Below are 117,561 nucleotides of genomic sequence, written 5' to 3' on the forward strand. Positions count from 1 at the left end.
GTTAACTCACTCCGAAAGGCTTATTTTCTTGGCCTTAAGTCCTAATGACTCAGTCCAAGAGGCCTTCTCTGATCACTATCGCCTAACTGCTGCCGCAATCTGACAATCATCTCCCCTTGGGTGCCCCGACCACGCCTATTACCCGGACCACGCCCACTAAATCGCCCTCCCGCCCACCTAATGGCTCCGCCCCAGGCCTAGGAGAAGCGGATTCTCATTGGTGAAGAAGTTGTTCTGGTCCCGCCCCAGGGAACGGCGATAGGCCGAGCTGGTGTGGGGCGGTGGTGGTTGGCTGCCTGGGGACAGGTCCCTCGTGGTGCCTGTCAGAGTAGCTGGCGGCAGTGGCGGCGCTCGGGGCTGGGTTGTCAGTCAGTGAGCGGAGGGGGAAGATGGCTCGCCGGGACCCGTTCTGCTAGGAAGAAGGGGGGCAGGTGGTGCTGCTGACTCGGGAGAAAGCAGAGCAGCTGCTGTCGCTGTCTCTGCGAGCCAGACAAGTCGAGGTTCTGGAGGTGGACCTTGGGGAGCCGCTCTGGTGAGTCCGGCCGAACGAACCACGCCGGGCCCCCAGGGCGGCCGGCGACCGATAACTTTTTTGTCAGGGAGGAGTCGGGCTGAGGCGGCGGCGGGGCGGGGACCGGGACTTTGTCCACGGGACGGCGGCTTCGTTGAGGGTAACCGCTCCCGCGCGAGGCGCTGCGGGTGGGCGAGAGACAGTGCTTGGCGCCGGGGGCGTCCGGAGGTCTGTGAGGCGGGACCTGGCGGTGGGCTGCGGCCGCCGGCTGCTCGCCCCGAAGTTGGGCGCAGCTCGCCTGCTGCCTGGGCGGCGGCAGCTTTGTGAGCGCGGACTCGCGTTTTTTCTTTCCCTGGCGAGGAGCCGTCCAACCTCCGGGCTTGACCCGGGTGCAGCCGCCTCGGCCAGGCCGGCGGCCCCTCGGTGGGGTCGGCATGGGTGGGACCTGCAGCCCCCGCCCTGCTGCGGCTGATGCTCCGGCCAGACCTCTTCCACCCCTCCCACCCCTCTTACCCCTCCTGCCCCTCCTACCCCTCCTTCCCTTTCCAGCGAGGCTACCGCTGTCTGTCCAGTCTAATGGCCAAAATGGTCACTGTCGCCCCCCTCGTCTTTGAAAACAGGGTTCGCCTCGGTCTTTGGTCCCCCTCAGGACGGAAAGCTTCAGAAAGCAGCCACGATTCCTTCCTTGGCTATTTACACTGTAATCTCCGCAGCCCTTGCCCTCTTCTTATTATGAGTTATTCTTCTCCTGAGGCTGACTCTAACACAGTCGAGAATCGTGGGGGCTTTGTCTGAAAATTGTTGCGTTGAAAGACCCGAAGTTTCCAGGCTTTGGCAAAACTGGGTATCCGCCCTTCGATGTGCACATGTGTGAGTTGTACCCTCAGAGTTTAGACATTCCTGAAAAATTTTAATTTGCCCTAAGTGGTTTGGAACTGCACAGAATCGGTTCTCTGTTAAATACGCTATCACACGCCCGGCAGCCGCTCCGCTCTTCAGGTAGGGGGAGTTTGCTCCGCCGGCCGTTACTCCTCGTCTCAGATCCCGAACTACCAGCAGTAGGGCCAGGCTGTCCTTTGCAAATTATTTGTCCTTTGGGTCACACAGCAGTTTTTGGAGCAGGTATGCCACCTCTTTGGTTCGTGTAACACTTTAGAGTGAAATTTTCAGCTTTTAAAATCTTATCTGCGTGGAGACACAGATATTGGTGTAACCTTGAGCCAATGTGGTAGTCCTGGGAGGCTTGTTTTCTATAAGAACATTCTCCTAACCTCCATAAATCACCAGTCCCACTTCCCCACCCCCTCCCCCCCCAATTTCTAAGCATGTTTCCCTCAGGTTAAAACACTTTAAGGTTTACAAAATTAATACTAGTCCAAAGCACCATATTTTTGAAGTGCAGGTAAAGGCAAGAAAGAAAAAAATTCTTTAGGATCTGCCTGGCCAATAATAGCTTCAAAGTCTAGTTCCAATAATCCATTTCAACAAAGTGACCAGGAAGAAAACCATCGCCTATTTTAAAAAATAAATACGGGATTTGGTGTATTTTATCCTTTTATGATTTACTATAGTTATTACCATAGGGGGATTATAATCTCTCTAATGCTGTTATCAGCATTAACAGTATCTGTATACGGACATTCAGATGAAGCATTGGCTAGGTCAATGTGTTATCCCTGCTTGCTTCCTTTGTTGTATTCCTATTTTATGAAATCTGCTCTTGGTTGCATTTTTAGAGTGGTGGTGTTTTGACAGAGTTTAAATATATCTTGTAGTCAACTGTTTTACTCAGGATCCTGTTGCCTGATATTTATTTTATAAAGAATATTAAGAAATCTTTTAAAAATGTTAATATCAAGACCATTTTGGGGATATCAAATTTACATGTTGTAAATAATTGATATTATGTCAAACATTAATTTGCACTTCCCCAGGCTAAGTAGGTATTAGGGATACAAAAATGAATGTTTTAGCTCTTGTCATCAAGGAATTTACTGTGTAATGTACAAGACAGTTCAACAGAGTAGCAATTATAATACCCTGTGATAAGTGTGAATAGAGGTTTGCCTCGTGTAGTGAGGGAGCAGAGTAGGAGATGGCTAGCTTGGATATATGTAGAGTCAGGAGCATTCGGTAGAGTTTTGAAGTATGATGTAATTTTGCTAAGTATAGGAGGTAAGTGAATAACTTTCCAAGAGGAGAATGTAATAAGTGAGAAAGCAAGGAGATAAGAGAAACCCTGGCAGTTTAGACAAGTCATTGTCAGTGACAAGTCCAAAGTCAGTAACACTGACAGGACTTGAATGCAGGGTTTAAATAGGAAAATGGTGGAAGATGAGAACTGTGAGGGTGGTAGAGGGCCAGACCAGGCCACTGTACCCTTAGCTAAGGGGATTGTATTGAAAATGTTGAGTTAGAAACCATCCAGTGAATTTGTGTTTTAGACCCTCTGTCAGGGTGAGGTAGAATCTGATAGATCCTGTCACCTCTGGAAAGAAAGGAGGAGGAGTCAAGACTCGTAGGATTTGACTTGGTTCCATTGATTGGCAGTGAGGAACACATAGATAGAAGGAAAATGATAAATTCTATTTTGGATTTTTTGAATTTGAGGAAGCTGTGGAGCATTCAGGTGAAGATTTAGGTAGATGTTTGGATCTAGGATGTGGAGCTTGTAAGTGAAATCTGGAATAGAGGGAAGATGGGGGTTGAATTGAAGATGCTGTATTGACTTGGGTATGTTGAAATGACTCAAACTGGGAAAGCCTTTAGCATAATAAAAGCAGCAGTCAGAAAATAGACAGCTAAAAAAGCAGATAGGTAGAATAGTGTGAAGGAGAAAAAAAGAGTAGGAGATGGAAAGGTAGGAAGAACTTCAAGAGGGATGCCAAGGGTAAAGAAATTTTCAAATAGAGGGGGAATGGGTCAACAATTTTGAATGCATTAAAGAGATGTCAAGTAAGGAGAGGACTTTAGGGATTAGTGAATTTGTCAGGAGTCCATAAGTGACTTTAACAAGTAGAGTGTTAGCTGAGTGATGGTTCAAAACTAGTCTTCAGAAGATTGAGAAAGAATGGATGTTGATAAAGTAGACATGCTTGAGTGAGGCATTTAAAAAAAACTGAGGAAAGTAGAGAATGACAGCTATAGAGCAGTGGTTCTCAATCTTACCAACATATTTACAGTCATCTGGGGGAGCTTTTATGAATCCTGATTTCAAGGGGGAACCCCTATACCAATTTGAGGTATGGAGTGGGACCCAAGCATCTGTATTTACTTCAAAAGCTGTACTGAAGTATAATTGGCATATAATAAACTATGCATATTTAAAATGTGCAGGTTAATGTTTGACATATGTTTATACTCATTAAACCATCACCACAATCAAAGTAATGAACATATCCATCTCCTCCAAAAGTTTCCTAGTGCCCCTTTCATCTCCCTCTCATCCTCAGAAACAGCTGATCTTTTGTTACTAAAGATTGGTTGCTTCGGTATTTTTAATTTCCCTGGGTAATTCCAGTGTGCAGGCACAGTTGAAAACAGCTGCAGAGGGATATGAGTTGAAGGAATATTATGCTTGGTTTTTTACATGCATAAGGAAAGTGAGAAGTAACAGATCAGGAAAGATGAGATATCTATTGAAACTAAGTCCCTGAAGAGAGAGAGAAATAGAAGTAGATGGAATTCAGAACTTTGACCTGTAAGGAAAGAAGACAATTCTGGAAGCAGCATGTCTAACAAAGAATATGATATTAAAGATAGTATCTGTTTGTTAACAGCATCAAGGTTCTCAGAAATGTTAATAAAATTAGCATCTTAATTATTATGAAAGTGGATGCCCCTCAGAAAAACCCCTTAAATGGAGCCTGAGACCCCTGGCACCACCATGTAATTTTGTCATTTTTTGGAGGGGAGCAGATGGAATTAACAGTTTGACTATTGCTTATTGCTGAGAGCCAAGTACTGCCAGAATCTTTTTGGCCCTCTTGGAGTTAGGCTGCCTGAGTATCTACACTGTGGAAAGAGAACATTTAACATTTAAAAATCTCCTGTATAAAGTATATTTGTTCGGAAGAAATCCTGCTTACTTGCCCTTTAGATATATGCCTTTAAATGCATTGGAGGAGAAAATCATTCTTCTGTCTCCCAAGTGAAACAGAGAAGAGTTGTGATTAGAAGTTGTCAAAGGCCCATACTTTCTATCTTGAGAAACTAATACCTATTCCTGTACACTTTTTTTTTTTTTTTTTAATTTCTGGCTCAAATTTTGGATGGAGGTAAAAGCCAAGCCCTGCTGGTTCTGAAGTCCAGGGATCTTCACTCATGATTCTTACCTTTGGCTATATTGAAATATTATTTGACATTGTACTTGATCATAAATAAAAGTGAAGTGAAAACTTATGCCTGATTGTTTACTAGAGTCCTGAAAATCTTTCATTGTGATTGAAGTATAAAAGTATGACCAGATCTAGAGAGGGTAGACATCCCTAGTTTTGGTGCATCCTAAAAGAGTGGGAATATCAATGTTACCATGATTTTGGATACTGTTGTTACTATAGTCAAAGCAGTATTGTAAGCATTCTGTATTTTCTAATATAATACATAATAATTTTAGGAAATTTCAGGAATGCATAAATGATAAATAACATTTATAATGCCTCCACCCAGAGATAAACATTTTAACACTTTGGTGAATATTGTTATAGGTCCTTTTTAATAGGATTTACTCTTTTTTTTTTTTTAAAATGGTACATACTCTTTCTGTTGTTGTTTATGCTGTTTTGTTTCTAGTTTATTTTTACTTAATTGAATGAATGCTTGCCTGAGTCAATAAAATATTTATTCTTTTACAACATAACAACATTTTATTTATTTATTTTTAATTATTTTTTTCATAACATCATTTTAAATATGTGGCTAATATTCCAGCATATGGATTTACCGTTGTTTATTTAACCAGCATTTCAATTCTTGAAAATTTAAGCTCTTTCCAATAATTTTGGATGAATAGTGTAGTAGTTAGCTTCTTGATGGATTAATCATTGTCCGTATCTTTATTATCTTAAGATAAATTCTGAAGTCAAAAGGTATACATATTTTAATTACTTTTGATAGATATTAGTAGATTACCTTCCAGAAAGGTTTAATTTTCATTTTTATTAATTGTGCTTGAGAATGCCAGCAACCTCTCCGTATTAAAAACTGCCATTTTGATATGAAAAGTTCTATCTTCTATAAATGTTTTTATTTCGTTGACTATTAGTAACATTAAATGTTTTTTGTGTGAATTATCTATTAGTGTCCTTTGTTTATTATGATATTAGAGATTTTTAAAAACTGAGTTATAAGAGCTCTTTGTATATAAAACTATGAGACCTTAGTCAAATTATGTTGCAAATAATTTCTCCAGTTTGTCATTTGCATCCTGATTTTATTTTTGGTGTGAATTTTTTCTTTTTAAACAGATTTTTAACACCTAGTGTAGATAAATCTATCCAATTTTTCTTTTATGGTACCTGCCTGCTTAGAAAGGCCTTCTTGCATTCCCAAATTATATAAGTATTCAATTCTATTTTCTTAAATTACTTTCAGAGTTTAAAAAAATTTTTACATCTTTGATCTATTTGGAATGTATTTTAAGGCAGAGTGGCAAGTCCAATATTTTAATACTATTTATTGAAAAATTATCTTTCCCCAGAGGTTTTAAATACCTTCTTTATTATATGCCAATTCATGATTTTTTCCCTAGATTTTCTGTTCTTCATTGGGCTATATTTTTTGCTCCAGTAATTCCAAACAGTTCTAATTATTGTAACTTTTTAATGTAATTTACTGTATGTTTGTTTGAATTCCTATTATCTTTTTCAAAACATTTTCAGCATTTCTCATATGTTTTTTTTTTCAGATCACTCTTGATTCAATTATATAAGGTCCTAAAACACCCAATTGGAATCTCTAAATTAATTTTTTTAGAGATAGCTGTGGTATCTTTACAATATTTTCATCATTTCTCCAAGTCATCATTTATGACTCAGTGTTTTGTAGTTTTTTTTCATATGGTTCTGCCTATTTTTAAAGTTGACTTTTGGTATTTTAAAACTTGTTACTGTGAATGGAATATTTTTTTCATTGTATTTAGAAGAGGATTATATCCTCCTGGTTGAACATAGAAAAGTTGGTGATTTGTGTATACTGTTTTCTAACTGGTCATCTTATGAAATTTTTAATTCTAATAGTTTTTATTGGATTTTATAGTAAGGCAGTTACAACATTTGTAAATGACAATTTTGCTGTCTTGCCAATATTTAATCCTTATTTCTTTTTTAAAAATTACATTGATCAGAACATCTAGAATAATGTTAAATTACAGTAGTGAATAGTGAGCATCTTCAGCTCATTTGTCATTTGAATGAGAATACCTTTAGGGTTTCACAGTTGTGTATTCATTTTGAGATTTTTTTTTTTAAAGTATGTTAAGGAAATAGTCCTCTATCCCCTTTTTTGGAATTGAGATTAAATTGGAAAAAGATAATCAAATTTGACCATATACTCTCATAATGTATATTGAGATGATTATATGTTTTTTTTCTTTTCCCTGTTGGTTGATGAATTGTATTAGAAGATTACCTAGTAGATTTCACCAATTTTTCTCTCTTCGCGATAAAGGCAACAGGATAACAGCATACCTCTTTAAAGCTAGATTTGTTTGCTATGTAAGATCTCTAGTTTTCCTTTTGTATTACCTTTTTCAGATTTTGGTTTCTGAATATGCTAGCTTTGTAAAATTAGAGAGAGAGAGAGAGAGAAATAATGTTCCATCTTTTTATAAGCTCTGGCAATCTCTTCCTTGAAGGTCTGAAATAGTTTAGCTATAAAAATGTCTAGGTCTTTTTGGACTGAATACAATTTGTTGAGATTTTAATATGTGCTACTTTTGAAGTATTTTGCATAATTAAATTTCATTTATCTGTGCACAACTTTGCAAGATAAGTATTATTATCCTTATTCTACAGATAAAGAAATGGAAACTCAAAGAGATTAATATACTTACTCAAGGCAATGGCTAATTAGTGGTAGAGAGAGTTTAAATTCAATTCCTATATGATGCTGTAACTCATGTTTTTTAAGTACTCTACTTTTTTTCCTAATCAGAACTCTTCTCTTCTTCTCTATTATTGAAAAGTAAACTTAATTTTGAGTATCTTACTAAATGTTTTCCTCTTTGCCTAATTAGTTTCAGTTTTTGGTAACTCTATCATAATTGTTACTGGTTTGTTCTGTGTTGATATCATATCTTCTGCTGTTTTAACAAATAACAACTATAGTTCTGATAGTATGGTTATGATAGAAGATCCGGGAATGGGAATGGGATGATATTTGTTTAATGTGCTTTATATAATTCACATTTTAATTTATTGGGTATTCAAGATCAATTTACATTCCTGAATCCTGTTTGTACCTTGTAAAGAATGTTAAGTGCACGTATATAAGAGAACAGGAGCTTTGGAGACAGTACTTTTCTATTCTAGTTTAAATATTTGTCATTGTTGAAGCTTGCATCAGGCTACCCTTTTAGTAGTAAATGTTAAGTGATATTTGCTTGGTGTGTGCTTTCTTGAACAAAGAGCCTTTTGACTAGTGGATGAACATTAGTTGCTTTCTCATATAAATGCATACACATTCATTCAGTTATTTGCACTAGACCTAGTGAAAACATTATATATGAGTTCTTAAATTATACAATGAAAATTGTTTGAGGTTTCAGCTATTGGAAGATCTACATTTACTCTTTTATAGAGGGACTTATAGGCTTGGAAATTTAAGAGATTAAGCCTTAAAAATGCTTAAGTTGGACAAGCAATTATATTCTCTATTTCTTTTTGAGCTCCTCTGGGTTTTTTCCCCTTTAATATAAGTAACAATTCATTTAGGGTATTAATTCTAATCAACATACACAGACTTCTAGTGGGGGCCATAAAAAGCTGGCAGGCTGATCTGGCACATATATGCCCTTTTGATCTAAATGTCAAAGTTCCTGTTGATTTGTTAATCCATAGATATTATTATGGTAGATGGAGTGACAACACAGTCCCCAAAGCAGTGCACACCTTAGTAGTTTAGAAGAGGGAGAGACTATTTTGGGAAATTATGAAACTTCAAGTGACCCCAGAGAAAAGAATGGAGAGGAAGGTGGAAGTATTTTAGAGATGCATAAACTAAGCACAAAAGGTAGAAATGTGCAAGTCAAATAGACTATTAAAAAAGTACAGAAAATCAGAAAAATAGGTTACACAGGTGATGGAAGCAGAATATTGAAGTCAGTGAAATCTTCTTGGTAGAATCTCAGAAAGGAAGATGCTTGTGGCAAGGTTAAAGAGAAAGAATGAATATTGAGAGAGAACCAATAGAATTGTCATTTTAAGGTCATGGAGAATATATGTTGAGAACCAAATATGTATTGTAAAGTGAATTAAGGAATAAACTGGTAGTAAAATAATTGGAAACAGTGGCAATAGATTAGGCTACTAAATGAGATAGTGAAGAGTAAATAAGGATGAAAGTAACTGGAGGGCATTAAAATCTAATGAAGCTTCTCTCCCATTTCTCCCCCTTCCCCCCATCCTCCCACCCACACCCCCAGATCCTGAAATGCATTTTGTTCAATTGAATGAAATGCAAATTGTCCAATTGAAAATATTTTGTTAAAGATAACTAGATCTAACATTATTGAGCATCTGTGGTACACCAGTGCTTATTTGTATTATTCTTAATCACTAAAACATTCCTGTAATGTAGATATTATCACCTACTATTCACAGTGGAGGAAACTGAAAAGGTCTATGTAATTTGCTGGAAAGTGGGCATGAGTTTTTTGGACTCTTCATTATGCCATGTTGCTTCTTCTATTTATTGAGCTGTATTAAAACACTTGGGGAAACAGTGGTTGTAGAAGGAATATAATAAGGTATATCTCCCATTATAGAAAGGAGTGGAAGAGAAATTTTAGGTATATTTGCTGTAATTTGTGTTAATTGTATTTTCTATTTAAAATGTTTTATAAAAGGATCCCTTTCAATAAGCTCCTCTACCACATGTATAATATTTAATTTTTAACAATTTTGTTTAGAGATGAAATATTCTTTTTATCCGTGATAATGATAGGTTGAAGGGGAAGGAAGGACAGTTCAAAAAAGATGTCAAAAAAAGTAAGAGTAAAACTTGTTCTTTTCACCGTGAGAGCTACAAATATTGTTGCCAAAAAACGGGCCTCTGTACCCTGATAGCTGAATTGAGAGTCGGAGGCAGAGTTTTGGGACAGTAGAAAAGAACAGCTTTATTGCTTTGCCAGGCAAAGGGACTCACAGCAGACTAATGCCTTAAAGGCTGTGAGCCCATCTTGGGGTTGGGGTCTTGAGGTTTTATAGAAAAACTGGATGGAAGAGAAAAGGTAAGAACAATCGGCGTTTTACAGGGTGTTACATTCTCTTCATCTTGATAGGAATTTGCTGTTGTTATGGAGGAATTTAGGAGAGTATGCCCATTTTCTTGAGGTTCAGTCCATCACCTTCTTTCAAGACCTCTAGGGTAAAAGGATAAGTTATTTTAAGAAAAGAATGCGCAGGGAGGGGAGCGTGTTAGTCATAAGATCAGTTTAGCTAGAAGTACAGGCCTGAACAACTCAAGGGCCACCTTGTTAGTTTTCTACTCTCAGTATGTTATATAGTTTTAGGTAGCACCTCAGAAAGGCCAGCTTCTGCATGGAAATCATATTGAGGTGGCCACAAGATGGTAATCAGGGCAGATACTTTGCATGACACCAGATTATAAAGCTCCAGAGTTTATTGTACTATAATGTGATTTATTAAATTTGGATTCCATCTGTCAGGAATTGGTTAGTGGTGAAAGAGTCCAAACAGATGTTTAATTTTCTGTTATGAACACTTTCTTTAGGAACAATGCATAACTGAAAAATACTTAATCTACTTTAGGGATTAAACATTCTTACAGGACTTTCAAATACTTTGAGAGGAACTAAGATAGAAATTTTTGCTGTACTAATTTTAGTTTCAGCTGCAAAGCAACATCTAAGTTATATTTTGTTATACTAGTATAAGACTTAATATTATTAAAAACATTAAAAAAATTTTATAATTCAGCCTATGCTAAAACAAATTGGCTACCCCAGTTAATATGAATCAACATGATCATACTGAATTATTTATTTCTGCTTTGGTTACTATAATTTTTTAAACTAAGAAAAACAACTATTAATAAGATCCACTGAGTTTCTGATTGAGATGAATCAAATAGAATTTTGCAGTGTAGTCAAGAGCTGTTGCTTTTGTTATTTTGGCTCTATTTGTATATATTATTGCCATTAACTGTATTTATTTGAGTTTTCTCATTGTACCCTCCCTTTGTCCTCACCATTTTCTGATTGAACATCTGAACCTCTGTTGTCAGACTTCATTAATCACTGAGTGTCTCATTCCAATTTTCGAAAGGGCAGTGACTCACCCTAAGACATCAACCCAACCCATGAGTCAATTAGAATTTGGTTTTCTGAACATTTTTCTATTTTTTAGTCTCCAACATTAGAGAAGGGAAAACTGCCTCTTGATAAGGGAAAACTGCCTCTTAAGAATGCAAAAAACTTTAAAGGAATTAAAGTAGAACTATGCTTTGGAAGGAGTATTTCTGTATGCTATTATTTTAAGGAAAGAGAGAGGAAAGAGGGCAAATAATAATACTACATTGGGCTTTCTTTAACATTCCTCCTCATTTTCCTCATAACATTTGTTTTTATTTATTTTATTGGCTTATACTCTGATTTGCCTTGATTAGTTACAAAAGAGATTAAAGAACACTCACTTCTGCAGTGTTTCGGGTTGACTTGTTTCTCCTAGTAGACTGTGAATCCCTCAAGTTAGGGGCTGTGTCGTATTCATTTTTGTAAATCTAGCATCTAGGACATAGTAGACATTTAATAGTTCGTGAACGGATGATATTTAAGCACCTCTAGAACAAGAAAAGAGAAATTAATTGATGCAATCCTAGTTTATTGCATGCAGCTTTGATGGTGTTAATGGGCTGAATTGTATCTCCTCCCCTCTCACCCCCCGAATCATATATTGAAGTCCTAATCCCCAGCACCTCAGAATGGAACTGAATTTGGAGATAGGGTCTTGACAGAAGTAATTAAGCTAAAATGAGTAATTGGGGTGGGGGTGGGGGTGGGGGTGGGGTCCTAATCTAATGTGACTGGTGTTCTTATAAGAGGAGGAAATTTGGATACGATTTTACAGGTGGAAGATGATGTGAAGAGAGGGAGAAGATGGCTACAAACCTAGGAGAAAGGCCTGGAACAGATCCTTTCCTTAACAGCTCTCAGCAGAAATCAACCCTGCTGACACCTTGATAATTAAATTTCTAGCCTCCAGAACTGTGAGACAATAAATTTCTGTTGTTTAAGCCACCCAATCTGTGGTACTTTGTTACAGCAACCCCAGTGAATTAATACAGCTGGTTTGTATGCTTGGTTGTAGCAAAATTTCAAATACTCTTAATTTGCCTATCTCCAAGGAACAGTTTGCCAAATTCAATGCCAAAATCTTAAAACTTTTTACTCTTCACATAGGCAAGACATGGAGAGAGAAATTTGGATGGCTTAATGGGGAAAGAAATAACTGTCTCCTTCCAGCTCCCTACCAATACAGTCAACGGCAGGCAGTTCAATTGAATTTGGTTTGGCAAAGGGGAAGTGTTTATGAAGTATTTGTGTTTTTAAGTCTTCAATAACTTCTGCCAGTAAACCTGGTTGCTTTTTCAGAGTATACAATGGAAGGGGAATCTTTTTAATATGATGTTAATTTGAACTAATTGCTTGTGCATAATCTCAGCAACATTACTTTGTCTGTGTCATAATCAACAGAGCAGAGCAGTGTGTCTTTTGGCTCATGCCTATGCTTTGATAGTTGTCATACCCTTTCATCATCAACCAGTCATACTGAATTGCCATGGCCATTTTCAGCATTTTTTTCATGACATGCTTTAGCTATAGCTAAACGTATGTGCGATTCTTTCCATTTATTTCTTCTTGTCATTGTAAAACTGGGTAATTTAGCAAATAGTAGTGTCTAGTGAACTCTTTTACAGTGTTTTGAGATACTTAGTTGAAAGAGAAAATTTTGGGCATGTACAAAAGAAGAACATTTGCTCTTTCACCATTTGGAAGTAGTTTACCAGGGTTCTGAGAATAGGGTAAATTAAATTAACCAGCAACCGGAATAAAGGTCTCAGTCCTAGAGTTAAAAAAATTGTATTTTCCATAAAGCAAAACAAAACAAGTACCAAAAACCTCCAGCTTTTGGGCAAGTAAGAATTTTAACCTAATTTTATCATTTAAACTTCAATCACATCCACACAGTCTGAAACACCCTTGTTAACAGTCTGTAGTTACTGTGGTGGATTCCAAGCATATACTTTTTCATCCCCCCTTTTTTTAACCCCTTCCCAGTTGTTCAGAAAAATACTGAAACCAAGAATTTCCTTAGTCACCTGCTAACAAGTGACAGAGCTGGGTCTAATTGTAAATTGAAGACTTTTGCTCCATTATCCTACCATGTTCTTTTCTGACCCTATAGTTCTCAACTTGGCTGCCTAACAGAATCACCCATGTAATTTATTTTCCCCTACCGATTTATTTTGAAGTGAAAATATCCTAGTTTTCAGTTAAGCATGAAAATATTAAGAAGAAAAGAATAGACAAGCAAATTATTGATGAGACAGGGAATATAAACTTTGAAGTGTTGTGTGCTGAGGGTAGAGCTTGTTGATAGCATGAATAGTGATTGTGAATGGAGACTTTGGAGTTGGGCTGTGTGGGTTCTAATCCTAACTCAGCCACTTACTAGTATGTAACCTTGGACAAGTTATTTCTTTAAATTTCAGCTTCCTTTTTTCGGTGTGTGAAATGGAGATTATATTAATTCACCATTTAGGAAGATTGTGAGGATTAAATGAGAAATTCCATAAAGCACTTAGCAAAGTGCCAGACTTGTAAGTGCTTGAGGAATGTTAGTCCTTTTCCCAGTATTATCCATAGACATCTATCGTTGACACATTTGACTCATGCTGTTTTTCATACTATACCCAATGATGCCAGTTGTGTCTGGACCATAGAGAATCTCAAAGTCAAATACACTTGGGGAAATATTTCATTCTAAACACCCTTTTTGGAGATTCATAATACAGATTTAGCATGTTAAAAGGCTCTGAGAAGTTGTTTGGTTTAAAAAGAAAGAGAAAACTCTAATTTTCTTCAATAGTTAAATTTTCACAAGGAAAGCCTTTTCTTCTTCAATACAACTGTTAATATCTTTTGGAATAGTTTTAACAGCAGTTTAGGAAGCACTACCTAAACTATATATACTTGCATTTACCTAGCTTGATGAATTAGTAAGGACAGTGATCTTTTTATTTTCCTGATTGTACCCTATAGTGACAATATGATGTATAGTTGGAGGCAGCCAGGAATTTGGAATTCTAGCAGTATTTCTGTAACTAATTAGGAAAGTATATTGTATTTAACCTCTCTATGTACCTTAATTTCCTAGTAGGAGATGGGTATGTTACATCTCCAAAATTCTTTCTTTTACCTCTGAAATTTCTGAATTATTGGGCTTCACAGAGATTTCAAAGAATATATTTTCCTCTCTTTTTTAAAGTAACAAAATAAATGAGGGAAATGACGGTGAACAATTGATTACATTAAAGATTTACTATTGAAATAACTTGCCTATAAGATTTGACTTTTTTTCAGCCTTAGTACCAACTGTCATACAACTAGCCTTGCAAATATGTTCTAGGAATAGGAGTTATGTTCCTGATCAAGTCCCTGATATAAAATTCATTATGGAAATAGTCACTAAGAAAACTACAGAAGGCTTGAGAAATCTGGTTAAAAATAATTCCTTGACAAGTTCAAATTCTGTATATGGCTAAGAAGTTGAGGGTTTTTTTTTATTTAACAAGTTTAATTTAGATTACTTTCTCATATTCTGATAAGTTCGTAGCCTAACTTAAATGAAAAATAATAAAATCTATCCTTTAATAGAGATTACTTGTCAAATAGCATTCCCCCAAAGCAATACTAATAATGATACCTTACATTAATTTATCATTCTACAATTTAGAGTGTTTTCAAATGATACAGTAAAATGGGGTGGGAGAGGATAGCCATGTCGCACGTCTTGGTCAGGTCCCTGGGACTTGCCCTGTCAAATGAGGGTCCTTGACTTTGCACAGGAAAGAATTTGAGAGCGAGCCATAGTTGCGTAAAAGCAGATTTAGTCAGAGAGATACACACTCCATAGACAAAGTGCAGGCCATCTCAGAGGGCAAGAGAAAGGCCGCAAGGTGCGGGGTTGGGTGTTTAAAGTAAAAGTAGACACACACTCCATAGACAGAGTGAGGGCCATCTCCAAAGGTGAGAGTGAGAGGCCCCGTGGTGTGGGGTTGTTAGTTTTTATGTGCTAGGTAACTTCTCATGCTAACAGGTGGGAGGATTATTCCAACTACTTTGGGGAAGGGGCGGGGATTCCCCAGAATTGGGCCATCACCCAGTTTTTGACCTTTTATGGTTAGCCTCAGAACTTTCAAGGCACCTGTGGGAGTGCCATTTACTGTGCTAATATATTACAATGAGTGTATAATGAAGCTCAAGGTCTACTGGAAGTCGTATTTCCTGCCATCTTGGGCCTCAAGGCCTATCGGGAGTTGAATTTTCTGCCATCCTGGTGCTAATTGCTGTGTCATTCCTTTAGTGGCTGTGCTCTGCCCACTTCCTTCCTGTCTCACATATGCTTTATTTTCTTCTCCTAACTACTATGTGTGGTAGCTCAGCTATTATTTTTTGCACTCCAGTGTTATTTAACAGTCAATTCAGTTAGACTTTCTAAGCCTTAGTTTCCATATGTGCCTGGTTGCATTGGAATAATTGGTGGACATGGAACTCTGGCCCCAGCTGCTGTTCTAGCTTTTTCCTGTACTGTTCTATAGCATCTTTAGAATACTGTGTTCTGTTGTAGGTGTCAGACATTCAAATTCCTCATCCTAAATATTTCCTATTAATGCATCCCAATGTTTTAAAAATCCTCTTACTGTTTTTTTAAGCACCTAAATTTCTGTATATAGTCATGTTTCCCCCATCTTTGTTTTTCCAGTTTCACTTGTTAGGCTCAACTATATGGTCTTCATTTAATTTCTGTTCAGCTTTATCTTTTGAGATTAAATGTGTGGTACCAAGCTGTCACAAGGATGTCCTTTGTATAGGTATTAGCATGACTAAAATATTTGTGTCTATTGTGAGTGTGTGAGGGGTGAGGACGAATTGGCATAGGTTATTTGTGGTAGTGATAGCTCTCATTTAATTATGAACTAAACAAGCAAATAGTTTTATTCGGTATATATGTTAATATTTTTTCTACTTGGATTATTTATTTTTGAAAAATTTAGGAAACTTTTAATAAAGTAATATTTTGTGCAACTTTGGTGTTTTAATTATTTGTTACTATGGTGTTTTAGTTATCTGTTACTGTGTAACAAATTACCCCAAAACTAAGTGGCTTAAAAATAACAAAGATGTGTTTTTCTCAGGATTTTATGGGCTGACTGGGTTCAGCTGACAGTTTTGCTGTTGTATAGCTAAAAGCAGTCTAGCTCAAATCCCTTCTGCAGCTGCATTCATCAGGGAGCTTAGCTGAGGCTGAAATCCCCAAGATGGCCTCTCATCTTCCAAAGGTCTTTCTTCACATGGCTTCTCATTCAGATGTCTGTTCCTGAACTTTTATAGCATGGTGATTACCTTCTAAGAGGAAGTATTTTAAGAGGATATGTCCCAGGCGCAAACTTTTATTAAGCCTCTGTTGGCATCATGTTTGCTAAAGTCCATTGCCAAGCCCAGCATCAGTGTGTGAGAGGACTACATAAATATGTAAATGGTACGAAGGATTGTTTGTTGAAGGACATAAATATAACAGTAATAGTCTGCCTCAAAGGAATAAAAATGTCCAGCATATATTAGATGGAAAAAGATCAAATCTCTGTGGAAAGTGATTCCATTTTTTGAGGGGGAGGAGAATCGAACCACAAATTTACCATCATTATCGTATCAGTTTCACTGTAGAAGCATTTATGAGGATCCAACTATGTTGTATGAAGCTAAGATATTAAAGAAGTTTACAAAAAGTGAAACAAAACCACTCTTCTCAATAATTTTTTTGTTTAGAGATTTTTTAAAACTAAAAATACATTGATATATAATAAAGACTAAAAATAGAGTTACCATATGATCCAGCAATCCCACTCCTGGGCATCTATCTGGAGAAAACTCTAATTCAAAAAGATACATGCACTCCAATGTTCATAGCAGCACTATTTAAAATAGCTAAGACATGGAAACAACCTAAATGTCCATTGACAAATGACTGGATAAAGAAGTTGTGGTATATTTATACAATGGAACACTACTCAGCCCTAAAAAGAATAAAATATGCCATTTCCAGCAACATGGATGGACCTGGAGGTTGTCATTCTAAGTGAAGTAAGCCAGAAAGAGAAATACAAATACCATATGGTATCACTTATATGTGGAATCTAAAAAAAAGACAAATGAACTTATTTACAGAACAGACAGACTAACAGACATAGAAAACAAACTTATGGTTATGGGGGAGGGAGTGGGAAGGGATAAATTGGGAGTTAGAGATTTGCAAATACTAACTACTATATATAAAATAGATAAACAAGTTTCTACTGTATAGCACAGGGAACTATATTCAATATCTTATAGTAACCTATAATGAAAAAGAATATGAAAACAAATATATGCATGTATATGTATGACCAAACTATTATGCTGTACATATAGTACAGAAATTGACACAACATTGTAAACTGACTATACTTTAATAAAAATACATTGACAGATAATAGGTTTATTATTGTAATAAATACTTAAAATTTTATCACTGAAACTATAAAATATGATAAATGTCAGTAAATATATCTACCATAAGCAAAAGCTCTTTGGAGTTCTCAATAATTTTTAAGAGTAAAGAGTTTTGAGAACTGCTAATTATATAGTATATGTGTAGAAAAAAGTTTGGAGTAATACATAATAGTACACCAGTTCTTTCCTTTGAAGAGTGAGATAGCAGCAATGAGAAGGATGAACATCTCTTTTAATTATGTGGAAAAAATTTAAGTGTAGCAATTTAAAAAAACTCCAATAAAGAAAAATATTAGTGGAGATGAGAGATTGATGTTCTATGAAAGTATTTATAGTTTTTTGGTTTATTTGTTTTCTTTCCTAATGGAAATTTTGTAAATTTTTTACAGATTCATAACAAGCAGAGACCTTGTTTTACATTGCTCATTTTGCGTATTTTTCATAATGTTATCATAATTCTAGTACTTGTAATTATTCCTCTAGAAAATATAGGGTGCTATGTTGATTCCCTTTTTCCCTCATCTCTTCTCCCTTCCTTTGCCATCTGGATTATAGGCTCCTATGGACACAGATCATATTTTACAAAGTTCTTTTTTCTAATAGTACAAAGTAATAGAAACACTGTATTATACTCAGCAGGCACTCAAGGGCTTGTTGAATTATTAATGTTGCAATTTGAATATATAGTAATATTGACTTTTTGCACATATAAAAATATTGGGTGAGTTAGTCACATGACTGGTTCCCATCCTATGTCTGTTTTTGCCTAGTCTTACTCTCTTTTTTGTTTCAATGTTTAAAACAATCAATCAGATGATGCTGTTGTGGCTCATAGATGCAGTGCTGTAGTCTCTCCTGACAGTTTGCATTGCCAGTCCATATACTTCATCGACATGGGCCCTGAGTTTTTCCTGAGTAGGGTGTAAGAAACTGAGAAGTAAAAGGAAGGTATAGCAGAGTGGAAAAACATAGGTAAGGACATGGTGGTTGGAATGGCATGATGTATTTTGGAGAATAGCAGTAAATAAAATTTAGGTAGATAAATTATGGCTGTATTATAGGAAGAGCTTGAGGTAGAGAATATGATAGATATGATGTGGAAAAGTATCATAGTATGTTCCAGGAGAAAAGCAGTGTTTCAGGAAGGTTAGTCTAGCAGTAATGTGCAGGGTACCCTAGAGAAGAGACAGGAGCAGGAGCGCTGTGTGAACTGAGTGTGCAGAGGCAATAAAGGCCCAGTCTGAGGGTGTTGCTGTGGAGATGGAGAGCAGATGGCAAATTTGACAGGTGTTATGAAGAGTGAAATTTATTCCTTTATTCAACAAATATTTATTAAATACTTGACTTTTTATATTTATGCTTCTAATATCTGGACTGAACTTTGCCTATAATTATAATGCAATTTCAAACTTTAAAATTATGTACACTGGTGGTGAAGTTCTTAACATTCTCTTTTCTAGTGGTTTGTAATTTTAAAAATAATTAATTTTTTATCTTAAAAATAAAATAAATTTAAAAAATTAATCTTTATAAAAATGAAGAGCAAATATTTTTTTCTTAATCTTCCAAAACAATTTGTATTTTATTTCATCAAGAAATTGAAAGGCAGCTACTTAATTATACATATGAGAAATTCTCTGGCAAGCAAATGGAAGTTCTTAACCAGAGGGCTTTATTTTTTTGACAGCTTATATTTATATTTGTGAATGAGTGTTCTAGTGCCTTAAAAAGTCTTTTCTTTACAGTCTTGTAATGCCGACTGTCATTTTATGCCATACTTTCAGCATCTTGTGAGTATAATTTCTACATTAAGCAATGCTTTAAGTAGGTTGTTGGTTTAAAAGAAATTGAAAAGTACTTTAAGTTCAAGATCATTTTCTCTGGTGAAAACCAATGACACAAAGTATGTATGAATCCACTCAGAGACCCACATTAATCATTCTTAAAAGAAGACTTTCCTCAAGTAGTGTTAACACATAATAGTCTGCATGTTGGAATATAAGGGCAGAGTGAGGCAGTGGAAGTAAATCATCATGTTATAAATAATTCATACCTTAATTTGCTGATGGGAAAGTCAGAAATTGAAAATTGAAATTGAGAATTTCAGTTTTAATAGTATTGTCATCATTTACAACAAGCAAAAGTAATTTTTCTTCCTATATTCATAACTAAATATACTGCCTGTTTCATTGCTTTCATTTTTTTCTCTATTAGATCCCAGTGAAAGCCCTGGCTTTCAGTGCTTTCATTCCATTGGAACTATTTTGTTTTCTGTATTGTCTTCCGGGATAGTCTTCAGATTCATTGTTGTAATTCTTGTATATTTTATTACTTTTTCCTTGATATTTCTTCTGTTACCCATTTCAGAGATTTCTATTATTGGCCTATCTGGAACCTTCCTCAGCATAGGCCACTATTCCTTCTCCATTCTAAACATTGAAAACAGATTTTTACCATGGATATTAACTTAGTTTAAGGCCTTCTGTTCTTAGCCTGTGTCCAGTTTGGGAAACATTGCTTATTGTTACTGCACTAATAATTGCTTATACATGGATGGCTTTATAACATATCTCTAGCTCTGATTCCTTACTTTTTCTCTAGTATAAAATTCCTTACATTCAGGATCACTTTTATTGCATGGAGGGCTAATTAATAAGGTAAATGTTATGTTAAAAACTCAGACTGGAATTCAGGGCCCAAACTAGCGAAGATTCAAATTTTGACCACTTATTCATGCACTGAGCAAATGTTTGTGTATCTATTACGTGTACATCAACTTAAAAAGGCTGAATTGTAACTTAGATTTTCAAGAATTGAATAGGTAATAAGTATAAGATAGGAGTAACCTGGTTTGGAAGCAGTTTGTCTGAAAAAATGTCTTGGGATTTAGCTGTCTCCAAGCATAATATGAGCTCTTTCTGTGAGACTTGATTTACTGATACAAGAAATTCAGCTAACTCCAAGTGGGATACACTCAAAGAAAAACACACCGAGCTTTATCACAGTCAGACTGCTAAAAATCAGAAATAAAGAGAAATCTTGATATAAGCCTATTTCAGATGTCTCATGGCACCCTTACATTAGATGATATACTAGAAGAACTCATAGGAGTCAGAGGCAGTTATAGTCACAATGCTTTATTATAGTGAAAGTATATAAAGCTTAATTGGTAAAGGAAAAAGATGCATTAGGTAGAATCAGGAGGAAACTAGATGCAAACTTTCAAAGTCCTCCCTCATAGTGGTCACATGGGACACATTTTTTTCTCCTGCAGTGAACTGCAGCAACACATGTAGAGTGTTACTGCCCAACTCACTAAAGCTGAAATGAAAAGAAACAGAAGAATTTTAACAGCTCGAAATCTATTAGAGAAATTGAATCCTTCGAGTAAGTAATAATCTCTTAAACAGGACCCAGAAAATGCTAATTGTGAAAGAAAAAATGGTAAGTTGGACTTCAACAAAATTAAACCCTTCTGTTATTTAAAAAATACCATCAAGAAAATAAAAAGGCATGTCTCAAACCAGGAGGAAATATTTGTAAACCAAATATAAATCTAGAATATCTTAGAGAACACTTGAATTCATCAATTAGACATATAACCTGATTAAAAATGGACAAACAACTTGTAGAAACACTTCACAAAAGAAGATAGATAAGTGGATAATTGGTGCATGAAAAGATATTCAACATTAATCATCATAGAAATGTAAGTTGAAATAATGAAATACCACTATACACTCACTGGAATGGCTAAAATTTTAAAATATCAAGTGTTGATGAGGGTTAGGGGAACTGAAAATCTTATAAATTGTTTCTGAAAGTGTAAAATGGTATAGCCATTTTGGAAACAGTTTGGCTATTATTGTGATGTTGTATGTGTGTTGCTGTATGTGTGTATAAAGTTAAAACATATAGTTATTATGTGACTTAGCAGCTCTACTCCTAGATGTTTTACCAAGATAAATATAAATGTGCCCTCAAGACGGTTTGTATACAGATTGTTTCAGTTACTATTGCTGCATAACCATCCCAAATTTAGTAGCATAAAATAAAACCATTTTGTATTCTCTCGGATTCTGTAGGTCAGGATTTCAGAAAAGGCAGGTGAAGATGACTTTCCTCTATTTCGCAATGTCTGTGGCCTCAGCTGAGAAGTCTGGAAGACTAAGAGTAACTTGACAGTGGGGAGCTAGAATTATCTGAAGACTCCCTCACTTCACAAGTCTGCTGGTTGATGCTAACTGTTAGCTCTAACTCGATAGGATTGTCACTGGAGGACACCTATATGTAGTCTTTCTGTGTTACTCTTTGGGCATTTTCACAATACAGTGGATAGGTTCCAAGAATAATGGTCCCACAGAGAATCAGCTAGAAGTTATTTCACCTTGTATGACCTAGCCATAGTAACAAGCTTGCCTAGATTCAAGGAGAGGTTACATTGATTCTACTTTTTGATGAGAGGCACGTGCAAGTTATCTTGTAAGAGGACCATGTTGTGGTCATCTTCAGAAAATACAGCCTGCCACATGGATGTTTATAGCAGCTTGATTCATGATAACTCCCACCTGGCAGTAATCCATTTGTCTATCAAGTGAATAGGTAGGCATATTGTGGTATATTCATACAAGCCAGCAATAAAAAAGAAAAAGCTACTGATACACTCAACAGCATGAATAAATCTCAAAAACATTACGCTGAGAAAATGAAGCCAGACACAAGTATACATAATGTATGACTCCATTTATATGAAGTTCTTGAATAGGCTGAAGTAATCTACTGTGACAGAAATCAAATCGGCAGTTGCCTGGGATAGGTGGTTGGAGGGTTGACAGGAAAGGATGTATACATTGAACTGTACGCTTAAAATGTGGATATTTTATTGAATATAAATTACACCTCAAAACTAATTTCTAAAAACTAAAAAAAGTTGTGAGGGGAGGTAAGAATTAGAAATGAGCATTCAATTCTTGAGAAGTTTGAATGTAAAGCAGAAGTAGAGAAATGTGAAAATAGCTGAAGAAGAAGGTTGAGAGTTTTGTGGGGAATGAGTTAGTAGGGAGAGAAGGAGACTTGGAGCAATTTCCTTAGGTAGGCAAGAAAGCATAGTTGTAGTGTGTAATTCAAAGGATCGGCCACAGATAGGATCATGGACAATTCATTTATGGTTAACAGAAGGGAAGATGGAGTATAAAGATACAGATGCTATAAGGGAGGTAGACACTGGGGAGTCTGTGGAAGTTCTCTTTTGACTGTTCAGTGAAGTAGAAATTAAAATCGTCAGCCCCGAGTACGAATGGGGAGATGGCTATGGAGTTTTGAGGACCAGGTAGAATACAAGAAACAAATGGGAGAGTAGCAAAGTGAATGGACTTTAGGACACTGCATGAGTGCCAGGCAGCATTTTTTCGGGTTCTTGGTCATAGATTTTAAGTGTTGTTTTAGTTGTTTTCTTCACCTTGTTCAGCTGCATGGGTGGTGACATGGACCAGGTGGAGAGTTGGATTTTACTAAAATTGTATTTTCGCTAAAGAAGTGAAACAAGTAAGAGCAAAGGAGTTGAGAGACTATATTCAAACTGGTGATTGTAATTGACCAAAGAATTTGAAATGAGTAAGGAGAGAAAGGAGAAAATTGCGAAGTGACATTAGGTTCTGGTATGGTCAAGAGGTTTTGGGATCTGAGTATATGAAAGGATGTGCTGGAAAGATAAAAGGAGAGATCAGAGTGGGTAATGACAAGGGCTAAGGCAGTGGTTCTCAAAGTATCATTTTGGGACCTCTAGGGGTCCTGAAGACCCTTTCATGTGGTCTGCAAGCTCAGAACTATTTTCATAATACTGGGACTTTTATTTGTTTTTTCACTCCCATTGATGAGTGTGTAAATGCTACATGATAAGTGATGACTAATGAAATATGTGCTTATGTGTTCTTGTGCTTTAAAATTTTGTTTTTGTTCTTGAATACAGTAAATATAAATTGGATTGGATCCTAGAACAGAAATATATCAAAGCCTCAATAATTTTTAAAAATAATTTTAAAAACAATTTTAGATTTATAGAAAAGTCGCAAAGATAGTTCAGAGAATTCCTGTATACCCAACACCCAGTTTCAGTTTCTCCTAATGTCATCTTATATTATCATTGTACATTTGTCATTACTCTTACTGTTAACCAAGTTTGAGACTTTATTGGAAGCTCCCTGGCTATTTACTTTACTCTCCCTCTTCTGCTCTAGGGTACTGCACTGCGTTTAGTTGTCACGGACCTTAGTCTCTCTGGTCTCTAGCAGTCTTTTTTACTTTTCATGACCTTGTTAGTTTTGAGGAGATATTTTGTAGGACATCCCTCAAAATGAGTTTCTTCTAACGTTTGTATCATGATTATACTGGGTTTATAGGTTTTTAGAAAGAATTTAGAAGTAAATCACCCTCCTCATCATATCAAGGTTACAAGATATTCACATGACATCATGGGTGATGTGAACCTTGATCAAGGCAGTGTTTATCAGATTTCTCCACCATTCCACACTCTCTTCTTTGGAAGCAAATCACTGTGTCCAGCCCATTCTCAATGGGGAAACAGGGACTAAACTCCTAGAGGGGGTAATAGCTACATATATTATTTGGAATTCTTCTGAAAGGAAGATTTGTCTCTTATTCTCTAATAGTTATTTATTTATTATTTGTTTGTTTGTTTATATAATCACTTATTTATATCAATATGGACTCATGTATATTTTGTACTTTGGGGAATAATTCACTACTATGTTATTTGTTTTGTTGCTTATATTGTTCCAACGTTAACCATTGGATTTTCTTTCAGGTTGGCTGAATATTTAAAGTGTAAAATGGTCCTGATCTTAATGTTTCGTCTAGGTTATCATCATAGGACTGCTGAGGCAGGGAAGAAGACAATATTGTTGGAGGAGATTTTAAGAATTAAGAGTTGAGAGAGTGAGAAGAAAACACTCTAAGGTTTTAAATAAGAGTACTTCGAAAGCATGACAATAAGCCAGAGTTAAAATTGTCTGGAAATGAAGGAAAGGGATGGCTGATGGGGGAGGGATTAGTTAATAGATGACAACATGAGTTTTGAAGCAGCATTGGGTGGATGGATAGAGGGGAGAGAGGGAGAACGATCTGAAATGGTAACAGGGAGGAAAGAGGACACTTTCTTTATCTCAAAGGCCAGTGGTTTCTTCCAGGGCCATGAGAGGAAAAACTTTGAGAAGTTTGCGCGGAAAGCAGTGTCTTCAGAGAAGAGCCAGGCTTAGAATAAGAAGAAAGTGACATTCAGAGAACTGTTGAAGATACAGAGGATTTTACTGGTAACAGATTGTGAATTCCAGAAGGCACAGTGAAAGAGAACCTCCTTCCAGAATTAGGGTGGAATAGGAGATGGGGGTAAAATAGAGGACGTGCAAGGGCTGAGTATAACGTGAGAGCTGTAGTTTCTTGTGGGAAAATGACTAGTCCTGATGGACCTGAGGCAGGTAGTGGTGGTGTGTTTGTGAAAGTTTCAGGGTAGGGAGGTATTTTGAGGTCTCCCTTTAGAGCTCTTCAGACAGAGGCAAAGAAGTATGGGAGGGGCAATTTTCCTGAGTGAGTATTTATGAACTCAGCTATGCAAATTGAGGCTCCTATATGATCTCTGTCAAGTGAGTAATAAAAGCCTGGGGCTGTCTAGTGTTACTAATGCATAATATACACAATGAAAAATGCACAAATCATAAGTGTTCACCTAGGTGAATTTTCATTAATGAACACACGTGTGTAACTAGCACTTAGATCAAGTAGAATATTACCAGAACCTAAGAGGTAACTTTCTCAAGTGCAACCACTCTCCTAACTTTTAACACAATCGGTTAGTTCTGCCTGTTCTTGACGTTTATATAAATGTAATTATATAGCATGTACTCTTGTTTGCCTTCCTTTTCCCAACATTATGATATTGATGTAGTTATTGTTTATTTACTGTCATTGTTGTGTAGAACACCATATATGATATACCACAACTTATCCATTCTACTCTTGATGGACACTTGGTTTTTTTCTAGTTTTTGGCTATTTATGAAAACGGCTGCTGTGAAGGTTCCTGAACACATCTTTCAGAGAACATACATCTACATTTCTGTAAGGTGTATTTTTATGTGTGGAATTGTTGGATCCATAGAGTATGCTTCTGTTCAGTTAAGGGATATCGCCAGAGTTTTCCAGGATATTGTACCAATTTACATCCATGCTAGCTGTGTGTGAATATTCTGGTTGCTTCATATCTTTTTCTACACTTGATATTAACACTTTCATTCTAGCCATACTTTTGTGTGTGTGTGTGTGTGTGTGTGTGTGTGTGTATTTCCCTGATGACAAACGAAGTTGAGCACCTTTCATAGGTTAAGTTTCTATTTGAATAAGTGATATGGTTTGCCTTTCCTATTGGATTTTCTGCCTTCTTCTTAATGATTTATGAGTTCTTTATATGTTCTGGGTATGGGACTTCTGTCAGATATATGAATTGCAAATATCTTCTCCTACTCTGTGGTTTTGTCTTCTTACTCTCTTAGTGGTATCTCTCTCTCTCTCTTTTTTAGTTTTCTTTTTTCAAAATATATTTTTGTTTTTATTTGTTTTTGTTTTTGGGGGAGGTGATTAGGTTTATTTATTTATTTTTTTAATGGAGGTACTGGGGATTGAACCCAGGACCTTGTGCAAGATAAGTATGCATTCTACCACTGAGCTATATACCCTCCCCTCCAGTGGTATCTTTTGATGAATAGAAATTCTTCCCTTTCTCCCCCCAGTTTTACTGAGGTGTGATTGCTAAATAAAAATTTTATGTATTTAAGGTGTATGTGATGTTTTGATATATCACTATCAAGCTAGTTAACATATCTGTCACGTCACATAGTTACCTTTTTGTGTGTGTGTATGGTGAGAACACTTAAGATCTACTCTTTTAGCAAATTTCAAGTATACATTATTATTAACTATGGTTACCTTGCTGTACATTAGGTTATCAGAATTTATTCATTGTATAACTGAAAGTTTGTGCCCTTTCACCAACCTCCCCCATTCCCCCTGCCCCTACACACACCCCAGCCCCTGGAAACCACTGTTTTACTCTTTGTTAATATGAGTTTGACTCTTTTGGATTCCACGTATAAGTGAGATCTTGCAGTGTTTGTCTTTCTGTGTCTGGCTCATTTAACTTAGCATATTGTCCCCCAGGTTCATGCATGTTGTTGTAAATGGCAGGATTTCTTTCTTTTTAGGACTGAATAATATGCCACTGTGTGGATGTGTGTATATCACACTTTCTTTATCCATTTATCTGTTGGCAGACAGAAGTTCTTACTTTTAATGAAGTCCAGTTTATCTTTTTTTTTTTACCCCTTTATGATTAGTGCTTTTGTGCCTCTTGTTTAAAAAATGTTTGCCTACCCCAACGTTATGAAGGTATTCTCTTATGTTTTCTTCTAAAAGCTTTGTTTTACTTTTTAAAATTAGATCTGTGATCCAACTGCTGCTGACTTTTGCGTATGGTATGATCTAGTAGGTTATGATTCTCTCCCAAACCCCTGACCCCTTGTATCTGTCCAGTTGATCTAGCCCCATTTCTAATAAAGACTATCCTTTCCCAACTGAATTATAGTGTCACTTCTGTCATAAATCAGGTGATCATGTATGTATAGGTCTGTTTCTGGCTATTCTATCCTGTTCCATTGGTTTTTTGGATAATGCTGATATGATAATACTTTATGATAATACCATACTGGCTTAAGTACTGTGGTTTTTGGTAAGTTTTATAGTAAGCCATGATATTTAGAAGTCCAAATCCTCCAGCTCTGTTCTTCAAGATTTCTTTGATAATTCTTGATCCTTTTGCATATCCTTCTTGATTCATTTCAACCTTTTAAAAATTAGTCTTAATTTTAACTAGAAAACTATTTTGAATTTTTGTAAAAATGTTACATTCCCAGTTCTCTGTAGCTTGTAGTGTGGTTCTCTTTGTGATTGCTCTCTGTCCTAATTTACTAAGCAATGAATAAATGCAAAAGGAAATTCATGTGCATTTATATTTACCTTGCTTCATTTTGCTTCACAAACATGTATAATAGGATAAAAATAAGTAGCTATAGGTAGAAAGAAAATAAGGGCAAGTGTATAATATAAAGTGATAGATAAGATTAATCTAGACCTGCTTTTTTGTGGACAGAGTTAGGGCAAAAATTATTTGATTATTAAAATCAAAGCAAAGAGAATCTGTTATGAGTCATAGTATCTGTAACTTAAAGGCAACCCAATTACTCTAAAGGAGAGTTTTTCCTGGTGCTAAAAACTGAAGATGTGAATTTTTTCCTTCTTTTGATTTTAGAGGGGATAATTTGTGATCCAGCAGGGTTTTCAGTAACATTTTGGATATAATTCCAAAGCTCAGTTTATCTGAATGGACAGTTTTATAAAATCAATAATATGGTACAAATATGTGGGGTTTTGATAGTCTGGCTTGATCCAGGGATAAAATTTAGAATAAAAGGGCTATTTTTTATCCTGAAAAGATAAAATATTTATCTCAAGTAATTCTTCATGTATGAATTAATATATATATATTTTCTTAACCATGTTTTTTAATGGAAATTAGACAACGGAAGCTTTAAGATTTATTTCTTTGCAAGAACCTGTGTTGTTTATTAAGACGTTATTTGTATCCTTTGATAGATGGCTGAGCAGAGGCTATACGAGTTGATATTCTCGTATATTATAGAGAATGTAAGAATATAATTATATTATTAATTATATTAATAACAGTACATAAGTGGTAACACTTTGTTGTCAGGTACTGTAATAAGTGCTTTTATTTGCATTTTTTTGTTTAATCCTCACAATAACCCCTTGAAAGTAGGTGCTGTGTTTATCCCTATTTCACAAATGAAAAAAAGTATGGCAAATAACCTGCCCAAGATTATATTACAAGTAAGGGTAGAGTTGGGATTCAGTTTCTGTTAATTCTACCTCTGTTTCTACTACATGATAATGCTGATGAAAATTAAGAAGCCTAATGCAGGATTTGTGCCTGAATTAGGAGGTTAGGAAATTCAGATAGAGCTAATAAAGTTTTTACTAACCAGTTTTTAAGTCCACTCTAAAATAGCTGGATGGGTGAGAAAAACTAAATTGTACTTTGACAAAAATTTTGGCTGAGATAAATTTGTTTTGCATTTCCTTTAGCTTCCTTTTCCCCTTATTTATACTTAAGTAATTTTCAACCTTCTGAATAACTATTATTGAATACGGTCATGATCTTGGATATTTTTGTGTTATGAATATTAAGCTTTCACTTTTGTGTTATGAATATTAAGCTTTCAGGGAAACAGTTGGCTTGCCTAGATTGTTATTGGTGTAAAGAACTGAACTTTAAGCAAATTAAATTACTTTAATGCTTTCTATAAAGTCAATTTTGGGTGCATGTGTTTTTACATTTTCACAGTTTTAAAATATTTTTGGTAGTTTTTTAAGATGCATTATCTATTTGGAATAATTTAATTGAAACTAGGGGAAAATGTCCAGTATGTTTTGCAACTGGCATTATTGAAAGCTGAATGAAAATTGCACAGCCAATTTCATCATGTTATGGTGTTTATACTTTTGTTAGAATTCTTACATTTTAATGCTTATTTTTGCACATCAGTTTGGAAATGAACCCAGTAATTTATGTTTGAAACTTATTTAATTTCACAAATAATAAAGTAACTAAATTTTATAGGATTACTTCTATCCTTGGTAATCTGAGTATAAAGAAAATCTGATCAAAATTTTAACGTTTTTCTATGTTAACTTTCAGGTTGAAGGTTTAGAACAGATGTGGCAAGATGTTCACTTCAGAGAAAGGGGTTGTGGAGGAATGGTTGTCAGAGTTTAAGGTAATATTTACTATCTTAATATAATGATTATATTCCAAAGTTTTGTCTGGGGATTAAATTCCAGTGGCTTTTTTTTTAATGCCTAAAAAGCTAAGTGCCTTGAAAGCAAAAATATGTTCCAAAAATCTCATTAGGGAATTATTTACACATAGTAGTCTTTTCTAGGAAATTGATTCCTTTTTTTTTACCCAAGTGGTTTAAAGGTTTGTTTTCTCTCTTTTATGGCAACACCACAAAGAATGGTTAAAATCTCTGAAAGTTGTCATTCTCTCCAACCACCGTCAAAGATTCAGTGTTGAAATTTTTCTCCCAATTTGGGGGCTGTGGGAGTGGGCATGATCAATGATAAGGAGAAGATACGAAGTTATTTGCCCAATTTTCTCTCATTGGATCTAGTTTGCTAACCCAGTGCCTATATAAGGGATGTGTAACTTTTGGTTAGTTGATGAAGAAAATAAAACCGATTTCTTGTCTCATGAACTTCTCTAAAGCTTATCTAAAGATAGCTAAAATTATGTTCCTTTAGCCAGTAAATTACCTTCTTTTTGTCCTCTGGGTCTTATTGTTACATATAATTATGTGAGCTTCCTGATTGTGAACCACACGAATGTAAGGTTTGGGCTGAAACTGTCATTTTTTTTTTTTGTCCAGCCCAGTTAGCCCAAAACCTTGGACAAAAGTCAGACTTAATGGCTTGTTTCAGTGAGGGAGACTATACAATAGGTACCATGTGGCATCTTACCAAACAAAGGAAAAAATAAAATTGTTACGGGATTTGGAGGAAAGATGGAGTTTAGATGAAATTTAAATGAAACAGTATTTTGACGGGCTCAAAACAAAGCAAAGCCATGTGTAATGGTGTTAAAATCTGGCCTGGACTGTGAAGTGGACCCAGGGTTATGTTGTCTTGAAAACTACAGTTAATATCTGTGTGGAATGTCGTATTCAGAAACCCCTTATGTGAAGCCTCCTTCTCTTTGTCTAGGTGACTTAGATTCTCCAGGCAAGAGTGGGATGTTTCATTCTTACTGACATATGTTTAAACAGCAAAGCTTTTGATATCTATGACTTTAGATAACAAGGCTTCTCATTGAGTAAGAATACAGTAGTCACTCAAAACAATCGAGGTTTTTATGACACTTTTCAGCTTCAGTATGTCCTTGAGAGAAGCAATGCTTCCTGTTAGTTTTGTAGTTGGCCTTACCCATCACTGTTAGCTCATCCGGATGAATGACAAAGAGTTTCACTCCCTCAGCTTTTATAGTCATGAATTGGGTATCCTTTTATGGGTCCCCCAACTCATCATAAAGTGATGTAGAATATTATAAAAGTGCAGGGTATATAGTGCCTTCTACATATTTCAATAGTTTGGTTAAGTCTTGTATGTGCCTTTTATCCCCCTGTATATGTTGTCTTTGTGAATAAATGTTCAAGATGTTTTTTAAGCTTTTTCTGCTTTAAGTGTGTTTAATATGGTTCATTATCATGATTTTTTTTTTGGCAAGTTGATGAAAATGGGCAAGTTTAACAGTTGAATACCACTTGTAGGGCATTCTTATGTTTAATGGTGAGGTAAAATTTGCAAAAGCAAATACAAGTTAGCCATTTTTTTAATATGGGAGTTGTGGCAAGAGGGCATGATAAAGGATGAGGAGTGTAGGGGAGGGGTCAGATAGCTGAAATCTGTTGAGGCAGATAGTTGAAAATCATGACTGACCCTTCCCTTCCCATCTGTTTGTTTATTTCCTTCCCCTCCTGGGGAGGAAACTTTTCCCTTGGGAGAAAGGAAGTGAAATCCTGGGCCCCATGAAATAAAAAGTTATCTAACTTTTCTCCCTAACCCTCCAAGGTTAAATTTACTAAATTTTCAATTAATTTGATATAACAAATGTTTTAAGTTATTGTCAAGTGTAAGAGAAGGTATTTCCTATTCCTTGATTAATTTGGTAGGCATTTCTGAAAATTGTTTTGAACTGTGTTAATGTTTATTGAATTCAGCTCTGTTTATGTTTGATAAAGGGATTAAGGTTGTCAGGCAGAATCAGCAGCATATTAAAAGTAATAGAAGATAGGAAAGTGCATGAGAATAAATCTCTTAAGTATATTTTTTTAAATTAGAGTATTTTGTCTTAAAATGTTTTGTGATATTAATTACATATTTTGGTTTAAATACATGCAAAAGAATGTCTAGGGATTATTTATCTATCTATCTGTGCCTCTGCTTGGTTGTTTAATTTAATAACCATGGTACTGGTAAGATCAAGGTCATCATGACTGATAAAGTAAATGGTACAAAGTACATGGGGCTGAGAAGTCAGAAACCCTTTAGTCTAATCCCAACTTTTCCTGTGGGTGGTTTTATGATGTTGGACAAATCACATAACTTCTTTGGGTCTCAGTATCCTCATCAGAAAAACTGAAGTCAGTAGTCTATGAAGATGATTTTAGCTCTACACTGTTCTGTGGTTACAGTCTGAATTCCCAACCTCATAAACTCACTCAGCATTCTCTCAAATGCACAGAGAGAACATAATTTGCTTTGTGCAAATCTTTTTTTTTTTTTTTTTGGTGTCTTTGGAAAACTAGTATCTACTCTAGCTATGGGCCCTCATTTGTATTCTCTTAGTGTACCAATAATGGGACTTCATTATTTTAAGATTTAATGAATAGTTAATTCAATCTCTATCTTTTCAAAGATGTATTTGTAAAATATTATCTTTCAGATTGTATTGTGTTTTTTGTAATGTTATGTGTAGATTTATCCAGCAGATTTTTAGGCTTCTATTTTTTTCATTTTTCTGGTAGTCACTGAATCTCAATATGTGACTCTAAATCTAGTCTTATGCATAACACTGTTGAACAGAGTTGTTTTATTTATTGGTTCTCTACCCATCTGCCCATCTTCATTAATTGTCTTCCACTCAACCCATATTACTTCCTTACATTTTATAAAAGCCATCTGCTAAATGATACTTTAGTATAAAGCATCTGTCTTCTTCAAATTTTGCCAAGACTAATTTCCTAACATAATTTCCCATTATTACTTATTTTGTCTCCAGTTCTGCCTTCTGAAAAGTGAGAAAGCTTAGCTGGTATTTAAGAAGGGCAGTACCTTTGGACTAGTACAGTGCAAAAAATTTAAAGGTTTGCTGTAACAGTATTTAAATCCATAGCTTTTTTAGATCTTAAGATTTTCAAAGCACTGTTCATAACACAGAAATTATATTTCCTCCCCTTCTAAAAGACAAAAGTAACTTTTCCCACATTCACAAAATGAAATAATGACAGAATTGTGATAAAATATAATAGTTTACTAATTTTTAGGAGACTCTTCATCTCATTTAGCAGTAGTAGCCTAGGCCCAGGGTATTTTCTAGAACTTGTCTTTTCAGAAAAGAGTTGTCTTCCGTCTAACTGCCTTTGGCTGTTTCACAAAAAATATTTTACTTTGTGAGTGTTAATTGGTACATAAACTGAAAATTGTAATTCACATTTTTAATGAATTTCCAGTTTTAGCCTAGCTATTGTATGTAATAATCTTTCTATTCACTAATTTTTTTAATATTTATATTTCAATTCACTTAATTTAAAATTTTATGTTTAGATGCACATACATACACATATATATATAAAATAATGTGTTTTACATATATAGTTTAGATTCATTTGCATTCAGGCAATTAGAAATCTGTTATTTATTTGTCTATTATTCCCTTTTATATAAATATATTAAGTTACTCTTGATCAAATAACAGAAATGGAATGTTGCCTGGAGATCTTTTGTTACATGCTTTTGAAATACTAAAGAAAGCCCTAATCTCCTCTTTATGTAAGCAGTTGCAGAGAAACTCTCCCCACCCTGAGAATGGTGGAAGGTACCCAGATAGTTCACATTTGCTTGCAATTCTGGTAAACAAAACCTACCTTATTAAATTAAAAAAAGAATCTATTCACTTATATATCCTAAGGTGAAATGCGACCTATTTTAAAACAATCTACTGAAGTGTGAACAGTGACAGTACTTATTTCTTATTTTGTTCATCTGTAATAAATGTCCTCAGCTAGGGTTTGAGTATGAGGCTTTGTGCTGAATGCTGTGGAAGGAGAGACAATAAGGTAGTTCTTGCCCTCAAAAAATTCACAGTAGAGTAAGAATGAATCAAATATCCTTATTATAAAAATTTATGCTGTTTAATTTTTATATGTCTATTGATGCACACATACACCTATATACAATAACTATAACCCATTTAAAATCATGAAATATTAAGATATGGGACATGTAAGAAACAGTGTATATCTCAGAATGACTGTTAGAGAGATCTTGAGACATTATATCTACTGCAGGATTAGTTGGTTGATTGACTGATTGAAAGAAATAATTTTCATGGGGTAAAAATACTTGAGAGACAGAAGTTGTTAAGGAAGGGGTATATTCTAGAAGGCTAGGTTTTTATCATTTGTTATAATGAAGTGTTTTTTTGTTTGTTTGTTTGTTTGTTTCAGATTTCCCTACTACTTTGCCCAAAACCAGTCTGACTTACTCCTGGAGTTTTATCTCTTCCTATTCCTCTCTGGTCATGGTGTTCTTTCTGAAAGGGTGGTTTTAGCAAGCTGTGATTAATTGTCAATATTTAAAATGGCATTAGGAAAACGAGTCTGTTGATAGTGTGGCTATCTTTTTCTCTAGTTATGAGAAGTCAAAGATTTCCCCTGAACTCTGTAAAGTAGAACAGCCTTACCTAACTTAACAGTCGTAATACGTAACTCAGTGGTTACTTTGATAGATGATCTGTGGCTTTAAGGTTTGAAACATTAGATCCTTATACAACATGTTTATTAAGAAACAGGATAAAATACTGCTCATGAGATTTGTAACTCATATAATGCTACAAAAAATATATCTTTGGCTTCATAACTGGTTTATATTCTCATTTCTAATCCCAAAGTGTGATCAAAGATGGAAGTGTTGATGTTAATTTATGTCCCTATTGATGCTGAGGATTAAGTATATTTTTATTTTTACAATTGGTTTTATTTTTACAACTTTTTTTTTGTTGAGATATAATTCACATGGTAAAAAATTCACTGTTATAAGGTGAAAATACAGTAGTTTTTAGACTATTCACGATGTTGTGCCCTAGCACCAGCATCTAATCCTAGGACATTTCCATCACCCCGCAAAGAAATTCCATACCTGTCAGTTACTCCCAATTCCCCCTCCTGCCTACTCTCCCTCCCCCAATCTCTGGCAATAATTAATCTATTTTCTGTATATGAATTGTATTCTGTACCTTTCATACAATTAAAATGTATTTTTAAAAATTTGTTTAGACACTACCAGAAACATCTTTACCAAATTATGCCACAAATTTGAAAGACAAGAGTTCTTTAGTTTCATCTCTCTATAAAGTTATCCAGGAGCCACAAAGTGAGGTAAGTTCTCTCACAGTTTATTGTGCTAGTAGTATTCATTTGATTGATTTTTCATTTTTTATCGTGAAATATAACATATATAAAAGAAAAGTATATGCTTAAAGAACTGTAATATATACTATGGAGTATTTAGCTGATTACTTTTTAAAAAATTATTATTTTTTATTTTTTTGAGGGTTGGAAGTAATTAGGTTTATTTATTTATTTACTTTTAGAGGAAGTACTGGGGATTGAACCCAGGGCCTCGTGCATGCTAAGCATATGCTCTACCACTTGAGCTATATCCTCCTCCCTTAGCTGATTACCTTTAAGCAATGGGTAGAGGCATAAGAGAAAAATACTGTATGTTGAAAACATGGTAGAATAAAAAAATTATGGTAAAATGAACTCCAATATACCACCCCCAGGCCAAGAAATAGAATTATTACCATATTCCGAAAACCATCTTTGCACATGTTCTTCTTATCTATCTGTCTACCAACCTCTCTGCCTTGCTGGAGATAGCCTGTAAAAGTCTGGGCCACGGCATTCATTTATTCATTCAGCAGGTATCTGTGTCCCCTTAATAAACCAGCTGCAGTGCTAGACAATAGAAAATCAAAGAAGAGTAGCACATGGTCTTTATTCCAGAAGAGGAAAAAGGGAGAAAATAAGTAAATACATGCTTTCAAGACAATGCTTAACTGAGTCCAGATGGATATTCACATGTTTCCAGATGTGTATGTTAAAAGAACATTCCAAGCTGTAGAGCTAGCATGTGGAAGTCTGAGAAGAAGCAAGGAATTTAAGGAGTAGCAAGGAGTCATTTAAGGCATTTGAATGTCACATTTTTATTATCATTAAATTCTCATGGGATGCAGACTTCTTATTTGTGAACAAATTATTGTAGAAGTTCATTTGTAACTCAATTGTTTTAGAATTCAGAACGTATTTTAGAATGGAAAGAGTACGTGATGATTAGACCATAAAAAGATCATTTAACACATGAAAATATACTTGAGGTGCAGTTCTCTCTTAATAGTACTATGAAACCTACCCACCAAGCATAACAGTGTTTCCATGAGAAAATACATTCAAAAATTAAAAGGAGACTCTAGCAATATAGCATGTTCTAATGCTCCATTGCTTGTCTCAAGTATTTTCAGGTTAGATTAAGTCAAACTCTGGCTGTATTTCCCACATTAAATATTGTTTTATTCTTTTCTGAAAATTTTCAGGTATATTTATACAGGGGTTAAAAAGCCTTGGCTCCAGTCTGACCTTTGTGAGCTGTATGATTTTTGATTATAGTAGATAGCTCTTTGTCTTAATTTCCTTATGTAAGAAGTCTACATAAGGATAATGACATTGTACCCTAAAATGTTGTGGAAATTGAATGGGTTCATATATATGAAAGTACTTTGCAAGCTGGAAAACACTGCACAGATCCTGGTATTTATCTCTAGTGGTTTGATATGCACAATTTCATCTAATCTCATTTCAATATATAATTTCTATGTCCTTTTTGAATCTGTCTTCACTTGATTCTGCTTTCATAAAGCAAGACTTTTTAATTGTGGACTTTAAACCAATTTTAAAGGCCTTTTGGGGTGTTTTGATTAAAATTGATTATGTGTTCATGCAGGCTATTGAATAAATTTTCATAATAATTGAATAAAACCTCAAATTAAAGTTTCACAGTTTTGCAAATACTTGTTATGTCAATTGATTTAATCAAAGCTTTCCCAGGTATTTGAAGATGAGGAATGTCACAACACACAGTACAAGATTACTGACACTGGTCCACAAAGAAATTTTAAAAACTCCACCCTGAAAGCTAACCATTCCACTACCAGTCTTTCTTTCTTCTACCACTCCCATCCCTATTCTTCCAAATTCCTACCCTAAAAGCTTTTCTTGCTATCTCTGAATGGGATCACTTTGCCTTTGACCCTCCAGTATCCTGTTACATTTCCCATGCCACAGTGGATACCTGTTGCCCTCTAACGACCATTTTGAGAGTGGAAAAAAATGTTCAATTGTCAGAAGTTAGATAATTTTTCAATAGGAAAAACTAGTTTCATTTAGTTGATGTTTATTGAAATGTAACTTTTGCTATACCTTGTATAAATAATACTGACTTTAATTATACCCAGTTTACTTTACATATTTAACTTTTTTAGAAATCAACACATCCACTTTAAATTTGTTTCTGTTCATTCCAATTAATGATAATAGAAAGCCTGTTTAGTAAATTGACTTAAATCTTTTGCCTAAGTTAGTGAAGTGAATGAACTATAATTTATTGAAAATATTATAGCCTGATTGTTTGAAAAATAGCCCTGTGAGTATCTTGACAAATTTGCTGATGACTTGTGTGTGATACTCTATATGCTTTAGGATAATATGTACTTATAAGAGGTTTTTGTCTTGACTTTCTGATTTTTTAAAAACATGTCTATTTTAAAGATACAGTCAGGTCTAGTAACTGGATAATGGTGGTGGTGTGGTGGGAGAGAGAAAGATTATCAGTAACTCCAAGTCATGTTTAAAGCAAAGTGACAGCAATGTCTAGATTTTTCAGGGACAATTAACCATGGTTACAGTAGGAAATTCAATGTAGGAGTTCTGTATTGTTCAGCTACTCTACATGCAGGTCGTTACTGTCAGATGCTGTCTGATTATAAGCTCAGGAGGGCAATATGACAGTAACTACCTAGGATTCCCACTTCAACTTCTCCAAACCTGTATCCAGTCATTTATATATTGGCATGTTTTATCTGAAAGAAAGTATATTAAGGGTATTAAGGAAAAAACTTCTCACAATCTAGCCATTCTAGGAAGTTAAAAAGATATAGTATTAAAACTACAATACTACCTTAGAATTACAGAATGTTTTAAAGTTTACAAAGTGCTTCCATACACACTTATTTTGCAGTTTGGCCTTCCACTAGAGTCATAGATTTACTAAATAGCATACCCATGAGTAGTTTGGCTTCCCTCCCCACCTAAAGGAAACATTTTGTATATTTCAGTAGTAACCAATTAGGGAAAACCTTTTATATTTCATGTATCAGTGCCATTCAAATATGGTCCAATCCTTGAATTAATATTTTGTCCTTCTTCTAGTTGCTAGAACCTGTCTGTCACCAGCTCTTTGAATTCTATCGCAGTGGAGAGGAGCAGTTGCTTCGATTTACACTGCAGTTTCTTCCAGAACTGATTTGGTGCTACCTTGCCGTCTCAGCCAGCAGAAATGTGCATAGCAGTGGATGCATTGAAGCTCTTCTTCTAGGGGTTTACAATTTGGTTTGTATTTAATGTAATCAACAAAATGTTTTCCAGCAAAAGCAAATATATAATCCTTTCAGCAAGAGAGAATACAAAATAGCAACTACTTTTTATTTTAGTAAAGCCAATACTTATTTTTCATACATCAAATGACTCATAGCTCATTCTCCCAAAAATAACTGTGTGGAGATTGAGGGCTATATGGGCATACATACAATTATGTAAATATACATTTTTTGATTGATTGAAGACTAAAAATCAGACCATTTAAATTGTTTTAGAGAGGTATCTGAAAATATCGGTGTTAAATTTTAAATTTTTTAAACTTAAAATCCACTGTCTATAAATTGTCTGTGATCTTCATAAAAAGTTTTGGAGAAAAGAGCTACTCTAATATCGACCAATAAGAATTCCATAAAATCCAGACTGTCTCTAGAGTTCATGTTGTTGATTTAAGATATAGTTTACATTACTAATAGTGTTTGCATATTAAATAGTATGATATTCTAGATACTTAAGGTTTGTACTTTTTTTAAAATGGAAAAAAATTTACGGGCCATTTCTTAACATATTTCATAACTATGTTAATTCATTTAGAAAATACAACTTTTTGCATGAGAAAAAGCAATGATTATTAAGACACTACGTCTGTATTTCATCCTTAAAACTATGTCACAATTTTAAGGGGAACGTTAACTCCTAGTGTTTATGAATAATTGATAATGGATTATCATAGTTTAAGATTTTAGTTGACTTTAAAATTCCTTTCCTTGCAGATCTTTTTTTTTTAGACTAACAATTTTAATTTAGCCTTTAAATTTATGTGTAAAAAATAAATATTGTAAGATATTTTCTTTCACTTTCGTAGGAAATAGTTGACAAACAAGGACATAGCAAAGTATTGAGTTTTACAATTCCATCTTTATCCAAACCATCTGTATATCACGAAGTAAGTGACATTTTATCAAAGTAAGTTTATTGGTCCTAAGATTTGAAGTTGCTGTAAATTAGGGTCTGGTTATTGAGGCAAAAAAAAAAAATTGATCAATTTATTAGTACCTTAAAAAGTATAAAACACCACATAGAGTATTTGCTATTCTCAAAGTAAAATGAGAAAATCAAAATCATTAAAGTTTAAACTGCAATATGATTGTAAAAAATCCATTAAAAACATTCATTTTGAAATAATTTTTCTCTTCTTCTGATGGATTAGTCTAAGTTTTGTGTGTATGTGGCAGTTATGTATTTCTGGGGCAGAATTTCTGAACTTAAACTTCTATATTTCTGTGGTTTGTTTTTTAATTATTGTTGAATCTTAGAGCAGAAAATTGATTAGGTGGTCTGAATATTTTTAAGATATATGATGTCATGGCAGTCATTCTTACTGGTGTACTGGTGTGTATATTCTATTCATCTTTAACAGAATGGCTTTTCCTTTATTCGTATTTCTTTTCTTTAGCCTTCCAGCATTGGGTCCATGGCTCTGACTGAGAGTGCACTATCCCAGCATGGTTTGTCAAAAGTTGTGTACAGTGGACCTCACCCACAAAGGGAGATGTTGACAGCACAGAATAGGTATACTGTGGAGACATAACCTGCTATGCTACCTACATTGTTTTTTTTAAGAAATTATTTTAGTGGATTTATAAATAATTTTTAAAGAGTTATGTGTAGCAATTTTTTAAAGTATTGAGTCATTTTGTACAAGAGAAAAAAACATATCTTCCCAATTTGTCACTTACACTCTGCTTCAGATGTCATTTGGAATATTGAATTTTTAAGATAATTTTCACATGACGGTTACTTGGAAAGTCTTCTTTTTCCTTTCAGTTTTGTCGTTGGTTGACTATTTATTGTGTAAGACTGTTCCGTAACATAACATCTCTCCCCAGTGCCTGCTTAGTTACAGTCAACTTCCTAGAATTCTCAAGGTTTGTAAATATTCTTTTGGTTTATCTTTAGGTTTGAAGTGTTGACATTCCTTTTGTTGTGTTACAATGCTGCCTTAACCTACATGCCCAGTGTTTCTCTTCAATCACTGTGTCAGATTTGTTCAAGGTAAATTAAAATTCAAATGTTTTTAATATTGAAATATATGAATCTAGGATTGCTAGTCTGTTACATATCTGAGTTATTTTGTTTTATTTAATTGTTTGTTTAAAACACTAAATAAGTTAATATGAAGTTTCACCTAGCTGTACAGAAAGCTCCCTAAAAACACAGTGATGAGGGTAAAGCTGAATAACCTTTCAATGGAATATTTAATTAGAAAAGGATCATACTATATAATTAAAAGGATGGGACTGTTATGATCTTTTAATTTTTGGTATGTGATTGGTTTCTGTTTTGTTTGCTTTTTATCTATGTATCTATCTAGTTTAGTTAGTTATTTTTATTGTGCTCTAATTTGGTACCAAGAAATAAGTAAGAGATACTGATTTTTAAAATTTTCTTGTTAAAAAAATTTAACCAAGAGCTTGGTGAAATAAATTATGATAAACATAGTGTACATGGTCCTCTTCAAGAGATCTGAAAGGAGGCAAGAGCTAAATGGAATGAGTTTTTGTCGGTGAGTTTTAATTTTCTGCTAATACTAAACATTATATATGGCCCTCCTAAAAGGAATATACCCACCAAAACTACAAATAAGTTTTGCTAGTACATACCAAAGTCCTCTAAATTTCAGCCAGTAAATGACAGCTCTTATGTATTGTACCCAAGGATGAACACACATGTTCACTATAGATGCACAGCATCTCTTTCTTTTTTCCCACCTGTCTGCAATTACCAGCTGTTCTAGAGTATATCTTATACTAGGTCATTCCTTGTTGAAAGAACCTATAGTTGACTTTTCATGACTTATTAGGTTATTTGTAAATTTCTTTATGCCTATTTAAATCTTCTCTGACTTTCCTTCACAACTCAATTGAAATAATCTTTTCTCCAACAACTCAAGCACTAATTTTGTGTGTGGTATTCTATTGAAGAAAGTGATAGAAGATGCAGCCTTTATAAGGCTCCTAATTTCAAAAAGCAGAGGCACAAGAACAGAAAAGTGCTCATTACTGTACTGTATTACAGCAGTTCTTCCCTCTTCTCTCTTCTCTCTTCCCCCTTTCTGGTCTCCTGCCTTCTCCTTACCTTGCCTCTTCTCACTACTTAAAAAGCAGAGCAGAAAGGAAGAGGCTTTGAAACTTGTTAGTCTTATTTCATAGTCTGTATATTTTATCCAGGTGGATAGGATGTAGAACTGGACCAAGTTTTAAATATTTCTCAAATTAAAAATTAAGGAAGCCATTGTTTCCCTTTTTCTGGCTAGTTTCTACTCACTGGTCTGACGATCTGATGATGGTAGTTAATATATTTTCTTTTCTACTTTAGGTTCTGGTATATTCATAAGTAAATGTTCTCTCCAGTTAGCCCCACTGGAATTAGGACTCCTAATCATTTTGTGGTTTGTAACTTAGAATTTTTTGACAAAAATCTCAAAAGTTTACTTTAAGTCTAAGAATGAGACAATGTCTCTCAACAGAGAATGAGAATCATGGCATAGTTTTCCTCACTTATAAATTGATATTTCAAACTTCTCCCAGAGATGTATTGACAAAATAAGCCTTCTAACAGGATTTTTATTTTAACATGGTTTGTGAATTTGGGAGTTATCTATGTGTGACCATAGCATAGGTTTAATACAGCAGTAGGGGTTAGGCCACTCAACTGCTCTTTTGTAAATTCAGGTCTTTATGTTTTGGATTTGTAAAGGGAAATCAGATACCTTCAAGATACTCCTCTGATGAACAGAGGAGTCAGGCATTCATGGCATTTAGCTTTATTGATTGTTTTTGGTTTGTTCTGCATTTTATTTAAATTCAGTGAAGGATCCATAAGAAAAGAATATCCTTGAATAGAGCAATCAGCATACTGAAGAGTAAATCAGAGAATGCTTAATGATTAAAAGAAAGGAATGGAGAGAAGAGGGTAAAGAGACACCATTATCAGTTAGTGATATAGCTGGTTATCTGGTTCACTTACTGTATACTAACATACCTCTAGCTTTCTAATTTTTTTCTCTATCTTACTTACTTAGGAAAATGTTGTGGACAAGTGTTCTGTTTGGAAACATTCTTTGTTTCATAGTTATTTGGTTTGTTAAGAGCATACCTTTCGTTTGTTAAGAGCATCTGTTGGAGAGAATATCTAGTACCTTATTGACTTATAAATGTTAAAAAATACATTACCTAAATTTTTACCATTCTACAAATATATTTATTTTGATCTTTCTAGAATCTGTGTTTGTGGATATCCTCGCCAACATGTAAGAAAATACAAAGGTGTAAGTAGCAGGGTACCTGTTTCTTCAGGATTCATGGTGCAGATGTTAACAGGGATTTATTTTGCCTTGTAAGTTTATTTTATATACAAAGTAAACCTTTGGTCTCTTTGGAAAATTATAGTCTGTTATGTTATTGTTACTATTATAATCTTAATAATCAATCAGCATATTTTTGTGAAAAAAATGTGACTTAATATCTTGATGATAGTTTTGTTTAAAATGTATCTTTTAGTGCTCTGAAGAATTTGTAACCAACTGAAACACTTCATCTTCTTTCTTTAAATTAAGGACAGAATGAAAATTAGCAACATCTAAATACACTCACAGTTCCTTTCTTCATTACTCTTTTTTCTTTTTTCTTTTTTTGCTGTCATTTCCAAATAGCTTTTTTCTCCAATGAATATCTTTTTCCATTTCCAGAAATTTTAATTTTTGAAAAACATCTTAAAGCTTCTTTCCTCTATTATGAATTTACTATTAATTTCTGATATTGATGCTCAGTCTTACTTGATGCCTTAGATATTAGTATTTTTCATTGAACCCTGTATTTTAACTTTGTAATTCTCTGACTATACATAGCGTACTATACTTTGTATTATATTCACTCAGTACTTTAATTTTCCCTAGTAGATTGTAAACTTCTTGACTGAAGGCAGAATTTACGATCTTTGGGCCAAATTTGTCCTGTTCCCCAGCTTTTAAAAAGTGTCATTGAAACACAGTCACATCTACTTGTTTATATGTTGCCGGTGACTGCTTTTGTGCTACAGTGACAGAGCTGAGGAGTTGTAGTGGAGGTTGTGGGGCCCACAAGCCTAAAATATTTATTATTTGACCCTTTAAGAAAAAGTTTGTTTACCCCTATGTTAGACCATTAATATTGTCCCACAGCTCTTGAATGCTCTGATCTATTTTATTTTCTCTCTGTTTTGCTTTGAAATTACTTTCAGATTAAGTAGTGTTTGTTGATCTACCTTCCTGTTCATTGATTCTTTCCTTGACTGTGTTGAGTCTAGTCTACTAATGAGCCCACTGAAGGAATTCTTCATCTCTGTCATTGTGTTTATTTCTAGATTTTTCATTTGGCTTTTTCTTATAGTTCCTATCTCTCTGCTAACATATCCATCTGTTTGTACATGTTGTCCCTGTTTTCCACTGGAGCCTTTAATATGTTAATATTAGTTGTTTTAATTTCCCTGATATCCATAACATCTGAGTCATCTCTGAATTTGGTTTTATTGTTTTTCATCTCTTGACAGTGCGTTGTTTTCTTCTTGCTTTTTGTGTCCTTGTAATATTTGATTGATCATCATTTTGCTCATGGATAGGACAGTAGAGAATGAGGTAAATATTATTTATGCCTGGAGGTGGATATGCCTCTTTTCTAGGCTGTTAGTAGAGTTATTGTAGGCAGGAGTGAACTGGGGCTGGATTTCATTGTTGCTGTGGTTACCTATATTGTATCACCTACTTCAAATTCCTTTTATGTAAACCTGGTACTTATTGCTGGAGGGTTTTTCCTCAATATTCTTACTCCATCCTCAGCTTTCAGCTTTCCCTGTGTATCTGTACCTCAGAGAGGGTCCTTCTGCATGTTCTTGCCCCTCCTCCTGCAGTAGAATGCTGTTGCATGTTCCTAGATGTGTACTAGCCTCGTTGGAGGTGGAGGGAGGGGAAGCAGTGTTCCCTGTCGTCCTGGTATGGCCTAAGTTCTAAGCAGGCCCTATGTCCCTGCATCTCGGGATAGGCAGGAGGTGGCAGTTCCTGAGTGGTCCTGCCCCTCCTCCAGTGGTAAGAGACATCTAGCCCTCCTTCTCAGCGTAGGATGATTTCCTTATCCTCCCCTACAAGTAAAGGGTTTTTTCTTTTTCTCTCCCTCACAGCCACAGTCGGTCTTACCTTTGCCCTCAGAGAAAGAGTTTGCTGCTCTTTTCCCAAAGGCTTTAAACTTTTGTTCCACTGGAAAGGATCTGGCTGGATCTTGGTGCCTTTCTTGCTCTGGTGGCCACTCTTCTCCTTCAGGCCTGCACTACCAAGAGCAGCTTTCTCTGGTCCCCCACCTGGCACTTGGTGTTTCTTATGAGTACCTGTGAGTGGTTTGTGGAGAAGAGCTTGTGAATGGGTATGATAAGCCCTCGTATCTGCTTCCAGAGTTTTTATACTCTTGTGCCAGCCCCCACGTAGCTTTTAGCAATTTGTTAAAAAGTTTAGCTGAATTCTTCTTACCTGCTTTCATTGTGGCCTGACTCTCCTCAGAGGCATCTGCCTGCCATTGGGTTTTGGGCTACTTGGTTGCCCTGTGACCTTAGCTCCTTGCTGGATTCATAAGAAGTTATGATTTTGTAGATTACCTAGCTTTATCTTATTTTTACGGTGAGAGCAATGCTCTTCTCATTTTTTAGGCCTTAGTTGCACTCTTGGATATAATTCACACTAATTAATCTTGTTGGCAGATGACCAAGCCACTCCATTTCTGTCCATTTCATCATTTAGACAATTTTTAGGAAAAGTTTGGCTGTATCTTTGAAAATTAATTTACACATGCACTTTTTTTTCCAGTCTTTCTCTGATATTTGCAGTGTATATCACATACATTACTAAATGACAATCTGAATGCAGAGAAGTAGCTACTTAGGATGCTGCAAGCCACAATAGTTGCAGATTTTCATTAAAACCTGTGGGAGTTACAGAGTAATTTGGCTATAAAGTGTTCTGAACATTATTCTAAGGTATATAATTTATTATGCTCTGACTTGCTTTGAAAGTGTAAAATACTTTGAGATTGCCTACCTTTTTTGATATCTGTTCTATAAATAGACATGTTCTTTAGAGAAGAAATGCACGTGCATAAAATTTTCTTTGCTGTTAATAGACTTTCAGATACAATTAAAAGGAATTCAAATATGTAAAAATACATTTTTAATTAGGGTGGAATGCTAAGCAGTGTGCTAATATGATCTATTATTTTCCTCTGTAAAGATAAACAGTTTCTCATTATATTTTGTTCAGTAATATATAATTAATTTAAAATAATTATATTTTCTTCATTTAATTTTATAGTTATAATGGAGAATGGGATCTAGCTCAAAAAGCATTGGATGATATTATATACAGAGCCCAGCTAGAATTATATCCAGAGCCATTGCTGGTAGGTGCCTCACTTACTTATATAAATTTTGTAATTTAAAATTTCTCAATTTAGAACTATAAATTGAGATGTAGCCATTCATAAAGCATTAATTATATGTCATTAAATACTTAGTGATTCATACTCCTGTTATAGTAGAAAAATTTTATACTTGAAAAGGTATGTATAACAAAATTTGAAAATTTCAGTAGGCTAACTTCTTACCCTGATGAATAGTCATTTTAACTTATAAGAATGTTCTCATTAACATGCTAGAGTTGCATTTATTAATTAGCTTTAGACATTTGGAAATATAATTTAATATTTTAGAATTTAAAATTTCATCACATATATTTTTAACCATAAATTTCCTTCTGAGATCTTACTCCTTATTCTAGAAGGTTTATGTATCATCTTGTGAAATACCTTGGAGAAATTATTCTTTTTAAAAATGTGTTAAAATTTAGCATCTTGTTTTATCTAAGGGTATAATAATGCATCTGGTTAGTATCAATCTTAAACTGTATTTTCCCTTCTTAGGTTGCTAATGCAATAAAGGCTTCATTGCCTCATGGTGCCATGAAATCTAGTAAGGAGGGTACAAGGTGTATTCAAGTTGAAATCACACCAACTTCCTCTAGAATATCAAGAAATGCAGTAACTAGCATGTCAATAAGAGGTCACAGATGGAAAAGACATGGTAAGAAATAAAACACTCTTCAAATTAGAGTATTGTTAATGCTGTTCTTTTCTTCTCTGTACTTAAAGGTGCTGTAACTGAAAACTTTAGTGAATAGTATCAAGTGGCATGGAAGAAAGAGCTATTGGACCACATTTAATTTATTTTCCACGAATGTCAGGCAGTAAGGAAACAGAGCCTCTTATGATACATATATGAATGAAAATTTATTTAAACCTTGTATTGGCTTTTAAATTTTATTTCAGTAGAGTAGCAGAGTAGGAAAATGCATTTTAAAATTATTAATGCATTTTGGGTATTCATCAGTACTTGCAAATATTCCTCAATGTTTCTGATTTTTCAACTCTTTAGTGGGTAAATTTGCATATTGATATAGAACAACTAATAAGAACTTTAACATTTTCTTCTGGATTTCTTGGTAAAGAATCCCATAGTACTGACGCATCTCTAGGCACTTCTGTTTTCTAGAAGTTAATTTTCTTGCAAGATTATTTGTTTGTTTTAATATTCCTTTTTGACTGCTTCATTTTATTATTTAAAAATTCTACTGGAAGTTAATTTTATTCACCATGGCCTTCTCGATGCTTTCCATCTCTCTCCTTTCTCTTGTAACTTATAATTTTTTATTTAATTTGTTATTCTTTTTGTAACTTTCGTCCTACCTAGAATTTGTTGTGATGGCAAGAATCAGTTTAAGATAAGATTACTATCACCTTCCAAGAAGTTAACCATAGAATAGAAAGTAGAAAGCCACTTCTTTGCCCCAAGCATACATAGATATTGGGGTAAAACAAAATCCATTCTCTATTTTCTTCTTCCTATAATCTGCGATGAAAACAGTAGCTCCTTTTGGTATATTTGGTTCCAGTTGTCTCCATGGCACCTATAGAGAAAAACGCAGAAGTGAGAAGAATGAGATAATTCACTGCGAAAGAGAAAGTTAATGATGAGAACAGTTGCCATTGTTCCTACTTAGGGAATCTAGGAAACAGTATGTCCCCCCAAAATGATGATGAAATTCTCCAGCTTAACCAATGATCATTTTCAATCTTTTCCTTCTTTAAAGTGATGTGACCAGTTCTTGAAAGTTCTTCAGGAAGGCATAAAAAGAAGTGGTAAATATTTGCCATCAACAAGGCAAATTATGCTCCTATTTAAAGCATACAGTCAGAGTCTAAAGATACATCAGTTTCTTCAGTGAAAATTATGCTACTGAATGGGACTAGATTACAGGCAGAAAGTCATTTCATTAGACATCACCATATTACCCTAGAGATCATTTTTCTGTTTGGGCATTAATAGGTGAAGAGAGGCACAGAGGTGATGAACCAGTTCGTATGGGTCATTGTGGCCATGATCACTGCAAAACTATCACTACAGGAAGTGCAAGAATGAATTTTAATTCCTTTCTTACTTTTCCTTCTAGCTATTTAGGAGGACAAATTGTAAATTAGGGGAAAAAATAATTGGTCCTGAGGTTAAAAATGTGAAATACTGAAGTTTAATTTTATATGTATGTGTGTATGTGTGAAAGAGATTTGTGTATGTGTCCATGTCTGCATTTAACTGAATAAGATGTGTACCCTGCAATAAAATAGAACCAATTTCTGGAAATATTGTATAGCAATAAATTATCAAAATGAAAAAAGACTACTTGAATATATTGTAACTACTAGATTCCCACGTATCTTCCAGATTCCATTTTGGCTACCACTTGAAGGGTTGGCACTGTGTCTTAAGGCTACAGACTCATTACAGTAACCTTCCTTGACACCTATCTCCCTACACTTATTCAGCCTTCCCAACTCTAACACTTGGGGAACTCCCGTTTATGGTAACAGAAAAAGTCAAGGATTAGGATGTAGAAGAGAATGAACTATAAAAAGCAAGTCAGGTGCATGTAGCAGATACAGAATGTAGCTTAGTCTTGTTTGCCACTCCCCTGAACTGTGAATTCTCTTTATCCAATGGGCTCTAAAATATTCCTAGTCCAAGGTCCTTATTTATCTCTACAGGTAGGTTGCATTCTCCCTTTTTTGCGTAGTCTTGGCTTTTCAAGCCACCTACAGATTGATGGCTATTTAGAAGTCACAATTTGAAAGTAAAATACAATTAGAGAAGGCTAATAAATAGAATAAGGATTTTAAAAAGCATTAAGGTAAGACAAGAATGTGAGTAGATGATGACCATAACAAGAATCAAAATGAAAATTCCAGAAAGAAAAATCACTTAAAGCAGTGAAATAAATCTATTAACTTTTAAAATTAATAATAAAAGTGCAATTTTATTTTCTTAAATCTTTATTTCCTTTAAACAATAAACAGGATAGCCAAAAGGAAAGCAGAAGGTATTTCTTTATAATTATGCTTCAGTCCTATAGTCATTCTTAAGAGTTGCTTCTCTAGCTATCTTTATTATCTACCATTTTATCTAGAAGAGCCCTTTTTCTTAAATCCCTGAATGATTCTCTATAACATTCTAGTATACAATCTAAACTTATTTCCTTGTACTTTTCCATCCCTTCTCCTCTTCCGGAGCAACTCTAATTGCTTTTTTTTTTTTTTTTTTTTTTTGGTCTTTTTCCCTACCACCACTACTGTTATGACTCACTTGTCTTCCACTTAAAAAAAATTATCTATATTTGGAATGATGTGATCAACTCTCCTCCTTTCTTTTAAAATAGTTGAAATACTCGTTCCATAAAAACCCCCTAATTAAGTTATGGTTGCAAGTAATGAGTGCTTATAATTTTTGCCAAATGGTTATCTGATAAAAACCTTATCTAGTGAAACACTAATTCCTTATTACGGCCCACCATATTTCCACTTGTGCATTTGTGAGATAATGAGCCAAATAAGTGAAAAGCATTTGGTATGCTTTGACGCACTACCTAAAGGCTGATTGTTTATTAAGAGCTATTTATTTTGTTTTATTAGCTGCACAATAATTGTATGCTTTTTTATTAGCCAGCTTGCTATTCAGATGGTCCTGTGATTGATTTACCCTTTCATTGGCTTTCCTCAATTTGAGACATTTTTAGTTTGAGTGTAGTATCAAACAAAAAAGTATATATATGTTTTATAATAGTAACAGTTAGTGATTTTTTGGTAATTTCTATAGCCCTGAAGTATAGTACTCTAACTCTATTATCTGACATTTATGTCACCATTATAGTCAGAACTTTTTAAAATGTTGTTTTAATACCTGTTGTCTTAATTCTAAATTGACATGAAAATAGAATAGATTGAACTTGTAGTGTTGTTTATATATGGTTACAACTGTTTGCAACAGCCACTATAACAATAAAGGCAATATTTATAATCTAGATTCTTTGTATTTTGCCCTACTTTTGGTCCTGGTATATGTTAAATTATTTACTTTTATAATATTGCATTTCATTATTTTGACTTAGGAGATCCAAGAGTACAGAATTCTAAGTAGTGAAAAAGAATTGAAAATAAGAACTATATATATTTTTAAGTCTTCTAAGTTAGTAATACCAAATCAGTACCCTGAGAATTTTAGAGTATTTTATTAATTATATGGAATGTTTAAGTGAAAACTCAAACAAAATACAGTTCACAGAGATTGAATCTAAAGAAAGTAAAGTTTCATGTTGTTATAGCCATTTTATTGCATTTTCAGCATTGTTTCTATTTAAAGGATGCCAAGGTATTTAAATAAATATATGATTATAACAATTCAAAGAGACCTGTGATTATGCTTTAAAAAATTGACAAAAAAATGTGATTTGTTTCAATTTGCTCAGTGGTTTAGTACTAACTTACTAGATGAGAAAAAAAAACAGCATAAATATGCAATTCTTGTTGGAATAGTTTATTTAAAACTGGTTATTGATTTAGAAAATGGTAATAACACTATTATATAATAACATATTGATAAAACAGAACATTACTAACTTTCTAACTGTTGAACAAATCTGAATAATTATGAGGTATATTTCAGTTAAATATTTTTAAAAAGCTATAAATATTTCAAAATGTTTAAGTTCATCTTTCTAGGTACTACAAAAGGTAAATGCCATAAATCTTGAGATGAAATATTTATTTTGTGAATCTGCTTTTATGACCTTATGAGTAAAGCATTAGAGGAAAAACAGTCTCTAATAGTTACAAAAGCATTTTGAAAAATGCAAAAAAGGTCATTTTAAACTCAAAAGTAGCAAACTTTAAAGAACGGGCTATTGGAGTTTTACATTTGCAGTTAGATATTTATAATGCTCATGTTTTTATTTAAAAGTTGTTTATACTTATTAAAGAAATTTAGAAAAATTATTTTGAGAAGATCCATTATTTTCAGACTCTAAAATGCTATTTGAGGAACAAATTTTCCTTTCCCAATATAGATGATAAAACATTTGGACCAAAAATAAGCATTTCCTTCTGATCAAACTTAGCACTGCATGAATTTTAACTGGCATTCTTGATATGGACCTTTTACTCATGGAAGACAAAGTAATATATTAGGAAATATTAGGTGACAAAGAAAAAAGACTATTAACCAAAGAGCTAAAATACAGTTGACACATGTGAACATTAGATTTAAAGAGGAAGACAGTAGTCTCAGAATCCTGGCTTAGCCAATTTTAGAAGAAAACAAAAAAATCTTAATCTACCTCTACGTAAAATAAGATAAATAATTTTCTATACAGAGAAGCAAGATATTTCAAATTACTTATCTTATGAGGCAAAAGCAGTTGTTTATAAATTATTGTGTTCTACATTTTTTACTAAGGAGGACTTACATGATTCTTGCTGTAGTTAAGGAACTTAGTATTTATTATTATATATTAGTGAACACTACCCCTCCCCTCCACCTTTTAAGGAGCATTTGTTACACAGTGTTCATGGAAGAAGAAATAAGCTTTTATAGATAGTTTTGTAGTAGATGTTGCTTACCTATTTTTGGTCTATCTGATCAGAAAGATCTTAAACATGAAGGATTCACCTGATCCAGCAGTATCCATATGTTGCAATTCTCTATAAGATTTTTTTTTAAACTTGAGACAATAAAGATGACAGACATTATCGAGAATGATTGAATCCACCTTGATGAGGAGAATTGTGCATTTACTATATACACAACAAAAGCTAAAGACTTGACTGTTCTTTACTTAAGGAAACTGGTAATAGTTGCTAACCAGTGCATCTATAAATACATTGTTCTGGCCCAGACTGTGTTTTTTTGTGTGCCCCAGGTTGCTCTTTTCTTATCTGGAAATTCTTCTGGCTTCAGGACTCAGATTACTAAATCTTAGTTTTTGTTCATGTCCTTGCTCAGAGTACAGCCCCTTAACTGCCAGGATCTTATTCTGTGTTTCTCTGGCAGCTTTGCTTTCCTCTCATCTGCCTTGCAAATTACTGGCCCAGGCTGTGGAAGGTTACAGTGCTGTTCTTTCTAACCCAGGACACATTTGTGCTCAATACTTTGTGTTACACAAATGCAACTTCTGTTGATTTAAAAAAAGCGCTAATAAAGTACCCAAATAATTCATTTGCATACCTGTCAATGGCTGCCCATTGCAATCAGAGCAAAATCTAAGCTCTATACTATGGCATAGGTGGCCCTAGTGTTATGTCTTGCCTATTGCTTTGAACTCATCTGAAGACCACTGTCACCTTTCCTTCTAACCCTTAGATTTGCTAAACCATTTCTGCCTTAGTGACCTTGTACTAGCAATTTGGGATATTTGAGCTGAGATTTTCCAGCTTTAACTCTCTTCCTCCACATTGTTGTGTAGCCAGTACTTTTTCATTCAGATCTCAGCTCAAATATCCCTTTCTCAAAGAGGTCTTCCCAGACCACCCATCTAAAGTTGACTTTCTCTCCTACTACCCTGCTCGCTCTTTCCCATTATTATTTTCTTTATTGAGTTTTCCACTATCTAAAATTCTGTTGTTTACTCAATTCCCATGCTATAGCGTAAGCTCTTTGAGGGCAGGGTCTTGGTCTGTCTGGTTGGCCATTGTATCGCCAGCACCTAAAACAATGTTTGGCACATAATAGGTGCTCAATAAATATTTGAATGCATGAATGAGTGAATAAATGATAAATTTATAATACAGACTGAGCAATTTGTTCTTTCCTTATTTCATTGAAAAAACATGTAACAACATGATAGTAAACTAGGTGGAGGAATATTCACTTATAATCCGGGTACTTAAAAAGTTACCATTTTTTTTTTTTTACAGTTTTTTTCCTATATGTGTATGTATTTTTCATAATTGTGCTCTATTTAAATTTTTTTTTTGTTATTTTACTTTTGTTCAGTTAACATTGTCAAACATTTCCCCAGGTTCTCCTAGTAAGTCCAATTATTTTAATGGCTACATAATACCACATTGAGTTGATATTCCATTATTTACTTAACCATTTACTTAATAAGTTAAATAATTTGTTTCTAACTTTTTGCTATTATAGATAACACTACAATGAATAGCTTTAACATTTGTCTACCGTTGAATAGAATAAATTGTAAACATGAAACTGATTGGATTAATATGAAATTGTTCAGGTATTTTATGACATTTAAAATATTTATATTTTATAAACTGTAAAGGAATGTATATAACTTTCCTTTGGGGTTTACTATGAAATACTTTTCATAATTAATGTCAAAATTATGTGATGCAGACATTTGAGGTATAGATTAATTTTTTTAAATGTCAGTTTATTTTATTGTTTTTATGAATAACTTTGGAAGAGCCTTAGGTCATAACTAGATTCCTTTAGACTTATGAATCAGTCTGAGTACAGAGCTGTGTAAACTCTGTGAATAAATTGTTCCTTTATTTAAATTGTCACTTTTAGTAAGTCAGCTGTGAAAGAATAAAAGCTAAAGCAAGGATAAAGAATTTCATGGGTGACATACTGGGAACAGGTATTTGGGATTATAAAGTTACATATGCAAGAAATGACAACTTTTCAGCATCAGTTTTAATGATATTTGCAATTTGTTTCACTTTTTTTTCCCCTCAAAGCCAGAAGAAATTTTGTAGGGGAGAAATGATTTGAGTGCCTTTGAGAACCAATTTGGAAATGTCCATTAAAAGTATTCTTTAACTCTCCTCATTTCTGTATATTTTATTTATATACAAATAAAATATTCTCAGAAGTTTCTCTTTGGATCTTTTTTGAACTTTTCGAATTATTTGAAATCAAATGTAAGTATTATTTTTTTAAAAGTATTGAACAGTTATGATACCTTTTACGTAGATTTTTAAGTTCTAGGCTTTTAAACAGATTCTATTTTCTTATGCATTTATATTTCCTTAAAACATTTCCCTTATAGTTTTCTTAAAGGAGGAAGTAACTTCCTCTTCTCAGCTGTGTATGTTATCCTTTGGATAACATGATAAAAGCATCACAGATTTTTTTCAAAAAGCCTTTTTAATGTTCCTGAGCATTTTACTAAACCTGCATTTAGAGGCAGCAGATTCACTTTTCTAAAACAGGGAGCCTTTGCTTTTCTTTGCCATCTAAAAATTCTCAAAAGCTATATATTATTTCTTCCTTTTATCAAGTCAAGTAACACATTCCCCGCTTACCCTAATCATGTCTTCTTCATGTTCTTTCAATTTTATTTACTCTAATAACAATTTTGTTTCACAACAGGAGATTCATTCAGTGTATCAAACAAATATTTACTGGGCATGTACAGTATGCAAGATACTTTCCCAGGTACTAAGTACACGGCAGTGACCAGACGAAAATCCCTACCCTCACGCACCTTACCTCTGGTAGACGAGATAAATAAGTAATTGTAGCTTAGAGAGTGATGAAGTACTAAGAAGAAAAAGAAATGAAGTAGGGAAAAAGCCATATGTAATATGGGGAATATTGAAACTTGATGGGATCATCGGGGAAGGTTCACTGAGAAGGAAAGTTTTGAGAAAAGACCTAAAGGAGGTAAGCCATGTAGCTCTGTGGGGAAGAACCTAGGCCTAGGGAGCAGTAAGACCAATAAGAAGGTGTGTGTAAGGGGATTGGGTCACAAAATTATATAGAGAAAGAAGCTGGAGAAATAATAGAGAGCAGGATCACATAACAGTTGTTTATTACATAATTCTCTTTCTTTATTCTGTAATTTTCCTTCTTTCTGGCTCTTTCTAGCTCTGTGCAGAATGGCATGCTTTTCTTTCTATGAATTTACTTTAATAAGCAGTTTAAAAACTGTGCTTTTTACCATTTTTGAGTGATATACAGTAATTAGTCAAAATTTTTGCTTGCGGGAAAACATATGATCTCATTTTTCTACCTCCCATTTAATTTCATGATTTAAAAAAATTCATAATATTGTTTCTTGGGCTGCAGATCTTCACCATTATCCCAGTAAATATGATTAGCAATCTAATTGCTTTGTGCAGCTTTATAAAATATTCTTGTCATTTTCTGGTTTTTCTTGCAAAATTCTAAATTTTCACCTTTGCAGCACCATTTTAAATTAATTTTCATTGGCATCTTTTAAAAAATAAACCCAATTTTAAAAATAAATTAACCTTGCGAGTTACGATTTATTTAGGTTTTCTTAGAGGTTTATTTACTCTTGCTCTGTGTTAAGCCAAAGTAAATTATTTGCTTTCTGTGAAATGACCAGGAATCTAAGCAAATAAGTGAAACCTAATTGAAAGATGTCTGTCAGAGGATATTTAACTCAAATTGACCTTAATGAATTGAAGAGTTAGAATTTATAGTATGTTAGAATGGATATTTAATGTCAAAAGGCTTTACTGTTTAGGTCCCCCATTCAGTTGTTCAGCTCTTTCTGAACTTCAATTTCCTTGTCTGTAAATGGGAGTCCAATTGCCTGCTTCAGAGGCTCACCAACACACTGTTTTGAGGATATAATTGAATAATGTATGTGAACGCTCTCAAAAAAACTGTTTAGTGTAAATCAGTGTAAGTAGCATTTTCTATTCTGTTAGACCTCTCATGCTTGTCTTTTAATATTTTGTTAAATTTTAACATTCACGGGCTTTGTTATATCTGGGTAATTTCAACAGTTTATAATTTTGTTTAGACTAATGATCCCTTTAATAGATCTTTTGTGAAACTGCTTCTACAATGTAAATGGACAAGTCTTGGTTGTCACCCAGCAGTTCCATGGTGATTTTGTTCTCAGTTGCAGTGGCCTCTGGTGTTTACCTCAGTCAGATTTTACTTGCCTTCACTTTGACGACAACTATTAGGTCTCATTAAACCTCTGTTAGCGAGCACACAGAAGCAGCAGTTTGTTAGTACCTCACCAACATGCTGTGGCCTGTCTAGAAAATAAAACTTTCATTTAGAGCATATTTAGTCAAAAGTTTATCAAGCAGTAGGTAATTGTGAAATTAGTATACCAGCATATTGGCCCACCAGCCCAGGGCAAGATGAAGCTTTGAGGACCTTTGGAAATACATGTTGCTGCTGAGTGTGGAGTACCCAGGGCATCCGTAATAACTTGCATTTTATGTTTTCAAAATGTGAAAGAATCAGAATAGAGTAGTGGTTCGTAAACTTGGCTGCACATTAGTCATGTGGGAGCTTTTAGAAGTCCCAATACCCAGGTTATACCTCACATTACTTAAATCAGAATGTCTGGGGTGAGGGACAAGCACTGCTAGTACTTAAAGATGCACAGGAATATGTGGCTCTGGCCTCTATTCTTTTACCTGTTACTATTTCATATGCTTTAGCACCATTAGTGAGAGCTGACATCCTATCGTGAAAAATATTTGAAAGTAGTAGGTAACATCCCTCATGCAGATCTGTGGTCTACATTTTTTAAGAGTATATACTGTTTTACATAGTCTTATGCTGTTTTGACCTTTAACTTTCATTACTTGTCCATGGTAGATATATTCATGTTATTTTTTCCCATTCATTACAGATATTTCTTTGACAGCATTAAATAAACAATGGCTCTGTGATTAGAGACAAAATAAAATGTCTACAAGTATTAACTAAGAGTTTCATTCCTTTGTTTTGATTACAAATGACCATTTTCAGAATAAAGGACTAATGGACAATTTGTTTTTCCAAATCCACTTTTAATTTTCCCCAGTTTAGTAATGAACTGTTAGAAACTAGCCTAAATTTGTGGAATTAGTATGAGTCTGAAGAAATAGACTATTTGATTATATCACAGCCACATTAATATTTACTAACGTACAAGATGATTGGTGTGTGAGGCAAAAACTATACCTATAGCATTACTAACCATAATATAAGTGAATAAGCATTTCCAGTATCATGGTTTATTAAGGCAGCCTCAGTGTAACCTAATAAAAGGAATTGTGCAAGGGGAATTCTTATGTGGCTTGGTTCCTCATGTTGACAATAGCTAGAGTTCTGGCTGTACATCCTTGAAAATTTGCCTAGGGCTTGACATGTGCTCACAGCATTAGCTTAAAACAATAGAAATTCTATTTTGAATTAGAAAAACATTTCTGTTTCATAGTCCTTGTCAAATATGTGTGTGAAAAAATACAGAACATAAATTGATGCTCTGAGTTTTTTCATTGTTGTTTAAAATTAAAGAACATGACTATTGTCTCCCCTGCTATCAGAAAATTGTAAATTATGGGAATTTCTACAGTGCAAATATTTGGCTTAATACCTAACATTCAGTCATCCAGTTTTTGTTTTGTATCTTTTGTTTTTCTTGTTTTGCATTTTTATTTTGTTTTGTTTTCAGCCATCATTTTGTCTTATCATCTTCAATTCTAGAGCAACCTGACAACAATAATGATACTACTGAATTGGGCATCCTTGTCATTCCTGAGATTAGTGTCACAAATGTGGCCGGAGAGAGAACCGGGAATGGGGAAAAAGGCAGAACACTAGGAGAGATTGATGTTCAGCATATACAGGGTGTACAGGAAACAGCCACAGATCCTAGAACTGAGAGCAAAGGCTTGCCAGAGATCAGGAGGCAAAAATCTGTAAGAAAAATGATGGAGGATGGAATAAACTCAACTGGCAGAGTGCAGTTTTAGCAGAGAACTTAATAGCTGCACTCCAAGGTATCTCTTGGCAAAGGGCCACTGCTGCATGTTTTAAGAAACAGTTGCACAGTCACAAAAATTTTGCATGTCACCTAATCAAAATGCATGAATTATGCACCACAATTTCCCAATGACTGTTAATATTCTTTGGAATGATCATATCTATACTGTCATATCTAGCCTCTGAATAAATTGTTATGAAAATGAGGCAGAAAATTGCTTCCAAAATAATTTTCTGCTTTTTTTTGAGATCTAAGATTACTTTTTCATCTTTGTATTTTTGCCATCTTTGATATGAAGAATAATGTATAAAGAATTTTAATAAGTTTGAGCTTCTGGTACTTATGATCTATATATTTTTCTCTTAGTAAGATAACCTAGAATATAGAATGCAACCTTTAAAAAAAGTCTTTAAAATATTTTAATACCATTTTTAAAAAAGTTCCTTGATACAGTCTTTGATTTTATATTGCTTTTGTTACTGGGGAGAGAATTTACCCCTAGTTTTACTGTGGTATTTTTCCTAATTGTTTCTGATCTGTTGCATGAATAGTAAGAGAACTCTTTCTAAAAACACAGCGGGGTGTGGTTTATGGCATGCTTTTTATTTAATACACTCTAAATTACTCATTTAATTATAATGAACTATTGTTGACATTTTGTAAAATGTTTTGATTTATCCTTTGATTTTGGTCTATAATCTTTTGTTTTACATGACTATGCTAAAGTTTAATTTATTTAAAGTATACTTGATTTGGTTTAAATCATGAAAAAAGAATTACGTAAAATAATGTTAATTTTTGTTATTTCTTTGTTTAGGAAATACAGAATTAACAGGTCAAGAAGAACTGATGGAGATATCTGAAGTTGACGAGGGATTTTACTCCAGGGCTGCGTCTAGTACCAGCCAGTCGGGTTTATCAAACAGTAGTCAAAATTGTAGTAACAAGACAAGTGTAGGAAAGACTCAGAGGCGGTCAGGAGGAAGCAAAACTGGAGGAAAAGAAAAAGAAACTACAGGAGAGTCTTGCAAAGATCATTTTGCTCGAAAACAAACTCAAAGAGCCCAAAGTGAAAATCTCGAGCTTCTCTCCTTGAAGAGACTTACATTAACAACCAGCCAATCCCTGCCTAAACCTAGTAGCCATGGTTTGGCTAAGACCGCTGCGACTGTATTTAGTAAATCCTTTGAACAAGTCAGTGGGGTCACAGTCCCTCATAACCCATCATCTGTTGTTGGCTGTGGGACTGGGACAGATGCCAATAGGTTTTCTGCTTGTAGTCTCCAAGAAGAAAAGCTTATTTATGTTTCTGAAAGGACTGAACTTCCAATGAAGCATCAAGCAGGTCAACAGAGACCTCCTAGTATTAGCATTACTCTGTCCACAGATTAATTTGTAATCACTTTCTCATGTAACCAATGAATCTGGAAGTACGACTTTGCTTCTTTATGAAAGTGCCCAGGGTCTTTCATCCCTGTTCCTGACAGGACCCATGATTTCTAAATTCTGGAGGCTACCTTGATTTTATGAAGGGAACGATGTCTAGGTTGCAGTAAGTTGAAATGTGGTTTTATTATTTCTTGGTTGTGGTTTTTTCACTTGGTTTAAGTCTTTTTTTTTTTTTCCTTTTTCTTTATTTCTTAGTTGTTTCTGTTGCCCTAAGATTGTCAGCATGACAATAACATTTTGTGGCAGGTTGTCTGATCAGATTGATTACATCTCATGTGAGGTTGTGAGTCTTTTTTTCTTATTTTAAAAATAACTCCTGTTTGGTAGTGTACGTTTGTCCTTCAGTGTAAAAGGGAATATCCATGTATGTGAACTGTTTGTTTTTTTTTTTTTAAGGATGAGACATAAGTGCAACTCCAGGGATTCTCCAGCTGGCTGTTCAGCAAGCCAGTCTAAAAAACAGGCATGTGAAAAAATAAAAAAAGATACGTATGAAAAATGCCTGACAAAAATATTTATAACTGGATCATCTTTAAGATTAGTAGAACAGCTTATATAAAGCACTGGAAAATGCCTGGTAACTTGGTACCCTAAAATATCATATGATTCTAGGTGTTGGGAAGAGGGATTTCTGTTGTTATCTTTGGTACACTTTTATATCAAAAAGTAGGTTGCTGGTAGATGTGTTGTTTTGAAGAGTTTGATCTGGTTTTAGCAGGTGAAAATCTCTTTCAATTCCTAAGATGTAATAGGCCATAAAGCTGACTCATCCTCTTGCTGGACTTCAGAAATCCTACTTAGTTTGGATTCCCATAATTCAGAGCACACATCATTGAAGACTTCCTGGAAATCGTTGTAAATCTTGCAACACAGCTCTGAAGATACCATTGTTCATCATATAATATTGAATTGTCTGTCTACAAATGAAGGAAATTAGGTAAATTTTTCATCTATAAAATATTATTGAAAGAAAATAGTGAAATATGGACAAAGGACATTTATACATTAACTAGGGCAATTTATGTTTGTGTTCTTAAGTTTACAGTTATAAAATATGAAAAAAATGTGTTTCTTATTTTGCAAATAGGCTTATTTTAAATGTTCTCATTATGTGAAAGAGTGATCAGTGCCCCCAATTAATAATTAGGGTAAGAGAGAGAAAGCAGAGCTGAGGATGAGAGTAAGTTGCTTGGGAAGAAGACTTAGGGAACTGTCCATTTGTTAGTGGTTAGTACATAGTGGTTTCCTTATTCATGGTCCTTAGCTGTGGTCATACAGAGAAAATGCTAGTTTTCCTCTTGTACCTGCTTGTGCAGAGCTCAAATATGTAAAAAGGTTGTATATCTTGAAGACTGCTAAAGCATTTAGACTATGAATGCAGTTTTGAACATAATTGCTTTGGCTCCAATTTTAAATCTGATTCTTCAAAAAGCACGAACCCTGAATTAAATTTTTTTTTTTTAACACAAGTTTATTTGACTTTTTTAGTTCCAGTAATAGAAATGGAATAGGATCTATTGGCATAGATTGTAGTTAAAAAAAAAAAAAAAAGGCAACCAGACAGTGAAAGTTGATAAAGTATTAATTTAATAGGAATCCTGTGTACAATTTAAAATATTTGTAAAATGTCCCTGTGAATTTCTAATTGTCATTTTGTAATTCTTTAACAAAGAATTTTCCCTAGGCATAGCTACTAATAATATTAATAGTCTTAAGAACTAATTTAGTAAAAGATTGGCATTGTAAGCAACTTAAGGTGCTTAGGAAACATTGTAGAATAAATTTGAGGAAGCATTACCTTGCACAAATGAGAGATCAGATTTTAACATTCAACTGCTGTAATGGAACCTCATTTTGGTATTATTCTAGATCATTGCTGTTCTAGATCACTGTGGTCTGAGGACCAGTAATGAGCATTGGCATCACTTGGAATCTTGTTAAAAATGCAGAATTTCAAAGCGACCTTAGACATAGTGAATTGTAATCTGCATTTTAATAAGATCTCAAGTGATTTTTATGCACATTAAAGTTTGAGAAGACAGTATCAAAGTGCAAACCACTTAACTGATGTTTAGAATTCTCAGTGGTCTCACAACCCAAGATCAATTATATAAAATACTAGATCATTATAATCTTCATTGTTTTGAACAGCTAATTAATTTTTACATGGTGTCAACTGACTTCTTAAGTTCTCTAATTCTAAATCTTTAATGATTCTCATTTATTTTTACAATAAAGAATGTAACATTTTGTATTTTTTTTTTGTTAACTGTAAATGGAAACAGAACTGTAGACACTTACAACTTAGTATGAAAGGGGTACCACCCTTTTATACAGTGCACAACAAATCTGCATGTGTTTATTCTTTTAAAAATTCTGAAGGCTTACTCAAAGGAGTGGTCTGAATTTTTGCTCTAAGTTATTTGTACTAGTTGATTTTTTGGAGTGTGGCATTAGCTGGTAAAATTCCTTTATAGTACCTTTGATACTCTTTCAAATAAGATTATATGTTTGAAAATTTTTATAGTAATTATAAATATTGGATAATGCTAACTGTGGTGACAATTGTAATTATCCCTAATATTCTTGTCCCAGTTACTTTTCCAAATTTGAAAGTTGAGATGGCTTTTATAGGTCATTTTCTCATGAAGATACTGATGTGACCATTTGGTCACAGACCTTCTATAAATCCAGAGTATCCTTTTATCACAAGAAGGATTCTGCACAAAACTGGGGCCTTGCACCCCATTGCTCAGAGGATCTGAGCAGACACTGTAGTCCCATTACACATTTTAAACCTTAGAGATTCTTGAAATTACCGAACCTCTCATTCTTCAAATACCCAACTACCTAGGATATTCTAGTGAGGCTGGGTCCTAGCTTTTGCCTTTTGGAATCCAACTAGGGAGAGAAACAAAGACTTTTCAGGGGAATGTACCAGAAGATCCAGGACAAGTGAGTGCCCCAGAATCCCTTGCCCACGACCATGGAACTTTTTAAGGCAGCTCTTTTGACTTGAAGAGTAGAAATTCTCAGTTCTTAATGATTTCAGTTTGTCTTGAAAAAGCAGTATTTCATTGCCCTTTTCAAGTATAAAGTAACTGCTTAGCAAACATTACTCATTTAAAAACAAAAAGTTGAAATAAAGGGAAATACAATTTTTAAACCAAAATAGGTAAAAATGATCCCATTTTTAAAGGGATTTTGCCTCTTTTTGAAGAATAAAATTAGTGTCGAAACCGTTAAATTTAAAGAAAAATATACTCTGACTTGCAATTTTCAGCAAATATTTAAAATAAGGCTATTTAACACTTTGAGTCTATAGGCACAGTACACCTACACTTTACTAAAGGGAAGCACATCAAGGAAATATATATGTTAAATAATGTAACTGAAAAAATATCTTTTAAAAACCATTTAAAAAAAGAATAATTTGATGGGTACTTAAATAAAGCATTGTACATAGAAATTAATGTATAATAATGTCTTCCCAATCTTTGAATGAAAAATAAACTGTTTAGTCCTTTAATTAGCATGAATTTATACTTTTAGATTAATTGCTTAGTAAAATTATACTCAGTACCTTGAGTTATTCACATTTATGTTTAACATCGTTAAATTCTTCATCATAGAACATAAATATGTTAACATCTGTATTTTGTAACTTGTGCATATCTAAAGAAACTAACTGACCATTTTGGAAGATGTTTTTGAGTTTTTTTTGATAGTAGAGTTCTAGAGTACTGATATCTTGATACGAAGTTTCTACCAGTAAGCTCAAGATCATACTTTCTCTTATGTGGGGTTTATTGTGTACCTCTTATCTTTACTTCTAATCATGTAGTGATACTAATCTTTTCATAGTAAATATACTTGTTTCTAATTGTATTCCTAGAGTTTACATTCCTAAAGAATAAACTATGACTTTGGATATTTTTATGTGCTATATATCTTTTTAAGGATATGGAAATAAACTGGAGTTTAGTTTTTTGAAGTTTTGTATATTTGTGTAAATATTCTCCATATGCAATACAATAGTGTTGCCTCTTGTCTTATTGAAATAAAAACTGAAAAAATATTTTTTCCAGATCATTTTACTTATTAAAAAAATCTTCATAAAATTTTGCCAAAGTCATGATGTGGAGGAAAAAATTAAAGGAGGAAGACTTAGGTGAGTTGAGCCATTGAGAGCTTTGGGAATAAGCATAGGACAATGTCATGTCATTCCTGCCTTATGCTTTACATGGCCTAGGAATGAGAAGTGTGATGGATCCATTAGTGTCTGTCCAAAAAAAGATGAGCTCCATGGGTCAGGAACCACTGACTGATTATTTGTCATACTAGAAGAAGGGGCAAATTTAGATAACAGTGCTTTGCCCTTTTATCTTATTTCTATGAGTCTTTATCTCTTGAGTGCAGAGATTATGCCCTTGGTACGTAGCATAGGACTTTGTGCATGGTAGGTATTGAAACGTTTAATGAATGAGTGAGTTAGGTTGACATTAGTTTTGGGAAAGAATCAAGGATAAGTTTTCCAATGTATTACAGTAAAATTTTAAAATTTCATTTATTGGCTCTAGGAAATCTTCATGACATTATTTAAGTAGGATTACTGTTTGTGCTTAGAAACAAAACCCTCTTAGAAACTTGAAAAACAATCCTGTTGTTTAATTGATTGTATATTTGGATAATTACATTTCTTAAGAACTAAGTAATTCAGGAAACATTTTCTGAACTATTACTAGAGAAGCATTCATAGAGAACCAGAACAGTGACTTTGTAAGCAGCATGTTAGCCCTATGAAATAGATGTTCTTCTGGTGACTTTAACAATCCTGATAAATAGTTGACTCACCCTGTAGAATCTGTAATACCAGCATAATTATTTTATAATGATTAAGAGAGGCTTTTACAAATAATTCTAGTCATTTAGTAATTTCCCTTGCATTTTTATTGTAGCTAATATTTGTAATTAAAATTATAATCTCATTTAGTCTTCAAAACAGTCATATAAAATGATCAGAGTTCCCATTTTACAAAAGAGGAAACTGAAGCTCTCAAAAGGGTAGGTGACTTGCCCAAGGCCACTTAGCTGCTGGGTGGCAAAGCTAGGGCTTGAACAAAGGTCTTAGGATTTTCACTTCTCTATAACTTGGTTAAAAAAAAGATACTAAGTGAATACTACAAAATAGACATGTATTTTATATTTGCTCATTCCGTCTGTCTCATAGGTGATAGAGTTAAGTTTTAAGGTGAAAATAAGTTTTCCAAAAATAGATTATGATATGCTTTGTAGAACTTTAGGTAATTGTGTTTCAGTGGTAAACTGCATGCTAGTTATTCCAGTATTAAAAATATAGTAAAATGCAAATTGAGATTTTATTTATTTTTTTATTTGTCAGATAAGGATTAAAAAGATTGATACTAGTATTGGTATAGGTGTAGGGAAATCATTACTCTAAGTAGCCTAAGAGACCATTGGCAGGACTGTACATTGGTACAGCCAGATTGATGAGCAGTTCAGCAGAATCTATCAAACTATGTATGTGCTCTTTTACCCTCTAACCTAGCAATCCTACTTGTTTATGTTTATTTCACTCTCTATATTCTACAGAAATTTTAGCACAGATATGTAAAGATATTCATTGCAGCATTGCTTATAATAGCAAAAAAAAAAAAAAAACAAAACCCCAAAAAACCAGCAATCTAAACGACCATTAATAGAGGACTGGATAAAATATGGTATGTACATATAGTGGAATATTATGTAGCTGTGAAAAATAATGCAGCTGTATATGTGATGATTCAGAAAGATTATTTAAGATAATATTCCCTGGGAAAAACGTCATAGAACAATCCCATTTTTATAAGAAGTGTATAGGACATTTAGTGCAGGTGTATTTTTATATATACAAATATGTACATATACAGCACACATATGTTTGCTGGTATGTAGGGAGGAAAGCATTATTTCTGCAATATGGTCTAAAGACAGTCTGCACTGGGGAAAAAATGGTGCTCTTTAAAATAAAGATTCCTGGGCTTTGTGCTCATCCCTCTAAATCAGATCACTGAGTAAAGCACGGAAACCTATATTTCTATCAAGTGCCTCAGTTGATTCTTATACAAACTTAACATTTGATCTAGTAGCTGACAGCAGTGAATTGATTATCTTTATGTCTCTGGTAGTGGTTTATAGTTAGGAAAGGCAAGCTTTTAAAATAATTAATTAATTATTAAATTGAGGTATAATCCACATAGTGTTATATTAGTTTCAAGTGTGCAACATAATGGTTCAGTATTTGTATATATTGCAAAATGATAACCATAGTAAGTCTGGTTGACATCCATCACCACAGATAGTTACAATTTTTTTTTCTTTTATAATGAGAACTTTTGAAATTTACTCTTCTAGTTATTTTCAAATAAGCAATAGAGGATTATTAACTATAATCATCATGCTGTATGTTACATGCCCATGACTTATTTATTTTATAACTGGTAGTTTGTACCTTTTGACCCCCATCACCCCTTTCACCCACCTCTCCCCCCAGCCTGTGATGTATTTCACTTAGCATAATGCCCCCAAGGTCCACCCATATTGTCACAAAGGCAACATTTTCTTCTTTTGTATAATATTCCATCGTGTTTCTGTTTGTCTGTGTATGTGTATCCATTGATGGATACTTAAATGTTTTCAGAAAGGACAAATTTGTTGAACAGATCTTCTATTCCAAGTGGGGCCCTCTCACAAGATAAAGCCAATTAACATTGACTTAACATCATCAACATGACCTGTTAGTGAAAGGTAAGTTGGCCTGACATAGAAAAATGATTGTACTGTATAGTACACGCCAATTAAATGAACAATCCTTAAAATACAAACAAAAACACCCTAACCTTTGTTATTGTTGAACTCTCTCAAATACTATCCAATGACCTGCTAATAAAGCAAAAAAACTTAGTGCAATAAGACAGTGTACCACCTCAGTATGCTAAGCTGTGTGTCAGAACTAGAAAATTAGTTATTTATAGAGCTTTGGGATCTGTGCCCAAATGGTTTAAGGCCTGTCTGTCAAGACAGGGAAGTGATTAGATTTGGCAAAGTTAATGAAATGGTTTAGGATTGGTGGACACAACAAACCAGGGCCTTGAAGAGTCTTGATAAGTAAACTCATTTGATTCTCTAGTGTACGTCAGTGTGGCGATGAAGATAAAGGTTGTAAAACTTTACTACTTTGGTTCTTTATATCTGCATAAAAGTTTTTTGAAATGTAAATTATGATACATCGTGTTTCTTTTTACTGAAAATAATGAATAGTATGTAGATTTTTTTCCTGGGCTAATGTTTAACTTTTTTTTTCTATCATGTTCTCTTCGGTATTTCTGTGGTACACGTAAGTGATCTCTAGACTCATCAGAAAATAAAGTGAGAAAGAGTTCAACACTATAGTTTCTCACTTCTTGCTTTACTTGCTTCCTTTTATAGACGCTCCAAGTATGTTTAACTTTGGTATCCCAGGTCCACTACTACCTAATGAAGGCCTCTAGTGCATTTTTCTTATTCTCTTATTCTCTTTGTTTAGCCAAGATGTTTCTTCTGTCTTGATATATAATTTTTGTGCTATATAATTTTTACTAACATTTTCTTCTCCAAATCTCTTGAAATATAACCCTCTGGAAAACATGTCACCACTTCCTCTTCTATTCTAATTCCACTCTAGTGTAGAATCTTGTTTCAGTATTCATTTACATCCACCAAGTTGAATTTAATGAGGCAGGATATGTTTGAAAGGAGAAAACAAGCAAGCAAGCCAATCCATGAACTATTCTTATAATAGGAGAGAATATCCAAGCAGGAAGAAATGGAGCCGGGGTATATAACCACTACTGCACAGTATGCTGGTACTAGTTAGAGGTGAACTGTGGCACCAGAACCCCACTCAGCAAAGGTTGTGGAGGACAGTAAGGAGAGGGACTCTTTACAGTGAGAATAAATCTGAGTAGTGTTTCTTGTCTGCTCTGCACAAAAGGTACAGATATCCCAAGGTACAGATCCGCCACATTTTATGACTCATAGTTGGCCAGGTGGTGGTGAACATGGAAACAATAAGCTCTGGGGATAAGTGATAAAATTTGACACTAAATGTATGGTTGGACTTCTCCAAGTGGGCTCAGACTATAAGAATAATTGTTTTCTGCATAAATACTAAACAAAGTCCCCTTTGTGAAGGAGATGCTAAATAATCAGATGTTCAAGATGATTCTGAGGATGTCAGTAGAACTCTTTATTTGATATCCCAGTCCTTGTTCAATCAGCTTATGAACAAAGTGGCTGCACAGGAAGCATCAGGGCTATACACAGACTTGAAAAATATGGCCCTCCTTTCATCAAGGCTACCTTGATTACTGCCACTGCTAAGAGCCCAAACTGCCAGCAGGAGTGACCAACCCTAAGATTTCATGCCCTTGGGTGGCCAAGTAGTTGCTTAGTGGCAGACCAACTATACCAAATCTCTTTTTCATGGAGAGGCAGCTATTTGTCCTTGCAGAATAGACACTGTTAATCTGCATTTAAATTTGCCTTCCCTGTATGCCATGCTTCTGTGTGCAATGTTAAGCACCCTATTCACTGTTATGATTTTCCTCAAAATATTGCATCTAAGGAACTTATTTTATAGTGTAAGAAGCAAGATAGAAGGGGAATTCTACTTCCATTAATGCCAGACTAGATAACAACATCAAAATTTCCATGGACAACTAGATAATCTGAACAAATTCCTTTTAAGATATGAAAATCTAGAGAGGCAAGCCCAGCATTGGGGCCATTTCTTACTTGGAGTTATTGGCTGATTCTTGAAGGAGCACTTAAGGGGATTAGAAGTGTTTTTACTACCCCCACAAGGCTAGGAGGACAAAAATTGGATGCTTGTGACTGCCAACTCATGGGGAGGGCATAGAAACTCCCATGCTTTGGTTCTGGGGCCCCCAACAGCTCCACACACAAAGCTTCAAATCACTTTTCCAGAGAAGGAAAAGTGAATTGAAGTTACAATCCTCCCATCCTCTCCTCCCCCAACACATACACAGGGAATTCAGCACAGCATCAAATCATCCCAATTCCTGAAACTGAATTAAAGTAATCCCTTAGGTGCCTGGTAATAGACAAACAAAAAAATATTCTATGAAGAAAAAAAAACATTATCTCAAGTTGCAATTTCTAAAACTTTTCAAATTGAATGTCCAGCAGTGAAACAAAAACAAAAATAAAAACAGACACAGCAGAGCAGCACTCATTGAGAACAACTAGCAACATTGAATAAAATTGTTTAAAACCTCTCTTTAAAGCCATTGAAGAACTTTTAGGCAAACAGGACTCTTAAGAGCCAAAATCCCAGAGAGAAGGTGTGCAGAGAAGAATTAATAGAGCAGGCCTGAGATCCTATCCTTAAAAAGCCCTGCTTGCAAGGTTGGCCTTTGGCTGGCATCTGGGAACTTGGATTACAGGAAAGTTTCCACCATTTCCTAACTGATAAGGTACTTTACTATATACAAACTATTTATATAGACAACGTGGTTTATGCTGAAACTCTACTTTCCTCTGGGAGTCTGTAATTATGATACATTTCTGCAGAAGGTACCTATATGACCAGCTTCCAATACAAACCCTGGGCAGTTAGTCTCTAAAGAATGTCCGTGGCAGACAACATACCACATAGGTTGTCACAGTTCAAAAACGCTGGGGGAATTTAGCACATCCTGTGTGACTTCATAGGAAAAAGGTTCTTGGAAGCTTGTGCCTGGTTGCCTCTGGACTTCACCCTATGCACTTTCCCCCTGCAGTGCTTTTGCTTTGTATTGTTTTACTGTAATACATCAGAACCAATGAGTACAACTGTATGTCAAGTCCTGTGAGTCTTCCTACTGAATCAGTGAATTTGAGGGTTGTCTTGTGGACTCTCAATACAGAAGATAACCAGGGAAGTGACAAACTTTGTGCAGCTACTTCTTCCTTTATAGAATTTGCCAGTTTGGGCCACAAATCTGAGTAAAAGTCCCAGGAAGAGATTTACCACTAGGAATCAGAGAAGTAAACAAATTACAACTACAAGGGAGTAGAGAGACAAAAAGCTTAGGATCATCAAGTCAACCAACACTTGGGAGACCTACAGTCCCAATAAGGTGGAAAGGTTCAGAGAAATGAGCCTGATACTCTGCTGGTTTTCCCCTGGAGTAGTCATTGGATTCTTGGACTGATAATAGCAGAAAGATAAAAAAACAAACAGAAGCCTGCTGAAAGCCAAAGATCTCTCTGTTGCATCAGTGTATGGAAGAGACAAAAATGGGAACAGGAGAGAATCAGAGTAAATTAAAGCTTATAAAAATTGCAACCTAGTTTCATATCCACTGAATTATAGCTTGGATTAATGTGATGTGCCGGCCACAACTCTTCCTACCAGGGAATAGGGTGATCCCTCTCTGTATAAAGATAACATCCAGAGACTATGCAGTGTGTCATATACAATACCTAGCATTAAGTCAGAAATTACAAAGAATATCAAAAGGTAGAACCGTGCAACTCATGGTGGGGGAGGTGTCCAACCCATTAGATAAGAGTGTTCTTCATAGATCCTTTACAGGTCATTCCTGGATAACCCATCTCTATTTCTGGCTTGTGCAGAGATGTTCATTGTATCCATAGTCACATGTGCAATCTCTTCAACAAAATTTTGTCCAGCCACCACACCTTTAGTGTTCTCTCCACACTGTGCTTTTCATCATTTTCCTATCTGGATAAGCTGAGACTTTTCCAAATCACCAAGTGCTGGTTCCTTTTTGCTTAATAGTTCTTTTCTCAGTTTATCTTTCTCCTCTCACATTTCCCTATAGGCAGCAAGGGGAAACCAGGTTGCACCTGCACCTTACAGACTTTGCTTGCAAATCTCCACTAAATATCCAAGTTTATCACTTACAATTTCTCCTTTCCACTCAACACTGGAACACAATTCAGCCAACTTTTCTGCCATTTTATAACCGGGATCACTTCTTCAGTTTCCAATAGCCTGTTTCTCATTTCCTTCTGGCCTCATCAGAAGCATCTTTAAAGTACGTATTTTTACCAACAATCTGTTTATGGTAATATATGCATTCTCTAAGATGATAGAAGCTTTCACTACCATCTCTTCCTTCTGAGCTCTCACCAAAATCACCTTTAACACCCATACTTCTACCCACAATCTCATCAAGGCAATCTCGGCTTTTTTATCAAGCACCTCAAGATTGTTCCAGCCTCTACCCATTACCTAATTCCAAAGCCACTTCCACAATTTTAAATATTTGTTGTAGCAGCACCCCACATCATGCTACCAAAATCTGTATCAGTTTCTCAGGGCTGCTGTAACAAATTACCACAAATTGTGTATCTTAAAACAACAGAAATTTATTCTCTCACAGTTCTGGAGGATAGAAGTCTGAAATTAAGGTGTTGGGAGGGTCATGCTCTCTTTGAAGTCTCCAGAGGACTCATACCTTGCTTCTTCCAAACTTCTGGTACTTGAAGCAGTCCTTGGTGTTTCTTGTCTTCTAGCTGCATTATTTCAATTTCTGGCTCTGTTACCATATAACCTTCTTCCTTGTGTATCTTCATATGACCTTCTTATAAGGACATTGGATTTAGGGGCCACCCTGATCCAATGTGACTTCATCTTAACGAACTACATCTGCAAATGCCCTATTTCTAAATAAAGTCATATTCTGAATTTCAGTCTTTCATTATTATGATGCTAGCTGTGAGTTTTCAATAGCTACTCTTTACCAGATTGAAGATATTCAGTTTGTTGAGTGTTTTGATCATGTTGGATATTGTCAAATGCTTTCTCTCTCTCTCTCTTTTAAGATTCTCTCTTTTTTTGAGGAGGATATTGATAGTTCTTTCTTTTTAAAAAATTCATTTACTGAGGTATGATTGACATAAAAAAGACTATACATACTTAATGCATACATCTTGATGATTTTGAAGGTTAAGTATACACTCATGAAACCTATACCATATACAATGCCAAAAACTAAACCATCAACTCTAAAAATTTCCTTCCTTCCTCTTCTAAAAATTTATAATAAATTTAACATAAGATCTACCCCATTAACAAATTTTTAAGCATACAATACTATATTGTTAACTATATGCAAAATGCTGTACTGTAGATCTCAAGGACTTACTTATCTTGTTACCTGAAATTATGTGTGCTTTGACCAACACCTCCTCCAGTCCCCTTCCCCCGTCAAATGCTTTCTCTACACTTAATGAGATGACCCTGTAGTTTTCGTCCTTTATTCCGTTAATATGGTGTATTACATTAATTTATTTTTGAATGTTAAAACCTTGCATTCTTGGGATAAAGCCCACCTGTTAAAGCTGTAAAATCCTCTCTATAGAATGTGTTATGTTATTAACAAACATGTTATGCTTGTTTTATGACCTAACATAAGCTCTATCCTTGAGATTGTTCCATGTGCACTCGAGAAGAAAGTGTTTTCTACTGTTGTTGGGCGGAGTGTTGTATAGAGATGTGTTAAGTCAAATTTATGTATAGTATTGTTTAATTCCTATTTTCTTGTTGATCTTCTGCCTACTTATTCTATCCATTATTGAAAGTGGGGTATTGAAGTCTCCAGCTATTATTGTTGAATTGTATATTTCTTTTTTCAGTTGTCCATTTTTTTTTCACCTGTTTTAGGAGTTCTGTTCTGTGTATATATGTTTATAATTGTTATAGCTTCCTGATGGGTTTATTATTAAAAAGTGTCCCTACTATTTTTGTTTGTTTGTTTTAAAAGTCTGTCTTGTCTGATGTTAATATAGCCACTTTAGCTTTCTAATGGTTGCAATTTACAATATACGCATTTTCTCGTACTTTACTTTCAACTTGTTCCTGTCTTTGAATCTAAAATGTATATCCTGTAGACAGTATGTAGTTGGATCTTGTGTTTTTATCCAGTCTGACAATCTCTGCCTTTTGACTGGATGATGTAATCTCTTCACATTTAGTATTATTATTTGATTGATCTGCCATTTTATTTTTTTGTTTTCCATGTCTCATGTCTTTTTAGTTTCTCTATTCCTCCTTTACCACTTTTTTTCCTATTAAGTGAACATTTCCTAGTATGATATTAAACTTATTTAATTATATTTTTCACTATAGGCTTTTGAGTTTTTCTGAGTGGTTGCTCTAGAATTCACCATATACATATTAACATATCAAAATCAGTTTTAGACTTATACTAACTTAATTCCTTTGAGATATAGAAATTCCTTCTTCCCCCTGTTTTTGTGCTATTATTATTATACATACTAAAATTTTATATGCTACAAACCCAAGACTACATTGTTATAATTATTACTTTATATAATTTTGTGTCTATTAAAGAAGCTGAGAAAAGAAAAGAGAAAAAGTATCTATGTGAAGCATTTGTCATTTTTAACTTCTTACTTACCATTTTAGTACTCTTCATTAGTTCCCATTGATTTGAATTACCATCTAGTGTCATTTCTATACTCCAAAACTTTGATCCAACCCACCTCCTTTGTACTGTTTGTACTGTTATTGCCAAATATAGTACATTTCTATATGATAGGCCAAACATAATTATATTCATATTGTTTTATATAATTGCTTTGTAAACCAGAGAAAAAGCATGCATTTTTTACTACAATATACTTTTATAATTACATTATTTGCCCTTACCTATGTCTTCATTTTTTCATGTGCATTCAAGTTTCCATCTGGGCTTATTTGCTTTCATCCTGAAGAATTTTGTACATTGGACTATAAATACTGATTTTCCTCCCCTTCCTCTGGGGCTTATTTTTGTTGCTATTTGGGGTGTGTGTGTGTGTGTGTGTGTGTGTGTGTGTGTGTGTGTGTGAAACTTGGCTAGATTATTTTAGTGAAGTCTGTTTTTTCCCACTGTGTCATATCCCTCGGAGGGCACAGCCTTGGGCATGCACACAGGCATGTTGGGGGTGACTGGTTTCAACAGGGCTTTTCTTGACTGTCTTTTCCCTTGGTCTCTGTTAAGCTGTCAGCCTCACCTGATATCACATTCAACTGTTAGGTTCCATGAATACTGGATAATTCCTCTTTAGTTTTCAGCTTATGCCCTGGGGCATAAATAGTTCTTCAGTCTGATCCAATTAAATTCAGGCAGAAGCAGTTTTTGAGGCCAGTTCTTGAGGTTTTCTCTGACCCTAGGAGAGCTCTCCTTAGGTGTCATTTTCCTTGGTTCTCTCTGATGAACTAGCTGGCCTATGATTTAACTGTTGCTCTTAATTAAGAGAGCTGTCGTTTCCTAGAGCACCCTTAGGCTTGAACTTTCCCACACTCTGTTTCAAATAAAGTCAGCTACTTTAGGGAAAACTCTGGAGCTTTCTTTTCGTATGAATTACCTGTCCCCCTAGGGAAAAAAAATCTCTGAAGTGCCACTCTGGGTGCTGAGTTGAGCAGTAGCCTCTGATCTTCTTGACTTGCCTATCCTGGCATGAACCCTCTGCCTTTTGAGAGAGCCTGAACAAGGGTAATTGGGGTCCCAGTGTTCTTGGTCTGCCACATGTAGGGTAGAGTCTTTGTATTATGGGTGAGTGCTGAGTGGAGGAATGAAGCCCCCCACCTGTTGGCTGCACTTTCCAAGAATTTTTCCTCTTGAACTTGGAGTTGGAAGAGATAAGAAATGCTAGGGCCTGTCCACCTGGTGAGATGTGTTAACCTTTGATGGGAGCTTAGGAAAGAGTGGTCCCCCTATTCTTGGCCATATCCACCTAGAACAGAGCTTCTGTTTAGCTAATCTGGGAGGTGTAAGGGAGGGAGAGTTATCAAAACTCAAATCCCACATACTCTCTGTTTTTTTCTGAATTTTAGTAGTTTTTTGTGGGGGAGGGGTAATTATGTTTGTTTATCTTTTTATTTATTGGAGATACTGGGGATTGAACCCAGGACCTCATGCATGCTAAGCACACACTCTACCATTGAGCTATTCCCTTCCCTACTTTAGTAGATTTTCTTGAACAAATGTTTCTTCACTTGTTGTATGCCCTTAAGGCAATTTCCAGAAACTTTCAATGGTTGTTTTCTTTAAATAATTTTCACCAGCTATACTTGTGTATTAGGGAGTAGGTCCTCGGAGCTCCTCATGCTACCATCCCAGAGGTGGAAAAGTCACTTCAGTTTAGATGTCAAAATACCATCAACATTACTTGCAAATATTCTGTACTTCCCAATGAAGCCAATCAGTACACTTCTGTGATAAAATTATCAGCCAATCTTCAAATACATTTATCTTTTCTTATCTCACTGTTTCTTTTGAAAAGAGGATGGATATCTTGCTTTGCTAAATGGAGGCTATTTAGTGAGAATACACTTCAAAGATATAATAGTAGGATTAAAAACATTTCAAAAAAGTTGAACTTCAATGTAAATATGAGAACAATAAATGATTTCTCTCTAGGGACTATTTTAGGGGTCAGTTATCTTGCTGTCAAAGACAATGCTAAAGTTCTTTGGGTTTTTTTTCAAATCAAGACTGATTATCAAAGATTGTCTGGTGTAAAATAAAATCAGACAGAACTTTAGTATCAGGGCAATTGGTTGTGATTAAAAATTAACAAATGAGCCAAGAAAGAAAAGAAAACAAAAATAAGCCAACCTACATACTGCTGCTCTCATTTGCAAGGATCCTCTGTATCTGATACCTTCATGGGTTAAGAGCCTCTAAACAGCCACCAAATTGATGACAACCACTGGAATCCAATTCCAGTAATTGTTCCCAGATGCTATCATAAAAAGCCAAAAGGGCATGAGGTTCTTCCTCTCTGTTCCTGAATCCAAAACTCATGTAAATGAGCACTTCGCATGGTTATTGCTTTAGCCTCACCATGAAATGCGAATCTGAGATCAGGACACCAGCATGGTCAGGTGAGGGCCCTCTTCAGAGTCACAGACCTCTCATTGTGTCCTCACATGGTGGAAGGGGCTAGGGATCTCTGTGGCATCTCTTTTATAAGAACACTAATCCCATCCAAAAGAGATCCACCGTCATGACTCAGTACCCTCCAAGGCCTCTTCCCCCATCACCATCACATCTAGCATTAAGATTTCAACATGTGAATTTGTGTCTTTTTGTTTAAAATATGACTTTTGTGGGGAGTATATAGTCGAGTCTTGCTTTTTTTTATCCACTCTGATAATCTTTGCCTTTTAAATAATGTGTTTAGATCATCAACCTGATGTAATTATTGATGTGGTTACATTTAGGTCTATCATTTTATCATCTCATTATTTATACCCTCTGCTCCTTGTTCTTTTCTTCCCACATTTTTGCTTTTAAATTTTTTTCTTTCTGTTCCATTTTAAACTATTTGTTGGTATTTTAGCCACACTTTTTTTGTATTATTATTATTATTTTTAGTGGTTGCTCTAGGAATTACAAAATGCATTCCTAATCGGAGCTTGTCTTCTTAATACAGTACATCAGAAGCTATCCTGGAAGCACACCTAGCACGTGTTTATTAACACCTTGTTGGCTAAAACTGGGCCTCATCACTACATTTATGGCAATCATTGTCCACAGGTAGTAACTGGGTTAGACAAATTAAGATTAATATTCAGTAAATAAATATTAATAGAAAAAGAAAGAATCAGTGTCACAGTAAATAATCTTATCTAATATATTTAGTTTGCCAAATTTTTAACCTCAGTCCATTTTAACACAATTTTTTAGTTTTTTTGGGTTTTTTTTGGTCAATAATTTATTTTACTAAGGAAAAGTATCCCCTTCAAAGGATTACATGTAGCTTTTAGTGTTTGTTGCCCTACACCTCTTATTCCCACCTTATTTATTTGGGGTAGGAGTGCCCTTTAGAATAAATTTTGAAAGTTTGTACAAAATGGATCTATGGTAGATAATAGTTACAATCTATTAGTGAGTGAATAGCAAATGTACAGAAGTACCTATTTTCTGACTACAAACATGAAAGTTGATAAAAGATGGGTTCAATTTTATTCTAGCAGAACAAAATTTCTCCCAGTGAGATTTTGCCATGAAAGAGACAATCATAGTTAAAACAAAAACAAAGCAAAAACAGAAAAAAGTTTAATTTGTGCTACTGGGTTGTTTCCTTTTCAATTTTTAAAAGAAGGTAGGTATTATGTGTTACTTGTAATTTTGTTTTAAAAAGCCAAAATAACATTTTGAGTATGTTTTTCTTAATATTAAAAATAAATAAATTAGGTTTATTTATTCATTTATTTTTAACAGAGGTACTGGGGATTGAATCCAGGACCTCATGCATGCTAAGCACACACCCTACCACTAAGCTATACCCTCCCCTTCTTTCTTAATATGTTTTAGTACAGTAGATATACTTGAGAAAATATGCCTAATTATGGGGAAAAGTAATTGTCATTTGTGAAGTTTAATTAAGTATAATATATTTGGCTTGTGAAAACCAGGCCTGTGATTTTGAAAGCACATTTCCTACTTTCTTCTCTAATGGGAGCTTATAGCTCTTCATTAATGATGATTTAATTACAAATTCTCAAGAGTAGAGACTGCACTAGCAACTTGTGTGCACAGAGAGACAGGTTTTTTCAGCCTCATGATTTACAATTTAATGAATGCACACACAGGCATTGTCTTATTGAATTTTCTTAACTTTCCAAGGCGGTAGTCAAGGAAAATCCTTCTAGATAAGGAAGCTGAGGCTCAATAACAAGTGAAAGGTCTACTTTCACATGACGTGTACTGTTAGAGTTGAGACTAAGAGCAGCCCAATGCTCTTTCCTCTGCATCAGCATACTCACACCTCCCATCCCACACTGCACACTTCCCTGGAGTCGGCCGTATACCATTTGCATGCAGACTTTTCTGCCATCTACGTGTTTCCTAGAGGGCCAGCATGGGCTGCTTGGGTAGGAAGTCATTTTTGTGCAGGGCTCTCCCATTTATCATGCCTGGACCTCACCCACTAAGTGCCAGCCAGCACTGGCCCTCTGTCATTGTGACATCCAGAAATGCCCCCTATCCATTGCCAAGTGCCTCCTGGGCAGCGCAGTACTGTACCAGTGCTCTCTACCATGCTGCCCCTCAGCTGTCATAAACAGCAGGGCTTAAACCACAAAGAGTAAAAATAGTCTTGGCAAAGCATTTTGAACATCTTGATCAACATATAAACCCTCTAGTATGCAAGGCTGCTCTAGGACATAGGAGAAGGTGTTTAGAAGGGATAAAGGAGTATGTGGAATCCCCCCAAACCCCTTGAGCAAGGGGAGTGCCACAGCTTAGAGAAGGAGCTGCCGGCTGGGGTAGAAGAATCACCTCAGATAATCATGATACTAACAATAACAATGCTAACGCTAGGCACTGTGTTAAGCCACTTACATGTACTATCCCATTTAATTCTCACAACGGCGCCATGCAGTTGTTGCTACCATAATCCTCATGGTGTAGATCAGTGAACTACCATCATCCCTTGCCGCAGCCAATATTATAACTTCCTTTCCAGTCTTTCTGCTTCTGTGGTTCCCTCCATATAGTCCATTCTCCTCGAAATCAACCTAAGCCATTTTTATAACATGAAATCAGACCATATCATCCTCTGCTAAAACTCTCTGACGACAACTTCCTGGCACTGACTGAAATCTAAAGTCCCACAGTGGCCACAGGGCACAGGTGCCCTGGCCTCACGTACCTCCCTGACCTCATCTCCTACTCTACTAAACATGGACCTCACTCCAGCCACACTAGCTCCTTGCCATTCTCAGAACAGGCCAAGCTTGCTGCCCTCTGTGGTTACTGTCCTCTCCCCTAGCTAGGACTCACTCCCTTACCTCATTTGGTCTCTGATCCAACTTCACACCCCAGACAGCCCTTTCCAGATGGCTCAGTCTAAAATAGCCTCCCTTCTTCCCTCTTCCCTTCACCCTGCCTCACATTTCTGCACAGCTCTTAGTGCCATCTGACACTATTAAATGCCCCTTTACCCATCTGTTCATTATTTCTCTTTTTATGACAACGGGAGTTTAGTAAGTAGGAGCTTTGTCTTCTTTACCCCTTAGAAAGCTGCTTCGCACATAGTGACTCAATATTTGTTGAATACACGTGGCTTAGAGAAGTCACTTGCCTGATATTCAGAGCTAACAAATGGTTGATTTGCACTCTGAACTCTCAGAGTCAGAGAAGACCCCTCTTTGGGAAGGAAAAAAAATTATAGGGAAGCTGAAGATGGGAGATGGGAACGAACAAGGCCTTCCTGCTCCTTTCTGCTAGGGAGTGCTCAGTGGAACTTTTTTTCTTTTAATCCATAAAGTAACCAAAGAGAATTGTATAAAAGGCAAGGCTAAAGTGCAGACACTTCAGAAGTGTCAGGAATCTTGCAGGTAAAATTGGACCAAGGCCCACTTCTCTTCCTGGGCTACAAGGTTTGCTGGGACAGTTACATGCTTTAGCCTTGCTGCTTAATTGTCATATGAAAGGAATTCGTATAGCCTCAAACCTTTGGAGCTTAAAACAGCTCTGTAGGAATCATTTTGAACAAATTAATTCAAGGTTAGTTAGTTCACTTATAATGGCAGGGGACAAGAATAAAGCTAAGTGGTGTACTTTGCATTTAATACCATTCCTTAAGGTCTTGAGAACAGAAAAGAACTGGACAAAAATCACTGTGCTGTCGACAGGTACTTCCTTATTAGGAAAGAAGTTAAGCATTCACGCTACAGACTGCAGAAGGAAATTAATCTGGCAATTCTAGAACAAACTTCACAATCAGGGTTAAGTTTTCATAGAGTGGGGGAAAATAAAGGAGAGAAAATCATTTAGGACTGCGTTTTGTAGATTTGACTACTTTCACGGACATCTTCTTTGCAGAGGGGGCTGCAAGTTTTCTTCAGTAACATTTAAAGTTTTGTTTTTGTGTTCATAATCTAAACAAACCAATACACACTTGTTCGGGATGACCTGGACTACCGCTTTCCACACCAGAGGGCTGCCACGTGGACCAAGCCGCTAAACCAGAACTGCAGTCAACCCCTTAATGCTTGCTTTGTTCCTCTGCTTTAGAGTCATTTTCAATTTAGAAATTTTCCTCTTCTAGTTCTTGGTATCGTGTCCTTTCATTCTTTTCTCCTTCCATACTGTAACTCCAGGAGCCTAACTAGCTGTATGTTGAATACTTAACATATTTTTGAAGTAATTACACAAAATTTTTAAATGGTATGTCTTTTTGGCTAGGGGGAAGCAAGGAAAGTTGACAGAATAGATTCTCAAGTGATGTGGACTCAGTTTCTTGCTGGAATTTGCAAAGCCGGTTTAAATACGATCTTAGTTGTCAGAAGATTGTTTTTAAAATGTAGAAATTCAAGAAGACAGCCTTTGAGAATGCAAATTTTGAAGAACTTGGAATCCTTTTTTTCATTTCAGATGCAATATTAAGCACAGAGCTCAGCTAGCTGGATATCAGTGTGTTCAACATAAGGAAATCACCGTAATAAAAACAGCCTCCCTGCCTTGCTGGTATTTGGTGCTATCTTTGCCCTACACCATTTCCTGAGAGTTATTGTTTAGAGAAACAGCAGTGCGCACAAGAGCTCTACAGGGTGGAAAATTAAGTCAGAGTGACTAGCTAAGAAGTAATGAATGTATTTCAGCAGGTGAAATATGATGACCTACAAAGTAGGAATGACGCTTCCAGAAATGTTCAGGGTTGTGAGCCTCACTGTTGGGGACCAAATAAAGCTTACGTGAGAAAAAAAAATAAGAATGCCTAAAAGTCACATAGTAATTAAGACAGGAATTAAGGCAAAGCAGTTCACAGGGAGGGATGAGGATGTAAGGAAGGCCTTTATCTTGAGGTGATCTTCATGCCTTTGGGATTCAGGGGTCTGGGCTCCCAGAGGGATGACCTAGTGGGTTTCAGCACTTGTTGGTGCTGACTTGCTGGTCCCCAATACCTCTGCAGATGTCTTGGCAAGATATCATTTACATATAAATGCCTCAAATAGAGGTATTTTAATAGAGCCTACTACTACGGAAAGGTTTGCAAGTGAGTGAAAATGAGGAAGGAAGGATGTTAGACTTTTTATTCAACTTCAGATATTCATCTTTCCACCGTACCTAGAGGGCTCTTAGTCACAATGGGAACAAATTATAATTCTAAAGAAATTACTTTGTTAAATATACACACATATAAAATATACACATGCATTTTTAACTCTTTAAAATGAAATTTGTTTTAGATAATTCAAATATTTTCACTTAGAAGGGAAATTTCAAGATTAAACCAGTCAAAGCTTTTTCTGACATTAAATTAATATATGTGGAATGAGTTGTCTGAAAAGGAGTGTATTTATCCATGAATAGTCCATATGGAATATTTTTGAGAATTTCAGCCTAACACAGATACAGTAGTTTTTTAATGGCTGCTTTTTAAAGTCCAGAGTATTTTTTTCCAAAGTGCCCATATAATCTAGTTTTAATTTACTGATAAGTAAACTTGTTTTCAGTTTACATAAAGGATCATTTATAGCTTGTAGTCTGTCTAACAGAATGTGTGGGTGTGGGACAAAGGAGCAGAACTTAGCTTTCCTGAGGGCTCAGCACCAGCGGGTGTGGCAGTCATGATATGGACTCCCCAGGTGTTTACTACCTACAGCAGTTCAGAGGATAAAGCAAAGAAGGTGGGTGAAGGTTTGCTGGGTCTCCTTCTCCCCTCATCCCACACTGCAGCCTTCACATTCAACCTCCCCACGCACTCCAAATTGTATCGCTGTTCATGCACGCCATAATAGGTCCCTGTTTTCTGTTTCCGGTGAAAGAATATTTCTTTTTGGTGCCAGCAGTGATAATTTTTTAGTATATTCCAAATAAGATAATAATGAATAATAAATAAGAGTAATGAAATGGTTTCTGTCAACCACTTCGCTCTCCTTTACTGATTAAAATATTAACAGTGGGGTTGAAGGGAACCTCATTAAAAGGACATGCTGACAAATAGTACTTCAAGGCTTCTTCTGAAATCTCTGGCAGTGAAGTACCTTGGTAGTGGACTGGGAAACAGGAGAACTACTCTGTAATGCAGATACCTTTTTGGGTAGAGAACAGACCATGGCTAAGATTTTGGAAGTACAAAAGCTAGTTGGTTCTTTATTTTAGTATCCTCACCACTGGGCAGAGTAGGTGTTCAATAAATGTTGAACAAATAATTGAATGAACCTTTTTAGGGTACTGGAACCTCTCCCTTTTATCATCCACCTGAATCTGCTCTCTAACATCCTAATTCTATTCCCAGTAAACAGCCCAGATGCAATATTTTTCAACCAGATTCTACTAGACAAGTTTGTGTATTCTTGACTACTCAAAAATATCTCGACTCTTGTGACTTCAGACAAAGCCCATATACTATTGACTACTATGTGAACATTAAAAGAATGAGGTAAACCAGACTCTATCAATGGACCGAACTTTGTGGAGAGCACGTACCTCTTTGTAGGAAGAACCACTTCCGAAATCTTCAGCTTTCGCCCACTCAGACAGCACAGCTTTCCTCATTCTGACTGTTAGGAGAGATAGCCTTTTCTTTCTTAATAGCCAAAACACTGATTATTATAGCTGTACTGGAATCTAGAAACTATGTAATCCAGTTCTCTCATGTAATAGATAAGAGGACTGAGTTCTCAAGTTCTCCCTCTAGTTAGAAGTGGTAGCAGCAAAGACACATCTCCAGACTCTCAAGCTAGTGACATTTCCTCCTACAAGATAACTGCTTCTGGAAAAGACAGAGGGGGCAAGGGATGGACTCTCATCAGACCTGTTAAAGCTTTCCACTTGGTTATTGAGAATAGACACACACTGAAAAGAATGAATACGTTAGAACTATGTATGTATACAAGCACGGCAAAATCTCCAGACACTCGTGAAATAAAAAAGCAGTTGCTAGATAGTACAGAGTATGAGTCTGTTTATGTGAACCAAAACGAACAGTGTACATTTTCTATGGAGAGTCTGAAGGATGCATTCCACCCTAATAACAGTGCTTACCTCTGGCGAGGACTCAAGAATAGGGAATGTTGGTCAAAGGAGAGTTTGTTCTTATCTGTATTGTTTGTATTTTTATGAGGAGACTCTACCTATGCATTAATTATTTAAGAATTAGTTTAAAAGAGTAAAACTGCCTTTTTTGTTGTGCTCTATGCCACTCTGATGGCTGTTTCTATCACTATGGATCATGCTCGGAGGAACTCAGCTTGTTACCTTAATCCCGGAGCAATGCCTAGATTAATCCCAAAGCTGTAGGCGTGACAGTCTGGCACAGAGGGAAAGGGGAGAGAGTGTGTTTGTGGGCTTAATGTTTATCTTCCCCCAACTACTTATTGCCTTTGTAACTAAGCAGGATCCTATGGGGCCTCCCGGGACAGACTCCTCCATGTCTTCCACCTGCCTCTTGTTTGTAGAAAAATTTTAGCCTCCTAGACCTTCCCTAAGTTCCGAAGATTAAATTTAATAGAAAGGTGAGAAAATGTAGAAGCAAAGGAAAATAGTCAAATAAGACAAAATAATAATAGTTTAGCCTTTAAACAAAATCAAGGACCTTTAGTTCCTCCTCAAGGGCTATGGATAATAGTCTGAGTCAAATTTTTTGAGCTGTTTTCCAGATACTGAAACACCCACCAGGTGAAAGAAGTTAACTAAATGCTGACCAAGCACGTAGACCCCAGACCGGATGGAACCAGGTCGATGAGGTTGACTCCCAATTACCTACCCACTGACCAATCAGAAGAATGTCCATGTGCTGATCCCACACCCTGAAACCCTCTCCCTCACTCCATCTTTAAAAACCTTTCCCTGAAAGCCATCGGAGAGTTCGGGTCTTTTAAATACTAGCTGCCTGGACTCCTCGCTTGGTGCCCTGTAATAATAATAATAATTTTCATTTCACACTTTTACCGCAGGTCAGACCAAACTCCTTGAGTATGATAATACTGCTGCTGATAATAATAATAATAATTGAATACACAATACTGCTAATAATAAATGGCAACAGCTATGCTCTTTTGAGCATTAATTGCACCCTAGATGCTCTTCTAAGCTCCTCCATGCATTATCATTCTTGTTTAATCTTCATAACCACTCTCTGAGATTAAGTAGTAGTAGTATGCCCATTTTGGAGCTGAGACACTGAGGCTTGAAGTAATCAGTGACCCTGACTGCAGCCACTTGGCTGGTGGACGGAGCCTCAGTCTGAACCCAGGCAGTCTGACTCCAGTAGCTGTGCTGGGGCATAGGCGTCAGCATTTCCTGCACTTAGAGGGACGCTGACCACCCAGGGCGGGGAGGGAGTGCTTCCGGATTGGAAAATGCAATTGGGCTAAACCTGAATGTGTGAAGAGAACTTCTGTCTAATCTGGTATCCGCATTGCTTCCTCCTCGAACTCTTTTGAGCCTTTTAATTTAAGGCTTCAGTTGCCACTGGTGTACTAAATCAAGTGCATCACTCTATCTGGCACCGTGCAATGAGGGGGAAATACTCTCCTCTGGAGAGTAAAAACCCACTTACTATCATGTACATGCCTCACAGCTACCAACTCCTCTTAAAACAACAACAAGAAACGTCTTTTGAAAGAGAGAAAGGCTGCTTCCCAGGGGTAAGTGAATAATCCCTTTTCTAATGTTGACTTCGGATATGTCAGTTTTCTTAAAGGTGTGGAAAGCATAAAGTGGTAAAATTTGAAGTGATTTTGATAGTTTATGTCAAGAAAGATACTTTTTAGGAAGCTGTCGCCTTACTGTAAAAAAAGGGAACATTTTTCTCCCTGCCGCTTCCCCCCACTTCTCCCCAAACTTTGGGAGTTATTTTATTATGTCTCTATTGATGACCAAAGCATCTCAATTCATCATGGGAAGTCTGAGGAAGATCACAGAGATCTGTGTTTGAAACACACACACATATACTTTCATATATACTATGTGTATTTATGTGTATATACACATGTATGATAGAACATGTGTGTGTGTGCGCCATTTGATGGAATACTGTAAAATTCTCCCATTCCCAAGTACCATCAGGTTTCTGTCTAGAGCTTTAAATTGGCTTTTTTGACCCCTGCCAAACCCTGCTTAGGAAAACCACTTGTAGTCTTAAAAGTTGTTAATACTTCCATATACTTTGTGAATATTTTCCTTCTGAAAAGCACAACTCCACCTGCTCTCTTCTGCTCCTTTTCTGTCCATGTGGTGTCACATACACATGCATCAAAGATGAAATGGCGACATGTCCTTTTTATTCTTTGCCCTACAAGCTCAGTGTCTGGTGTTCCTGCCATATTCTTCCATTTGTAAATACAGCAATAGGTTCATTGCTCGAGGGCCTGCTCTATGCCCAACCCTGTGCCTGGGACCTGAGAGAGAGTGATGAATACAGGGGACAGAAGCCCTGCCCTCACAGGGTTGTGTCACACCCTGCCACGGGCAGGAGCTCTTAGCTCTACCAAGCTCCCCAGTTACCAGGGCAACAGCACTTTCTGATGGGTAAGGCATTCTGACAAATGTGTGGTATTATACACACTTCTGCAAACAAAGCCATTTATTTTAGGCTGAAGCCTTTGCAGCAAAATTTAAATAATGTATCTGGAATTTGTCAGATTGAATGCTTTGTGGTATCTTTTTGCTTTTTTGGTAGAAAATTTCTACAGTAAAAGCTTTGTTATCTTAGATTTCTCAGCTCTCTGCCATTCACTGCAGACAAGATGTCTCAACTAAATAGGGAGACAGTCCCAAGAGTCTGAGCCTGTCTAAGAGAAATGTTGTAGGTTGTTACTGAAGTGAATCAGGACCTCAAGGATTTTTGACTCCATGCTCTAAGGTATTGGGACAGAAATGACAAAAAAAAATAGATTTTTCTGGGCCACAGCTGCTGCTAAATGTTACTCATCATGAACCAAAGATATGGGAACATCCCTGATCCCACCCTCTTCCACCCAAGAAAAAACAGAATTGAAATTCTCATTAAATAATGAAATCCTTTTGGTTAGGTTGGCATTGTGCTTGGAAAGAGGACCAGTCAGCCTAAGAGGACCTGCCCAGAACTTGGGCTTGGCATTAACCTTTTGTAGGATTCATCTGTGCAGGGCCCAGCCCACGCTCTTTGCCGAAGGATGAGGCACCCCAGGTGAGCATCAAAGCCTGGAGGGAGAAAGAGAAAGATGCTGAGCAGCCTTGCTTGGAAAGGCCTGGAGAGCCACATCCTTGGGAGGGCACTCTAAGCATGGAGGCATCTGGAGACGTCAGCTCCGCAGAGAGCCAGCTCTTGTTTGCCTCTAAGTGATTGCTGACATATCTCAAAGCACAAAATAAAACTTTCTTCTTTAGGAATCTTAATGAATGTTCCTGCATATGTCCTAGGTTTTTTAAGACAGGGATGTTTTGGACATCTTATGTCCTTGGCCAGGCTGAGGCAAGAGTGGTGGGGTGTCTACTTCTCCCGGGGTGACGCCCACCAGGACCAGAAGGGCCCCCAACAGAGCATATTGTGCTGGGAGGTCACAGGTGGCAGAAACTGCTGGCCTCTCTTCCCACAGCCCACAGGAAACATTTACACCTCTAGTACTTTCTGCACAAAGCGACCCATGGCAGCAGTGCCCGGATGTGGTTCAGATGCTGTTCGCTGCTCTGCTTTGTGATTCATCTTTCTCCTCGGCCTCTGGGAGTCAGGGGAGGATCCAAACCTTCCTGCTGTCTATGTTCGGTAAGCAGAATGTTGAAGTGTTAGAAATTCCTCGTTTTCACTCTATTTAGAGGTTAAATAATCATTAGCAGAAGCAAGCATTTGCTTCTTGGGACATGTTTGTGAAAATATAACAGGGCTTTTATTTGTGACTTGTGTCAATTATCCCAAGCTTAATACATGTGCCCTTTTGAAAAATTAAAGTTGGAAAAAATGGCATGCTAAGAAGGAGAAATTACTTACACCATTGTTCCTAGCTAGAATGGTGACACAGATAATTTAGTCAAAATGTATCTTTAACCATTTTTTGGTGTACGATAAGTTTGAGAGTCTCTGATTATAGCTGGCTGAGTATTTCCCCCAAAATAATGGGTTTTGAGTGTCAATAATAAGCCTCTATCTTTCCACAGCAGTTGCTGTGACTCTATTCATATGCAATAAAGCTCTTACAACAGATTACACAATTAAATATCTGCAGTTGAAATGAATGAAACATTAATGGTTTTGGGGGAATCCAATTGGAATTAAGTTAAAGCACATTGACTTCTTCCACTTTATGACCATATTGTAGTATTTTAAATGTATTTTTCATTATTTGAAATCTTTTTCTCCCAGCATGTAGCAATGGTGGGAGAAACAAAAGACGATGAAAATTCTGGAAATGAGGAAAAACAGACCAGAACCGCAAACACGAGGTGAATGAAGAGAGACAAGAGTCATTGAGTAAGTCTCTGGTTAGACATTAGTAAGTTCTACTTGAGAAGGGGACACATTGCCTCTGCAGAGGCAACCCTGCCGCATCCCCATGGCCATGTGAAATTGTACAGTTCCTCTGAGCATAGTGATTTTAATTAAGTAAAATGGGAGGCTAAAAAAATAAAGATAAGCAACATTTGTCCTTTATACAACAGTGTTCTGCAAAAACTCAATTGATTTCATTAATTTAAATGTCACGAAACAATTAGCTTTGTTTTCCCATCTGTGTCTTTCAGAGTGTGGGTGCATCTGAATTTTCCCTAATTATGCTTATAAAGAGTGTTGACTATTTCAAATACACAATTAGTATTGTAATTACTACAATTGTGGGTAAATAAATGTCATCTCCTGTTCATTTTCCCCTATGGTTACATGAAAATCGTGGAGTGGGATGTGCCGGGTCATTTGGGGAGGTAGCATGAAGTTAGGTCCCCAAACTAGAGAAGCCTGCCTCCCAGACAGGGTGCTTTACCCCACACTCAGTGTTCACGGTCCTTGCCTCGCTATTTGATTGAGAAGAGAGTTAGGACACCAGGAGTTCAATCCCAAATAAGTTTCCAAATGGGAATTCTTACAATGCTTTTGTAAGATATGTGCCTGACGTGAGAATTACAGTCTTAACTCCAAAGCCTTATTCACATCTTCCCAGGGGCTTCCCTGGGCTCAGAAGCCATCATGGGCTGGAGAATGAAACTCTGTTTTTGCTGGAGGGCTAAGTAGTGAATCCTCCTTTGTGACTAAAAGAAGAAGAAAAAGTAAAACAAAACCCCAAGTTCCATGTGTACCATTTAAATGGAAGTTTTCACCAACTACAAAAAGATATTTGGGGGATAATAAAGGAAACTGAATATGGACTAGCTCTTAGATAGTATCAGAAAATTCGTAATGTTTTTAGGAGGCATTCTAGTTATGAAGGAAAATGTGCTTATTTTTAGGAGGTATGTGCAGGAGGGGTAAGTTATGATAACTACAATTTAATTTCAACATAAACTGAAGATACACATACACACATAGGTAAAGCAAATATGGTAAATATTATTGATAGTTAAATTTGGATACTGGGTATATGGGCAGTCATTGAACCAGTAATTAAAGGTCTGTGGAGGTGAGGGTGCTGTAGCTCACTGGTAGAGCGCAGGCTTAGCATGCACAAGGTTGTAAGGTTCAATCCCCAGTACCTCCACTGGAAAAAAAAAGTCCATTTATCAGTTGGGAATGTATCCAGTCAGGGCTGGTTCAGCAATTCAGTGCTAATATCAAGACCTCTGCCTTGTCACTGATTAGCTCTCTTGTCATCTGCCTTGTCACTGCCTTGTCCACTGACTGGCTTCTGACACTGTTGATTCATTATTGCAAGACAGCTGCTGAAGCCCTAGGCAGCTCAGCCACAGTCAAAGGCAAGGAGATGGGTAGGGAGCAGCAACTGTGAGCTCTCCTCTCACGCATACCCCTTATATCAGAAAGCAAAACCTTTCCCAGCAGCCCCTGGAGACGTCTGCTTCCACCTCAGGGGCTAGAACAGTCAGAGGCCACACCTAGCTGCAGGGAGTCTGGGAAGTGCCATCACGGCAAGTGCCTTATCAGTTGTGATTCATCCCCTGGGGCTGTGGATGCACAGTCTCCCTGAACAAGACTGATGCTCTGTTAACAAGGAAAAAGGAAACCTGCAGCTACTTTCCATTGGCTTAAACAGATGCCCTTTTTCTCAAGAGAGGAAATTGTCCTGTTTAACTAGGTAACAGAAAGGATTTTAAATGAACACAAAACTTAAACTCATTCTTTACTACATCTTATTGCTGTTTAACAGAAAGATAAATGGTGCTCCAAAGAGGCTTTAGGTTTCTTCCTGCACAGTGTCTCTTCAGTCCAGTGAAATAGAAACTGTAGCCATCCATGAAAACTCTCTTTTGTTTCACCTTCCAGTTTGGTAATAACATTTCAAAATACATTTCACTTTTAAAACTTGTGCTCATTGTGATGGACATCATGCAGCAGAATGGAATATATGCCACTCATATTTTTAGGCACAGTAGATCGAATGTCCTCTACAGGCAAGGTGCTGTAGCAGGTGGGTTACATGTTCTGTCATTTATGCAAGAAGGATGTGCCTGCCTGCCTGTTACAAAAAAGCCTCAATTCAGTCTGAGTCATCAGACTTAATAAAGAAAGAGAAAGCTGAAATCTTTTAGCAATTGTTCTAATTTCTACTTTCTCCCCAACCAGTGCAAGGCCAATTTGAGATAATATCGTCCCTGCTGCCAGGATTGGCAGTGAAGGAGCTAAAATGATTTGAACTGTATTAAACTTTGAAAATTTTTTTTAAAAAGAAAAAAGACAATCTAGACCGCTGGGCTCTAAAGAGGAACTCCATTTATTGATCAAAGCAAGTAATAGTCATAACTAGAGTTCCCTTCTGTCCCCTCCCCTGTCCCTTGGTCCAAGAGTAGGTTTTCTTTTAGAAAGAATGATGGATGTTCATGGTAGAGGTCTTGAAATCAGTTCCCAGACAAATTATAGCCACCTAACCATCACTGAGAGCCATAGTCATGCGTCCTTGGGAAGCAGGCATAGAATTGCATGGCCTGGGCCCAAAAGGTCTTTGACTGTCTAAAAGCACCTCACACCACAATGGCATATTTGTGTGATGATTTAGCCTTTGGTGATGATGGTTAGCACTGTGCTCAGGTGCATCATGCCCTGCTGTCCTCTGTTTCTGGGACATGGCTGACTGTCACACTGCTTTTCAGAGGCTCTGCGGCAGGGCTGGCTTGGAGTAGACCCTAGAGCCCCTCTTCTCTACCATGTCAACCAGCACCCCAGGCTCCCTGACTCAGGTATCTTATTGGGGCTGCACTTGTAGCCTAGATCTTTCCTCCCTCCCTGTGGCGACCCCTGGCAGATATTCCATGGCAAATAGAAGCCATATGACTGTTCTACCTCCAAACTTAGATTTAACCCCTAGGATAAATATTTTAAGTGATTTCCCTAGTGTGTGTGTGTGTGTGTGTGTGTGTGTGTGTGTGTGTGTGTGTGTGTGTATTTTATTGTTGTTTGTGGAGGAGAGGGAGAGAATTAGGTTTATTTATTTGCTTAATGGTGATACTGGGGATTGAACCCAGCACCTCATACATGCTAAGCATGCACTCTACCACTTGAGCTATACCCTCCCCCTCCCTAGTGTTTAATATGAACCATTTCCTTTAGCTCTAACTTTAATATAGAAAGGGCACATCAGTTTAAAAAAAAGGATCAATGTCCTGGAGGACAGGAGAGAGATGAGTGGTGAGGAGCTGGCTTTGCTGGATGCCCATAGCAACAGGAGGGAAGGTGGAGCCACAGCTGTGAGCAGGTGGGAAGGTGTGGTGATGGGAACTCAAGGAAGTCCTCCATTGCTTTTATATCTTTAGTGACATGGGAAGCAAGGCCATCAGCTTGGAATGAGGGTAGGAAAGATTTCAGGAGAGAAGTGAGGAGAGTAGGAAAGTACTTGGACAAGAAAATCACAGTGTGAGTGCGGGTGTGCAGCCTAAGACCCCACATACTCTTTAGTGATATGAATTTGAAGTGAGATCAGTTAGTAGGGTGTAATATACCCCTGGCCAGGCCCTCATCCCTGGCTGGGCTAGACGGAAGACCCAGTAACATTTCAGGGAATTCCTGATGTGAGAGACCAGCTCCCAAGAAGTTCTTACCAGCAGCTGGAGGCCAGCAGGGCCAGCCTGGAGCAGGCCGTGGTACCAGCCAAAGACTCTGCTCTTCAATACAGTTCCTGACACTGGAGGATTCGTTCAGTGCTAGGTGTGAGGTGGACAGCAAAGTTGCTGTCCATTGCTGAGGTGGTGAAGAATGGGGGCACACCTGGGGAAAGGTCACAGGGTTGGTGATCTCTACAGATGTGAAGGATCCAAGGCATTGGTCTTCCAGCATTGAGGTGGGTGCTCCTGTGTCAAGAGATACCATGTCCAACTTGGTTGTCCTTCCTCAATGCCCTTTGCTGCCCTTTGGGTTGCAGAGAGCCTTTTAAGTGACCAGCCATGGTTCCTCCATGACTGGCTTGTGGGGTGACTGGATGGCACCCACACCCACCTAACAGGAAACTCATCACACTGGGTTGTAATTCATTGTCTATTGTCTATTACCCCTAGGTAACAGAAGAGTAAGAAGCCTGTAACTTTTTTACCACTTTATCCCCAGTGCCTGGTGAAACACCTGAAAAGTAGTAGATGCTTATTACATTTTGAATGCATGAATACATAAAAGAAGGCTAGAAGGAAGGAAGGAAGGAAGGAAGGAAGGAAGGAAGGAAGGAAGGAAGGAAGGTAGGAAGGAAGGAAGGAAGGAAGGAAGGAAGGAAGGAAGGAAGGAATGAAGGGAGAGGGATTCCCTGCCACTGTATCAGGGCTATTCTGGATGAGGGTTGCAAAGATGGATCTGAACTAGTGGTAGCCCCTATAGAAGACAGAGCAATGCTGGTAGATGGACGGTGATGGGAATCTAATGGAGAGGGCTTCCAGCAGGGCTTTCTAAAATAAGGAAGACACACTGGAGGTTGCAGAGGGAGACCAGGAATACCGGGATGTCAGTGGCGGGTACAGATGGGGATCAGGTGCTATTTTGGTGAGAGTGTCAGAAAGGTAATAGTAAGGAGTGATGGTTCAGATGGGCGGGGGGAAGTAGGAGAGGGCTCCTGGTGAATAGCTGAGACAGGCTCTAGTCCACAGCTCACTGGGTGTAGTGGGTGTGTTTAAAAGGCCGGAGATGAGGCCCCTGCAGCTCGGAATCCACAGAGGAGCCCAGTGGCTTTAATGATCCACTTCTCTTTCCTGTTCTTTCTGGGAATAGGGAACCACCCTTGGACTTGCTTTATCCTCCCTGCTTCCCACTCCCGCTAACTTTTGCACTTTACACCCCAACTTCTGGATTTTCTTGTTTGCAGTTTGCTTTCTCTTTTCTACAGACCTTTGCACCCATGTTTCTTCCAAACTAAAAAGCTAGCTCCACCCTTAAACCACCTTACTAGTTCAGCTCCTCCTTGGCCTTCAGATATTGCTGAGGGATACCATCCGCTCGAAGCCTCCTCAAGTTAAATTGGCTGCCATTTCTATGTTCTTGCATCACACTCTAGGCTACTTCCATTAAAGCACATATTGCAGTGAAATGGCTGGCTTACTTCTCCGTCTCTATCTTGAGAAAAGGGATGTGGCTGAACATTTCCCTAGCGGTCACTTAGTGGCAAATGAAGTCTGCTCTGAATCAAAGAGAAACAAAAGAGAAGCCTCAAGAATCCCCTAACTTGTTGAACAAAACCATGTGCTTTTCTGTTGCCTGTGTTTTTATTTAACACCAGGCTGTTCTCTAAAAGCAAACTCAGGCTAACAAGGATTTTACTGTCTCTGAGTTAGCTGGCAAAATTTGCTTTAAAGAACTTTTTTCTTTTACTGTTTCATAATGTTTATCATTTGGATATATGTGTTTTAGGAGCACTTTGATCTACCTCATCAGTCCCAGATTTTTGATTTATGTAAGCTGTGCCTTATCCACATCGGTAAGATGAATCAAAATGAAATCAATGTATTTTGAATGGTTAAGAGAAGAAATCAATTTATTTTGAATGGTTAAGAGAACTCTACAGACAATGAGAATGTCTCCAAATATCTGACACAAAATGTGTGTATACTTTGTGTATTGAATTACCAACTCTAGCACAAATAGAGGAAAGTGTGTGTGTGTGTGTGTGTGTGTGTATATTCATATATATTGAATGATTATAATAAATAGTTATAAAGTGAATACATGAAACCACCACTCAAGTCAAAGAGTAGAATGTAGCCAGCACCCAAGAAGTCCCTCATGGGGTCCTTCTCAACAACATTCCTTCCTCACCAGGGAAAAGTAGATGGGAGCCTCACTTTTATGGCATTCACTTCCTTGCTTTTTTTATAGTTTCATCACTGGTGAGGCATCCCTAAATGATACAGTTGACTTGATTTCAAGTTTAGTTAGAACCTATCTACAGTAGGTAAATGAAATCCTACCATATATATTCTACTGTGTCTTGTTTTTTTTGCTCAGCATTGTTTGTAATCCCATGTTTTTGCAAGCATCCCTGAGTCACTACTTTTGATTGCTGTATAATAAGCTGCAGTTTATTAGTTTTCCAAAGAGCCAGAGTTTGGCTGTATCAAGCCTTTTATTCTATATTCATCTTTCTAATTTGTTAGTTTCTTTTCTTACTTTATCATGCTTTTATTCTATTTTCTTTGGGTTTAATTAGTTGTTCCTTTTCTAACATTTTTAATATAGATACTTAGCTCATTAAACTCAGTGTCTCTTTTCTAATATAGGCATTTATGAATATAAGTTGCTCTTTAAGTAGTATTTCAGTTGCATCTGACAAGTTTTGATATGCTTTGTTTGAAATATTTTATAACATCCTTTATGATTGCTGATTTGACCTATGGATTACTTGGAAATGTATTTCTTAATTTACAAACATGTGAGGAATTTCTGATATTTTTCTTATTGATTTTAGCTTAATTGCCTCTGGGTCAGAGAACATTCTCTGCATGGTTCAATATTTAAAAATTAGGATTTGTTCTAATATCCATTATCTGGTCATTTTGTCAATTTCTACAAATATTTCATGTGCTTAAGAAGTGTACATATTCTGAAATTGTCAAGTACAGTAGTTTTTATGTAACCTTTAGGTAGAACACACACACATATACACACATATGTAACATATGAAATCCATATAAATATATATACTTAATATATATGTATATTTGTTGCTTGTTCTATCAATTACCAAGGGGGAGGTGGTGAGTTAAAATCTTCCAATTCCACAATGATTGTCTCTTCTTTTAATTCTACACATCTTTGAATCACATATTTTGAGCCTTTGTTATTATGTACATATAAAATTGAAACTTTTACATCTTCCTGATGAATTGAGTGAGCCTTTATCATTATGAAGTAATTCTCTTTATTTCAAGTAATGATTTTTTTGCCTAAAATTCCACTTCGTCTGATAGCAGTTTGGTGACATAGATTCTTTTGGGTTAGTGTTTGCATAGTATACAATTATCCATCCTTTTACTTCAATCTTTCTTATTCTTTTGTTTTTAATGTGTCTCTTATAAACAACATCTAGTGTTTTTAAATCCAATTTGTCACTCTTTATCATTTCATTGGAACATTTAACTTTTTTGTATTTAATGATAACTTGTGATGTATTTAAGCTAAATCTACTATGCTGTTTTGTGTTTTCTATTTGTCTGGCCCATTATATGTTTTTCTCCTTTTTCATTTCTGTTCTTACAATCTTTCCCTCTGTTTTATTGTGAGTTTTTCTTCAGACAAGTCTATAGTTAACTAATTTTTCTTTAATTATAATCTGCTATAGAACTTATCAATTGAATTTTAATTTTAATTTCTATTGATATATTTTTTAGGTGCAGAATTTCTATTTAGTTCCTTCTCAAACTGGCTATGTCACTTTTTATAGTTTCCAATTCCCCTGCTCAGATTTCCAGACATGGCATTTATTTCTTTAAATATAGTAATCATTATTATTTTACAGCCTCTGTCTGATAATTTAAAATATCTGAAACCTCAATAGGTCTGTTTCAATTGTAGAGTTTGTTCATGGTGCTTCATTTCCTTGTAAGACTGGTTATCTTTGTGTGCTGGGCATTGTATTTTAAAATTATTGTAGTATTTTGAAGCCTAAGATGATAGTATTTTTCCTAAGAGGGGAATTTAATTGGCTTCTACCAGATGCGCTGGTAGAAGTGGGCTCTAGACATTTGGGACCAGTTTAATCCAAGTTCAAGGCTTGAGATTTTCTGGACCGTCAGAAGAGGTAGTGCTGGACTGCAAGTCAAGGCAAGGGTTGGTTTATGTGTAGTTCACCCTCACTCACCCTCAGGTAGCGTGATAGCCCAGGTTGAATTGAGAACTATTTTTTCTCTTTGCCTTTGGTAGACATAGATTTCTATCATCTGACTTTCTGAGTCCACTAAAACTGCAATTCTGTTTCACAGCTGTTTCTTCTGAATCAGCAGATATCTCAGGATAATCTGGGCTTCGTTCTTGGGCTTCTCATGTTCTTACAAGTGTTCACCTGATATCTTCTCATGGGCTTCTTGGCTCTTTGGTGCTTGAAGATTTTAAAATATATCCTATCCAGCTTTTAAAAGTATAACCATATTGCATTAAAAATTTTATATCTGTATTGTGTAAAAGTGTAATTTTGACATTCTGGTTTTAAATCCTGCATATTACCTGTCCTTTGGGAGAAATGCATCTTTCTGGATTTTAACTTTGTTTCATCTTTTAGGTCAATGATTAAAACATGCTTTGCTTCTACTGCCTTGCAGAGAGACCAAACGTGGCACTTTGCCATGTCTGTGTTCCTGACAGAATTATACGGACACAATCTTCTGCTAATAGCAGTGTTTGGCTTACTGGTAGCTGGATCTGTATTAGTATTTGGGGTCTTAATTGGTGATTGGATCCACACGAAGCCAAGAAAAATATGTATTATGTATTATGTAAATATGTATGACATATATAATTATATGGTAAATTATGATCTCACTAGCTTTTTTGGTTTATTTAGTGAAATAAAATACAGATATGAACTTAATAATAATAGAGCATAACTTTTAAAAGCTAGAAACAGAGTTATATAGCTTTGTGTCTCTCTCTAGTACTATATTTAAACTATTTTATTGTACTCTTTAGATTCTTATCTATCACAGATTTTTAATATTAAATTCCTGAAAACATGCTTTCTTTTTAATACTCTGATATTATCTATGTATAATAAATTCAACTTATTTTTCTTAAAGATAATTTCTATGTGTAAAAGATATCTTTTGTACCAGGTAATCTGTCTAAACTGGGAATTAATATTTGGAGACTTATTTGTTCAGATGTAGATCTATTTTTAGCTTTTGGCTCTAATACCTCTTTAACCCTCCTGTACCCAATAAAAATATGGGATTGTCTAAGTTTTTCCAATTCTTTTGATCTCTAGTCAGCATGAGTGTTTTCATTCCACTTAGAAGGCTTGGCAGGGCATTTTCTGAAATCACAGCACTAAAAAGATTAACATTTAAAATCTGGACTGTTGGTCCTTTAAGCCATATTGATGGCTTCACTCATAAATTAAATCCAGAAGAGTGTAATATATCAGTAGAAAATTTTAAGTGCTTTGATTTATCTAATATTCTGATTTTCATAACGTCTTTCTCTCAAAGCATGTTTTCATTTACTTGCAAAATCCAGCTTTTTTTTTTTCTTTTTCTTTCAGTTGTGAAAGACTTTGCCCTTAGTGAGCACAGGAGCTTGCTCTTTGCCTCCTACTCAGACCGTGATGGCTGATGGAAGTGATAACCCTATTTGGCACAGGGATTTAGTCTAATGCAGTTACAGTACATTAGATGGTGATGTCGCTGCAACCTGTCTCTAAAAGCCAAGAGTAAATATTGTTTCTGTTCGCAGTTGCTCATGCCTTGCTCCACACAGAATGTCTCTGTCTCCACCTGCTGTGTCCTGCTGCTGCTGCTCATGTTCTACAAAAGGGAGCTGGAACGAGTCTGGCACAGCTAGCTCCCCGTGACGGTCTCCCATCTCCCTCCTGTGCCGTAAGCATGACTGTCAGAGGCAGGCCCGAATGCCCTTCGGTGAGTCACCTCGGGATGGCCCTGCCCTCTGATTTGGGATCTGGCTAATCTTTAACCAGTGTTCTCCTCACCCCTAATTTGTCATTTAGAGTCTAAATCCCACTGACACAAAGGCAGTGGAACAGCAGAGTCTCTGTCTGTAAGGTACAAATTAGTACTGGATCTGTTGCTCCCGGGGTCGGGAGGAGAAAATGCTTAGAATAAACACAGCGATGTTTGGCTTCGAAGCTACATCGAACCTCTTTCTTGCAAAGGTCTGTAGGTTCATCTAGACGTTCTTCGAGCTGTCAGATAAATAACTGTATGAGCCCCAGTGGGCTGAGGGGTCTATTCGGGTTCCGAACTCCCTTTACCCTCCTTCTGCAGTGGGCCGCTGTGCAGCTGTGATCACCCTGGTGGCCTCAGTGAACCTGGCCAGCACAGCACTGACCATCACCACGTGGAGGGACTGGACTACCGAGGCCAGCTGGCTGGTGCGCTGTGCCACCCGTAACGTAACAGGACATCATGTGTTCTTTAATCCGCTGAGAAGTAGGCCTGACTTAGTGAACAGAGTTGATGAGAGAACTGGGGCTCTGAGAAAGGCAGTGAAGGAGGCTTCAAGAGAAGGTATTTGGAGTCAAACTGGCCTGGATTTGAATCTAGCTAAAACCAGCTATGGCTCTTACCAGCTGCAAGTTACTTAACTCCTGTAGACTTTACATTCCTTCTCTGTAGAATGGGAGAAATTATGACCACCCACTACCTTGCCACCAGCTCAGTCTGGGAAGGATTCTGCAAGATACAGGATTTGCAAAGCACTTAGCACTATGTCTTCACATAGGAAGCACGTAAGAGATGGATGGTATCATTCTTATCAGAAGGATATACAGACTGTACTTCTGGGGGGGAAGTCCCCTCCCTCAATATATTACAGAGGTTTGGTAATTTTAGACTTGCAAAATAAGTGAATTAAAAGATTTCTTGGGAGTGGGGGAGGGTATAACTCAGTGGTAGAGTGCCTGCCAAGCATGCATGAGGTCCTGGTCAATCAGGACCTCCATTAAAAGTAAATAAATAAATAAACCTAATTACCCCCATCCTCCCCTAAAATAACATGAAATGAAGTAGAGAAAGAGAAATTAAAAAAAAAAGATTTCTTAATTCTGGCCAGTGATAACTACTCTCCCCAGAAATTTCATCCCCAAATGTGACTGTTGATTATCACTTAATCCCTGATAATGAGAGGTAGAATTTTTTTTGAATAATGGTGCTAAAATGGAAAAATCAGGCATCTTCTTTATTTTGTCTTCCACTTATGAAACTTGGATTATTCACGTTGCGAGATACTCTAATTGCCAACCTACAGCTGGAGATCTTGCCCTACCCGACACTTGTGCAATTGGTACTCTTTCTAGAAAGTGTTCATGAGTGTTGATAGCCAAGATAAAGGAAGCTATCACAGAGGGGGTCTATTAAAATTCACTCTTTATAAAGTGTAGAAGCCCCTTATAATCATGTTTTCTTCTAAACTACACTTATTTGGATGTACTGTGGCTTAAATAACAACACCCAAAATAAAACAGCCGCGTGGGTAAAAGCAGGGTGACATGGTGTTGAAAGTATCCTCTGTCTCTGGGTAAAAGAAAGTCTTCCTCGGCACTGTTAATTAATTTTACAGAAATCTAAATTAAAGTGCAGACTTGGGTTTGAGGTTTATTATTATTTTTTAAAAGTCTTGTAAAGATGTTCGTCAATCATGGTGGAATAGTTAAGAGAATAAGCTGCCTGGGTTTGAGTTTCAGCTCCACCTCTTACCTCTCTTATGACCTTAAATAATTTCACCTTTTGATGCCTTGGTTTCCTAATTTGCAAAGGAGATACTATGAACCTCTTTAGAGTTGTGAGGATTAAGTGACATATTTGTAGAAGGCTTAGGACTCCTTGTTTGCACAGAGTTAGTATTCAACTATTTCTGTCCTTTATCCTGTTTTTTACCTCCCCTACCTGTCAATGTGTTAGTCATAATAATGGCTCTTAACATTATTGTTAAGATAGTGGGATGTGACAGAAAGAGTGCTGAGACAGAGTAATTAGCTCCAAGTTACCTCATCTCCCTAGTCCTCATCTGTTAATTGTTCAGGTTTCAACAGAACCGATCTCAAAGGTTTTTCCCACGTTGAAAAATCCTATGACTAATGTATGGTTCAATTGAAAGGAATCTTTCCTGTTTTCACCATCATTCACCTAGTGCATGGCTCACAAATCTAGCAAATGCATTATGTTAAATTCATCAGGAGGAGAGACTCATTCCTGAGTTGCAGTGTTTCCTTCTTCTCACTAATAGGGATTAAGACAGCTGTCCGACAGCTGGACCAGATCATCAATATATTTGCTCCCCTGTCCATGGGCCAGGTGATGACATGGGCATCTCATGTGGTTGGTTGTGGTTACATTCTTGGATGGAACTTGGTTTCACTTCTTGTTGAATTCTATTTCTATCCAGGGTTTTTCAACTAGTTCCCCAGTTGGCTGTAAAACCCCAGAAACAAACAGGAGGGCACTTATTAGAAAGGCAACAGGAGGCTGTGAACGTCCAAGGTAAGGCAAACTCAGAGACAGCTCTTGGTTTTATTTTTTTCCTTCTTTATGTGTTTAATTTTTTTCTTTCCAGAGCTTATGTCCTTCCTGAAAATATGCCTGGAAATGGTGAGAAATGAGAAGGCTTCTATTGTGCCATTGGTCATTCAGTGCATATGGCTGATCTCATTGGTGGGGGCAAGTGGGTCTGCTGTGTACAGTTACACAGGTTGTACACTGCACAACTTCAAGGGCTCCATTCAGAGAGATTCCAGTGTGAGTTCCCTTGGAATCTGACAGTACACAGCCTGCAAAACCCATTCCATGGTCTTCAGGGAAAATTACTCCTTCCTATCTCACTCATTCGCCTCCTCCCTAAAGATGCTAACTTATAGAGACAACTGTATCAAGGAATATGGGTTGCTCTTTGGTCAAGATAAATTGGCCATCCCTGCTATCAGCGGTGTCTTTTAAATCAGACATTCCCTAACATTTGTGTGAAGATGGCAGGAAGCGGAACCTGCAAAAATATTACCTCATTCGTCCAAGGTAAGGGCCATCCCTCCCTGCTGACAACGTCGTCCACCTGCCTGATACAACACAAACCAGGCATTGCTTCTGACTTCAGTTTCTCTTTCTGGACTTTTTATAATTCATTATCTTTTCTGTCAAGTTGTTTTGCAATTAAAGCTCACCAGGTTTCATTTCATTGTATGGATAAAATATATGTATTTATAAAGATAGATATACATATTTAGATGATGGATGGATGGATGGATGGGTGGATAGATGGATAGACGGATAGATGGATAGATGTCACTTTTAGCTGTGTGACCATGCGTGGCTAATTTATTCAAACTCACTGTGCCTCAGTCTCTGTAAAGTAAGGATAACACCACCAGAACTGACGGCAGGGATGTAACTAAGTAAGATAGTCTATGGAGAGCCCTATTTCACTCCAGCATATAGTAGAACTTAAGTCAACGTTAGCTGCTTTTATAAAATTGTTGTTATTATTGTTATCTTTTCTTTCTTTTTTAACTGCTCTGGCAATAAATTCTTTTCTATACCCAAATTCACCCTTCCACAGTTCTTGAGCTAGACTGAATTTGGCCCTCTCGACCCTTTCTCCTTCCTTCATCACCTTATTTGCCTCCTCTAATCCTTTTCAGAGTTTGTCTTAATTTGTGCTAAATACCTCTCACAAACAGTTATGTATTTAAAAAAATCTGTTTGCAACTGTTGCCTATTCAATCCTGGAAGACAGAAAAGTATTTACCATTTTCTTTTCATGAGTATCTGCTTCATAAAAATAACCAAATGAAATATCCATCACTTTTTCCAAGAATATTTTATGACCACATCTCAAACATGTGCAATTTTATCTTTAACTCTCTCTTGTATCTTCCCTCTTCTGTCAGTGCCTACCTGTGTCTCAGTCTGGGCTCTCTCTCTCGAGCAACCCTTGACACAAGGATTCAGAGTGAAAAGTAATCTGTTTAGAAGGTGATGCCAGGAAGAATGGTGAGGGACTGGGGAGTGAGACAAGGGGGAAAGGCCAATAAAGGGTGTACTACTGTGTGGGTTACTGCAGAAGGCAATTCGGGCTCAGTCACCCAGGACCCTCTGAGAGGGACATACCTCAGAATTGTCCCACCAAGGGCCAAGGAACCAGAGTGAAACACCAAGTGTTGTCACTCATCAGTCAAGGGCTGGGCCCAGGGGCACTTACAGCCTGTCCTCATGTTCCTGTTGCCAGAGAAGAGACCCTCAGTTAGAGAGACCCAGGTGCCTGGCATAGAAAGCCGTGGGTGCCCACAGGAATTTCCCCACAAAGGAGCAGACGAGGTTGGGGTGGGCTGTGGGCATTTGGGCAGGCACCGACATACAGCTTATTTGGATTTTATTTCAGGTGAAATGGACTTGGGAAATCACTAATGGATTCATCAACAAGCCCCAAATTTTGGAAAAGCCAAAAGACCACAGGCCTAACCTTGGAGGACAACAGGCCACAACCTCAGGGTTTTCTCTCTGCCTTCAAAACGCACAAAGGCTGGAGTTAGGAGATTTCTGTAAAACACTGCAGCTGTGAAGAGCTAGAAATGATGGCTAATTCTGCACTGGTAGAATTATTTATAAATTGAAGGCATAAAGAGTCATAGTTCTTAGATTTTAAAAAGCAAAAACCTCCTAACTCCATCAGCACTGCTTTTTCAGGGCCAGGCGTGGCAATTTTACAGGTGAGCTCCAGGTCCCAGTCCTCTGGCAGGCCAAGCTCTGAGAAACTCAGAGGCCATGCCAGGTGGTCAGGACAGCCCAGGAGGGTGGGGAACCTAGGTGGGGGCTTCAGCAGGGCGGCGAGGGCAGCCCAGGAGGACAGGAGGCCTGGCCAGTGCTGTGCAAAGGCAGACACTGGGGGACACAGCATATTCCATCCAAGCATTCTTGAGTTCAGAGCTAAGTGCAAAGATCAGGGCAGAGGTGACCAGAAGGCCCCTGTAGAGCCAGAGCTGGGTCTCAGGGATAATCCAGAAGGAAACCAACCACAGGCAGAAGCTGGGAGCGGGTTCTCATGGAGGCAAGCACCAGAGCCCCCAGTACTGTCACCCAAGGACAGCACTGCCATCACAGTGGCTAGTTTCTGCCCTGCCTGAGACTGCTTTGGAAGTGTCATCAAATGTAGCCTCTTTAAGTGGTTGAAAGTAGGAGGGTGTGAGGAGAGAGGAGGTTCATTCCTTCTCTGCCAAACCAGGAGTGAAAAAGGAAAAACCTGCAATTGGGACTAGATCTGAAGCTCAAGGCTTGCTCTCAGTCCTAACCATTTCTGAAATAAAAAGGAGACATAAATAAATACAACCAAAATGAAGTTGTATCACTACCTAGTGATCGTGGTGGTGATGGTGATTCAAAAATACGATATACCACAAATAATGACAGGAACTACCACGCCAGGCACTGTGCTGCACACTTCAGAGTACTGTCCCATGAATCCTCTAGGGAGACAGTGCTCTAAAGATTCCCATTTTGCAGATGAGGAAACTGGGTCACCGAAAGCTTCATTTACCCAATGTGACAACGCCAGTCAGTGCCAGAGCCAGGATTCTCACCGACGTCTCTGACGTCTGTTTACATTTCTTCTCCCCACCACGCTGTTGCCTCATAGGTCTCTGGTCCTTTGACCTCACCGTGACCCAGCTTCTTCAGAACATTCCGGAAGCAGAGCAAGGCGCTGTGAACCATGTGCAGTGCTCCCTGAACTACCTCCTGACCTCATTCATTTGGTCCTGGTCATGCTGGCCCTGTGGCTGCAGCAGGTCAGTGTGCTGGTCTTCATCTCCACATTGTTTGTCACCACGGGGCACGTGCTCTATTTCTTCTATGCAAGAAAGTGTAAGATGACAAGTGCCCATCCTCAGAAGACAGTGAAGAAGGGCACTTTAGCCTGAGAGGTCGGCAGCCCCTCTGACTGCTCAGAGCCCATCTGGCACTGGGTCCAGTGATGTCCCCAAGTTGATACTGGTGCCTACCTTGTTCCGCTGCTACATCTGAGAGCAGTTGTGTCAACCACCGCCTTTGCCAATAGCACCTGCCTCACATGCATCTCTGCGGTGATGGCTACTAACCAGCGTTTGAAAGGGGTGTGACTCATGGCCCGCCCACTAACTGAACTCAGATTCCACTCCAGATGACTTGAAGTGGCTTGTTTTAATTTTGCCAACATAATCAATGTTTTCAGGTTTTTATTGTTCTTTGGGTTCTAAAATTAGTCAGGATCTTTTTTGGTCGATGTTAAAATTAGAGTTGGATCACGGTCAATGGTGTTTGGTCTCGGTTCCTCGGGTTTTTGTTCTACAGCTGGCTTGTGAATGTTCTTTTGATGCGCTAAGTGCCCCTGGTGAGGACTGAAGCTGTTTGCTGGAGAAGTAGTAACCTTTGGGTGGTTTCTGAAGTCTCGGGCCAGGCCAGAGATCGGCTGGTCCCCCAGCTGACTTACACAAGCTTCCTCTCAGTGATCCAGCTAAGACATCCAGTTTGACTAATTCTAATTAAGAAAATCACTAGTTTGTGATGAGCGAATTTTGAATTTCTGGGCACTTATGAAAAATCAACACTAAAACTAGCTTTTGAGGAGACAAGAAGAAAATCCACATGGCTCTTTACTTAAAATAATGAATTGCTATTTTGTAAATGCTGCCATCTTACTTAGAAGTGAGAACAATGAGACTAGCAATGAAGCCCCCTTGGGCCTCAAAGCACAGAGGATCTGTGTGGGAGAAAGTTGCATTTTGGGAATGGCTTGTAGTGTACTCAGTAACGTCTTAGCAGCTTGGTGCTGTTGGGAGTGACATTTTCTAGGACAGGGTTCCTCAGTCTTTGCATTATTGACAGTTTGGGTCAGATAATCCTTTGGTGTAGAGGCATTGCAGGGAATTTTACAGCGTCTCTGGCCTCCACACACTAGATGCTAGTACTAGCCCCCACCCACCCATGTGTGAGAATCAAGTGTCTTCAGACATTACCCTCAAGAGGGCAAAACAGCACCCCTTCCTCAACCCCCTAAGAGAATCGTGAAAACTAAAGGAAGAATCCACTTATTGTTAAAAGACAAAAATGACAAAGTCTCTGGTAGTAAGAAAATTACAAAAGGGGATTTTACACAGACCTGCTTCTTAGAGCTGAGTTAAGTGAAAACAAGGGAAGAGAATTTTGTGAACATTTTGCTGAACATAAGGTAGTTAAAATTATACGGTATAGAAGTTCTGGTAATAGTTATGGTGCTACCTCCCCCAGTCTTTCTCCTTCCATGAAAAACCCTTTTGAAAGACTACATTACTACAGACACAAAAGCACACACACACAGACGCACCCTAAACCAACTAAGTCAGGAAACCAGAACTGTTCTTCACATGGATTCTTCACTAAGGAGCTTGTATTTAATGAGATATAGCACATCAGGTCCCCTGCCTGGATTATCTTAACAAACACTCAAGTACTTGCACAGGGAACTCTCAGAACAAAGTGTTTAATGAATTCATTCTGAAGTCTTTTATTTAAAGCCCCCATAAATGCTAGCAAGCTTGAGTGTAGAATTTACGTCAAGTCTTCGAAGCAGCACGGGCTCCCTACACCTGCACCTTGTGCACTTGACAAATTAGATGCTTACCTGTAAATTCTGCATTTTAACTGCTAATTTTATTCTGGATTTCCTCCAGGTCCTACTTAGTAGGAGAGCAACATCTTTCTCACTATTGGATTGTGGAACCACTATCTGCATGTTTCCATGAATATTTTGATTCATGCTTTAGACCAGTACTGCCTAACAGAAATATAAGGCAACTCACATGTATACAGTTTTAATATTTCCAAAATATTATCATTTAACTTGTAATCAATATAAAATTAGATTTTACAATTAAAAAAATTGAAATATAGTTGATTTACAGTATTGTGTTAGTTTCAGGTGTACAGCATAGTGATTCAGTATTTTTGCAGATTCTATTACAGGTTATTACAAGATAATGGGTATAATTCCCTGTGCTTCACAGTAAATCCTTGTTACTTATCTAATTTACATATAGTAATTTTTATATTAATCCTATACCCTAATTCAACCCTCCCCCCTTCCCTCCCCATTTTGGTAACAAGTTTGTTTTCTATATCTGTGGAATATAAAAAAAAAACCAAGTAATCATATATCCATTTTTTAAAATATTAGCTCTTCCCAAGCTGATGTTATACCTCAGAATATGTCAGTTTGCACTAGACATATTTCAAGTGCTCAGTTCCCACATGTGGCTAATAGCTACTGCATTAGAGTACAGTTTGGACTCCATGATGATTCCCATATTTCTCCACTATAGAAGGTCTATAAATGATGCAGTGGGCTCTATTCTGCCCTTGATAGTGGGGATAACATGCCAGATCATTTGTCCAACTAGAAAATCAATGGTATTGGGCTCCAGTCCATCAACTACAACATTCGGCTTTGTTCCCAGAAACAAATTGTGGTGACATACATCAAACTGATTTGACTGGAATTTATCTCTTTATCTTTGGGACAGATTGATGTGGAGCTGTCCTTTTGGAAATGCAGGTAACCCTGGAGGGTGCCTCAAGATAATTGACCCTTGTAGTACAGATAAACTCCACCAGGGGGCGTTCTAGCTGTGGTGGCATAGTTGCAGATTGTGATAAATCACAAATTCATTGACAAAATATCAGAATCAGAACTTTTCAATTTATGAACACAAGGTAAATTCTGAAAAGGCCACCTTTTCAAAATAAGCCTTTCAATCATCTCTCTGGCGGTTTTATTTGTTCACACAATCTCAATATGGCTTTTCTCATGAGGTTTTATCCTCAACCTTGGCTTAATCAGCTGAGTAGGTCCAGCTTCACAGGGGTCCTTGGATGGCTGACCTCACTACACTGGTAAAATGCATGTCTCCAATATCTCTAGATCTAGTTATCTGGACACCTTTTCTATTCTACCTCTTCCTTCAAGGTACTTCATGACCCTGCCCCCTCCATCTCCTGCACTGATTTTACCAACTGGATTTCCTTTAGCTCCTAGGAGGCATAGAGCCAAATTGGCAGGTCTCATGGCTTGGTTTTCTATTCTGCTCTCTTCTTGCTGAGTTTTATTCTCTCCTCTATTGTATTGTTTGCTATTTGTTTATAAGCCACCCCAAGTCCTTCTGGGAAGGTGGTGGGGGTATAAATAGATACGTCCCTTCAGTTTGTTCTAACAATTGAATCTTTCAGATATTGACTCAGATACTGAGTGAAGTTACTCCTTATAAAAGTTGACTGAGGCACATTCTAACCAGCTGCGTCTTACAAAGTGACATGGGAAAATCACACCATAAAGGTAGGAATCATCTATCACAGGACTTAACACACTAGAGGTACACAGTAAATATTTACTAAATTATATAAATGCTTAAGGTTCGTGGAACCTCGAAAAAACACTCTTAAGTTTGGAATATTCACTTGAACTACAATGACCTGCTTGTTTTTAAGGAAAAAAAAAAAACTACTTGTACCCAAGAGCTTAGAAACACAGAAGAGTACCTGTCAAAAATGGGATACCACGTTCTTGAAATCTAATCACATGACGCAACTACCTGAACTGATACAGCAGCATTATTGCAATACCAGGCAATTCACATCTGGGGGTGCGTGTGACTGGAGTTCTTACCTAAAATTTTACATTTTCAGTGAAACCAGAACCATTGAATAGAATTATATTCCAGTCACATTTTCTTTTAGTCATAAAGCTCCTCCTTTGGCATTAAATCAGTCCTCTGAAAACATTTCATTCAGCTCCAGATTTGCTTCACTTCTCCCCAAGGCACTTGAGCACAAAAGAATGTCTTGGTAGTTTACCAGCCATGCTGGCACCCTTCACTCTGGCTTGAGCTCTGCTTAACATGCAGGCATGCGCCATGCCAAGGATGGCAAGTGGACCACAGAACTGTGGGACTAGCTGCAGCTCATCTTCTGGTGACCCTTGACTGATTTTACTTAACCAAGGTACTGGACAGCTCTGTGTTGCCATGGTACCAGGAAGGGATTTGGAAGTTATGTACCAAATCTGGAAGCACAAGGAGGCAAATGAAGGCACTGCTGGCTCCTATAGGTGAGATGGCACAGCACAGCTGCCAGCACCCAGTCACAGGGCATAAGGCTCAACAGGCTTGTGGTCACACCCACTACCCACAGGAAAGACGATGACTCACAACCAACCCTCTTCAAATGCACTCTTGAATACCCTGAGAAAAAGTTCAGGAGTAACCCATACAGCTTATGCATCAAAATTTGAGATTAAACCAAACCCAATTATCCAGCACCCAGAAACTCACTTATTCCCCAGTTCTCTCACCGGATGCCCTGGCTAGCCAGTATTGGCCAAAGCCATTCTAAATTTTGTTGGGTAACAATGTTCACACTCTGCTTTCTGCTATGCTGTGGCTACTAGAATACATTGTCAAGACACTGAGTCCCACACCACTCATACCACACCGAGATCTAATGTCAGATGCCAGAAATGGTAAGTTTTAAAAGTCGTTTATTGAAATAGAACTTACATTCAGTAAAATTCACCCCCAAATTTAACACATTCAATCACCACCATAATCAAACTGTAGAACAGTTCTTCAAGACTCCCCCAAGCCCTTTGCAACAAACTCCTCCCTGACCCTTAGGAATCCATTGATCTTTCAAAGGGATCAAATTTAATCATTAGAATGATCTAGTATAGAAAAAGCTGTAAGCACATAAAGTTTTAAAAAGGATACCTTGGGACATATAATCTTTAAAACAGTCAAAAGAAATGGGACTTAAAATTAAAGTGGTCAACCAAGTTGTCTTATGATAGTTGTAGACTGTTATCAGTCTAGTTACTGTGTCAAGCTTCAGGCTGGGGCTGGTGGGTAGAAAAACTTTTAAATAATAGAATTGAATTCTACAAACATTCTCTATGGGGCAGATATATGCTGTTACAGATATTTGGCACATTCTCAAATGCTCACCCCTTCTACCACCATGAAAGGGACAAAGAAAGCCAAAACCTCTATTCTGTATGTATCAATCGTCACCTGTTCAAACACACCTTATCTTCTTGAAAAGCTTCTTTCAAGCACCAGGCCTGTAAAGGAAGTATCACAGTAGGTAATTAGAGCAGCAATGATGAAATAAGATGCCAATAAGAAAATAGCGTCTAGACCATGTTTACAAAAGCTATGCAGGTAAGTAAAATAAATTTCCCAGTGTACTATACATTGTCAACTCAGGAATAGTAATGGTCTGATGGAAATGTTAAAAAATTTTTTCTTTTAAACTCAAAATCTATCTTACTAATGCTAACAATTCACCTCAGCCTTCTGGAAGATTCAAACTCAAAATGGCCACCATTGCCAAAGCTAAACATTTTGAAAGATTAGACACCAATCACTTAAAAATTCAATTTTTTTCTAAAATAACCTTTTTCTTGGCACAATAAAGCATTACCTACTTACTAGAGGATTCCCCCTCCCCCCACTTTACTTATAATATACTTTTTAAAGGGGGTATGGGATGTAACTGCTTTCAATATTTAATTCCTGCCTGTCAAATTGGCCTCAGGTAAATCCTTTAACCCATCAGAGCAGAATGATATCCAATCAGATTAGTTTTCTCATCCTTGGCCAAGGAATTCTATTCAACTATTTAATAACTGAAGCCAAGTTCTCTCCATTTGGGTCAATACCTGAAGTTTGTCAGCATCTTGAACTGGGCTGAGCCTGGTAGGAAAGTGAGAAAAACAATGGTAAGAATATCATATGGTAACATTTTATGGTTTGGGTTTTTTCTTTTGGTCTAGAGTGTCTTCTTTTTACTGGGCTATCTACTAGCTACCTTTGATGAAAAAGCTATCTGAGTAGAATGCCTGTAAAAACAGTTACATTCTCCAAACTTTCTGACGCTGGGAATCTGCAATTTCTAGGCATAAGTAAAATGACTAGTGAACTACATTCCTATACTGTGGGAATCCTTTTTATAGAACATCAGCAGTTATCTTTCCAAATTTATCACCTTGTTAAATTAGCACAGAATAGTATCAATTTAAAAAAAAAATAAACATTGCTGGCAACAGTATTTACCTAGGAAAAACTGAAACTTTTAACACTTGAAACTTGTTTACCTAGAAGTGGGGGTTAGAGCCCAGGGAGTGGAGAAAAGTCCTTAAATAGACACTGGCTCCGGCTGCTGCTTCCTTCCTGGCTCAGTCCAACCTCTCTTCCAGAGGGAGCTGTTTAAAGTTTGGCTCAGCAAGAGCCCCCAATATCTAAGTCAGGTGTAAAACAAAGCCAGACCACTGCATTTCCCTATGTTGTAGTGCCATTCACTAGCGATGGAGGTAGTCAGGGTAGGTCCCTGGGGTCCCTATACACACACACACACACACACACATACATATATACACATAGCTGAAAAGGGAGGGTGCCCAGGACACAGCTTGCAACGAGACGTTTTGTTTCCTCTTTAAAAGCAGGATAAAATGAATGTCCTATTCGGTTTCCTAATCATAAAATTAGGTATTTCCCGATCAATAAAAGGGTCTTTCACAAATGAAGCAAATACGTAAACACACCAAGAGCTTCACATTTTAAGAGATTATTCGCGGTATCAATGATAACTAGGACGATTTCCTCATTCATTCACTCTCAATTTAGATCTCTACAAATTTTACTGAATTTGGAGAATAGCCCTCTCTACAGTAATGTATACCAGTGGAACACATAACCCCAATGGTTCCGATTTCTTCCCGGGACAGAAAAACCACGACGGGCCTCACACCCTGAAAATGATGTTAGAGGGTCTCCTGCTGCATACCGCACTGTCACTCCCCTAAAGGTGAATATGAGGGAGGAAATAGCAGGCTCCCTCTTTAAAGGCTCACAGCACTTAGCCGATCCCGCAGGACTCAGCCCCAAACCTTTTAAAAAGCCCAATTTCCGCGAGAAGTGGCAACTGAAAGGCATTTGTGGTGGGGGAGTGTCAGTGTGGGCGAAATTACCTCCGTTTTTTGCTAACACCGGAGTTAGCTCTGCTCGGCACGGAAACCTAAAGCGTTTCAGGCGGGTGATCTCACCCGCTCCCTAAACTGGCCGCGTCCGCGTGGTCAGAGCCACTAGGCAGGCGGAGACCCCCGCGTGCGCCATGAATCTGGACACCGTCCCGGGCTCTGCGTCTCTGCCTCGGATCAGTTTGAAAATGTGTTTTGTAATTTTTTTTTCCACTGTAGGAGTTTCAAGCTCCATGTGGCCCAGATCCCTTGAGAGTCGGGGTCAAAGGCACACGAAATGCTGAGCACCTCGGCCCCTGGGGGAAAGGAGGGTTCTTAGGTGCCACGAGGGTCGTTTTCCGGTAAGGAAGGCCGCCTTCCCACCCCGCACCACAAGGACTTCCCCGCCTCAGAGAAACCCTCACTGCGGCTCCCCTGGGGGTTGGGAGACCTCTCCCAAGGGGGCGCCGAGCTGAAGCCGAACCCGGGTCTCGGGGGCCCAGACAGGGCAGGCCCGGGGACAAGGAGGGGCGCGCCTAGTAAGTGCCATTGGAGAGTCCCCCAGCCACGTGGCGGGCTCCGGCGTCGACCCCGTCAGAAACCACTTACCGAGCAGTGCACCGCAGCAGAAAGGGGAGGGAGAGGGAGAGGCCAAGTTTAAAAGGGGCCTGGGACGTGAGCACCCGGCGGCAGCCAACCAAAAATTTGCCCCAGCGCCCCGCCCGGTCGGGCACCAGCCCAGCGCCCGCCCCGCGGGCCGCGCCCGGAGGCCCGCGCGCGCCCCCTGCCGGCTACTTGTGGCGAGTGGGGTGGGCGGCGGCCCAGGCCTCCCCAGCTCAGGCTTCCGACCGGAACATCTGTCTCAAATAACCTGAAGTGCGGTGTCCGTTTACTTCGCTGCAGGTTCAGCGAAGTTCCTGGCACTCAAATAAGGTTAGATATTTTTGCTCGTCCCCTTTCTCCCCACCTCAAGTATCCCATGCCCTCCCCCAGGGTGGTCGGCCAGCCGCCAGAATCACAGCGGGACAGCAATCATCCACATTTGGTTTCATCCTTAACCTGTCCCTGGATTTTGAGATTTGAGGCTTCCTAGGCACTGGAGCACTTGAGACCATTTTGGTTGGAAGAACTGTTAAGGTGCATCAAATATTTACTGAGTACCCACTCTGCAGTAGGCACCGTGATCGGCGCTGAGTAGTGTGAAGTTGAAAGAGAAACTGCCCCTGCCCTGAAGGAACATAAATGAGGTTCTCTTGAGGATAGAGCCCACGCAGTATGCCAAGAGCATAGCACAAAGCCTCCGAGCCCAACTTGCTAAGGGGACAGGGAAGGCTTCCTGGAAGAGGGGATGCTTAGGATGAGTCTAGTATTACCAGCAGGAAGCTGGCTGCACATCAGATATGGGAGGCCAAGAGAGTTCAAGAAGAATCAGAGTAGAGGGACTTTGTAGATCATACAGAGTTTCTGGTGGAGTAGAGCCCACCTTAGGGTGTTCTCCAAAAGCAGACTTACGATCATGGAAGGTAAGATCCATGAATATTCTGTTTCCTGCCCTACTGGAACCTTCAAATTGAGCGTAGTGCCTGGAATATATTTGGGAAAGCAGGGAATGACTCCAGGGAAAGAGATTCTCCATTTATCCCCCACAGTAATTGAGTATTCATACTATAAAACTCTTTAAGGCTCATCGTGATGGTTGAGGTGAGGTCCTACTCCAGACTAGCTTTCCTGGATGACCTTGAGTGTGAATTTATCCCTGCATTCCCAGTACATGGAATATGGCTTGGTGCACTGTAAGTGCTTGATAAAACCTGCTGGATTTCCCTTATTGGTGTGTATTTGGCCTGCCTTTCACACATGCGATGAGCTGCCTATAGAGCAGGCATCCCAGAGCCCCAGGAGGAGCTGGGCACTTCTCTGTCTAGAGAGGAGCCCCCCACCCTCCCCGCCATGCCATGTTTCTTTGTGGAGGAACTTTTGCCAGAAAATGCCCCAGGCCTCTGTCCACTCTTTCCTCATTCCCTTCCAGAAGAGGAAGGAATTTCAATAAAATCCTGTGCTAACATGAATTTTGAAAGCACGCAAACTGAGGTAGGTTAGTTGGTGTCTGTCCTCTGCCTATTTCCTGTTTCCAAGATTCTTATCTTCTCTGTTGGGAAGGGGAGAAGGGGGGTAAAAAGTGACCACTTGGAAGCCATTAAGGGTTTTCTTGGTTCAGTGTAGAGTCAGTTCGGTACATTATACAGGTCACTACTTGAACTTGTGTGCTTTTTTGATAGTCCAAGCTGATGAAAGAGTATTTCTCACTAACCCTGCAACAACATAATCCAGCATTTTACTCACTTAAAATTTTTGGCCCCTACATATGTTATGGCAAGTGACATCCAATGGCTCATCTTTCTCAAAGAAGAGCAAGTCCATCAGAAGCTATAAGCTGTGAAGATTCATGTTCTTTTTCTTCCCTCACCACTCAGGATCAATATAAGGTAATGGTGGCCCAAGATCTGGACTGACTGGGATGGGGAGTAGAACAGACTCAACTCTGAAGACATGATCTCTTATCAGTAGCAAAGCGAACACTTTAATTTCCATTCTGTGTCTTATTTTGAGTTGGTTCTGAAGGTGGAAGGAGAAGAAGGCTCATTATTTATTACTCTCCCCAAACCCTGCAGTTGTCTGATCCTTATTTCCAGAAGATCCTAAGACTCATTTCTTCTCAGTGGATTAACATCAGACACAGATTTGGGATATTTGCTTTTGCAAATTAATTGGCCTATTCATCTTCTTTTGTCTCTGTGTTTAGCACACATGTTATTGTGCTGTTGTAGTGTAGAGTCAGGAGATAAAGCAACTGCTGACATTATTTAGATTTGAATGATCACTCCAGTTGGGTAACATTTTAATTGGCATCACTGGGCCATTTGCCACATGCAGGTCTCTGCCCAGTACCCAGCCTTTCCAAGCAGCTGTAGGCTTGTTTTTAAGCCAAGACAGAATGCCTGTTCTCACTGAGACCTATTGGTTTCATTTGCCTAAACAGAACCAGATGATTGCTGAAGTGTGGCTGATTTCAGCAGTTAGAGAGTGTACAGGTAATCATCCTGGAAGTCCTGGGATACAGATACTTTTGTTTATGACCCCCTACATGAGTACGAAACACACCATTTAAAAAAAAAAAATCCCCTCTCAGTTTTGTAACTAACAAACCTGAGCATTGTTGTTCACGAGACCTCTAGGAAGTATCAGAATAAAGGTATAAAATAGATTTCTATTTTGTTACATATTCAATCAAATATATCACCTTTATTGATTATCATGATCTGGTTGTTTTAAAACAAATAAAATTCAAATATCCTTTAATTCTACATCCTTCTGCAATTATCCCCTCATTTCTTTTTCTCTTTTAACAAGACTTCTCAAGAGCACTGTCTAGGTTTGTTTCCAATTCCTCTCTTCCATTCTTTTCTGAATCTAATTATGCTGGACAGCCTCTGAGATGGTCCCTGGAAATAAGGACTGTCCCCAGTGGCCCCATCTCCTGCTATTCATGCCCTTGTGTAATTCCCTCCACTTGATTGTGAGCTGGGCCTGGTGAATTTCTTCCAATGAATAGTACACAGCAAAAGTGATGGGATGGCATATGAAAAGATGCTCCCCATCATATGTCACTAGGGAATTACAAGTTAAAACAACAGTGAGATACCATTATAGATCTAATAGAATAGCTAAATTCCAGAACACTGACAACACCAAATGCTAGTGAGGATGTAGAATGACAGGAACTCTCATTCCTTGCTGGTGGGAATACAAAATGGTACACCTACTTTGGAAGACAGTTTGGCAGTTCCTTACCAAACTAAACATGCTCTTAATACACAACACAGCAATCATACCCCCTTGGTATTCACCCAAACGAGCTAAAAACTTTTGTCCACACAAAAACTTGCACATAGATGTTTATTTTGCTTTTATGTATTCACAATTGCCAAAGCTTAGAAACAACCAAGCTTCAACAGGTGAATGAATAAATAAATTGTGGTACATCCAGACGATGGAATTATTATTTCATGCTAAAAAGAAGTGCATGGAGGAAACTTAAATGCATATTACTAAGTGAAAGAAGCAAATCTGAAAATTTACCTACTGTATGATTCCAACTAAATGGCATTATGGAAAAGGCAAAACTATAGAAGCATTGAAAAGATCAATGATTGTCAGAGGTTTATGGGGTGGGGGGATGAAGAGGTAAAGCACAGAGGATTTTAAGGGCAGTGAAACTACTCTGTAGTTTCAAGTAGTGAGAACATCATGTCTAGAATTGCTAAGTGGGCATGAGAAAGAGCTTCTCCGTGGCTACATCTCAGTGCTGGTGCAGAGAATAATTGCAGATGAGCTTTGTTCAGTGTGTGTTTATGTGATTGTTCAAATCAACATTGCCAAGTTTAGATTTCAAGAGGGTAGGAATTGTGATTACTTAATTTCTGCATATAAAGCCCAGGCTTCCTGAATTTCATCAGTGAAACGCCCTTCATAGAAGCGATGATAAATACGTGAAGCCACTTGATTGCATTGTCCTTTCTGATTAGCGCATATTTATGACCCACATTTGGAATCCTGGAAATTGCTGCCGGGCCCATCCAGATCTGTGCTGGGTAATTGAATGCAGCAATGCCACAAACGGTTTCTCCTAAATCACGCTTTAAGCTTGAGAAAAATTATAATGAAACACCCCATAACCCTTTTGTTCTCTCCAGTGATGCACTTAACATGTGTATTTCTTTCCTGCCCCTTGCCATGACTAAACATCTGTGCAGCCGTGACCATTTCTCCTTAAAGGAAACCAACAGACCTGTAGAGCTTCTCTTGCTATTCCTCCTGTGTCCTCTCTCCTCTCCTTCCCAAATGTAGCCTTGGAGTGGAGGCAGCAGCATCCCAAATGCTGTATGGAGAGTAGAGTTATTCTGTATTTTTTCCATTGCTGATCTGCACTCCCTTAAGATCCTGTGTTCTGCTAGATAGGACGTGAGGTGCCTGGGGAGCTCAACCTTAGTTGAGTCAAATAAATTTTCTCAGATTCAATAATTTAAACAGGCTGTTGAGGTGAATGTTGAGCCTATTTTTGTAAAAGGTCTTGTCTCCCTGGTTTCTGCTCCCTTTCCCTTCTCATGGCATCTGGTGATTACATGTAAGGAGGTGCTTATGGCCCAGGAAGGGAGGCTGGCTGACAACAGCTGTATCTTCTGCATTTCAACTGAGGCACCAAAGATGAGCTCACACGTTACAGCTGGGAATTGTTCAGCAAAATCTTGTGGTGTGAGTGGACTTTCCTCTGCGGGAAAAACCACAGGCATCATGCAAGCCCCTGCTGACAGAGGCCCTCACCCCACAGCTTAGCAAGGGAGGATTAAATTGACTTTTCCACCCATGTGTTCCTAAAGGCGTGGGCTGTTTTGCAGATGTTGGCCTGCTGCTGGGGTTCATGAGGCCTGAACCAGAAAGAGCCCCTCTTCTCTTTGCCAGAGTTTTATATTATTAATTAATTGGGTTTTTGAAAAAGGATTCTCTCTGAAAGAAAGATATATACAAATTTCTGCAATTAAAAAAGCATTTTTCTCTTCTGGGGGATTATGCATGCTTGCACTGTGAAATATTTATATCGGAAGACAGAGTAATGGTTATTTAATAAGATGGGAATCATGCCAGCTTTTTAGCCCTCTGAGGCGTTCGCTTTTGTTTCAGAAGTCTGAATGGTGGAGAATCCCTGTTCTTCATCACAGCTGTGTCTTAAGAAAGGCAGACAGAGGGTCTTCTGTGGTGCAGCTCTATGGCTGTGACCTGGCCACTGCTTCCCCAGGAACTAGGTGACCCAACCTTCTCTTTTAAAACCAAAGCTGCTGTTTCTGAGGACGTCAAATTTCAACGTTTCTTTCTTTTTTGGGGGTTCTGAAAGAGGAACTTCTACCTTCTACCATCTAGTAGAAATATTACCCTGGAGCAGGCATGCGTTAGAAGGAAGAGAAATGTATAAGTGATGTTGCAGAGCCTTGTATATTTTTATTTCTTTCCCTTATCATTTTTGTTGGAAAATAGGATCTTAGGACCTCTGGTGGCCATGTATGCCCTGACGTGTATTGTGTGTGTTAAGAAGGTAGGTAAAATCTGAGAAATGCACTAGAGGGAGATGGGGGAAGGGGTTTTATGCTAGACAGGATGGCGGGCAATGCCCCACTTGGAGCAGTATTCCTGAAAAGACCAAAGGTAATGAGGCGCTGAGCCATGGAAAGAGCTTTCCAGGCAGAGGGAACGTAAATATGAGGCCCTGAGGTGGGAAGGTGGGAGCAGGGTGATCTCCTGATGTGATCCCTCATCCGGTGCCTGGAGCAGGCCCTCTTTTCTCCAGGTCAGGGTTCTTGGTCCCCATGTCTGACCTCCTTCCCCAGCCCCAAGCCCTCCCCCAGGTCTCCTGGGAGCAGGGCCTCTTCCTCCTTGTCTCCCAGACTCCACTGCTTTGGTGTTAACTCTGTACCTGCTCCCCCACTTCTCCCCATACTTGATTTCACATAACCACTTGTGGAAGTTTTCTCTAAAAACCTGCTTCTCTCTGAGGTGATGTGAATGCCTGTGCCTGACTATCTACAGACACAAGGCCAGGGTGGGGCGGGGCAGGGGGTGGGCATCAGGAATAAGAGTTACCACCTTGACTCTACTCCCTCCCCCCTTAGTCCACATAAGACTTATCCAAGATTGCACAGCTAGTGAGAGCTGCAAAGATAAGGTCTGCACCTGTACAGTCTGACTGACTCTGCATCCTACAGTGCCTCCTCCTGGGAGGAACTTTCACTCATATATCCTGCCCTCATTTCCAACTCTTGATCTATCTTTGTTAGAAAGGAAACCAGTTCAAAATGCTATTTGGTCTATTACTGGAACAACTTGTCAACCTCCATAATCACTTAATGAAATCAGTATCTTTTCATAGCAATGCTTCTCAGGAAAGAATTTGACTGTAAATGAGAACTTAATTTATCAATAGGTCAATGAAAAAAGGTGTGCAAGTTAAACTCATATCTTGGCTTTAATACATTTTTTGTTTGTTTTTATGAAATAATAGACTACGGTATATATACTATATATATATATATTATATATATATATATATATATATATATATAATATATATATATGTATATAATAAATAAATATATATATATATATTTAACACTGGATTTGAATTTTAAGAGCCTGAATCTGTTAAGTCTTAGCTAGATGACCTTGAGTGGGTCACTTCACCTCTGGAGAACTCAGGTTTTCTGTTTATAGAATGAAAACCAGAAGATCTTCAGGTTTGTGTTCAGATATGATTCTATGTCTAACAAAGCATGTTAACTCTCCCATGATAGCAGAGACCTTGCTCCAGGAATATGATATTCCCCTTTCCTTTCCTTTCCTTTCCTTTCCTTTCCTTTCCTTTCCTTTCCTCCCTTCCCTTCCTTCCCTTTTCTATTTGTGTTAATAGCATCGAAATACAATCACTGAAACCTGAAATCTCATAACTGATAAGAATTGCTGTCTTTCTGATCAATGTTTCATTTAATGGGCCACTCACATTCTTACTTTCATTTCCATTCCCAGTGCCATGTTCAATTTCAGGTACTTATCACCTCGTATTTCCACACCTACCTTTTCTGGCTCTGTTTTGTCTTCTCTTCCAGGCTTTGTCCATATTTAAATGTGTTTTTATATAGCTGTAACTCAAGTGCACAACCCTTTAACCCTGTTGCTACATGGTCTATGTAATGTGTGTTTTAAAAGGCTGCACACCTGTGTATGTTGGCACCAATGGTGATGCTTCTGCTGCTGAATATTGAGGTTGCTTCCAAGTCCCAAATCATGCCGCAGTGAGTACCTTGGGAAGCTATTTTCTAGTGAAAGTCTTTTGTTTCAAGAAACCAACTCAATTCACCTTTAGCCAATTGGTGAACCTTCAGTGATGACAGAGGGAGAGTCACAGAGAGAGAGGAAAGGCTATGGGACCTGGGAAGGAACTGGACTCTCTCGCCAGGTGAGCCTCTTCTGGGAGCTTCCCTCTGGGTGTGCTTCATTTTTCTCCCACTGCCAACCAGCTTTCTCTGGCACTCAGGCCCCATGGTGGGAGAAGATGGCTCCCTTCCCGCTGTCAGTATTTTGTCTCTATCTTTCAAGAGCCTATTATTGATTGAAGTAGAATCTCTTTGTCTCAAGTTCAGATTCTGAAAGACTCTGGCTCTTTTTTTAAACTGAAGTGTAGTTAATTTACAATATTTTGTTTCAGGTGTACAGCAAAGTGATTCAGGTTATTTTCCATTATAGGTTATTATAAGATATTGAGTATTGTTCCGTGTATTATACAGTAAATCCTGTTGTCTTCCTATTTTATATATAGTAGTGTGTATTGGTTAATCCCAAATTCCTAATTTTTCCTCCCCTCATT

The 117,561-nt window shown here is 37.1% G+C and overlaps 1 protein-coding gene, 1 long non-coding RNA gene and 1 other non-coding gene across 6 annotated transcripts; 1 reads left to right on the forward strand and 2 right to left on the reverse strand.

Annotated features, from left to right (window-relative positions):
* The first annotated feature begins 336 nt into the window (after positions 1-336).
* On the forward strand, positions 337-71,582 carry HYCC1 (hyccin PI4KA lipid kinase complex subunit 1). Of its 4 annotated transcripts, XM_010968612.3 has the most exons (12): positions 337-532; positions 29,365-29,443; positions 34,778-34,879; positions 37,988-38,167; positions 39,018-39,098; positions 39,609-39,724; positions 40,112-40,207; positions 42,434-42,550; positions 45,543-45,630; positions 46,150-46,309; positions 57,041-57,336; positions 58,138-58,274. In XM_010968612.3, exons 2-11 carry the CDS (start codon positions 29,393-29,395, stop codon positions 57,307-57,309), a joined length of 1,260 nt encoding a protein of 419 aa, XP_010966914.1. In that variant the 5' UTR covers positions 337-532; positions 29,365-29,392; the 3' UTR covers positions 57,310-57,336; positions 58,138-58,274. The 4 variants fall into 4 exon arrangements, with proteins under 4 accessions (XP_010966914.1, XP_010966913.1, XP_045361590.1 ...); XM_010968611.3 differs by lacking the exon at positions 57,041-57,336 and having other exon boundaries at positions 58,138-71,582; XM_045505634.2 differs by lacking the exon at positions 58,138-58,274 and having other exon boundaries at positions 57,009-57,179.
* Positions 71,583-106,596: 35,014 nt separating this feature from the next.
* LOC123612397 (uncharacterized) lies at positions 106,597-109,793 on the reverse strand. The gene is made up of 2 exons (XR_006719620.2): positions 107,793-109,793; positions 106,597-107,192 (listed from the first exon to the last, which is right to left on the reverse strand). It is a non-coding gene; the product is annotated as an uncharacterized LOC123612397 (long non-coding RNA).
* Positions 107,660-107,733, reverse strand: LOC123612411 (small nucleolar RNA SNORD93). Its single transcript, XR_006719638.2, has one exon. It is a non-coding gene; the product is annotated as a small nucleolar RNA SNORD93 (small nucleolar RNA).
* Positions 109,794-117,561: the final 7,768 nt, after the last annotated feature.

This window comes from Camelus bactrianus, chromosome 7, assembly GCF_048773025.1.
Source record: "Camelus bactrianus isolate YW-2024 breed Bactrian camel chromosome 7, ASM4877302v1, whole genome shotgun sequence".
In the NCBI taxonomy this organism is placed as follows: domain Eukaryota; kingdom Metazoa; phylum Chordata; class Mammalia; order Artiodactyla; family Camelidae; genus Camelus; species Camelus bactrianus.

What these genes read in the sequence shown, in the direction of transcription:
- HYCC1 (XM_010968611.3), top strand. Translation starts at nt 29,393, where the DNA reads ATGTTCACTTCAGAGAAAGGGGTTGTGGAGGAATGGTTGTCAGAGTTT. An exon ending in TCCAGGAGCCACAAAGTGAG is followed by an intron (nt 34,880 to 37,987) that starts GTAAGTTCTCTC and finishes TCCTTCTTCTAG; the next exon opens with TTGCTAGAACCTGTCTGTCA. An exon ending in ATGTTGACAGCACAGAATAG is followed by an intron (nt 39,725 to 40,111) that starts GTATACTGTGGA and finishes GTTTATCTTTAG; the next exon opens with GTTTGAAGTGTTGACATTCC.